General features: G+C 61.0%; 6 protein-coding genes, 1 long non-coding RNA gene and 1 pseudogene across 16 annotated transcripts in view; 2 read left to right on the top strand and 6 right to left on the bottom strand.

Moving 5' to 3' along the window:
- AGAP2 (ArfGAP with GTPase domain, ankyrin repeat and PH domain 2) overlaps window positions 1–33545 on the top strand; it is a 38888-nt gene extending 5343 nt beyond the window's left edge. The window contains exons 2-19 of one of the 2 annotated variants that reach the window (XM_084610010.1): window positions 14354–14412; window positions 15531–15618; window positions 17699–17784; window positions 18029–18170; window positions 20170–20304; window positions 21375–21496; window positions 22060–22212; window positions 23274–23360; window positions 24640–24744; window positions 25110–25272; window positions 25783–25902; window positions 26294–26440; window positions 27277–27336; window positions 27902–28053; window positions 28584–28674; window positions 28793–29015; window positions 29690–29945; window positions 30592–33545. In XM_084610010.1, coding sequence (XP_084466136.1) covers window positions 14354–14412; window positions 15531–15618; window positions 17699–17784; window positions 18029–18170; window positions 20170–20304; window positions 21375–21496; window positions 22060–22212; window positions 23274–23360; window positions 24640–24744; window positions 25110–25272; window positions 25783–25902; window positions 26294–26440; window positions 27277–27336; window positions 27902–28053; window positions 28584–28674; window positions 28793–29015; window positions 29690–29945; window positions 30592–30798 — 2396 coding nt within the window. In that variant the 3' untranslated portion in view covers window positions 30799–33545. The remainder of the gene's footprint in view (window positions 1–14353; window positions 14413–15530; window positions 15619–17698; window positions 17785–18028; window positions 18171–20169; window positions 20305–21374; window positions 21497–22059; window positions 22213–23273; window positions 23361–24639; window positions 24745–25109; window positions 25273–25782; window positions 25903–26293; window positions 26441–27276; window positions 27337–27901; window positions 28054–28583; window positions 28675–28792; window positions 29016–29689; window positions 29946–30591) is intronic. The other variant, XM_084610011.1, reaches the window with a different exon arrangement.
- A 1182-nt stretch (window positions 33546–34727) lies between these two features.
- Window positions 34728–42636, bottom strand: LOC311510386 (glycoprotein-N-acetylgalactosamine 3-beta-galactosyltransferase 1-B pseudogene; annotated as a pseudogene). The gene is made up of 3 exons (XR_014714598.1): window positions 42534–42636; window positions 36322–36986; window positions 34728–34892 (listed from the first exon to the last, which is right to left on the bottom strand). The product of XR_014714598.1 is annotated as a glycoprotein-N-acetylgalactosamine 3-beta-galactosyltransferase 1-B pseudogene (transcript).
- A 4813-nt stretch (window positions 42637–47449) lies between these two features.
- Window positions 47450–53696, bottom strand: LOC311510405 (glycoprotein-N-acetylgalactosamine 3-beta-galactosyltransferase 1-B-like). Its single transcript, XM_084610044.1, has 4 exons — window positions 53603–53696; window positions 51005–51235; window positions 49595–50259; window positions 47450–48858 (listed from the first exon to the last, which is right to left on the bottom strand). Exons 2-4 carry the CDS (start codon window positions 51207–51209, stop codon window positions 48640–48642), a joined length of 1089 nt encoding a protein of 362 aa, XP_084466170.1. The 5' UTR covers window positions 51210–51235; window positions 53603–53696; the 3' UTR covers window positions 47450–48639.
- An 8499-nt stretch (window positions 53697–62195) lies between these two features.
- Window positions 62196–79662, bottom strand: OS9 (OS9 endoplasmic reticulum lectin). 3 transcript variants are annotated; one of them, XR_014709081.1, is made up of 16 exons: window positions 79464–79662; window positions 74349–74525; window positions 73715–73778; window positions 72799–72875; window positions 71871–71969; window positions 71415–71616; window positions 70826–70975; window positions 70194–70288; window positions 69595–69637; window positions 68892–68980; window positions 68260–68493; window positions 67433–67637; window positions 66576–66743; window positions 64488–64606; window positions 62902–63629; window positions 62196–62865 (listed from the first exon to the last, which is right to left on the bottom strand). XR_014709081.1 is itself a non-coding variant. In XM_084610029.1 (15 exons), exons 1-15 carry the CDS (start codon window positions 79635–79637, stop codon window positions 63492–63494), a joined length of 2034 nt encoding a protein of 677 aa, XP_084466155.1. In that variant the 5' UTR covers window positions 79638–79662; the 3' UTR covers window positions 62196–63491. The 3 variants fall into 3 exon arrangements, 2 of the variants coding, with proteins under 2 accessions (XP_084466155.1, XP_084466156.1); XM_084610029.1 differs by having other exon boundaries at window positions 62196–63629; XM_084610030.1 differs by having other exon boundaries at window positions 62196–63629; window positions 64494–64606.
- A 3558-nt stretch (window positions 79663–83220) lies between these two features.
- Window positions 83221–89824, bottom strand: LOC311510402 (uncharacterized protein). 5 transcript variants are annotated; one of them, XM_084610038.1, is made up of 3 exons: window positions 86394–87624; window positions 85375–85491; window positions 83221–84602 (listed from the first exon to the last, which is right to left on the bottom strand). In XM_084610038.1, exons 1-3 carry the CDS (start codon window positions 87117–87119, stop codon window positions 84066–84068), a joined length of 1380 nt encoding a protein of 459 aa, XP_084466164.1. In that variant the 5' UTR covers window positions 87120–87624; the 3' UTR covers window positions 83221–84065. The 5 variants fall into 5 exon arrangements, 2 of the variants coding, with proteins under 2 accessions (XP_084466164.1, XP_084466165.1); XR_014709082.1 differs by having other exon boundaries at window positions 83221–85744; window positions 86394–89824; XR_014709083.1 differs by having other exon boundaries at window positions 83221–85491; window positions 87145–89824.
- A 1452-nt stretch (window positions 89825–91276) lies between these two features.
- On the top strand, window positions 91277–123140 carry B4GALNT1 (beta-1,4-N-acetyl-galactosaminyltransferase 1). 2 transcript variants are annotated; one of them, XM_084610035.1, is made up of 15 exons: window positions 91277–91773; window positions 92679–92844; window positions 98519–98626; window positions 101326–101456; window positions 107750–107942; window positions 109226–109441; window positions 110789–110962; window positions 111091–111197; window positions 111495–111532; window positions 113419–113599; window positions 117044–117145; window positions 118196–118386; window positions 118554–118694; window positions 120205–120442; window positions 121084–123140. In XM_084610035.1, the coding sequence occupies exons 6-15, from the start codon at window positions 109227–109229 to the stop codon at window positions 121290–121292; spliced, it is 1596 nt and encodes a 531-aa protein (XP_084466161.1). In that variant the 5' UTR covers window positions 91277–91773; window positions 92679–92844; window positions 98519–98626; window positions 101326–101456; window positions 107750–107942; window position 109226; the 3' UTR covers window positions 121293–123140. The 2 variants fall into 2 exon arrangements, with proteins under 2 accessions (XP_084466161.1, XP_084466162.1); XM_084610036.1 differs by lacking the exons at window positions 91277–91773; window positions 92679–92844; window positions 98519–98626; window positions 101326–101456 and having other exon boundaries at window positions 107817–107942; window positions 118199–118386.
- On the bottom strand, window positions 104394–107754 carry LOC311510418. Its single transcript, XR_014709086.1, has 3 exons — window positions 107118–107754; window positions 105809–105867; window positions 104394–104856 (listed from the first exon to the last, which is right to left on the bottom strand). It is a non-coding gene; the product is annotated as an uncharacterized lncRNA (long non-coding RNA).
- Window positions 123141–123293: 153 nt separating the features above from the next.
- On the bottom strand, window positions 123294–131527 carry LOC311510397 (solute carrier family 26 member 10-like). Its single transcript, XM_084610028.1, has 18 exons — window positions 131241–131527; window positions 130283–130393; window positions 129718–129875; window positions 129283–129447; window positions 128995–129147; window positions 128719–128801; window positions 128386–128533; window positions 128045–128158; window positions 127586–127663; window positions 127216–127311; window positions 126567–126673; window positions 126114–126183; window positions 125600–125779; window positions 125131–125185; window positions 124673–124758; window positions 124508–124562; window positions 124291–124397; window positions 123294–123802 (listed from the first exon to the last, which is right to left on the bottom strand). The coding sequence occupies exons 1-18, from the start codon at window positions 131500–131502 to the stop codon at window positions 123764–123766; spliced, it is 2067 nt and encodes a 688-aa protein (XP_084466154.1). The 5' UTR covers window positions 131503–131527; the 3' UTR covers window positions 123294–123763.
- Window positions 131528–135223: the final 3696 nt, after the last annotated feature.

Below are 135223 nucleotides of genomic sequence, written 5' to 3'. Positions count from 1 at the left end.
GGGAGTTATGCCGGCAGAGTTGGAGCAGCCCATGGCTCCTTGTAGACAAGCCCTGAGTCTTTCTGGCTCAGATCCCGAAAGGTCGGAGAACTCCATGCCTTAGAAACACGTGAGAGATCTAGAACAGATCCCCAGTCTCTGGTGTGTAACAGACAGGAGCTCAGGTAGGAAATGACCCAGCTGCTGGTGCCCGGGAGAAGGAATTGCATGAACGGACGCTGGCAGGAGCGGGTCCCAGACATCTCCATTTTCCCTCCGGCTGCAATGGCTGAATCAGCCTGGCTCTGATGGAGCCAGATCCCTCCTCTGGGGAGCTGTCTTGAAGACTTGTTCATCCTCTGGAATTGCAAAGCCGTTCCCGGAGGATTGTACCCACCCCCCGCCCCTGCCCTGGCAGTGAGCTGGAAAAGCCCAGGGGCCTGGGGCTGCCCAGAGCGGGGAATGCCCTCCCCTCCGAGGACTGGAGGGGCTGTGGTTCTCAGCCAAATGCCAAGTGCCATGTCAAGGCTCATGCATCCCGCCTCCGCCCCGCCGTCGGGCAGGCCGGGAGGTGAGCCAGGTTGGGACGTGGGCCTGATCTAGCCCTGCCGGAGAGCATGTTCTCCGCCATGGATCAGGGGTGTGTGTGTGTGTGAGGGGGTGTCACCGAAGGCAGCAGCAGGCAAAGCGCTAGGTAGCTGCAAAGCTGTCTTGGCTGGCAGCCAGGCTCTGAGCAAATGTGAGATGCTCATGTAATGCTGGTTTCTGCGAACACGCACCCCTGGCTGTAACGGGGGTTCTGCACCTTCTCACTCCCTTTGTTCCCCGTTTTCCTGGATCCCCCAACGTGGCCCCCTCCCTCGCTGCGTTCTCTGGGCGATTAGCAGAAGTGGGAGGTGGGCACGGGGCCAGCGGAGCCGTCACACAATTTGCTGAGCTCCTCGCGTGCGAACACAGTAGTCTCAGACCAGGGTTCGAGTCCCGGGAGGGCAGCCGGACTGCTCCCTGGAGAGCATCCCTAGGGAGCAGGGAAATACCTAACACTGAAATGGGCAGAAGCCGAGATAGCTTCTTCCTCCTCCCAAGGTGACACTGTGGAGTGGCGGCCGCCATCTGGGAGGTGGGTTGGGAATTTTCCAACGGAATGTCTTTCCAGCGGAAAATACCTTTGTAGATTCCCAGATTCCAAGGCCTCCTGGATGCCACAGGCCATGGCCCATCCCTAGAAGAATTCCTAGAGCCAATATTATACTTGGTTCCTGTCTGCCGATAATGCAGCCCCCCTACCTCTGGATCTCTGACCACTAGGCCCCACTCTCCTCCCAGAGCTGGGGACAGAACCCAGGCGTCCTGACTCCCTGTCCCTTGGACAGTCTTCCCGAAACACTGAAAAAAACCTCCACAAAACAGCTTTATAAAAAGCATATTTGTAAATTTGCAAAGACATCCCGCCTTGGTTTTAAAATCGCCGCTCACGGCAAATCCACCAGGAGCGAGCCCTGGTGAATTGTTCTAACAGCTATTTGCCCTCCCTCTTCGAAAGGAATGGGGTCCCTCCCACCTGAGTTTGGCTCCTGACGGCTTCCGAGCCGAACGGTCGGCGATGAAACGTTGCACAGAAACGTGTCGATTTCCTTGGCGGGGGAGGAAAGGGCAAACCTGCCGTTTGACGAGATCGGAACATTTTGTTTCGACGTTTTTCGGACGGGCGGGTTGGAATTTTCCCTTCCAAATGGCTCGGTGCTGTGGAGAGATTTCTTTTGCCTTGTAAACATTTGAGCAGGAAGCTTTCCCGTGATGATGTCGAAATGAAACATTTTGATTCGAGTGGGATGTTTTGCTCGGCCCAAAACACAGGGTTTGGGGGGTTGGTGTTTTGGGATTGTCTTACAGAAGGAATTTCTGAATGGTTTTGCTTTCCCGGAGTGGAATTTCCCCCCCCACAAAGCCGTGGAATTTAATTCAACCCCCTGGCTATTTCTCCGTGACCCCTGGGGCGGCGTCCCGGGGCGGCTTTGTGCCCACCGCTCTGGAGTGTCGAAGACAGCTGTTTGCAGCAACAGGAGCTGTGGATGGCTGTAGCCCCCTCAGCCCTCGCAGTTGTGGGGACCCCCTTTGCGGGGACCCGTCGCTGGGTAAGGAGCTGGGTTGTCAGACCAGAGACCAGGCTCCTTGGCTGGATGGGGTTAAATTGGGGAAGCTTTGGTGGAAGCCGGGAGAGCCATGGCCGGCCTCAATCCAGCATCTCTGACAGCTGCCTTGCCCGAGCGCCAGCCGAAGCAGGGGAACCTGCTGCTGAGCCGCATCTGTAACGTGTGAAGCGCCCCGGGGGCATTTTCCATGGGCGTCGCGGGCTCTCGAGGAGGTTGGGCTTGAGGAGGAAGCCGCTTGGCAGCTCACGGGAGCTGAGCCAAGCTCTTGGCATGAAATCTGGCACCAGACAGAACCGAGCACCCTTTGTGGGTGGCGCACCTCAACTGCAGGGGGAACCAGGGGCAGCGTGCCCCGATGGCAGGGGAGAGCCCAGGGTGGCACACCACTATTGCAAGGGGAACCTGGGCAACGTGCCCTGATTGCAGGGGTGGGGGGAGGACACAAGTTGCGACATGCCCCGATTTTCAGGGGGCACCTGGGGTTGGACCCTCCCCCATTTTTGCAGGGGGTGGGATCTAGTCCACTGACCTCAGTGGGGTGATGTCAGTTTACACCAGCCAGGATCTGGCCCATAGAAGCCAGGTCTGGGAAGTACCGTGTAGTTTCCATTGACGCCCTCTCCTGGGGCCCGCACTGGATTGCCCCTGCAGGGCGTTCCCCAGGGCTTTGGCCTGGCTTGGGTCGCTGCCCCTTCCCTGGCCTTTACCTCCCAGCTGGAGATGGCTTGCTGCTAGGAAACTTCACCTGAAATTCAGTTTCCCCTCTCGCTGGCTGCCCCTCAGTATCTGTCCGTGATGCCCAGCAGGGCTGGAGCAGCCTTGGGGCGGGGGGCAGTTGAGGGGCGGGCGCGGGCAGCAGCTGAGCAGGGCGGGTGGAGGGGCAGGACTAGGGGTGGGAACTCTGCTAGGGGAGTAAAGTTCCCAGGCAGTGAAATGACCCATGATTAACCTTGATCTCCCCATCCGTGCGTTCTGCGTCAGCCTCTTCTGTGGGGCCGCAGGGACAGGCGGCGGGATGGGGGAGCCAAGGGAGGTGAAGGGAAGCGCCTTGATGTTCCCGAGCCCGATGGTTTGGTCTCAGATCCATTGCTCTGTGTGGTTATTCTGCGGTAACGCCAAGCAGCCTCAAGTGAGCTCAGGGCCTTGTTGCGCCAGGCACTGCGCATATCTAGTGAGAGATAGTCCATGTCCCAGAGAGATCACAGTTTAAATAGACAAAGGGTGGGAGGGGAAACTGAGGTGCTCAGCGGTGATGGGACTTAGAACTGCCCCAGCCTCTGCAGTGAAATAACAGCAAGGCCTGGGTTCTGGTCCTGGGCATGTCCTCCCCACACACCCCTTGCCTCAGTTTCCCCTCCCACCCCTTTGTGGCTGCTTTGCTTGTCGTGAGCAGCAGGCCAGACCTCCCCCAGCGGCAGGGATGCCTGCTCCTGTTCCCAGAGCTGTCATGGGCGTCCTCGGGCTCCCTTTCGATTTGTTCCTTCACAGTTTGGGTTTTGAGTCTAATTTGACATGATGCTGGTTGTTTTTTTTCCCCCCGTCAGAAAGTATAATGGCTTGTGAAAGGCTCCATGCCTGGCTAGGGGGTGCTTCTGTCCTATCCGCTGCGCCAGGGCATGCTGGCACCCCGCTGGTGACACAGTGTGGGGGGGGGAGGTGAAGCAGGAAGGGTGTGGAGAAAGCAGGGTGGGCCATGATCTGGGTGTGAGTCAGTGAGGACCCGAGGACGGGGGATAGAGGACCCAAGGATGCTGGAGGATGATGGCTTTCCTTAGCGCTCCAAAGATCCAGCCACGTGATGAGAACGGGGGGGGGGGGGGTAGATGCCACGGTGAAGGGCAGCATGGAAGTGTGGCACAAGCCGGCTGGACGAGGAAGAGGAGTGGGCACCGCAGCTCATCTGCAGCCAAGCGAGGGCCCAGAGAGGCCATGAAAGCAGGGCAGGAGTTTCGATCTGCTTTGGCCTGTGCCGGGGTCCCCATGGTCCGTCACGCTCCGGCCCTTGCCAGCTGCTCACCCGCCGTCTCAGGAAACTGGCTCAGCCCCTGCGAGGGGCGTCCATGCAGCAGGCTTGGCTTGAGTTGGCAGGGTCTGGTCTCCGAGACCCGCCCTGATGGGAACCTTGATGCTGGAGCCAGTCAGATAAACTCAGGGGCTGGGGAGAGGGAGTGGATTTGTGCCCCTTGGGGAGGGGCGTTGCTTCCTTGGTTAGGTTCACAGTCACTCTGGTAACGAGGCCGTAATTAGCGACGCCAGCCTTGGGTACTGACGCAGTCATTCCCGCCCACCCCCCGACCTGGGGCCTTGCTGTGGGCTCGGATAACCCACGTGCCTCCTGATGAGAGAGACAGTCCCAGCCCTGAAACGCTCCCAGTCTGAATAGAGAAGGTGTGGGAGGGGAAACTGAGGCATGGGGCGGGGAAGCAGGGGGCTCTGGGTCAGAATAGAGGGTCATGAGCCCAGATGTGTATATGTGGGCAGCCCAGGGCTGGGATAGCAGGGGCCTGGGGGTTGGGATTGAGGGGTACCAGCGGAGCTGGGGGTGTGGGGAGCCCAGAGCCTGGCTGCAGAACAGGAGTCATGCCCCTTGGCAGAGGGGGGGTGGGAAGCTTGCATGTCACCTGCCTATGCCAGCCCTGCTCTCAGCCTTCCCGCTCCTGAGACCTTTCTGCAGAGGCCCTGAGCCGCCCGGGTCCTGTGCTCACTGTGCTGCTACCTGGTGCATTACGGTAGCACCTAGAGGCCCCAAACCAAGATTTGGGGCCCCATTGATCAAGGCTGCACAGACATAGGGCGAGAGGCAGCCCCTCCCCTGCAGAGCTCACAGTCTAAATAGATGAAGGGCGGGAGGGGAAACTGAGGCACGGAGCCAGGAAGGGACTTGCCCCAGGTCACCCAGGAAGGGCAAACTGGGACTTACAGAACCCAGGAGTCCTGAGGCCTTGCTGCTTTTCCAGGTGCCTTTCTCCACAGCGTTTATCGGAGTCCAAGCACCAGGTTACGGGGCGTCTCCTTTCCAGATGAGTTCCTGGCGCCTGGGGCCGGGAGACAATGCTGGGAAACTGCCTCCAACCTCAGTGGGCAATCGGGTGTGTTTGTGGTCTCGCCGCTTGGCAGATCCCGGCATCTTCATGAGCTGCCTGACTGGTGATTCAGCGTGGGAAGCCCATTATTATTTCTCATCTCTGAAACGAGCCATCATCACCTGGCTTTGTGTCTCGGAAGTGCCTTTCTCCGCCCAGAGACAGGCAGCTTATGGGGCCAGTTCACAAATACCCCCCCCCCACCTGAGCTGGATGTTGAAACCTCACCCCCACAATCCCATTGAGAAGTTGGGGGGCCGGGGAGCCAGACTTTTACCCCATTTGCTCCTATGGAGCAGGGCCTTAGCCCACAAGCTGGCCCACTGAAATCAGTGAGGCTCCCAAATGCTGATCTCTCTGGGCACAGGGATCAGAGTCCAGCTCCGCCCTGCACCCCTGCCTCGCATTTAGCGTGCGTAGTACGGTAGCACCCGAAGGTCCCACCCGAGAGCAGGGCCCCGCTCATGACAGTCCGAGCCCTGAAGGGCTCACAGTCTGAATAGACAAGGCGTGAGAAGGGAAACTGAGACAGAGAACCGACTTGCCACAGGTCACCCAGCAGGGGCGTGGCAGGGCCAGGAATGGACCCAGCCACTTGCTGTTGTGTTAGGTTGCAGGTTGTGAGGTTTCACTGCCAAAAACCCAAGACACCTCGTTTCTGCTGTGGCCCAAGGCTCCTCTCGTCCCTGGCGTGGCTCCGATGCCCCCAGCTGCCGGTGGTGGGGCGGGGGGCGAGCTGAGCACCCTCCAAACTCAGCTCAGGTGTGGGGCCGAGTCTTGGCCTGGCTGAGCTAACAGGACTCTTCCCTCTCCAGCCCCATCTGCAGGGAGGCTGGTCCCTGAGCCCCGATCGGAGCAACTCATTAGCAATCACGGAGAACTCTTGGTGTTTATTAAACACCTTCCTATCAGCCCTCTGGCCATCCTGGGCGGCTCGGTCCCTGAATTCCTGGCCGAGGGGGTTATTGTCGGTGGCTTTCCGCAGTCCATTCTCCATTGCAGCAGCCTCCGTGGGGCGGACTGCAAAGGGCTGTAGAGGCAGTACAGGCTAGTGGCTAGAGCAGCAGACTGGGAGTCGGGGGCTCTGTCCCTCGTGAGAGCTGGGATGAGGCAATTGGGCTCACCTGTGAAGCAGGACCAACAGCGTTAGCCCTTTGGCCTGAGCCGTGCAGCCAATTGCTGGGCCTGGCCGATGCTCCAAGTCAGGACAGAGTCCCCTGTCCCTGAACGCAGCGGGACAAACCACAGCAAGCCGTTTCCTTGCTCAGAAATCCCCAGGTCTGCTCTCCGGCAGGCTCTGTGCCCAAGGAGAGCTGTCTCTCTGCGACTTGCTCACAACTCCTGCTCCTGGCTTCCTTTGCCTCCTTGCCCCATGGAGACCCCTCAGCCCACACGGCTCTGCTATGACCTGCCCCGGGGCTACTGCCTTGGCTGGAATTGCTCCTTCTCATGGCCACCCGTCAGCTTTAATGGCTTTGGATCTAAGGTGACTCAGCTGAGGGCAGCTTCTAAGCACCTCCCAGCACCATGGTGATAAACAGGGAGCACCTAGGCTGGAAGGAACCAAGGCCTTGTTTAGGGCTAAAGAAGGCCACCCTCCCTTCCCGTGACGAGCAAATGCAGGAAAAGTCCAGGGCAGCTCAGCTGGGCTTTTTGGTGAAAACGCCTGAGCATGGAAGTGCTCCTCTAGCGTTATTTAGATGTGTTACGTTATTTAGATGTGTTACGGTAACAGCTAGTGGAGGGGGGGAGCATTGTGCTAGGTGCTGTACAAACACAGACTGAGAGATATTCCCTGATCCCAAGAGCTCATGGTTTAGATGGCTAAGAGTGGGAGGGGAAACTGAGGCACGGGGCAGGTTTTTTTTTCACTTTACAAAAGAGCTAAATATCATTACCCCCATTAGTACAGGCAGGTAAACTGGGGCACAGAGCAGTGTCGTGACCTGCCCAAAGGCAGTGGGAAGGCTGGGAACAGAACCCAAGTGTCCTTAGACCCCGGGGAGAGCCTCTACCCACTAGACCTCACTGCCCCTTGGTTCCCTGCAGCGACGGGTTAATAAGACGTACAGTGCCCCTTCCAGCCCAAACGGGTCGTATCAGTAGCCACCTGCCCGGCCCCGGGGAGCTGTTCCTGAGGCTGAGGAACGAGAGGGAATCAGAAGCACAGAAGCATGAGGCGGGCGACCCGGCTGGGTGAACAAGGGGGCAGAGCAGAGCCAGGCCTTGGTCTCCGGAAGGCTTTCTGCGGCACAACCTACCTGCTGGCAGAGGGGGACACTGGCCTGTCCTGAAGGCAGGGAGCCAGGGGGTTCGTGCCATGTCCCGGCGGGCACACAGCATGCGGCGACAGGGACCTGGCCATCCCTGCCTGGCAGATCCAGCATATAGACATGAACGCCCAGGCATCCCTGCGCCGGTCCCTTTGATGCCCTGCGTCGGCTCCCCCTCCACGCAGCGGGGGTGCTAATCAGGGACGGCGTCCCCGCGGCACGCCGGTTCTGTAACAGCCAGGCTTGCCTTTGATCTCCGCTGACTGGCATTTCAAACGCCGCAGCCTGGGAGAAGCGACCGGCAGGAGGCCTAGACAGACAGAGCGCGCGGCGGGGAAGGGATTGCAGAGGGGGATTAAAAAGGTGTTTTGTCTGGGCACTGTGGCACCGAGGGAGCTGTTGGCTTCCATCAGCCACAGAGCCACACACACATCGCATGGCGGTGCCCCTCCTCCTCCCGGCACAGGGGAGCTCAGCTCCAGCATTTGGGGCGTAATGGGGCGCTGGCTGCCTGCCCGTGGGGGCACAGCGGGGAGACACACAACAGGTCTGGGCTGTCAGGTGCTCATTCCCTTGTTTCGCTCGCCTCAGCACCGTGCGTCTGCTGGAACGAGGGCTCTGGGAGGAGCTAGGTAGGGCTGGGATTTTGGAAATCTCTGGGTGTTGGAGCCAAGGGGTGTCAGCAGGTACCCGACCTGCTTTTGGAGAATCTCAGCCTCGGTGGGAACATGTTCTAGCTCACCCACCAGATATGGGCTGGACGTAGGAATCCCAGGGGAAGAGCCTCTGGCAGGTCAGCCTAGATGCCCACACTGGTTCCTTCTGGTCTCAACTCAGTGCCAGCCTGGCCACCTTGGAGGGCCAAAGCCCAGATCCTCATTAGGCACCTCAATACCTTGTTAGGATCTGGGCCCAAGCCCCCACTATGGGACGCCCCAGGCAGCGCCAGTGTAAGTTACCCAAACCGCCCACGGCCGATATCCCTCAGCCCTGGGGAACCCTCTCCGGGCTCCAGAGGGGAGCTCGCTCTGTGCTCCCTGCTGAAGCAGCCGACAAGCCCAATGCCCAGCGTGGCAATGGGTTTTGTGAGGTGGGCACTGTACCACAGCCAACAGTCATTATCTCTCTGAACTGTGGTTGTGCCAGGAGACCCTAGTCGGGGATTGGGGCCGTTACCCTGGGTGCAGTATGGTTCTTTCCCCAAAGAGACAGCAGGCAGGCCCGACAGAAAGAGAGAGCCCAAGCTGGAACCGTTGGCACAGATCATCCTCCAGCCACGGCGGCGTCTCCCCAGCCCTGCCCGTGGCTGGTGGTTCCGTGCCCTTGTGCCAAGCCCCTGCCCTCCATCCCAAGGGGCGTAGATTGCGAGTGGCTAGGACGGCCTTCTTTCCCGGCTATCCCAGAGCAATAGAGATGAAGGCCTAGATCCTCAATGGTATGTAAGTGCCTAACTCCCATTGGTTTCAGTGGGAGTTAGGTGTCTAAATTCCATGGCCGTATCTCAGGCTTTAGCATCCTCCGGAGAGCAAGAGCCCTGCTTTGCCCTCAGCCTCGGCTCCCGCCCGTGACCACTGCTCTGAATCCCTCCTTAGGACTGTCACAGGGTGAGCTGGCCCTTTAAGGGGAGGCGGGCTCAGCCACACCTGGGCCAGGTGTCGCCTGATCCCTGCAGGCCCTCTGGCCCTAAAGGGACTGACCTGAGCCCCTCCCCTCACTTGGGAAGGGGGATAAATCCCTGCTCCCCTTAAAGGGCCAGCTCGCCCTGTGATGAGGACCTGGAGCTGGGGGCGGGGGCTTTCAAAGCCAGCTGGCTAATTCCTTTCCCGCTAATCAGATTTGTCTTGCAGCCCTGGCAGCCGGGGGCTGGGGCAGTCAGCTCTCACGTTCCAGGGCCTACGCTGATCTCTCGGCCCCCGGGGGTCAGGAAGGAATCCCAGCCCCCGCCCCACGTGCAGCAGTGCCCCGCTGGCCAGGTGCATGCTGGGCTTTTCTTCCCACCGCGCAGCAGATATTGGCGGCTGCTGGGAGCAAGATGCCGAACCTGCCGGGCCAATCGCGGCGGCTGAGTTTGCCCCAGTCGCGGGAGCTGACTTGCTGCTTGAGCGGTTCCGCACCAATCAGGCTGGGGGAGGGGTGATGTCATAGCCGGGGAGGGTTGTTACTAGGGCCGAGGCAGGATGTGCCCAGCCATACGGTGGCTGAGCCTTGCTCCAATAGCTTACGAAAGGCCTGCCGGGGCGGGAGGGGGGGGGTCAGCAGCCCCTTTGCTCCCTGTCGCGGATAAAGGTGCACACGCCTCTTTGCACGACTTTGAAGTGCTGCACGGACACTTTGCACGCGCGCTGCCCAGCCCGGTACGTGCACGCCCGGCTTCCAGGGCGGGGCCCCGATCGAGCATCCTTCAGGGCAAAGGGAGACCGAATCCACCAAGCAGCGATTTGCCCCGACCGGGGGCAAAGGAGAATTAGGTCCCGTCTGGCTGCCACGGGTCCAGGTGGCGGCATGCCGCTGAGCCAAAGGGCATCAGGGAAAGTCCTGGCTGGCGGGACCCATCCGGCTGTGACGTAGTTCTCCAGCACTTCATCTGGGGCCAGGCTTTCAAAAGAGCTCAGGTCCTTTCGAGGCACCTGAATAGCCCGGGGTGACCCCCCCCCCCCACGGCTGGATTATCAGAAGAGCCCAGCAAATGTTGGGTGCTTCTCTCTGGGGGGGCTGTCGAGACAAGGGAGCAAGCAGACGGTGGCTGAAGTGGTGCAAAAGGAAGCGGGGGGGTTGTAGCTCTCCAACCCAAAGTGATGTACAGCCCCGGGATCAACCCCAGGCAGCCTGCCCTGCACTGGTTTCCTCCGAGCCCCGGCAAAGCTGCATGGCAGAAACCTCGAAGGACGTTCACTGTGCTGTTGCCCATGGTCCTGCTCTAATTGGTGCTGGGATTCTCCTTCGTTAACACTAAGGGTGGGGGGCGGGTTGTGTCAGGGGAAAGCTCAGTGACACTTGTCAGGCGCCCAGCCAAGCGCGACCGATCCAGTGGCTGCCTGCAGGTGCCAGACCGTGGCTTCTCCCAGCCCGCTTGATGCTGTCACCCAAGGGCCATGTGCCAGGGAGGAGGGGGAGGGGGGCTGCCTGCCCTCCCCCCCACCTGCAAGCTTGGCGTTGTGTTTGCCATCTGGGCACGGCCGGGGGGGCAGCGTCTGAGGCTCAGTCCCGAGCTCCCTGCTCCGCTGCAGGCGGTCCCTGCTGCTGCCCCGGCCCAGTCCTTATCGCAGGCTGCAATCCCTCACATGTGACTGTGTCCCCAGCAGGGGGCAGCGTCTCCCGTGAAGCCTGGGCAAGGGGGCAGGGTGCAGAGCTGGTGCCACGTGCCCGTAGGGAGCAGCGTGGGTCTGAGTGGGGGGCATCAGGAGCTTCCCAAGAGCACGATTTCTTTGAGGATTGGCCTGGCCGCTTCCCGGGATCCAGGCTCCCCGTCCAGCCCCTAACTGAGAGGTCGGGGCATCTGCCTCGTTCAGGGCTGGTGGTTCCTGAATACTCGGAGCCCAGGGGTTCCCCGCCTCTGCTCTGAACCCCAGTAGCTTCCCAGCTTCGGGGCAGGCCACGAGCAATCCAGATTTTGCATCCTTGCCAGCGTGGGGCATCCAAGGAGGCCCACGCTGGTTGTGTCTGCTCAGTTTTGGGCTAGAGTCCCGTCGTCGGTGTGTTCGGGGGGCCATGGCAAGCGACCTCCTTTGGTGACTGTTCGAGCTGCACTTACATAACAACCCGAGATGATGGCACCAGTCCGGGGCAGAGAGAGCCAAGCCTGTCGCTGTGACTCACGGCACCAGGCAATCACTGAGTCAAGGCAGCCGCAGGGGGAGAGGAGGGCGGATGGCAGAGACAGCCTCGCTGGATTCTTCGGCTAACCCAGACCTTTGCCCCTGCTTTCTGGTGTCTCCCTGATACGATGGATGGGGGGCAGTTTACTGGTCTCCTGCCCGCCCTCCCCATCTGTCCCTGTGTCCCTGCAGCACTGGGATAGTCAGAGGTTCCTAAGGAAGTTAGGCACACAACTGGCTTTCACTGGGGCTTGGTCTGCTCTTCCTCCTGAGTGCCTTTGAAAAAGTCCTCCCTGGAGAAGAGGGCCGGCCCAGTGGTGAGGGCGCTTCGGAGAGCCGGATTTGATGCCCTTTGCTCTACCACCTCGGGCAAGTCACTTAGCTATTCTGTGCCTCAGTTTCCCCATCTTAAAAACAGGGATAACACTCCCCATACCTCACCGGGCGGGGGGGGAGAACGGGACTGGATGGAGGGTTTGAAGAGCGTGAGGTGTTCAGATCAGGTGGTGCTGGGAACCATATGGGAACCCGACAAGATAGCCACGGACGTGCCTGACCAGGAGGTTAGGAGGGTCGGGTAGCATCCTCCATCAGGGGCCAGGGCATGAGTGAGAGACGCCCCTAGGTGGGGGTGGCGGGGCTCTCAGCTGGTTGGAGTGGGGTGGCACCAGCTGGAAGCCGTCCAACGTGGGGCCAGCGGCCAGCGTGGCTGCACCCACGGGAATCTGGCTGTCAGGCAACACCCTCAGCTCCAGGAATCCAGAGCCAGCGGGCCTGTAGCCTTGGCCCTTGTCTCTCTGGGTCGCTCGGCAACGCGCTGGGCACTGTTGCTTAGCAACAGTTCCATGGTAACAGAGAGACGGAGCGAGTTCCGCCGTGCGGTGCCGTGGAGCCCGGCTGGGCGCAGCCCGTGGCAGGGCCTGTCCCACCGGCGGCCGCCTGGGCCCAGAGTCACCTGCCCTGGAGCCCAGACCCTGGGCTGGGGCAAACCGGCAGAGAAAGGACATTAACACCCCCCCTTGCCCCCCAGCTGTCTGCTTCGCAGGCAAGACCCCGTCACTGGGAGTCAAATCCAGCCAGACACAGCACCGGGTGGATGCCGCCCTCGCTTTCCACAGGGGCGGCATCCATGCTGGTCTACATGGGGAGGGGTGCCGTATATATGGGGCTAGTACATATAGTGAGACTGGGTCCTGGATCCATGCTGGGCTATACGGGGCAGTGGGGTATATATGGGGCTGGTATCTGTCGTGTTTGTGATGCACAGCAGAGTGTATATGGGGCAGTATGCACAGTGTAGCCCAGGACCACGTCCACGCTGTTGCGTCCGGAGCCGGGGGGGTCTGTGGGGTGGTGCCGTGGTGGCAGATCCCGGGGCCGTGGGGACCCCTCATGTAAATGCCGCGATGGAGTTTTGCTCCGGTTGCTTTCCCGCGCCGCTCTCCAGCCGCTGATCCGTGCCTCTGTCATCCAGGGCTCAATAACCCAGTGTCTCCCCGAGCAGCCAGGCCTGTGTGTAAATAGCCTCTCTGTGCCGCGGCTCCGCGTCCGGGCGCCCCGTGGCTCCATTCAGCTTCCAATGTAAAGACCCAGGCTCCAGGCCCTGCCGTCCCCAGGCTGGCACAGCCCTCTCCCCTGCCTCCGTTCCCCCCTCCCCAGCGGTGGGGGGTAATACTGACCGCAGCACGGGGGAACTGCTCCCGAAGCAGAGCGGCGTGCCCCGTTGGCCAGGGCAGCACTGGATGACGGCAGCTGGGTACGCACCGAGGGGGCCTGATCCGGACCCCTGGCGCCTGCCTCAAGGCCCCTTTGCACCAGTCTGGCTGGTGTAAAGACGCCAGAGTGCAGTGTTGGGCCCAAGGTTAGAGGCAGGGGAGGATCGGGCCCCGGGTGCCAACAACGCTCAGATCCTCGATGTAAATGCCCCTGCTCCCGTCCCTGTCTCTCTCCGTGTCACTCCAGCCCCGAGTGAACCCGGAGCCGCGTCCTGGCCTGCTCGGGGAGGCGCTGCTGTTCAGGTCGGCAGGGTGGTCTTGAGTGGCTGCTCATGCATCTGTCCCTGGCCCGCCCTGCCCCCCCCCGCCCCCGCAGACCTGGCACCCACCAGCTGCCCAAGGCGCCGTGAAACATCAAGCGGAGCCAGCCTCCCCCAGGCGCAGCGCAATGCATCAGCAGCAGGGGAAGTGGGGCCCGTCAGTCTGTCAGCGGCACAGAGCCAACCGCGAGCCACGGCCTGCGTCCGCGGCCCAGCCGGCCGGGGAGCGGGACTGGGCGGGAAGGAGCCAGCGGATCCGTCTCGGGGCAGCTCTGCGGGAAACGGGGCTCAGGCCACAGTAATAAGCGTTAATGGAACGATCAGCCCGGCAGAGCAAGGGCATTCGGGAGACGTGCAGCATGGAAAGGGTTAAACACACACACACACACACACACACACACACACACACACACACACACACACCCCCATTCCTCCACTCCTCCATCTATCTATCCCCATACACCCCATCTGTCTCTCTCTCAGACGTGCCCATCACTCCGGGCTCAAGGCCTTTGCACTAGGAATGCACGGTGCCCGCCTGGCTCTGTGGAAGAACTGGCACCTGGCTGGGACCCACGCACTCGCCCAGGCCTGCCGTTGGCTCATGCCAGCCCTTTGTGCTCCCACCGTCACCTCCTCTTCCGTCCCCTTGCAACGCTCGCTCCCTCAGGCCCCGTCCTTCTCCTCCGGGGTGGCGTTGCCCCCGCGCGGCTCCTGCCAGGGCCGGTTGGCAGCTGCCCGCCCTACCGCAAGGGCGCACAGAGCTGCCTTTTGTTCTGGTGCGCGTGGCTGGGAGACTGGCCCTGATGACCGTCGCCTCTCTGCCCGGGGGACCCGGTGCCATGGCGGGATCTGAGCCCTCTGCCCCAAACTCCCTGGTGGTTCAGAGCCGGGTCCGTCCCTTTATCACAGCGGGCTGGGGCTCTGTAGCCGGGGGGAGCGGGAGCCAGCACTGAGCTGCCTGGCCCACCTGGCATCTCCGTGGGTCTCATGCCCCCTTTCTTTCTCTCCTCAGAGGCCATAGCAAACAGCCAGGAATGGACCCTCAGCCGCTCCATCCCGGAGCTCAGACTGGTAGGTGTCTCGTCGCCCCCCACAGCCACCGAGCAGCGGGACGTACGGAAACATGGGATTTATGGCAGTGAGACCTGACCCCGAGGCCTGGGTCCCCCCCACACCACCGTTCTGCTGGTGCCCCTCAATCCCGACCCCCAGCCCTGGCTCCCTCCCCCCCCCCCGCCCACTGGGTGCCCCTCAATCCCGACCCCCAGCCCTGGCTCCCTCCCCCGCCGCCCACTGGGTGCCCCTCAATCACGACCCACAGCCCTGGCTCCCTCCCCCCCCCGCCCACCGGGTGCCCCTCAATCATGACCCCCAGCCCTGGCTCCCTCCCCGCCATCTGCCCACCATTCTGCCAGTGCCCCTCAATCCCATCCCCCAGCCCTGGCTTCCTCCCCCCCCGCCCACTGGGTGCCCCTCAGTCCTGACCTGCAGCCCTGGGGTCCCCCCCACAGCTCTGCTGGTGCCCCTCAATCACAACCTGCAGCCCCCTGCTAGCCTAGCCCTTTGCTCCCCCTCCCAGCTCTGCGGTGCCCCTCGACCCCGACCCGCAGCCCCCAGTCCTGGGCTCCCCCGCAGCTCTGCCGGTGCCCCTCAATCCCTACCCATAGCCCCCAGTCTTGGGATCCTGCCCCCCCCAGCTCTGCTGGTGCCCCTCAGTCCCCACCCGCAGCCCCCTGCTAGCCCATTTCACCCTTAATGCCTCATGGCACCGAGCCTGGCAGCTCACATTTGGCCTTGGTTCAGGTGCCCGAGCTCAGAGGCCCCGTGACTTGTGCGGTGGGTTGCGCCCGGGTGGGCTGTGGAGTCGGATGCCACCCCAGGCCTGCTCCAGGACACGTGGCGCTCCCAGCCCAGCCACAGGGGGCAGCAGAGAGCCCTGGGCCCCCCCCCGCCCCATGGGGGCTGGGGGAGGGATTGGGGGTGCATGGGGCCCCCGGACACAGAGGAGCTCCTTCCCCCTAGGGGGGCGGGCTGGGCACTGGCTCAACACCTTGGCCAGTGACCCCTGGGGGCTGTGCTTGTGGGGGAGTGGGCGTGACTGGAGTGGGGGGGACGGGGGGGACGGGGGGGCACTGTCTAGCACAGGACTGAGCATGGCCTGCCATGACCTCTGCCCTTTGGCCTCCCAGGGCGTCCTGGGCAGCATGAAGAGCGGGAAGTCGGCCCTCGTCCATCGCTTCCTCACCGGCTCCTACCTGGGCCTGGAGCCAGCCGAGAGTGAGTGCCAGGGCGGGGAGGGGGGCCCACCCTGGTCTGGCCCTGCCTCGGGCTGCTCCGCTCCTTTAGGGCCCTGCAGAGACCATCAGGGGCATGTCGGGGGCGGTAAATCCAACTCTTCCCTCGGGCCTGGGCATCCAGCCAGCAGAGCGGAGAACGTGCCGGTTCCGTGGCCAGGTCCTGGCGGTTCTGTGGCCAGATCTTGGTGCTTCCATGGCCAAACTGTGCCGGTTCCGTGGCCAGGTCCTGGCGGTTCCGTGGCCAGATCTTGGTGCTTCCACGGCCAAACTGTGCTGGTTCCGTGGCCAGGCCCTGGCGGTTCCGTGGCCAGATCTTGGTGCTTCCATGGCCAAACTGTGCCGATTCCGTGGCCAGGCCCTGGCGGTTCCACGGCCAAACTGTGCCGGTTCCATGGCCAGATCCTGCCAGTTCCATGGCCAGATTGTGCTGGTTCTGCGGCCAGATCCTGCCACTATGACCAGACCGTGCCCATTTCGGAGTCTGAATGTGCCCGTCAGCCTAATTTTTGCCATACCTGGATTTTCTCCTAACTGGGCATGTCCCAGCTGGGCACCCTGACCTCTCCCCTCCTCCCCCGCTAGCCCCAGGTGAGAGGGCCCCATCAGGTACATTGTGGGAAGCACCCAGCCTTGGCTCTGTCCCACCTGGGCCCCCCTGGCTGGCTCGGTGGATCCCCATCTCCCACCCCTCCGTTCTCCCAATGGGAAGCTGCTGCCAGCCCCCCAGGCCCGGGGGTGGGGTGGGGGCAGGGCACTGGGCCAGCTGCTGGCACCGAGGGAGCTGCAGACAATGGCCCCGATTGAATCCCGCACAGCTGACAGGCTGGGCACGAAGAGCTGGTGGCAGCTTCCCCCCGGCCATTGCCCAGAGCCCGAATGTGCCCAGATTAGACACAGAGGCTAAGTCACCAGGGCCAGCAACTGGGCAGTTGCAGCCATGAGCCCCCAGCCTGTCCACACACGGGGCCTGGGTCCAGGAGGCTTCAGCCTCCAATGTCCTCTTTGCTTCCGTAGTCCACAGGCCCGACCCTGCTGGGGGGTGCATGGCACTGGCAGCTCTGCCGGCGCCCCTCACTCCCGACCCACAGCCCCCTGCTACCCAGCCCTGGGCTCCCCCCAGCTCTGCCGGTGCCCCTCACTCCCGACCCGCAGCCCCCTGCTAGGACTTCTGAGCAGAGGCCAGTGACTTGAGCTTTATGTCACCTCGGGGGCTGATTTTGTGACCCAAACAAACGCCTCCCCCGAGCACTGGGATGAGGCTGCCTGTGCTCGGGAGGGAGCTAAGCCTGGTGTCACGAAGTCCCCGGGCGATGCTCTGGGACTGCTCCCTACGAAGCCAGTCAGGACTCTGGGGAAGTCTCCTCTCTGGGAGCAGCCTGTCTGCAGGACACACAGCTCCCCCGGCTCCACCTTCCTGGGGCTGACCCCAGAGCCTCCAGCCTCCCCTGCCCCTCTCTGTGCTTCCGACAGCGAGTCTGCCCAGGCGGACTCCGCAGTCAGACGTGACTCTCAGCCAGCCAATAAAACAGAAGGTTTATTAGACGACAGGCACATGGTCTAACACAGAGCTTGTAGGTGCAGAGAACGGGACCCCTCAGCTGGGTCCATTTTGGGGGGCAGTGAGCCAGACAACCACGTCTGCCCTTCACTCCATGTAGTCAGCCCCAAACTGAAACTCTCTCCAGCCCCTCCTCCTCTGGGCTTTGTCCCTTTCCCAGGCCATGAGGGCACCTGATTCCTTTGTTCTCCAACCCTTTAGCTCTCACCTTGCAGGGGAGAAGGGCCCAGGCCATCAGTTGCCAGGAAACAGGGTGTCGGCCATTCTCTGTGTCCAGACCCCTGCACACACCTGCCCTCTAGGGCTCTGCAATGATCATACACCCTTACCCCACTCCCTAGATACTTAAGAACTGCCTAGGGGAAACTGAGGCACCCCCACACTATTCGGAAGAAACATTAAGAACGGTCCCACTTCATCACACCTGGCGCGGGCAGGCAGGGGCCATCGGGCACAGGGGCCGTGCTCAGCGCTTGCTCTCTCCCCCTCTCTCTGGATCCAGGCGGACAGTTCAAGAAGGAACTGGTGGTGGACGGGCAGAGTCACCTGTTACTGATCCGAGAGGAAGGGGGTGCCCCGGATGCCAAGGTAACCACTGGGGGAGGACCAGGGGGGGGATCAGCCACAGCTGGGGGGGGTGGGGTAACGCATGGCACTGGATGCTCCCGCGGCTGATCCCTGGCTCCCGCTGTCTCCACTCCCGAGACGCCCCCGCGGGTCTGGCATCAAGGCGGGGGCGGGCGGGGGTTCCCTGGTGCTGTGTTGGGGATTCCTGCCCCCGGCACAGAGAGCCAACCCCCCTTCCCGCTCTCTCTCCCCCCCACACACACAGTTTGCCAGCTGGGTGGATGCCGTGGTCTTTGTGTTCAGCCTGGAGAACGAAGCCAGCTTCCAGGAGGTCTCGCAGTACTACAGCCTCCTGACTGGCTACCGCAGCCCCTCGGAGGTGGCCGTGGCCCTGGTGGGCACGCAGGGTGAGTGGGGTGTGGGCAGGGCTGGGGCCCCGGGGAGGGGCAGGGAAGGGGACATGCCCAGAGTGGGCGCTTGCTGCAGGCCATCACGCGGTAGGTGGTGGCTATCTGAGCCAATCCCAGGGGCTGCAATGAGGAAGGGGGCTCAGCAGGGGGCGCTGCGCTGCGGGGAGCGGGGAGGGGGTCATTAGGAGGCTCTGTACACAGGGAGCGGGGTGGGGGTCACTAGGGGGCGCTGTGCTGCGGGGAGCGGGGCGGGGGTCACTAGGGGGCGCTGTGCTGCAGGGAGCGGGGCGGGGGTCACTAGGGGGCTCTGTACAGAGGGAGCGGGGTGGGGGTCACTAGGGGGCCCTGCGCTGCGGGGAGCGGGGCGGGGTCACTAGGGGGCCCTGCGCTGCGGGGAGAGGGGAGGGGGTCACTAGGGGGCTCTGTACACAGGGAGTGGGGCGGGGGGTCACTAGGGGGCGCTGCGCTGCGGGGAGCGGGGTGGGGGTCACTAGGGGGCTCTGTACAGAGGGAGCGGGGTGGGGGTCACTAGGGGGCTCTGTACACAGGGAGCGGGGCGGGGGTCACTAGGGGGCTCTGTACACAGGGAGCGGGTGGGGGTCACTAGGGGGCTCTGTACACAGGGAGCAGGGCAGGGGGTCACTAGGGGGCGCTGTGCTGCAGGGAGCGGGGCGGGGGTCACTAGGGGGCTCTGTACACAGGGAGCAGGGCAGGGGGTCACTAGGGGGCGCTGCGCTGCGGGGAGCGGGGCGGGGTCACTAGGGGGCTCTGTACACAGGGAGCAGGGCAGGGGGTCACTAGGGGGCGCTGCGCTGCGGGGAGCGGGGCGGGGTCACTAGGGGGCTCTGTACAGAGGGAGCGGGGTGGGGGTCACTAGGGGGCGCTGCACTGCGGGGAGCGGGGCGGGGGGTCACTAGGGGGCTCTGTACACAGGGAGCAGGGCAGGGGGTCACTAGGGGGCCCTGCGCTGCGGGGAGCGGGGTGGGGGTCACTAGAGGGCTCTGTACACAGGGAGCGGGGCGGGGGGTCACTAGGGGGCTCTGTACAGAGGGAGCGGGGTGGGGGTCACTAGGGGGCGCTGCGCTGCGGGGAGCGGGGCGGGGGGTCACTAGGGGGCTCTGTACACAGGGAGCGGGGCGGGGGGTCACTAGGGGGCCCTGCGCTGCGGGGAGCGGGGCGGGGTCACTAGGGGGCCCTGCGCTGCACGGAGCGGGGCGGGGTCACTAGGGGGCTCTGTACACAGGGAGCGGGGATGGGGGTCACTGGGGGGCCCTGCGCTGCGGGGAGCGGGGCGGGGGTCACTAGGGGGCCCTGCGCTGCACGGAGCGGGGCGGGGTCACTAGGGGGCTCTGTACACAGGGAGCGGGGATGGGGGTCACTGGGGGGCCCTGCGCTGCGGGGAGCGGGGCGGGGGTCACTAGGGGGCTCTGTACACAGGGAGCGGGGATGGGGGTCACTAGTGGGCCCTGCGCTGTGGGGAGCGGGGCGGGGGTCACTAGGGGGCTCTGTACACAGGGAGCGGGGATGGGGGTCACTGGGGGGCCCTGCGCTGCGGGGAGCGGGGATGGGGGTCACTAGGGGGCCCTGCGCTGCGGGGAGCGGGGCGGGGGTCACTAGGGGGCGCTGCGGGGAGCGGGGCGGGGGTCACTAGGGGGCTCTGTACACAGGGAGCGGGGAGGGGGGTCACTAGGGGGCGCTGCGGGGAGCGGGGCGTGGTCACTAGGGGGCGCTCTCCCCTCGCAGCCAGCCCTGGCTCCGGTGGCCCCCAGGATCCAGACCCGAGAGCTGTGTCTGGTGCGTGGGGCTTTAACCCTCCACGCGCCGCGCGTCTTTCCCCCTCCCTGACTTGATCCCAGCCCCGAGGCCCCTCGCGGGGGGTGGCGCCCGGCCGCCAGAGGGGGGCGGTGGTGCGGAGCTGGGTGGTGCCGGTCCACCCCGGCGTCCCTCGGTCCGTCCGTCCGGGTGAGAAGGGGCCGTTCTTTCTCCCGCCCCCCAGACAAGATCAGCTCCACCAACCCCCGGGTGATCGAGGACCCGCAGGCCCGGGCGCTCTGCGGCGACATGAGACGCTGTCTCTACTACGAGACCTGCGCCACCTACGGCCTCAACGTCGACCGGGTCTTCAGTGAGGGTAACCGCCGGCCACGGGGGTCTGCCCCACGGGGCCCCCGCTGCTCCTTCCCTTTCACCCAAGGGCTGGGCCGGGACCCGAGGCGGGGTCTAGGTGGCCGGGGCTGGGGTGGTTTGTTCCCCCATGGATCCCTGTGGCCGTGGCTGGGGTGGGCTCTCCCCCTGGGGGGTCCCCCTGGCTTTAGCTGGGATGGGAGGGGGGTGGTCCCTGTGGCCGTGGCTGGGATGGTCTGTCTCCCTGGGGGTCCCCCTGGCAGTGGCTGGGGCTGTGTGTCCCCTGGGGGGTCCCCCTGGCTTTAGCTGGGATGGGAGGGGGGTGGTCCCTGTGGCCGTGGCTGGGATGGTCTGTCTCCCTGGGGGTCCCCCTGGCAGTGGCTGGGGCTGTGTGTCCCCTGGGGGGTCCCCCTGGCTTTAGCTGGGATGGGAGGGGGGTGGTCCCTGTGGCTGTGGCTGGGATGGTCTGTCTCCCTGGGGGTCCCCCTGGCAGTGGCTGGGGCTGTGTGTCCCCTGGGGGGTCCCCCTGGCTTTAGCTGGGATGGGAGGGGGGTGGTCCCTGTGGCTGTGGCTGGGATGGTCTGTCTCCCTGGGGGTCCCCCTGGCAGTGGCTGGGGCTGTGTGTCCCCTGGGGGGTCCCCCTGGCTTTAGCTGGGATGGGAGGGGGGTGGTCCCTGTGGCTGTGGCTGGGATGGTCTGTCTCTCTGGGGGTCCCCCTGGCAGTGGCTGGGGCTGTGTGTCCCCTGGGGGGTCCCCCTGGCTTTAGCTGGGATGGGAGGGGGGTGGTCCCTGTGGCCGTGGCTGGGATGGTCTGTCTCCCTGGGGGTCCCCCTGGCAGTGGCTGGGGCTGTGTGTCCCCTGGGGGGTCCCTCTAACCGTGGCTGGGGTGGGCTCTCCCTCGGGGGGGTCCCTGTGGCCGTGGCTGGGATGGTCTGTCTCCCTGGGGGTCCCCATGGCCATGGCTGGGGCCATGTGTCCCCTGGGGGATCCCTCTTACCATGGCTGGGGGGGCTCTCCCTCGGGGGGCGGGGTCCGCGTGGCTCCCTGTCTCTCACGGGACTTTCCTTCCCCTCCCAGTGGCCCAAAAGGTCGTCACTCTGAAGAAGCAGCAGCAGCTCCTGGCCTCCTGCAAGTCCCTGCCCAGCACCCCCAGCCACTCGGCAGCCTCCACGCCCGTGGGCGGGATCCACCCTGGGCAGGTACGGCCAGCGGCAGCAGCCAGTGCCTCCCTTAGCCAGCGGGGGGCACCGCAGCACCAGGGGCGCCCCCTCCCCAGCCTCAGCCGCCTCCAGGCCTGCAGCCCCTTTCATGGAGCCGGCGGCTGGGCCAGTTCCAGCCCCAAGGGCACCACAGTGCCCAGCTGGGCCCCATCTCCCCGCTGAACCAGGGCAACTGGGACAAGCATGCAGTGGGCGGGGGGGCAATAGGAAAAGCTGTCACTGCCCTGGCCCTGGGGGACTGTGGGGGGGGGGGGGGCGAGGTTATAGGCAGAGAATAAAACCCTAACTCCCAGGCCCTACTGCTTTAACCACTAGACCCTACTCCCCTCCCAGAGCTGGAGACAGAACCCAGGAGTCCCGCCCCCGCCCCTCTAACCCCTAAACCCCCACATACTCACTGCGCTCCCTGGGCCCCAGCCCGTCGGGGAGAAGGAGCCGTCAGAGGGGGGCATTTCCGTGGCCCAGGGGAAAAGGGGCCCATGGACAGCAGGTGGCTCCGGGCCGGGGGACGCTGACGCCAGGTGCCCGGGGCTCTTTTCCAGGCCAGTAATGGAGGCCACACAAGCGATTACTCCTCCTCCTTGCCGTCTACGCCCAACATCAGCCACCGCGAGCTGCGGAGCGAAGGCTCGGTCGGGATCGGCACCCCCAGCTCCCTGCACCGCGGGGCCAAGCGCCGCACCAGCCTCTTCACGGTGAGCCTCGCCCCATCTCCGGAGCTCCCGCCCGGGCGCGTCTGACGGTGCCGTTCCCCTGAGCCCCGTGCCGCTCTGGCCACACACCGCTGTGGGCTACAGCCATGCACCACAGCCGCCCGGGGTTGGGAACCCATGGGAAGGTGGGGCACGGGCATGTGGGTTTGGCTCCCAGCCAGCTCAGTGGCGCCCCCTGGGGCTGGGACAGGACAGCGGCGTGTCCTGGGGCCGGCTCAGTGGTGCCCCCTGGGGGCGGGACAGCGACGTGCCCTGGGACCAGCTCAGTGGTGCCCCCTGGGGACGGCTCAATGGTGCCCCCGGGGGTGGGACAGCGACGTGCCCTGGGGCAGGCTCAGTGGAGCCCCCGGGGGTGGGACAGCGACGTGCCCTGGGGATGGCTCAGTGGTACCCCCTGGGGGGCGGGACAGCGACACGCCCTGGGGATGGTTCAGTGGTACCCCCTGGGGGCGGGACAGCGACACGCCCTGGGGATGGTTCAGTGGTGCCCCCTGGGGGGCGGGACAGCGACACGCCCTGGGGATGGTTCAGTGGTGCCCCCTGGGGGCGGGACAGCGATGCGCCCTGGGGCCGGCTCAGTGGTACCCCCTGGGGGGCGGGACAGCGACACGCCCTGGGGATGGTTCAGTGGTGCCCCCTGGGGGCGGGACAGCGATGCGCCCTGGGGCTGGCTCAGTGGTGCCCCCTGGGGATGGTTCAGTGGTGCCCCCTGGGGGCGGGACAGCGATGCGCCCTGGGGCCGGCTCAGTGGTGCCCCCTGGGGATGGTTCAGTGGTGCCCCCTGGGGGCGGGGCAGCGACGCGCCCTGGGGCCGGCTCAGTGGTACCCCCTGGGGGGCGGGACAGCGACACGCCCTGGGGATGGTTCAGTGGTGCCCCCTGGGGGCGGGACAGCGACGCGCCCTGGGGCCGGCTCAGTGGTGCCCCCTGGGGATGGTTCAGTGGTGCCCCCTGGGAGCGGGACAGCGACGCGCCCTGGGGCCGGCTCAGTGGTGCCCCTGGGGGCCACATTCCTTTAGCTGAGGGCTCCTTGTCACGTTGCAGAACCGCCGGGGGAGCGATTCGGAGAAGAGGAGCCTGGAGAGCAGAGGGGACAGCACAGGCAGCGGCCGCGCCATCCCAATCAAACAGGTGAGAGCCGCGGGCACAGCCGGGCCCCCTCGCCACCTGGCAGCTGGCATCCCCCCAGTGCCCGAGAGGTGCACCCAGGACTTTCCTTCGCCACAGCGACACCCTCAAGCACACACCCAGCAAACGCACACACACACACAGAGAGCAAACGCACCCAGCAAACGCACACACACACACAACCCCAACAAACACACACCCAGCCAACACACACGTACAGAGCAAACACACCCCCAGCAAACACACACACGCACACAGAGCAACACACACCCAGCAAACACACAGAGCAAACGCACACACACACAACCCCAGCAAACACACACCCAGCCAACACACACATACAGAGCAAACACACCCCCAGCAAACACACACACGCACACAGAGCAAACACACACCCAGCAAACACACAGAGCAAACGCACACACAGAACCCCAGCCAACACACACATACAGAGCAAACACACTCCCAGAAAACACACACACCCCGAGCAAACACACAGAGCAAACAGCCCCCCAGCAGACACACCCCACAAATGCACACACACACAACCCCAGAAAACACACACCCAGCCAACAACCCCCCAGCAAACACACAAACACACACCGAGCAAACACCCCCAGCAAACACACACCCAACAAACACACGCACGCACAGCAAACACACACCCGCACACACACCCCCAGCAAACACACACCCGCACACACACACCCCCAGCAAACACACCCCCAACAAACACACACACACACAGAGCAAACACACACACCCTGCGTGCACACACACACACCCCGGCACACGCATGCCCACCCAGGAACACAACACCTGGGGATGCACACAGATCTCATGGCTTCAGCTCAGCCTCCCTGGCATTTGTGCACCCAGCCAGCCCACTGCACACATGGGCAAACGCTGTCTCCACCTCCCTGGCCCTCCCGGAGTGGGATACCGGCCGCGGGGGTCCCTGGGAGAAGGTGGTGGCCTGGTGAACAGAGCACTGGACCGGGACCCAGGCGACCTGGGTTTTATTCCCAGCTCAGCCACCGGCTGGCTGGGTGACCCGGCATAGCCTCGGTCTGGGCCTCAGTTTCCCCTTCTGTAAAATGGGGTGGGGGCCCTCCTTGGCACGGATAACACACTCTGCGAGCCGCCGGCAGGCAGCCCCAGGAAGGGCACAGGGTCCGTGCCGAGGCCGGTGGGAGGAGGTGCCTCAGGGCTGGACGGGCTCCATAAATGACCAGCAGTCCCCCACCTCCCGGCCTTGGCTAACCTGCCTCACTCCCCCCAGAGCTTCCTGCTGAAACGCAGCGGCAATTCCCTCAACAAGGAGTGGAAGAAGAAATACGTGACCCTGTCCAGCAACGGCCTCCTCTTCTACCACCCCAGCATCAACGTAAGTGCCTGGCCGCGCCCCCCGCGCCAGGGCCCTGCCCAGCTGAGCCGACTGCCATGAGCAGGGGGCCGGGGGCGGGGGGTGCCAGCTGCTTCCTGGCTCCGAGATCAGCAGCCCCCCGGCCAGATGTTGCTCACTCAGCGGCTCTCCTGGTTCCCCCATCTCCCCCGGGCCCGCTGAGCTCCAGCACTCGGGACCAGGGGCCAATCTGCACCGTCCCGCCAGGGGAGAGGGGATACCACCCCGCCGTAGTGGGCTGGGGCCAGGCCAGGCGCCGTGGGGATGGGCACACAGGGCGGAGAGCCGGGTGGAGTTAGATCCGCGGCTGCCCGGGGGCTTTGCGGTGACTCCCTGTCTCCCCCCAGGATTACATTCACAGCACCCACGGGAAGGGGATGGACCTCCTGCGCACCACCGTCAAGGTGCCCGGCAAGCGCCCCCCCAGGGCCATCTCCGCCTGCAGCCCCTCCTCCAGCATCAACGGCCTGCTGCGGGACGTGAGCGGGGGACCGACGCCCGAGGGTGGCGGTAAGTGACCGCAGGGCCCAGCTCTGTGCGGGGACCCAGCCCATGCCACCTCCCAGCCGGGGCATCAGTGCCTGGACCGTGGGTGGAGGGTGGCCTGGGCGTCTCCCTGCTGCCGAGCCCACAGGGAAGTGAGGGAGGCGGGGGGAGGGGGGGCGGCCTGATGCTCGTGTGTGTAGGGAAGGCTGGCACAACGGGGGAGGCAGCTGGGAGGGGGGCTGGCTCTTGCTGGGGCACTTGGGGCTGTTGCGACAGAGAGGGAGGCTGGGCTGGGTGCCCCAGGAGGGTCTGGCATTCTGGGGTGACTCCAGGCCCCCCCAGCCCGAGCCCTGTGCCCAGCCATCGAACACAGCTCAACGGTGACACCTAGTGGCCCAGTGGGTTGCTTCTTAGCTGTGCTCACTGGTGCACGGTGGGTCCATATGTCATCATACGAGCCCAGCGCGCTGTCTCGGCTGGATCCAGGGTCCTCCGCTCTGGGGAGACCCCTCAGCTCCCCTTCTCTCCCCACAGCTAGCCTCTCCCCGGCGGCGCTGACCATCCCGACAGAACGAGCAGCCAAGGCCTCAGGGAAGACGGACCGGCCACTCCAGCGTTGCGCTTCGGCAGCCAGCACCAAGACCTCCGGCGGGGGTAGGTTCGGCGCTGCCCCCTGAAGCGCCCGGCATCCCTCGCCAACGGCCGGCGAGCGGCAAGGGGGCAGGGAAGGCCACTGGGGGGTACGTGGCGGCTGTGGGGCACTCTGGGCTCCCAGCAGGACCTCTGGTGATGGAGGCGCTAATGTTTCAGGTAAACCCCGGCTGTTTGCTGCCCAAGGACCCCAGAGATTGGCTGATACCTAGAACCTGGAGCCCCGATTGCGCCCAGGGGCCCGCAGAAATCCCTCTCCAGAGCCTGAGGCGGTGGCTGGCTCCCAATCCCTGAGAATGCCAGTGGGGTTCTCCAGGCACCGGGGGGGGGGGCGGGGAGGGTCGGAAGATGGGAGAGACGTGGGGTGACTTCTCCCGCCCCTGTCTCTCTGCAGAGGGGTCCCTGGCCGGAGAAGGGGTGTCCAGCTCCAGCCCCAGCGGCAAAGACCCGCCTCCTTCACCCATGATTGACAGGAAGAAGCACCGCCGGAAGAAGCTGATGACCCCCTCAAAAACCGAGGGGTCGACGGGACAGGCGGAAGGTGAGGGAGGCTGTCAGCGCGGTAACGCAGGGAGCCGCCCCTTGGCAGCCTTGTGAGCAGCACCCCTGGCTCGGGGGCCCTAGAGCATCCTGGGAACGGCCTCGGAGAAAGTGCCCGGAGCTGAGCAGGGGGGGCAAGGGGGAGTCCGGGGGCCCTCGAGGGAGAGGACAAAGAGAGTCAGCCCGTGGGATTCTTGGACACCTTCGGCGGGCTCCCAGGGCATCTACACTGCAAAGCAACAGGGTCCCGGCTTGACTCCGGTTTGGACCCTCCGCCCCTGGGGGGTCCGGAGCCGGGGTCCAAGCCCTGGGCTAGCACAATTTGTGTGTAGACAGGAGTGGGTTCGGCTTGAGCCCAAGTTCGAACCCTGCAGCGTAGGCATACCCATGGAGACCTGCCCTGGCGGGGAAGGACTGCCACGGAGACTGGGGGGCAGGGCGACTCTGACCCAGAGCAGCGTGGCATGGGGCACGCCCAGCCCAGGGTGGCACGCTCAGCACAACTCCTCCTGGCCCGGTCCAGGCGATACCGGTCCATTCTGACAGCCAGACCCTGCACCGGGCAACACGCTGGCCCCTCCACCGGATGCTAGAAAGCGTTTCATTCCCGCTCTGCGAATGGCTTCCCAGCACGCGTGCCCCCCTCCCCATCCAGCTCTCCCCACCTCTCCGGGGGGGCGGGGGGGGGTGGCTGACACTGCTCACAGCTTCCTCCCTCCCCTGCCAGCGCTTTGCCCCCCTCCGGGTGGGATCCCCGTCTTCTGGCTTTTTCTCTTGACTGTCTCCCTTTATTCTCTCCTGCCTCCCGCTGCCCCCCCTCCCCCGGACGCTCCGCAGCCAAGCGCAAAATGTGGAAATTAAAAACCTTTGGTAGTTTAAGAAATATTTATAAAACAGGTAACGGGCAGCGGCCGTCACGCGGTGCTGGTGTCACTCATGCATGTCGATGTGCTTCCATCGTGTGGTGCCGACGGCCGCCCGGGGCGGGGAGGAGCCCGGCCGTGCCTAGGGCAAGGGGCAGGGCAGACAGCCGGGTGCTGAGCTCCATGCTGATCCCGCAAGTGCTGGCTGGCACCGGATGAAGGCGGGGCACTGCTCTGACGACTTGCCATTGGCCCCTGCCCCGCCCAGCTAGCTACGTGCCCGCATGCTCCCAGTACGCTCCTCCCAGCCGGGTTCCCCCGCGTCGCAGCCACCCTCTGGCCAGCAGTAAGGGGGGAGCTGGGGACCGAGCTGCCAGCTTCCTCCTGACACTACCCAGCTGGCCCCAGCTCCTTTAAAGGGGTATTTTGTGTCCTCCCTACAAATAAACCTGTAAGCAAGGGGGGTGTTCGGCCAGCCTTACCGCCCCCTGTCCGGCAGACAGACCTCCCCCAGCCTGACCGTGCAGAGCCATTGGGTCGCTCCGGTGGGGTGCCCAGGTGGTGACGCTCCCTCCCCACCCCCGCTTTCCCTTCTGCAGAGGAGGAGAACTTCGAGTTCATCATCGTGTCGAGCACGGGCCAGACGTGGCACTTCGAGGCCAGCAGCTTCGAGGAGAGGGACGCCTGGGTCCAGGCAATCGAGAGCCAGATCCTTGCCAGCTTGCAGTGCTGTGAGAGCAGCAAAAACAAGGTATGGCGGCCCCAGCTGCTCCCCAGGGCCAGTCGCCTCCTGGGGCATTTCCCCAGAGTCCTCTCTCTGCCGTCCGGCTGCGGAGCCGCCAGGACAGCATGGGAACTCCCTGCAGAGCCCTGCCCTGCCCTGCCACCTGGGCGGGGCCCTGCCTGCCCTGAGTCAGTCCCTTCAGAGAGGGAAATGCAGCCACTTCTGGGGGACAGCAGCCAAAGTGTACAGCTCCCGGCATAATCATGTATTGGGGGTGGAACAGGGTCAAACCCCTTTCTCTGGGGTCTAAGCGATTCACCCCTGAGCAGAGGGGGAGCCCAAGGTGGGTGCCACTTATGTCCCACAAGGCAGAGGAGAGACTGCCAGGACTAGAACTGGGGGCGTTTCAGCTCGGATGTGGCTCACCTTGAGCCCCACGGCCAGAGCTGGGGTACACCTCAGGACGCGGGTCTATGTCCTGGCTCCGGGATCTCCTGGAGCACCTGTGCCCAGCTCCCCGGCTGCTTGGCCAACTGCCCCCCCTTTGCTCCCTGCAGGCCCGGATGGACAGCCAGAGCGAGGCGGTGGCCATCCAGGCCATCCGCAATGCCAGAGGCAATTCCCTGTGTGTGGACTGCGGGGCACCAAGTGAGTCTCACTCCTGGGGGGCGGGCGGCACCGAGGCTCGCGCCGGGGGTCTCTCCCTGGGTGGCTGGTTCCCAGGCCGTGGTGCTGATGGGGACCTGTCCTCCCCCCCTTCCTCCAGACCCCACCTGGGCCAGCCTGAACCTGGGGGCGCTGATCTGCATCGAGTGCTCGGGCATCCACCGGAACCTGGGCACCCACCTGTCGCGGGTGCGCTCGCTGGACCTCGACGACTGGCCCCTGGAGCTCACCCTGGTGCTGACGTCCATTGGCAACGAGACTGCCAACAGCATCTGGGAGAAGAACACCCAGGGACGCCGGAAGCCCACCTGCGAGTCGTCCCGGTGAGCCCCTGCCCCAGGTGGCAGCCCCATGCCCAGCCCCCGGGGGCTGGGCGGGAGCTGCTGGGGAAAGAGGCAGAGAAGGAAGAATGCAGCCTCCCTGTGGGGTTTGCCACTCAGCTGGCCGGTGTTTCCTGGGGGCAATAGCTAATGGCTCAGGAAGGGGCGGGGGGGGGAGGGGGACGATGCTGAAAGGCCCCTGGAAATAACAGTCCTCTCTCACCTAGCTGGACCCTGTGGGCACCAGGCTGTGGGCATTGCCAGACTTCTGCAGGGTGGAGGTTGCAGGCATCATGAGCTGGGCACTGCCAGGCCCCTGGGGAGGTACCCAGCTCTGGGCACTGCAGGTTCCTGGGGGTACCTGGCTCTGGACTTTGTCGTGGGGGGGGTACCCAACTCCGGGCACTGCAGTTTCCTGGGGGTGCCTGGCTCTGGACACTGCAGAACCCTGGGGGGTACCCGACTCCGGGCACTGCAGGCCCCTGGGGATACCTGTTTCCAGACTTTGCCCAGGTTCCTGCAGGATACCTGGCTTCAAGCACTGCATGATCCTGGGGGGTACCTGGCTCCAGGCACTGCAGGCCCCTGGGGGTCCCCAGCTCTGAGCTCTGCGTCTCTGCCCAGTCTGTCTGCATCGCCGGGCACTCATCTCCGCCCGGGTGCATCTCTCACTGCAGGGAGGAGCGGGAGTCGTGGATCCGGGCGAAGTACGAGCAGCGGGTGTTCCTGGCCCCGTTCCCGAGCCCCGAGATCCCGCTGGGGCAGCAGCTGTTCCGGGCCGTGCAGGAGAAGGACCTGGGCACCCTGCTTCTGTTGCTGGCACACAGCACCAAGGAGCTGATCAACACCTGCTCCGGGGACAAGGACCGGCGCACGGCCCTGCACTTGGCCTGCGACCTGCCCCATGTGGTCATCACCCAGCTGTTGGTCTGGGTACGTCCGGCTGCCTGGCGCACCCCGGGGCATGGGGAGTTGGGGGATCCGTTCCCTCCCCCCCGGCACAGGGGAGGCTGCTGCCCTCGCTCATAGCGAGCGGGGGACAGATGGGGAAGGGGGAGCCACAGAGCCTTTGCCTGGGGCTCCCCCTGAGCTTGGCAGGGCCCATGGGGTGCCAGCTGCAGGGCGAAGGAGGGCGTTCCGGCAGCGAGTTTATGGCAGAGCTCCGCCCAGGCCTGCGGTGAATGTCATAAACCTGGGCATTGTGACATCACCGCCTGTTGCTCCGGAAATGTCTGTGACATCACCAGTTGTACGGGTACCTGGAGACCTATACGCGGCGGCCAATCAGAGCCAGCGAGGGCTCCTGCCCTGCCAGGTAGAGCCCAGTGCACCCCCCGGAGCTGGACAGATGGGATCCTCCTTACCCCGCACTGGGGGTGACGAGCCCAGATCGCCCAGCCTGGGGATCCCCCGAACCAGTGGCACACCCCGGTGCCCCTGGCTGCTTGTTTCACTTGCCGGAGGGGCGATCCTCCTGGCTCCGGGACCCCCCCGGGGCGGGTTGGTGCCCAGTTGGGGGGCAGGCTCGCTCTGGTCCGGAGCCGCACCCCCTCATCCCCTCATGCCTCTCTGTCCGCAGTACGGCATCGAAGTGAAGGCCCGCGACGCGCTGGGCCACACGGCCCTTTTCTACGCCAGGCGAGCCGGGAGCCAGGAGTGCGCCGAGATCCTCCTGCAGCACGGCTGCCCCGGCGAGGGCCACTGCACCATCGCCACGCCCAGCCTGCGCCGGAAAAGCAGCACCGCCAGCATGGGACGGTGTGACACTCGGACCGCCCTGGTATAGCCAGCCCAGCCCCGCCGGACTGCCCCGTGCAGGGCCTCGGGGCTCAGCCCAGAGCCGGGGGGAGACTGTCAATGCCTGGGCCCCCTGCAGAGCCCTCCCCAGCAGGCTCCGGGCCTGCCTCCGGCCACCTGGACCGGGTGCGACGGAGCCTGAGCCCGACGCAGGGCTGGAGGGGAAGGACGCGGGGGGTGGTCAGGGGACAACTTCATCCCATGTGGGCCGCGCCTGCCGGACGCCGAAGGGACGTTCGGCCCAACGGACCCAGCTTTTCCAGGCACGGCTGGCGAGGCGGGTGCCCAGGTGAGGCCGCCCCTGGGTGCTGGCTGGGCAGGACGCTGGGCGTCCCCATCCTCCAGGATGGTCAGTGTCGGACAATTTGTATTTTTGATGCTCTATTTATTACTCAGCCCCTGCTGGTGCGGCTCGTTATGTCCCTGTCTCCCCTGATGGGAACATGCAGGACAAAGAGAGACAGTTTTGTCAGAGCACAGGGCTGGGAGCCAGGACTCCTGGGTCCTGTTCCTGGCTCTGGGAGGGAAATGGGGGTCTAGTGGTCAGAGCACAGGGGTGAGAGACAGGACTCCAGGGTCCTGTTCCTGGCTTTGGGAGGGGAGTAGGGGTCTAGCGGTCAGAGCACAGGGTTGAGAGCCAGGACTCCTGGGTTCTGTTCCTAGCTCTGGAAAGAGAGTGGGGGTCTAGTGGTCAGAGTACAGGGCCGAGAGCCAGGACTCCTGGGTCCTGTTCTCAGCTCTGGCACTGACTTGCCCTGTGATCCCCGCCGGCCGCACCCTCACGTCCTTCCCGTGGGGTTTAAGGACACGGCCGGGGTGGGGAGGGGGGGTCGTTCGTTCCTGTCCGTAATGAGCTTTGACGGTGAAACATGTTCAGTGTCGTTCCAAGGTGTTTGGGTTCCCGGCCTGCAGCCTCTGCGCCCCCCGCTCTCCCCCCAGGGACAGAGAGGGACCCGCAGCACGGGGAGAGGGCTGACTTACCGGGGGTGGGGGTGATGGGCCAAGTGGGGCCTGCAGCTGCCTCTGAGCTGGTGAACCCCCCCCCATCCATCTGATCCAGCTGCCATAGCCCTGAACCTCCAATCCCTGCGCCCCCCCATTAGTGCCCCTCCCATTCCATGAAGGCGGGGGAAGGGAAGCAGCTTGCCCTGTTCCCCTGCTCTCCGTCTCCACCATGGAAACCATTGGCGGTCGGCGGGGGGGCGGGGGGAGGGAACAGCTGTGCCCCCACCCCATGCAGCTGGGGGCTCCCAACTGGGTGCACTGGCCCTGCGCAGACACCAGAGGGTGACAGTCTCCTTGCTACTATTTGTGAGTCGAGCGGCCCCTTAGCCCGGGACTCCTGGGTTCCGCTGGGGTTTCTGGGAGGAGAGTGGGGGCTTATGGGTTAAAGCAGGGGGGGCTGGGAGTCAGGACCCCTGGGTTGTATCATGGCTCTGGGAGGGGAGTGAGGTCCAATGAGTAGAGTGGGGGTGGGGTGTGGGGAGAGGGCTGGGAGCCAGGACTCCTGGGTTCTATCAGGCGTGGGGTCTGGTGGGATAGAGCCAGGCGGGGGCTGGGAGTCAGGATGCCTGGGTTCTCGCTGCTGTAGAAAAGGTGGTTCCCTGGATGGCTCAGGCAGAGAGGCGGGGAGGGGGGGAGCAGGTATCTCCTCGCTGCTTACCAGCAGGGTCACCTCCCCCTCCCCACCCGAGGCAGAGGTGCCAACCCCCCCCCTTGCCAGCCTACGCCCACTGACCCAGGCTCCCAACCCAGCCAGAGGCGCTGGGCTGCCCCTCGCCCACCCCTCCCAGTCAGCACCTCTCTGAAAAGCAGCACCCCCTTCCCAGGCCTGGGCGAGGGGGCCGCCTGGCACGGGGCATTGTGGGCATTGACACCCCCTTGGCTCACACCTGCAGAAGCTGGCACAGTGCCTCCTTAGAGCCAGATCCAGCTTTCAACCCGTTCCTGTTGTGCAAAGCCCCCGCCCCGTCCCTTTCCCCACTGACTGGCCTTTCCAGCCTCCTCTCGGGACCCTGTTTTAATTTATTTGCTTCGCCGAGCATTGAGGCTCGTGCCAGAAATCGCCCTCCCACTGCCTCTTCCCAGAGGCTGGGTGGGCAGCTCCCCCCGGCACAATGTTTACAGGGCACGTGTGACCCTTCGGTGTTTTGTGGCCCCCGGCCGAGGCCTCCGAACGTGGCTGTTGTGAGTGACGTGGTTTCAGGCTTTAGCTCGATACGTGATCAGGGTAATACCGACCCACCCCGCACACCAATCGCCCATCCCTGCAGCTGCCTGAGGCGCTGGCTGGCACGTTACCCCCCCCCAATGCTGAGTTGAAAGCCACTCCCGCCGGTCCTTGCTTTAAGTCCAGGCCTGGGCAGGGGTTGATCCGGGGGGTCCAGGCCGAGTGGCTGGGCCCGACCTTGAGCTTAGTGGCCCGAGAGCTCCATGGCTCTCTGTGGGGCCCGCAGCCAGTCCCCAGCTCCCCCCCGAGCCCCGGCCCCGTTCTTCCAAACCAGTTGGGTGGCTCAGTTCATGAATGTATCGGCTACCGTGTTGCACAAAGAAAGCCTTGCCCTCCCTCTCTGTGGCGGCCCCAGGACGCCAGAAGCAGGCCAGAGCCAGGCCTAGGGGGCAGGGACGCTGCCCCGTCCCTCCAACCGCCAGCGCTGCCGTGGGCTCCAGAGGACGGGGCCACCGGTCTGAACCGGGGGGGGGTGGGGGGCACGTAACTGACCGGCAGCGGGTGTCGGCAGCGAAGGGGGGTCTGGGAGGCTGGGGGAGGAAGCAGCCTTCTGCAGGGGCCACGCCGGCCCCAGGCGTGGCTGGATCGTAGCGGGGGGGCGCGTGTGTATGTGGGGGGGGGGGTGCGGGCATGGCCAGCCAGCACTGAGATCCGTGGCTGTGTACAGTGTTTTAATCTCTTGGATTGTAACTGTAAGTACGTAACAATGTCAGATTCAGAGCTGTAGCGTGTACCTGGTTCCTTCTGCTGGGAGCGACCCGTCCTGCAGAGCAAGCTGGGGCTGGGGCTGGGGGGGGGGATCAAACAGGGGAGATGGGGGGGAACAGGACGCCTGTAGCTCACTCTGCTTCAGCAGTTTTGGTGCCCACAGGAAAGTGGCCCAGCGAAGCCGGGGTGGGGGATGAGGGAGGGGAGGGGGGCGTCAGGCAGCAAAGGCCAGACTGGCAGGAACAGGATGGGGGCTGACGGGAAATGGAGCCTTCCCATTACCAGCACCTGCTCCCTTGGGGACTGGGTCAGCAGAGACCCCATGGCCCGAACGGGCCCCATAGCCTGGCACCCCCTAAGGGAGGCCTGGGGATACACAGGGGATTTGTCCGCCAGCTGGCCTGCTCCCCCAACGCCGAGAGGCCACGGGTGCCCAGTGCCCACACCCGCCTCCAGTGATTAGTGCAGTGGGCTCCCCCACGGACAAACCCTCCTTTCACCCGGAGGTAGCTAAAGAGAAAGGAGGTTTGCAATGACGATAGGACACCTTATACGTAGACAAGATCTGCCCCCCCCCTTAGCTGGGGGCCCCCCAAACTCCCTCAGGGGTTGTGCCCAAGAATACCCCCCAAACCCACTGGGGTGCCCTGCCTGCGAGCCCCCTCCCCGAACCACATCTCTGCTCTGAGCTCGCGCTCCGCACCCATAGAGGCTAACCCGGCACGTGATGTCCGGTCCTGGCATCTTCCAGACAAGGGGCTAATCAGGCTCTGCTCCGTCCCACTGTGACCACGCCCCCGTCCTACACGCAGCCCTCCAGCGTCAAATGCCCCCTCCCTCCCCTCGGTCGCTTTTATACAGCCCCCGGCACCGTGGGTCCAGCCTCACGCCTCACACTGGTTCTGAAGCCCCATTGGGGTAACCCCGGCCCTTGGGATTTCGCGCCCTTCACTGGCGTCCCGCCACGGAGCCCCCGACAGTCACCCCTCCCTGGGCTCTGTGCGGTTCCAGGTCCTCGGCGCCGGCTGGTAGCGGGGCCGGTATCCGTACGGACGCAGGTGTTGGCTCAAGTATTCCAACATGTACATCTCCTCCGGGCTGACGTAGTGGAAGGAGATGGATAAATCCGAGCAGCTCTGGGCACCCTGTGGGGACGAGAGCCAGCCGAGCTCAGGGGCCTGCAGCCCACCCCAGCCTGAGCTGCCTTGGACCCAACACAGCTATACCCCGAGGGCAGCAATTGACGCCACCCTGCCCCAAGCCGCTGCCAGTCACAGTTCCAACCCCCCCCCCACCACCTTCGTGCCCCGATGCGCAGCCATCGGCCCCAGGATTGCGGCACCGTGCGGGGAGAGGCCGGCTGTGCGGCACATGGGGAAAAGGGGGGGGGTCTTTACAGGTGAACCCCCACACACCCATGTCACTTGGAAGCCCAGCACAGAGTCTGGTGCCTGGGGATGGATCACGTGATGAGTCCCTGCTCTGTTCATTCCCTCTGGGGCACCTGGCCTTGGCCACGGGCGGAAGACAGGACACTGGGCTAGATGAGCCATTGATCTGACCCAGTGTGGCCGCTCTTATGTTTAATACGCTCGCAGCCCGGTCTGGAGAGAGCCCAGCATGGCAAAAAACTTTTACCCTAGCGAGCCGGTGACTAAGAGGCACCATTACTCACGCTAATGGCTCCTACGGCCTTTTAAGGGTCTGGCTATCAAGGGGTCAGTTATGTTGGAACCAGGTTGCTGCCGGGCATCACGGGTGGTTAGAAGCTCATCAGCAGACAGGGCCTTGAAGCGTCACGAGACGCGTGTTGGTGGCGTTAAAACTGGCCTAGCGACTTATTCAAAGCCCTGCTCAGCGCAGCCCAGGCAAGGCCCTGATGGCGAGACGGCAGCTCGGCCCTGCTGGAGACCGGGACTAGGTGAATTCAGCCCACCGTGCTAGGAAAGAAACCTGCCCCGTGGGGGGTCGGAGCTCCTATAACTGCCTCCTGGGGGCGGGTTTCATGGGGGACACAGCTGATCTGGACCACAGGAAGAGACAGAATCCGGCCCCAAATGGCCTGCGTGACTGAGCCGGGCAGGCAGGCAGCTCAGCCATGTGCAAAGGGGACCTCAACCCCTGGACAACATTCACCGGCCTGAGTTAGACAGAGGGTCAGCATGTGGCTCGTGAGGGTCCCCGCTGGCCTTGAAACGGACCAAGAGCCGACTGGCTGGGTCATGGGGATTGAACCCAGGACCACTGGATCTAAGCGCATGAACCAGCAGACGCAGATCTGTTGGCCCAGGCTGTAGCAGGCTCATGTGGCCCAGCTCATGTGGGGGGAGTCAGGGGGACAGAGCAGCACATCGAGCCCCATGGCATCGGCACCATCTGTAGTGAGTGGGCGGAGCTGGGAGGGTGGGCGGAGCCTGTTTTGTGGGCAGAACTGGGTTGATGGGCAGAGCCAAGAACAGTGCCAGGAATCACGGGACCATGATGGTCTGGTCTTAAGAGATACGAGGCCCAGTATTCCTCGGCCCGGGGCACCCACCTCCTAGCTGCCCCGAGCCGGGACTCCCTTACACTCACCACCAGGACGGGGTAGAAGGAGTAGCTGGGATAAAAGCGATCAATCCGGAGATTCTCCATCAAGTGCTTCTCTGGGGGGAAGGGGTGGAAAGTCTCCCGCCCCTCGGTGTCCCGGGAGTCCCCCGCCTGCACCCCCACCTTCTCCATGCACTGGCCCAGCGCCAGGTCCTCCACCGAGGTGGTGTGGCTGCACACCTGGGTCCTGAAGCCCTCCACGAAGCGCCTCAGGGCCTCCTTGCTGAGGACGTAGCCGGCCCCGCCGCTCATGTAGCCCTGCTTGGCGAAGGGCTTGAAGCGCTTCCCGAAGTAGACGGGCGCCTCGGGCGTGTGGTTGGCCAGCAGCCAGCGCAGGTTGTCCAGCACCACGAAGGTGTCGTCGTCCGCCTTGAGGAACCAGTCGGCCTGCTCCAGGTGGTGCTGGTGGACATACTGGAAGGCCCGGATGGTTTTCCAGTACAGCTGGTCCCGGCCTTCCTTGGTGTCCAGCCCCACGGCGGGGAAGCCGTCGTCCCGCACCGAGCTCATGAAGAGCACCACGTTGCAGTGCCGCGCCCACGTGGCCTGGACGTGCCGGGCCTTGGTCTCCAGGTTGCTGGGGCCCGTCATGACCCAGCACAGGATCCGCACCTTGCTGTACAGCTCGGCCGCGATCGCGTTGTCCTCCTCTGGGAACAGAAGGGCAACGCCTTATTTCAAGGGCCCTACCAAATTCACGGTCAATTTCACAGCCATGGGATTTTAAAATTGTTAAGTTCATTTTTTCAGCTATTTAAATCGGAAATTTCCTGGTGTTCTAACTGTAGGGGTTGTGTTGGGGGCGCAGCGAGCGGGGTGAAATACACACCTGCTGTGTGTGTTGGACTGAGCAAGATTTGCACTTCACACACTGGTGTAAAGATTTTTACATGAGCCTTTAAGTGTGGTGGCTAAGGAGAGTCAGGAGTTGGCTACCGGTTTGTTATTTTCTGGTTGCTTATTTCGGGAAAGGGACGAAGGGACAGAAAAGCCGGAAAATGAGTGAAAGCGGTAAAGCCATTGCGAAGCTGGAGCTTTTAAGACTGCAGGTTGCAGAAAAAGAGAGAGTGCACCAGAGACTATTACAACTGAAAGAACTGGAGATAAAGGAGACGGAAAAAGAAAGAGAGTGAAAACACCAACCAGAACCCACCGACCCCAGCGATTCCCGTCACTCCAAAAATCCACAACTGGGACCACTTATGTCCTGCATACAATGAGGCAGACGAGATTGCTGAATATCTGCGCACTGTTGAAAGGCTGTGTGCAGTGCCTGAAATCCCTGATGATCAGTGAGTTCCTACCCTGATTGCGAAATTAACTGGTGAAGTGCTGAATGTATTCAATGAAATGCAAATCCAAAACCACTGTTTTGCAAAGGTTTCCGATTCCCCCTGAAACGTATCGAGTTAAATTTAGGAATCTTAAGAGGGATATTGGTATGAGTAATGGGGAGCATGAGAACAAAATGAAAGACTTGATGGGAAAGTGGGTGAGGGGCAAAGGTGTTGCAAGCTTTGAGGGGATGTTTGCTCTTGTTACTCAAGAGCATTTCCTAGGCATGTGTCGGGCGGATGTAAAGCAGAGTCTCTGGGACAAAGAAGTAAAGTCTGCGGAGGAAACGGCATCTCCTGCTGATGTCTTTGAACAGACCCAGGTGTCTACTGGAAGCAAACCACCAAAAGAGGGGTTTAAACCCGGTGGGAAGGGAAGATCCTGTTTTATCTCTAGCAAGAAGGAGAGTGGCTGGGAGGCTGGGCCCTCACCTCCCCAAAACCATTCCTCTAACCCTCCTCCCAAAGCTCCTGTAAAAACAGAAGAGCCCAAAAGGTGTGAGCCGTGACATTCCTCTGAGGAATAGATGCCCTGTGCTAGGAGGAAGCAGGCAACCAATAGTGAACGTTAGCTCTGCTCACAGGCGCCTGTCAAAGTCAGATTCAGGACTCACATAATTTGTCAGACCACTGTTTATTAGCAAAGCGCTTTGCCAATGCACCCAGATATGTGAGCCCCATGCAAAAGCTCAAGCTAACTTATTTATACAGATAAGCCAAAGCCAATTTAACATAAGAGACAAAAGAAAGAGAAACTGACAAATATACATACATATCTTATTTGCATACTAACGTTTACCAATCTCCTAGCTCAATAGGAACTCTAAGTTAATTAGTTTGAGGACCCATTGTCTCACACTCCTTAATGTTTCTCTTCCTGACAACTATATTTCAACAAACCTTTCAAGCAGCATTTCTTTAATTCATTCTATTAATTCATATAATTCATTCTACTTTCACACGCTGACTTTCCAAAGTGCCCACGAGTGCTCAACCCCCCAGGCCCTGCCCCCACTCCACCCCTCACCCCAAGGGTCCATCCCCACCCCGCTTCTTCCTGCCCAGTTCGGCCCCCTCCCCCCAAGCACTCCGCATCCTCGCTCTTCCCCCCAGATCCTCCTGCCCGCATGCCGCAAAACAGCTGATCATGGCGGGTGGCAGGCACTGGGGGAGGGGAGAGGCACTGATCTGCGGGGCCCGCCAGCAGGCGGGAGGTGCTGGGGGGGAGGGGCTGATAGGGGGGCTGCCAGTGGGTGCTCAGTGCCCCCCCAGTTTTTCTCCGTGGGTGCTCCAGCCCCGGAGCACCCTCAGAGTTGGCGCCTATGGTTCTGCTGTCCTCAACCCAGAAAACCCCCATGGGATGGTGTAAGGATGTGACTCAGCAGGGAGGGGGGAGTGTTGACCTGGGAATGTGCCCTGGGGATGGGAGACCTGAGAGCCTGTCACTTGAGCCAGGAGGGGGAGGGGGAAGTAACACCTCTGCCCAGGAATGTGAAGACAGGCTGCAGAAGGGAACCTGCGGGGGGGGGGGGGGGGGGGGGGGGTTTAGTTTCAGTTTGGGGCTGGGTGGAGGAACACAGGGAACCCCAGGGCTGGGGTCTAAGCTCCCTGCTCCCCCAGAAGGACTTGACTGAGGGGTCCTGGTTGTACCCACAAGCTCTGTTTTGGACTGTGTCCCTGTTGTCCAATAAACCTTCTGTTTTACTGGCTGGCTGAGAGTCTCAGTGAATCCCAGGAAGAGGGGTGCAGGGCCCGGACTCCCCCACACTCCGTGACAGATGGAAACCTGACGTATTGGTTTTGTGAGCTTAGCCTCTGCAGAACCAGAAACGGAGCATGTAAAGGTTGTCAGCATTAACATCAGGGAGTACTTGGGGCAGAGGGATGCAGGGGCCCAGAGCCCTCTGGTTAAGCAGAGCGTGGTCCCAAAGGCTGGTGTATTACCTGGCCAAACGGCAGAGATTGTGGGGGTGGGCGAAAGCAGATTCCTCATACCACTAGCTAAAATCCATGTGGTGTGGGACGGTTTGGAAAGTGTTTTGACCATGGGGGTAATGGAACATCTCCTTGTCGACCTGCTGCTTGGTAAGGATTTTTTCCGTGTCGCTCAGGTTAAAGTATTTGCCCGCAGCAAGGAGGAGTTTTATGCTGGGACCCCCGAGGGAAAGGGTAAGGTCTCAGGAACCACTGAGAGAATGGGAGAGAGTCTCCTTGATTTCTCTGCAGCAGGGGGAAGCCACATGCTTCCAGGTGGGAGGGTGGATGAGACCAAATCCTACTCTGCAGTTAGAGGCAGCACCACCTCAGGAAGGGAGGAGGGTGTAATGCCTGCCAGGGAGAGAACTGTCCAGGTTGTTAGCTGCCAGCAGGTTGCAGATGAACCAGAGGCAGACCCCGCTTCAGGGAGCAGAGAGCAATGTGGCCCAGAGGAGAGCCCAGAGAAGGCGCAGGGGATTTCAGAAACCACATTGAAGTGGGTGAGGATTCCTGTGACCCTGTAACACAGGGAAGCAGGGTGCTTCCAAGTATGGAAGGGGCTGAGACTAGCTCCTTTCCAGCAGAAGGCAAAATGCCCCAGGATCGGGGGGCAGGAGAGGGGTTGTCAGTGACCAAGAAAACTGTGCCAGTTGTTAGCTGGCAGAGTTTTGCAGGTGAGCAAGTGATAGATCCCTTCTTAAGGAGCACAGAGAGATGTGTCTTAGAAGGGGTCCCAGAGGAGGGAACTGGGGAAGGCATAGTGGGGCTACAGGAATGTCTCCACAGTGATCACTTGGGAGAGGATGCCCAGGACTGAATGGCTGGGTCAACATCCGTGCACCCAGGCACTCACAGCCTGTGCCCCAGGTTTTAAGAGGGAACTGTGTAACCGACGTCCTGGAGGGGAGCCGTCACACAGCTGACTTCTCAGGGACAGAGAAAGGGGTGGAGGAGGACACCCCAATCCAGGGCCCAGTTTGTCAGGATGCTATTTCTGGTACATTTTTGGAAGGTAACTGGGTCCCTTTACATCAAGATGCAGCTCCAATGCCTGGGACAGCAGAGGAGTTGGAACCACGAAATTGCCAGGTGGTCGCTGTCAAAAAGTGACGGGGAGTCACGGCCCTGCACCCCCCACTTCCTGCGATTCACCGTGACTCTCAGCCAGCCAGTAACACAGAAGGTTTATTAGACGACAGGAACCAAGTCCAAAACAGAGCTTGTAGGTACAGAAAACAGGACCCCTCAGTCAGGTCCATCTTGGGGGGTAGGGAGCCAGACCCCGGTTCTGTGCCTCCCTCCATTTCCCCAGCTAGCTCCAAAACTGAAACCCCCTCCAGCTGTCTCCCCCAGCCACACTCCCGGCTCCTCCTCCAGCCTTTGTCCAGTTTCCAGGGCAGAAGGTGTCACCTGGCCCCCAACCCCTTCCTGGGCTCAGGTTACATGCCTCATCCCTCAAGTGAAGTCACCCCCTGATATCCCACCACCATCCAGCACCAATGCAGATCGTACCAGTAAAACTCCCAGGTCAAAACTCCCCAATCCCTACTCCATCACAATAGTTTGCCAGAATACAAATGACCCAACTGACAGAGAGGGGGATGTTTTCCCCCAGGCTGGTGAGAGACAGGGAAAAGTTATGGGACAGCTGTTGGAAAAAGGTAAATCTGATGAAAGGGTAAACACACCTAGCCCAGAGAGCACAGATAAAAGCCCTCTTGGGAAAGGGGGCAGGGAAGGACCCAGTGCTGGGAGGCAGGAAAAACAGGTTAATCTCAAAAAGGAAGCTGAATATTTTTGCATATGTACAGTCCTGGGGTTGGAAGACAGCGCCCCAAGGGGCCAGTCAATGTGCAGGATCCCTGTCTTGCCAGACCCTGAGATCCCAAAATCCCAGAAACATGATTAAACTAAGAACCCAGGCAGACGGGAACACTGGAGGGAGGGAAAGAAAAGCCAATGACTGATTACACTGGAGGGAGGCAAAGGACACCATGGGTAATAAACAAACCAACCTCAAACCAGACTGTCTGAACAGAGGGCATGGGATCATAAAGATACTTCTAAACGCCCAGCTGTGACAAAAATTTTGATATTAATGTTAAGTCTTGGGATAAGAATTTTGATACCAATGTTAAACCTTGTGATAAGATACATTATGCACAATTTTTGGGACGAGCCTTGGGACACAGTAGAAATGGTAATTGAAGACACCTGTCATATTAAGAAAGCTTCTGATAACGCTGCTTCTCAGTTAATACCTGTAAACAGATTTAAAGCTCACCACAGCAGAGAAACCATAACAAATCTGGTTTGCTGTGTGAAGGGGGAAACCGAGGCACGCCACCTCATGGCCTTGATGGCTGGATGCCAAAAGAACCATAACACAAACTGCCTTCGGGCTAGTCAGTGACTAACCCTCTTGCAATAAATGAAGCGGGGTGGTGTGACATTCTATACCTCAGGGGAGCACCCTGTAACCCTCATATTCCTCAGGTATAGATAATTGCGATATTCCATGTAAGGCATGTCATGTGAGGTTTTGGGGGAAAGGTTATGATCTGCTGAAAGCCACTGTTCTCTCTAAACAGCTGTATCATTAGTGCATATGCAGTTATCGGATTGTGTTACATGCGATTGTGTTACATGGCTGTCAGTAAAATGTGCTGTAAATTGGGGAATCAGCCAGATTTTAGCTCTCCAGAGACAACAGCCAGGAAAGTCACCAACGCCCGGGCAGGTGTCAACCAACCATCAACAGCCATTGACTTGCAAGTGAGCTACAATTCAATGACTCGCCTCCATAAGGCCATAGGGGATTTCCCTGACCCAGGTCTGGGGGCAGGGGTCAGCTCTGGCATTAGAAAGACTATGTCCATCCCTCACCTGGGCGACGATAGTAGTGGGTTCTTTGCACCAACGCAGACGTGCTCTGTTCTGTCCTGAAGGCGTAGATGAAAGTAAATCCCATGGCAAGCCCCACAGCCATGCCGAGGCAAAGCCACAGCTCTTGTCTCCTGGGGAGCAGCTTCATGGCGAGGCGGCACGTCCGATCTGTATGAGGTGACCCAGAATAAGCTGCCTGCCCATGATGCAGGAGCAAGGGGCTCATGCAGAGCTGGCTCCCACCCCCACAGAGCTCTCTGCACAGCCAAGGGAATACTTATTGTAGATGACATGTGGTTGGACTGCGGAACTCCTTGCCACATGACTGTCTGAGGCCAAGCATTCAAAGCAGGATTGGACATTGCAATCGGTAACAAGTATTAGGCTAGTTAATGCTGGCAAATTCTGGAAGAGACATGAAACCACCTGCTTTAATCTCTATTAGACAAGAGAGAGAGAGACAGATTTTGGGGTGGGGGCAGGTTTATCCCATATCTGCTGACTGGGGGGGTTCTCGCAAATTCCTCGGAAGTGTCTGGTGGAGGCACTGTCAGACAGGCCCCTGGGTTCAATGGACCTCAGTTCTGAGCCAGTCTGGCCATTGCTTTGTTCCTGTGGGTCGGTATCCACCTGGTTCATGGAGAAGTGGGCTGCTGGGGGCCGGCGGGGAACTGGGGGGCAACAGAACAGGTAAGTTTGGAGCTGGGCAGGAATTTTTGCTGATTCGACAAAACTGAAACATTTCGCGGAACCACCTTGGGTTCAATGAATTTTCAGCCAGTCACAGGCAGGGCTTTGATGGCACCTGCCTGCTTTCTGGAAGGGCTGTGGGGGGTCCCCGGTTTTCCAGGGTCTGTGGTTGCATCCAGGGCTTTCGGGGTCCCTGTCACAGAACTGGAGCCCCAAGAGAACCCCAGTCCAAGCCAGGGCTTCTGGGTTCATTGCTCCTGGCCCTCTGGCTTCCCCGGTCTGCCCAAGTCCTGAGCCTGGGGAGTATGCATGGCAGGGCTGTCCCAAAGCCAGAGGGCTCTGGGAGCCCTGGATTGCAGATATGAAACTGACAAGGATCCCATCAGTTTCAGGCTGCCCAGTCCAGGGGAACACCATTCCCCTTAAATTGGTCTGGGTCCAAATCGGAACCAAACAAAACATAGAAACTCCCCTCGATCCAGGACCCTGCGTTTTATCCACTTCTTGGGGGGGTAGAGGGGACACTTGGGACACATGCTGGGTCAAGATGCTACCTGGATACTGAGTCGCCCACAGCTGCTCCTGTGCTCAGCCCCGATCCCCTCCCTAGGGTGACCAGATGTCCCGATAAAGTCGGGACTGTCCCGATTTTTAGGTCTTTGTCCTGCATCCCGACATTGCGGCTTTGGCCGCTCCGGCGTTTTGTTTTTTGCTTCAACTTCCCCCATGTGTCCCGGTATTTTCTCCGTTAAATCTGGTCACCCTACCCCTCCCACATCTCATCTGAGCACCCAGTTCCCTTCCCTCAGCCCAGCCCCGCTTTGTCTCTATCACCTGACAGCTTTTGCCTTGGGCCTGGCCTATGCTATGAAGTTTTGCAGGTTAATTTTGCCTGCATTGGCATTGATCCCCTGTAGCAGCACACACAGACCTCCTGCAACAATCCCACAATGCCCCAACCTCATCTGAGAGCGGGCTGGGTCTCTAAGTCACCCACTGGGGGGAGGGGTAGCTCAGGGGTTTAAGCATTGGCCTGCTAACCCCAGGGTTGTGAGTTCAATTCTTTAGGGGGCCATATAGGGATCGGGGGCAAAAATTGGGGTTTGGTCCTGCTTTGAGCAGGGGGGTTGGACTAGATGACCTCCTGAGGTCCCTTTCAACCCTGATATTCTATGATTCTATGTTGCAGCCCAGGGGAGAAATCCCACCCTGCCTGACCCCTCTTGAGACCGGTGGGCAACCCAGAGCCTGATCAGGCATCCGCAAGGAGAGATTCATCAGAGACTTCCTCCCGCCGGGCACAGCTCACAGAGAGCGACTCGGCCCCCACAGGGACTAGGTGCCAAGGTCCTAGAATACACGCTGCTTCCTGCCCAGAACCCACCAACCATGTCTGGTGGCCACCCACGGCATGAAACCTGCACCCTCCGCCAGGCTGTAGCCCGGCAGGTGAGAGGGGTCCGTCTTCTAGGGACCGCTGATCTCACTCCCCTCCTCCTCTGTGGGGAGCCACCGTCCCCTCCCCAGCCCCAGAGCCAGGTCAGGAGAATTGGGGTCCTGGGGTGCTGCTTGGCTCCGTGATCCCTGTCGGAGGGGAGGGAATACCGGCTACCTTCATTAACCCCTGGTGCTGCCATATCATCGGGGCCTGGGTCAGTGCGAAGGCAGCCAAGTGTGTCTGTCCCCGTCACCTCCTGCACGGGGCAGACTTTTGCTCACCTTTATCCTCCTGCGCATCAGCCCAAGGGATCGGCTCCCCCTGCTCAGGCTGCAGCTCAAGCGCCTGCAGAGGGCTAGGCCGGCTTGCCCCAAGCCAGCCACCACTCCCTGAGCTCCAAGGATCCAGCTCTCGCCGGAGGCTGCAGCTTCGCCTCCCCGGGGAGCAGCAAAGAGACTGTCCTGGCCCCGGAAATGTGCACACAGAAGAGCAGCAGGTCACGGTGACTATACCCAAGCCCCACCCCGGAGTCTCTCCCATGTACTGCGGCACCCCAGTCGGGGCCTGACACCAAGCACCTGCCCTGGACAGATCCTGCTTTAATGCACCTCCACGTCATGGGAACCCAAGAGCAGAGGGACAAGGCCAGGGGCTCCCGGCGCTTTCTCCAGGGGTGAACCCGGTTCCACTAGGATCTTCGCTCTCAGCTGGATGTTGGTCCATTGGTCCAGCTGGCCTGGTCTCCCACCGTGACCAACTCACGATGCCTCATGGGCCAGCAAGGCCCCCATGCAACCCAGGGGAGAAATCCCACCCTGCCTGACCCCTCTAGAGACCGGTGGGCAACCCAGAGCCTGAGTCCTGGATGCCTGATGCAAAGCTCAGTGCCGCCCTGAGCCAGGGGCTCCTGACGGGCGACCCGCAGAGCTCTGGCGGGGGGACAGTGGGAGGCGGGGGAGGGGGCATGGCTGGGCACATGGCTGGGCACATGGCACCAGATCCTTTGCAGCCTTTCCAGCTGCTAAAAGTACTTTGAACCGTTTCCTTATTTCCCTTCCCCACGTCAGCAAGCGCTGGACGGGAGGGGCCAGGCTGGGGCCTGAGGAGTGCCGGGGTGGGGGGGAAGGTGGTGCCAGGTGATGTGGGAAGAAGAGTGCAAAGGGCGGAGGCGGTGTGGCAGGGGTTTGGGGAGGAAGAGGAGGCCAGGTGGAGGGATAGCTCAGTGGTTTGAGTATTGGCCTGCTAAACCCAGGGTTGTGAGCTCAATCCTTGAGGGGGCTGTCATGGAGTCCCCAGGCGATGCTCTGGAACTGCTCCCCACGAAGACAGGCAGGACTCTGGGGAAGTCTCCTCTCTGAGCAGCCTGTCCCCAGGGCAAGAAGCTCACCCGGCTTCCACCTTCCTGGGTCTGACCTCGGAGCATTCAGCATCCTCTGAATCCCCTCTGTGCGCTTCCCACAGCGAGTCCGCCCAGGCGGGGTGCTGGGGAAGCCAGAGGGTCCTGCCCCCCAACTTTGCAGCCAGACGGGACTCTCAGCCAGCCAGGAAAACAGAAGGTTTATTAGACGACAGGAACATGGTCTAAAGCAGACCTTGTAGGTGCAGAGAACAGGACCCCTCAGCTGGGTCCATTTTGGGGGGCAGGGAGCCAGACAACCACGTCTGCACTTCACTCCTCATCCCCAGCCAGCCCCAAACTGAAACTCCCTCCGGCCCCTCCTCCTCTGGGCTTTGTTCCTTTCCCGAGCCAGGAGGGCACCGGATTCCTTTGTTCTCCCACCCTTCAGCTCTCACCTTGCAGGGGGGAAGGGCCCAGGCCATCAGTGGCCAGGAGACAGGGTGTCCGCCATTCCCTGTGTCCAGACCCCTTCACACACCTGCCCTCAAGGACTCTGCAATGATCACACCCCCTTATCCCACCCCCTAGAGACTTAAGAACTGCAGGGATGGGGGGGGGGGGTGAAGAACGGAGCAAAGTGCCAGCAGCTCCCTCCCACGGAGGCACGTGTCCTTACCCAGCCGTTCCCCCACTGAACCTTCCAGCCGGCACAGCCATAGTTAACTGTGAACCACCACCTCTTCCCCTCCGGCTGGCAGCACAGATCTCACCCCCTGGCGTCCCTTCACCTCCCAGCCCTGCCGTGCAGCCGCCGCCCTCCACCCCAGAGCCAGCTGCATTTGGGCCATGACGTCTTTCCCACATTGCAAAGCGTAGGCGGACTCAACTCTGGGGGGGAAGGGGTTAATGTCTCCACACCTCCGGGGCTAAGGCTGCCCTGCTCGGGTTGGGACCCAGGCCCAGGCCCAGGCCCCTGGACAAGAAGCGTCCAGCTCAGGCCCTGTTGCGCAAACACCTCAGCTGGGGGGGGGGGGGGGGAGTCAGAGGAAGCACCCGGAGCCACAGCCTGGAGTCTGACCCCAGCCACAAAGTGGGTGCAGGGAACCTGTCCCGCATGGTGCTGATCAGCCTCAGGGCCCCAGCTGGCTGGTCCCCTGCACCCACCCTGCCAGCCAAGTTCCCCTGCCCTGTCTGCAGCCCCAACCCCAACCCCACCCCCAGCAAGATGCCAGCAGCTGCCTGCTCTGACCCTGCCAGGCCAAGGAGTCACCCCTGGCTGGCGCACGCAGGTGCCTCCGGGCTGGGCTCAACCCACCCATTGAGGCTGGGCGTAGCTGGGCCCTGTGGGCACCGCGGTCAGCACCCGCTCAGCCCTGGGTGCTGCCATAGACAGAGCCCAGACACAGCGGCGGGAGCCAGGGAGGGGAAGCTCAAACCAGGTCACGGCTCTTCTCTTTAAAAAAACCAAAGCAGTGTTTATTCACCCCACAGCCCACTCAGCCCCTCGGGACAGTGAGGAGACCCCCCTGCTCCAGTCCACCACGTGGCGGTGGGGGGCTGCCACGGGCATTTCACAAAACAAAGGGAAGCCACAAGTGAGGCTGTGAAGTGGTACCATCTGCTGCGGGGTTCCTGCTCACCCCGCAGTGGTGCAATCCACTGCCGAGCTCCTGCTTGCCGTGCAGTGGTATGATCCGTGGCAGGGCTCCAGCTCAGCCTGTGGCCCCCTCAACCTGCCATGGTCTGATCCGTGGCCAGCACTCCAGCTTAGTCGGCAGTGGTATCACCCATAGCTCCCCTTACCACGCAGTGGTATGATCCGTGGCCTGCTCACCTGTACTGGTATGATCTCTGGCAGGGCTCCAGCTCACGCCGCAGTGGTATTGCCCGTGGCCCCTTCACCATGCAGTAGACTGATCCGTGGCAGGGCTCCAGCCAAATCTGGAGGCGGCGGTATCACCCGTGGCCTCCTCACCATGTAGTGGTATTGCCCGTGGCTTGCCACGGGGTCTCTCTCTGCCCACAATTTGCGATTGGTCGGGCCCAGGCACCTCTGCGTCTGGGACCTCCAGCCAAGGGCAGCGCTTCTGCCTCTAGCATGCCTGCCCGCCTCGGCGTCCCCACTGCCAAGGGCTTCTCTCCCGGCGCCCTCTCCAGCCCAGCCAGACCCTGCCCCCAGAACTCCTTGCCACCCCCATCACATGCCACCCCATGTGCCCCCATCATGGCATCCCAGCTCCTCCTCCTCCCCCCCACAAGGGGGAAATGTGCCCTCCTCAGACCTCACACCCTCCAGGCCCCTCTGCGGGGTAAGGGGGGAGAGATGGCTACTCCCAGCCCCCTCACTCCTTGGCACAGTGCCTACCACCTCCCCATTATAAAGCCCCCAAGGCCCATGGACTGAGCCTCCCCCTGCCCTGGAGGGGACCCTCTATGTGGGATCCCTCCGCCCCTCTACCAGCAAGGGGCTCAGTCAGTGCCAACTGGGACGGGAGCTAGACCGAGACACCCCGCGCCCTCATCCAGTCCAGGGGCTGCCACGTGGCTCCCGGCCACGGCTCGCCCAGGGTGCCCGCCTCACCTCAGGCACAAAGCCTCTGGACGCTCGACCCCGGACCGACCGCCGCCTCCCAGCCCCCCTACAGTCCCTCGGTGCCCTGCACCAGCAGCGTAGCCTTGGCCACCTTCGGCCGCCCCTGGCGCCGCAGCAGGCGGGCAGCGTTCTCCGGCAGGGGCGGCTGGTAGCGGTAACGGTAGCCGTAGGCCCGCAGGTGGTAGGTCAGGAACTCCAGGGTGTACATCAGCTCGGGGCTCACGTAGTGGAAGGAGACGGCCAGGTCGGAGCAGCACTGGGGGCCCTGCAGAGCGTGGGAGGGCAAGGGTTCATGGGAGAGGCCCCGAGCCAGGCAAAGGGGTGTGACTAGGGCAGGAGGAGCAGCCCCAATAGAGATCCCCCCCTTCCCACCCACCCCCCTGGTGCAAGCCACGGGACCGTCCTGCTACGAGCCTCCAATGAGCAGCAAACAGGCAGCGTGCTGGACCTCCCCCCAACTCCCTGCCCGCAATCCCATCCCTGCTCCCTTGCGGGCAGAACGGGCGTTGGCTCTGGACCAGGAGCTGGCCCCCCCTCGGGGCAGCACCGCTGGCTGGCTACTGCTATTAACTCTGCCCGCTTATCCACTGGGTTCCACGGGGCACCGCGATCCCCCGCAGCTTCGGGAGCTGCCCATCTGCAGGAGCGCGGGCACGCAAAAGTACCAGAGGCCCCAGGGACCAAGCCAACGTGAGGCTGAGAGGCCACCGGTGGGACCCAGGCAGCTACGTGGGGTCCACGTGCTGCTGGGGGGTCTTAGAGGCCTGCGGGCTGGGTACCTGGCACCCCGACCTGGACCACGGAACCACCTCCCCTGGCCACGGAGAAGCCAGAACAGCAGGGCCTGCGCTCAGTTGGGCCTGGGCACCCGCACCCGAAGGATGCCACGAGGGGATAAAAGCAGCCCAGGCACCCAGGCCCAGGGGAGAGGAAGGGAAGGCAGCCGGGGCACCCACGCTCAGAGGGTACCATGGGAGGGAGGCACGCAGGCGGCCACATACCTCCACAATGGGATAGTAGCAGTAGTTCCAGTACCAGAAGCTCTTGGAGAACTTCCCGGTGAGGTGGGATTCGGGCCCAAAGGGGTGGAAAGTCTCCCGCCCAGCGGCGTCCCGGGAGTCCCCCGCCCGCACCCCCATCTTCTCCATGCACTGGCCCAGCGCCAGGTCCTCCACCGAGGTGGTGTGGCTGCACACCTGGGTCCTGAAGCCCTCCACGAAGCGCCTCAGGGCCTCCTTGCTGAGGACATAGCCGGCCCCGCCGCTCATGTAGCCCTGCTTGGCGAAGGGCTTGAAGCGCTTCCCGAAGTAGACGGGCGCCTCGGGCGTGTGGTTGGCCAGCAGCCAGCGCAGGTTGTCCAGCACCACGAAGGTGTCGTCGTCCGCCTTGAGGAACCAGTCGGCCTGCTCCAGGTGGTGCTGGTGGACATACTGGAAGGCCCGGATGGTTTTCCAGTACAGCTGGTCCCGGCCTTCCTTGGTGTCCAGCCCCACGGCGGGGAAGCCGTCATCCTGCACCGAGCTCATGAAGAGCACCACGTTGCAGTGCCGCGCCCACGTGGCCTGGACGTGCCGGGCCTTGGTCTCCAGGTTGCTGGGGCCCGTCATGACCCAGCACAGGATCCGCACCTTGCTGTACAGCTCGGCCGCGGTGACGCTGACCTCCCCTGGGCACGGAGAGAGCATTAGGCGCACGGGGGCGGCCGGGGGAGACACCCCCACCTCCCCAATTGCCCCAAGACTGAGCCGGCCCCTGGCATTGCAGGTAGGCGCGGGCGCCGGTGCCAGGGCCTCCCGGAGCCCATCGAACCTGGTGTACACGCTGAACCGGGCAAGGACAATGGGAGGTGAGGTGGGGCAGGCTTCTCTCATTTACTGAAAGTGCAATAAATCTAGGCCAGGGTGAAACTGCCCAGGAGGCACCATTCTCCAGTTCCTCCTGCCACCCACCTCCGGGGGGCAATTCCTGCCAATTCCAGTGCACGTGCTGGCCAGCCGCACAGCTGCATCAGGGGTTCCCTGCCCCGGCGCCAGGATCCCCTCCGTCTCCGCCAAGCAGCCTCCCGAAGGGGGCAGGGGAGTGGGGGTGTGAAGGCTGCAGGGGGCTGGTGATTTTCCGGGGGTCTCCTGCCAGCTGGCACAGGAGGGGAGCTGCAGCCGAGTGGAGGATGGAGCCCGATCCCCCTAGTGCGGCTGCCAGGATCAATCTGAGGGGATCCCCCAGGGGAAAGTGCTGCTGGAGAGCCCCACCCCACAGCCCCTGGTCCCAGCTTGGCTGCCCCGCTCCCTCTCCCAGCCTCTGCACGATCAATCCACAGCCCCCCACCCCCTCTCCCCTACGGCCACTGCGCCCCACGGCCCTTGCAGGATCCCTCCATCCCCCTAGTGCCCCCCACCTTTGGCATCGCTCACCTGAGAGGTGCGGGTGGCCAGTGCTGAGGAGCGCCAGGTGCTGGACGACCCAGAAGGGGTCGACATCAGGGTGGGGTGTCTGGCTCTCGGGGCCTGGGGGCTGCGGCCAGAGCAGGCCGTTGAGCAGGTAGAAAGTGCTGAGGAAGCCGATCACGATGCCCACATGGAAGGCCAGCCAGGGGCCCTTGAAACCCCCCAGCACCATGCTGCCCAGGGAGGGTTTCACACGGCCTAGGGGGAGAGAGCGGGTCAGGATGCTGGCGTGGGGGGCGCTGAGTGAAGCCACCAGAAGGGGCGACTCTTCCCCGCACCTTCCCCGCACTTTACAGCTTAATCGTTAATTAACAGCCAGGCTCAGCTGGGACAGGAGCAGAGTCCAAAGCTAAACCCATAAAGGGGCAGAGACAGTGGAAACGCCGCCCCCTCCACCCCCCTGGCACCGGTGCCCGCACCCTGCCAGGGTCCAGGATCTGACCACTTTTTCCCAGCTGTTCCCCCACCTGGCCGGGATTTCTGCCCCACACTATCCCCCCTCCCCAGTTCCTTCTGCAACACTCGTAGCCCTGAGCGAGCTGGGACAGGGATCGATCCCCAGTCCCCCACCCCCTACAGCCCCCAGGGTCGTGGCAGAGATGGGGGACTAGGAAGAGGGAAGCCAGCCAGAGGCACATTTGCCAGGAATGTCCTACCCCAGCAAACATGCCAGGAGGATGATGGGGGGCGCATCCCCAGGGCCTGCCCTGCTGGGCGGTGAGGCAGGAAAGGTGTGGGGGGGCATCAGTCTTCAGAGGGGACCCTAACCTGAGCTCCCACCCCAGGGGGATGCTAGCGACTCCAGGGGGACCCAGCCCACGGGTCTGCCTGGGCGATTGCTACCACAGGCAGGATGTTGGCAGAGGCTATTCCACCCCTTCCACCCCTCACGGGCCCGCGTCCCCCCCCACGGGACGGGTCCTGCCCTTCTGCTCCGGGGACCCCAGCCCTCTTCCGGGCTCACAGCTGGCTCAGAAATGAGGTGGAAATAACCCCAAACCCACAGAGCGGTGGAGTGGGGGGGGAGGGGGGGAAGCAGAGGCAGACAACCAGAGAGCAACAGTCAGGTCTAAACTAGGTCAATCCATCCCAATGGGTGACGCCAGGACCTTCAGGGAGTCTATGGGGCTGGGCAGCCACGCGTGGGGGAACCAGACCTCCCTCCACCACCTCAAGCCTCCCCATCCCATGATGGGAAGTGTCTCCCCCTCCCAGCCCCTTTGCCATCCCTGCCCTCAAGCATCTGGGGGGAGCTGCCCCCCATCACTCACCAGGAGAGCGTAGCCCCTAGGCAGCCAACAGCGCCCAGAGACTCCAACAGGTGGTTGGGATCCAATGAGCGCCCCAACCCCTGTCCCCCCCAGGCTGCTGGGAAGGGCTGGTGGCCACAGCAAACAGGAGCTGGCTGATGAGCACGGAGGAGGGGTTTCTATAGCAACCGGGGGGGGGGGGAGCTCTCTGTCCAGCCAGACCCCGCTGGAGGGAGGGGATGGATGGACAGAGGGACAGAGGGACAGACCCGCCCAGTGCACTTCACATGGCCCCCCTGGATCTCCTCCCCACCTAGGCCTCCACCCACCCAGTGCCCCCCCACCCTCCTCGTGGCACCCCCATGCAGTGCCCTCCATCCCTGCCCCCAGTGCAGCCAGTATCCTTGCCCTCAAGGGACCCTCCATATGCCCCAGGTTCCCACCCCAGCATCCAAGGGGACCCTCCCTCAGCCAGCCCCCCCATCTCCTGCCCCCCTCCACCCAGAACACCCTCTGATTCAAGTGATCCAGACAGCCCCCGAGCCCCACCCTGCAACCTCCATCTCCCCGCTCCAGGGGTGCCCCCCCCCACATACACTGACACCTGACACCCACGCCGAGCCGCCCCCCACCTTCCGTTCAGAGCTGGGCTCTTTACTCGCCAGCCCCTGGAGGGCTCAGAGCCAGGCTGGTCTCCTCTCCCCAAGTGGGACCGGCCCCAGAATTAAATTAACCCCCTAGCACCCACAGTCCAGGTTCTTCTGTTTGCAGTAGGGGTCACCTTCCCATCCGAGTGGAGCGCAGGGGCCAGGGGAATTAAGGGACAGGAGCAGAGCAAGACAAAGGGCACCAGGGTACAACCCTCCAGAGGGAGCGATCCTAGGACCCAAGCAGACGGGGCAGCCCCACGGCAGGGGAGAGAGCGGGGTGGGCAGAGAGAGATGCCCTCTCTGTGGGCAGAAGGAGGAGAACAGAGAAACCCTGGGGGTGGGGACGGAAGGGGTCAGAGGGAAGAGGGAGGTAAGAGGGGCAGTGCCAGGGAAGGGAAGGAGCATCCAGGGGCAGAGGATGGGGGGCACTGGGGGGGGAAGTCCGGAGGACATGGGAGGGAGAGGGAAGGGAGCACCCAAAGGGAGACGGAGTGGCAGGGGGATGGGGCAGACGGGGGGACCCCGGGGGAGACGGGGTGGGGAGGGGAGGGGGAGACACCGGGTGGGAGTGGGGCAGAGGTGTGGGGAGACATAGGGGGTGGGGCTTCTTTGATCTAAAGCCCCCCAAGTCTGGGGGGGTGTCAAGGGACCCGTGGCACCGTTACCTTCCCAGGGCCGCGGGGGCAGAGCAGAGCGGGGCGCGGCCGGACCCCCAGCAAAGCCCCCACCCCAGGCGCCCCACAGCCGCCACCTGCCAGCGGAGTCTCCGCAGCGGAAGCACCCAGCGCTACATTGTATCCAGCTCGGCCATAAGGCCCCGCCCCGCCCTGCGCCCATTGGCCGCCGGGCTGCCAGCCCCCACCCCAACCGGCTCCTCATTGGCTCAAGGACCCCCCACCCCCATACAGGAGGCCCTGGGGCAGGTTTCTTCCCCTTATGGAGGGAGACCTGGGGGGCAGACTCCCTACCCCCCCGCGGATTGGGGGGACAAAGAAGGGGGAGGGGTAGTCACAAGGGGAGAGGACCCAGTCCCCGCCGCTCCCCCTCTTCAGCAAAGAAATGGGGGCTTGGGGAGGAGGAGGAGTGGGGGGAAGCGGGCTGGGGAGCTCCTTGCCCCATATCCGGGTGTGGTCCCACCCTACCCCAGTACCTGTCCCCCTGCCCCATAGCTGGGCGTGGGGAACATATGGTCCATATGGCCTGTAGCCGGGTGTGTCCCATGCCCTCTGCCCTGTTGGGGGGAGGTGTCCTCGCCTTGACACCTCCTGTCTCCCTGCTGCTCACCTGGCTAGGCTGGTGGTTTTACTGGTTTGGCAGGAAATCCGTTTCCTGCCCTTCCCTGTGAAGCCAGATTGTACCTACATGAGCAGGATGGAGCCCAGCCATTGTGCAGAGCGGTGGGGGTGGGGGCATGTTCATTGGGGTTGAACCCTCCTACCCCTGCTGACACCCCCATTGCCCCAGGGCAGGATTTGGTCCACGCTGGGCTGGGGCCTATTCTCTGCAGGATAAATGTTTGTTCTCCTTACCTGGATGAGTAGAAACAAAGAGCAGGATCTAAACGACCCCTTCATCTGATCCAGTGAGCTAACCGCACACAGCAGCTGCTCCTGGGGCAGGCACAAAATGCCCTGTGACCGGGGGGGGCCTGTTAGCAACCCAGGATGGAGCCCTATTCCCATTGCCCCAGGACACCTGTGCACACCTGCGTGCAGCGGCTGTGGGACAGCCCAAAGCATGCCCCACCCCTACCCAAGGAAGGGGATTCCTGAACTGGGCCGAAGGCACAGGCCTGGATTTGCCAGCCTCAGATGGAGGCAATAGGACAGGAGGCTGGGGGCGGGTGGGAGGACGGGTCCAATGGGCAACAATAAGACTCCTGCAGGCCCTGTCTGATCGCCCGCCCCTCCCCCCCCCCGAGCCCTCTATTTGCACACACAGTGGCCCACTTTGCCCACAGAGCTGAAGTAATTGTGCATGAGTAAATCCGCTCCACGAAGTGGCAAAAAGTCAACAGCCCCTTCCCGCCTGACTGCAGCCAGCCCCCCGGGTCAATTGCACAAGCGGACCTGCTGCGAAGGCTAGAAAAACAGAAAGCCGGGATCCAGCAGGACCCAGATGTGGCCCGGCTGGCTAGATACCCGCAGGGGCCAGAGGGCTGATGCCAAGGATGGCCTGCAACAGCTTGACAATACCCTGGTGTGACGAAGTGGGACAGTTCTTAATGTTTCTTCTGAATAGTGTGGGGGTGCCTCAGTTTCCCCTAGGCAGTTCTTAAGTATCTAGGTGGTGCGATAAGGGTGTATGATCATTGCAGAGTCCTAGAGGGCAGGTGTGTGCAGGGGTCTGGACACAGAGAATGGCCGACACCCTGTTTTCTGGCAACTGATGGCCTGGGCCCTTCCCCCCTCCAAGGTGAGAGCTGAAGGGCTGGAGAACAAAGGAATCCTGGCCCGGGAAAGGGACAAAGCCCAGAGGAGGGGGGGCTGGAGAGAGTTTCAGTTTGGGGCTGGCTGGGACATGGAGTGAAGGGCAGATGTGGTTGTCTGGCTCACTGCCCCCCAAAATGGACCCACCTGAGGGGTCCTGTTCTCTGTACCTACAAGCTCTGTTTTAGACCATGTTCCTGTCGTTTAATAAACCTTCTGTTTTACTGGCTGGCTGAGAGTCCCGTCTGACTGCGAAGTTGGGGTGCAGGACCCTCTGGCCCCCCCAGGACCCGACCTGGGCGGACTCGCTGTAGGAAGCACAGGGAGGGGCAGAGGATGCTGAATGCTCTGAGGTCAAACCCAGGAAGGTGGAAGCCGGGTGAGCTGTGTGTCCTGCAGGCAGTCTGCTCCCAGAGAGGAGACTTCCCCAGAGTCCTGACTGGCTTCATGGGGAGCAGTTCCAGAGCATCGCCCAGAGACTCCGTGACAACTGGCGGTAGCGGTGGGATCTACTGCAGCCCGTGACGCAGTATGTGACTGGGGAGCAGTAAAACGAAGGGGGATTGACGGGGACCAGGCATGCTGCTGAAGATTCAGAGAGAGACGGTTTCACCGGGCGGTTAACCCCTGAGAGTGTGTGACCAGAAAGAAGGACTTTTGCAGTAACAGGGTCCCCCGGGGGATTGCAGCGAGCGGTCCCAGGGGTGGAGGAGTCTGCCGCTCGACCCTGGCAAAGAGGTGGTGACCTTGAGAAGGGCTGACACACTAGGGGTTCTTCCTGGAAACCGTGGGGAGCTGAGAGCACACAGGCCTGTGAGTCCACAACAACTTGGGAAGAGCGGAGTGATGGCCTGTCACCGTCTCCTTAAGAAGGACATTGTAACCCTGTGCAGAAAGAGAGGGTTGAGCGTTGGAAAGTTCATCAAAGCAGAGTTAATCGTGCAGCTGGAGAAGGATGATCACTCTAAGGAACAGATTCCTGACCCCAAATGGGGCTAGAGCAGGATCAGGGAGCAGCTGGAGTGGTAGCCAGGCATCGCCAAGACTCCTGTCCCCGACCAGACGGGGGTCTTCACGATCGGGTTCCCCATCGGGGGATTGAAGACGGACGGGATTGGAGCTGAGTCCCAGAGAGCGAGAGGACCGTGAGAGACAGCGAGAGCCCGAGAAAGAGCTGCAGAAGCAGCAGCAGCATGAACTGGCGGTGGGGGAGCGGAGAGGCCTAGGGGACCCCCCAGGGGTGAGTGGGGATAGACCCCGGGGGGCCAGTTCCGCAGGGAACCTCGAGATTAAATTGCTGCCCCTGGTTAAGGAGGGGGGGATGTGGATGCCACCTCACTGCCTTTGAGCAGGCTGGCGATTTGAACCAGGGGGACCCTGCGGAAAAGCCCCGGTGTCTAGCTCCCTTGCTGGGTCCCAAGGCCGTAGACTCCATCAGCCAGATGGGTGGGGAGGTGGACAGGCTCCCACTCCTGACCCCAGCCTATGTGTCTGTGTGGAGTTCCCTGGGGTCGGGCCCCTCGGACCTCCAGTGGGAGCAGAAGGTGACGGTCAATGGGGAGACATTCCTGGGGTGGCGAGATCCTGGGACAGAGAGAACTGGTGTCAGGCCCCGGGTGGTGCAGCCTCAGATGCTGAGGGGCTGGGTGAGCTGGGTGAGGGTCCCAGGGATGAAGCCCCTCGCCCTGCCTATGGCCCAGATCCCTGTGCAGACCCAGGAGGGGTGGGGCTGGCCGGCCGTTGGGGTTCTCCAGGACACCAGCTGCGAGACCCTGTTGTGGGGTGACTGTGTCTCTTTGGGACAGGATCCAGGCCTTGCTCCTGTAACGGCTGAGAGTTTGAATTTGAATCCAGGGAACCAATCGGGGGAGAGGGAAATGGTCAGTGAAAATGCAGATGACCTGGCTGGCAGCGGGGAGGAGCAGCTAGGCTCAGGCTACCTGCCTGCCTGTAACCAGACCCCTGGGGCTGGGTGGGACAGAGAGATGCTCCTCGCCCCCTTGCACACTGGAGGCGGGGCTCAGGCTGGCTCTGATGCAGTGAGGAAAGCAGTGGCCTGCCCCACTGGGACAGCAAGGGCAGCGCTGAGCATAGTGGGAGCTGAGACCCCAGCTGAGTGGGGGGAGACACAGGCAGGGCAGGGGATCTGTTGGGAGTGGCAAGGTGCTTGGTAAGGAAAGTTTGGATGAGCCTAGGCAGCCTTGTGAGCTGACAGCTGTGTCTAGTCAGCAGGGTGGGAAGGCGAGGAGGGTGGAAGATGAGTGTCCCTGGACCTTACCTGTTAGCTGGGTGGAGAAGTGTGACAGGGAAGGAAACGTACCTGTGTCTATCAGGGGTATTGACTTGCCTATGGAGGGAGCTACCCTGGTCTCCAAGCAGTTGTCTGTGACCAGCCTTGTGTGCTGGGACAAGGGGAATGAGATCCCAAGCTGTGGGTCGATAAAGGAGAAAGTGTGTCCGGCTCTTCTTTGTCCGTGGAGCAGACAGAAGGGGCCTTTCAGCCTGTGATGGTTGAGGGTCGTGCAGTTGTCTCAGAGTTGGTTCTGGATTCAGCTGAAGCCCAGGAAGGGAAGGGTCCTAAGTTTGTGTCTGCTTGGGAGAATGGCCCTGTAACTAGGTCGCATCCAGTTAGTGTCTATGTAAAATCCCAGAGACCAGACAATTCTGGTGTTTGTATTTTGCCTGTTGCTAGTGTGTGGCAAAGGGAAGGAGAAGGCTTCTGACCTTTTATCTAGGAAGTCTGTAAGTTTGCCTGAAAGGGGATTGTGTAGGAATCCGCTGGATGGGCCAGAGGTGATTCTGGATGTAAGGGAGACCCAGAAAGAGTCTGTTGTTGCTCAGGAAAGTGTTCCTCTAGAGCAAGCCCTAGGTAAAGAGGGTAAAGGCAGAATTTCTGTGAGGGGTGAATTGTTGCATAGAAAAGCCCTAGGGAAAGGAATCCTCATGGAGTCTTTGCAAGCAGTTTACTGCAACTGAAGGGTGTGAAAGTGATTTAATCAAGAAAGTCTCCATTCCTGACAGCCAGAAATTTTCTGTTCTGAATGGATCCACTGACTTTCCTGTTGAAAGATCCAGTGTGTATAGCTTTGAGAAGGTCTCAGATGGAGTGAAAGCTGTTAAGAAAGGTACACCGTCCTATAACCAAGTGGTTGTTTTTGGCCTGCTTGTTGGGGAGACAAGGTTGTTGAGAAAGGGATGTCTCCATGCTAGTTCTGTAAGTGAACAGTATGTGGCCCAGGTCAAGATGGGGGCCCTTAACCAAGAGAGCCCGAATTGCAGCCCTCCAGACTGGAGCTCTGGGGGAAGACCCAATCCCAGTTTGACCCCCTGGGGTTTTGGGGTGGCCAAAGGGCATGGGCTTCATAAACCTTCCCACATGTGGCCTGCGAGTGCTATCGACCACCCCCGACCTAAGGGGGGGAGTGAAACTGGAAGGGCCTGTTGTAACTCCCACCAAGGAATGGGAGAGATGCTGGGGCATTCATGGAAACATTGGTGGCTTCGAACTTCCCCAGGTCACCAGCTAAAGTGACCCCGCTCAGTTTGATCTTGAAGGGGGGAGAGATGTGACGAAGTGGGACTGTTCTTAATGTTTCTTCTGAATAGTGTAGGGGTGCCTCAGTTTCCCCTATGCAGTTCTTAAGTCTTTAGGGGGTGAGATAAGGGTGTATGATCATTGCAGAGCCCTAGAGGGCAGGTGTGTGCAGGGGTCTGGACACAGAGAATGGCCGACACCCTGTTTTCTGGCAACTGATGGCCTGGCCCTTCCCCCCTGCAGGGTGAGAGCTAAAGGGTTGGAGAACAAAGGAATCTGGTGACCTCCTGGCCCGGGAAAGGAACAAAGCCCAGAGGAGGGGGCACTGGAGGGAGTTTCAGTTTGGGGCTGGCTGGGACATGGAGTGAAGGGCAGACGGGGTTGTCTGGCTCACTGCCCCCAAAATGGACCCAGCTGAGGGGTCCTGTTCTCTGCACCTACAAGCTCTGTTCTAGACCGTGTTCCTGTCATCCAATAAACCTTCTGTTTTCCTGGCTGGCTGAGAGTCCCGTCTGACTGCGGAGTTGGGGGGCAGGACCCTCTGGTTTCCCCAGGACCCCGCCTGAGCAGACTCGCTGTGGGAAGCGCACAGAGGGGCAGAGGATGCTGAATGCTCCGAGGTCAGACCCAGGAAGGTGGAGCCGGGGGAGCTGTGTGTCCTGCAGAGAGGCTGCTCCCAGAGAGGAGACTTGCCCAGAGTCCTGCCTGGCTTCATGGGGAGCAGTCCCAGAGCATTGCCCGGGGACTCTGTGACACCTGGTCAGACCCCTGGAAGGGCTGGGCCTGCCAAGTAGGGTTGCCAACCCTCCAGGCTTGGCCTGGCGTCTCCAGGAATTAAAGCTGAATCTTTAATTAAAGGTGATGTCATGTGATTAAATCTCCAGGAATACGTCCAACCAAAATTGGCAACCCCACTACCGAGACCCCATAAGAGCGTGTGCTTGTTCTGAGCTGAAGTGGGGGTGAACTTGAAACCCCTTGGGGGTTTCCCCCAGAGCCCAGGCTCGGGTGATCTCCAGTCAGCTTGTTAGCGTGTGCATGAGTGTTTTTAATATTGTCTCTCGAGAGCTTTTCCTTTAAGGAGAAAAGCAGCTGGCTGGCATAAGGTGACAGTCATGTCGGCCGGCACAGAAGGGAGAGCAAGCAAGGCCCCTAAGCCAGGGGGGCAGGGAACCGTTCAGCCTGGAGATACACCGCTCAGACGGGAGCAAGGTGTGTTTCCACCTGAGACAGGTGACAGCCGGGAACCTGAGGGTGGGGGCCTTTGCTGGAGGCGCAGCTGCCCTGAGCTGCACCCATCTCCCAGCGCCACTGGCCTAGCTCCAAACGAGCCATGGAGGATTCTCGCTCGCTAGCCTGTAGGGGCAGAGATTAGGGCTGGGGATGGCCAGCACGACCAGGCCCTGATCTGAGATGGTGTCCTGTCTCCCCCCCCACCCCACCCCCACACATGCTCCTGGGAAACCAGCTGCTGGGAGGAGTGGGGGGAAGGGGCAAAGCAGAGGTGCTGACAGATAAAGCAAACACTGAGCCCTTCCTTGTTGGAGCAGTAACTGGGTAACGCCACCCTCACTTCTGCTGTACAAACACCAGCCGGGTTTGAGCGGCAGCAGGGGGCAGGTCCGTCCTCTTCCCAGGAGCTGGTGCCCACTGGCATTGCCTCCTGCAGGGGGCACATGCAGCCAGCCACATGACAGGTGCTGACTGGAGCACTGGGCTGAGCAGAGGTGCCAAGGGAAGAGAGGTTCAGAGAGGCGCTGGGGGGGGGATGGCGTGCAGGGACCGAGGTCGATTTTGCAGGTGTTGGGACGAGGCTGCCCCGCCCGGCCATGAGCACGCTGCACAGCTGGCACCATTTACGCCCAAACCCCAGAGGAGCAAAGCTTTGTCTGGCAGCATGTTGGGTGCAGAGGACCCATGCCAGCCTCTCCGCATCCCGCTCCCACATTGAGGAGTGAGGCCCTCACACCCCCGCTGCCCATCCCCTCCCAACCCGAGGGAGGTTAATCATTCACCGAACAGGTGGCCAGGCCTCTGCGCACAGGAGGTGCCTTGGAGGGGCCCTGCCTGCTGGCTAAACAAGCGTGCAGAGCGAACGGGGAAAGGATTTTCAGGGAACAGTTCAGTTCAGGGCGAGCGCGGGACCTGCCCAGGCCTGGAACTTTCTCATCAGCTGGGACATTGTTTTCCTGCTCTTCAAACGTGGGCTGGCCGGTTACCCATCCCCGCCTGCGTCAGCCTGGCTGCTGGTAAGTGCTGGGTGAGGCATCCGGGCTGGAGAAAAGGTGACACGACTGGCCTTCCTACCCATCCCACTGGGGCACGTGCCTGGGAGAAGGGCAACAGCTGGCCAGCACCAGGGGCACAAAGTGAGACAGAGAGCGAGGGGTCCTGCTTCCAGCTCCATCCGAGGGAGCGGTGGGGGGAGGCGGTAGGATGGGGGGGCTGCACGGGTGCCATCAACTGCCTTTGACCTCCACATCCGAGTGGTCAAGGCAGCAGGCAGATCCGCCACAGAGGGCAGCGCTTGCAAGCAGGGAGGTTGGAGAAGTGGCTGGGTCCTACCCCGTGTGGCATCCCGTGAGCTAGGGCAGGAGGGTAGGTGCCACCCCAGCACCACCCCCTGCTTGCAAAGCAGCAGGGCTGAGACTGGCAGGGGAGGGGAAGGATGATTTGCTCGCTCCCTCCCCGCCCCATCATTGCCCTCTGTGGGGTAGGTGGGTTCTGGCCTAGCTCCCCCCCAGCCCCAGCCGCTTGCCGCACCTCCCTGGAGCAGAGACCTGGCTTTGCAAATAATTCCCCCCCCCCAGGCATCGCCCTGTAAAGGTCACGCTGCCCCAACTCAGACAGGTGCTGCCCCCTGCTGCCAGACCACAGCATTGCGTGCACACCTGGCTTGGTGACTTCTTCGCCTGGAGCCCTCAGGTCACTGGTAGCTGCAGCCCCTGGTGCCCGTGCGAAGGGAAACGCCAGGGCACAGACCCCAGACCAGACAGGGAGCAAGGGGGTGTCAGCGAGGAACATGAGGGCGTCCCGTTTTCTGAGCCGGCCTGTGGGAATTTCAGCCATGAAACAGGGCTGCATCCCAGCCAGCCTTAGATGAATGAGCTGCAAGTGGGGGCTTGGGGGCCTCCTGGTGTAACTGACCCCTGGTTGCTCGCAAGGGGCCCACACGATGCAGCGGGAAACGCTTGTTTCCAGATGGCGCGAGGCCTGACAGCCCGGCAGGAACACAAGCTGCTCCGGGGGGCAGCTCGCGGCTCCACCGCAGTAAATTAGACACAGGAAGCGGACTAGTCCAGCCTGGTTTATTGATACAAATTGGATCATGGATGGTTTTCCCCCCTTTCCCTGGGGAAGTAGGGTCCCCCCACCCCGTCCAAGAGGGGGCAGGTGCTGGGGAGACCTTTACCCCACAAGCGGAGGGAAGTAAAGTGAATTGTCTCGTTAGGAGAGAGGGTGGATGGGCTCCAACGCTGCCACAGGCAGACAGAGAACCAGAGTGAGGTTTCGTTAACCCTCTGCTCCCCTGGCTCCTGCGCACGGCCACGCTGGGGGGCTCACGTCCCCCCAAACGACCCGGCCGGGGAGTTCCAGGAAACAACATGGGCTCCTGGCAATGATGGCCCCAGCTGTGCCCTGAGCCCAGCAGGGCAAGGAGAGCATGCTGGTGAACGACTGATGCAAACGAACTGAGCCACCACCCCTGGCCCTGGGGAGGCGGCAGGCCATGCTGCCCAGCTGCATCACAACCCCTGCCAGGTTTAGCAGTGGAGTGGGAGGAGCTAACCAGGCCCCGCCCCCAGCTCCAGGCCAAAACCTGCCAGCAGCTGCAGGTATTTCTCCATGTGCAGGGCCCTCAAAACGCCAGGGGCTCCAGCTCCACCCTCCCTTTGCCCAGGCACCGCGGACACGTGGGGGAGACCCCCTGCCCGCCCAGCCCAGCCTGCCCGCAGCACCCAGCCTGCCCGCAGCACCCAGCCTGCCCGCAGCACCCAGCAGCCTGGCCCTGCCCCCTGGCCTCTCCGCCGGGCACAGCTCCTGAGGGAGTGGACGGCCGGCAGAGTGCCCACAGGTGGGGACTCACCATTATTCTCATGGGGCAATGGGGTGGTAAATGGACCCCGCCAGCATGTGCTAGACGCTTCACACGGGTGCAGATGCAGCCCACGCCCACCCTTCCTTGAAGGGATCAAAGAGGATGCTCCTGCCGGCCGTTACCATGGAAATCAGTCAGTCCCTCTCCATCCTCCTAGCAGGAGCCACCCCAGACAGAGCCCCCCCGCCGGCCTGTGGGGACAGGAGGGATCAGTGCCCCCCACCCCTGAGTGCTGACGGGGGCCAGGCCCCGCTGGGCGTCCTCCGGAGAGGAGCCGTGGTGCCTTGGTTACTAGTCGATAGGGTGACCAGATGTCCCTATTTTAAAGGGACAATCCCAATATTTGGGGCTGTCTTACGTAGGCCTCTCTTACCCTGCCAACCCCCATCCCTATTTTTCACCCTTGCTGTCTGGTCCTCTGACCAGTCAAGCCAATGGGACATTCAGGGGGCGGGGGGAGGGGGTGCTGCAGGCAATCGTCTGGCGCCCGCTCAGAAATCCAGCTCCTCCGAGTCGGAGCCACCGGCTGCCGGCGCCTCCTCCGGCCGCTGCCCCCACACAAAGCGGTAGTTGTCCTCCAGCTCCTGCTGCCGCCTCCGCTCCTTGTGAGCTTCTTCCGTGCCCTGGATCTGGAGAGGCAAAGAGCAGAGGCCCATGGAGGCACTGGGTGGAGATCCCCCAGGCCGACCCTCCCACCAGCAGCGGGGAGCTCTGCTCCAGGCCCCCCGTCACCTCCCACCCTAGCCCAGGGGAGGAGGGCGCTGCCCCGTAAGGCTGGGCTCCAGGAAGAGAGCCACCAATGCTGGCGAGACCACCAGCAGGGAGGGTAAAGCTGGGATCACTGGCTGCTGGGGGACAGGAGTATCTGGGGTCAGGCTCCCTGATGGCACCAGCTGGAACCTGGAGCAGGGAGACCCCCAGAGTAGATTGGCCAGTGTCTGGGGGTCGAGACTTTGGGGGCAGAGGGGACCTGCCTGCTCTGTGTGGTCTAGGTCTACTTGATCCTGCCTCAGTGTGCGGGGCTGGACTAGCAGACCTCTCAAGGTCCCTTCTACCCCTAAGTTTCTATGGTTCTGTAATACTGAAAATGTCTCATTTTACTTTCTAGTCATGAAAACATTTGCTCTGTCCAGCTCTGCTCGGGCCCTAGCTCCCACTCACTTCCCCTGATACAGCCGTGTAGCTGGCTCATGCCCTCCTCCCCAGAGGTGGCTGCACCTCTGGGGCATCTAGCTGTTGCGAAGCAAGGAGGCTGTGTAGGTGAACGAACAGCAACGTCAGGACTCCTGGCTTCCATCCCCAGCTCTGCCACCCACTCACTGGATGGCCCGAGGAAAAGTCACTTCCCTTCTGTGACTCAGTTTTCCCCATGGGACCTGCCTTGCACGGGGATTAATCCATTAGTGGCTGCAGAACGCTCGGATGCAAGAGGCAAAGGCCCCACCCACAAGCCACAAAGGCCCCGCCCCCTGTAGCATTAGACTTGCTTTCACCAGGATATTGAAGAAAATGTCTTTGAGGTTCTTGGTGTCCTCGTCCGACAGCCAGTGGGTATCGTCCTCATCCCCAAAGCCCCCCGTCGTCACGATTTTGATCTCGATTTTACCTGTTGATCAGCGCCGTAAGCGTTAGCCCTGGTCTAGGCTCAAAGTTTGAATCAACAGCTCCAGCGCTCAGGGGTGTGAAAACTTCACACCTCTGAGCGCCGCAGCTATGCCAGCCTAGCCCCCATTGGAGACACGGTGGGGCTGATGGGAGAATGCTTCTGTCCACCCAGCTGCTGCCGTGAGAGGAGGGGAAATTTCTCCAGCGACGGGAAACCCCCTTAGTGGTGCTGCTGCAGCCCCCCCGTAGGACAGACGGGCCCTTAGCGGGTCGCCAGCGCAGGGAGAGCTGCCGAGGCCTTGGCAAAGGGCAGACCCAGGTGGCGCCGGTCAGAAAACTGGTCAATGCTAACGACACCAATTCAATTAGGGTGCATCGTTAACACTGCCCCCCCCCGCCCCCAACTTGGTAAGGCAACTCCCATCTTTTCACGTGCTGTATATTTATACCTGCTTACTGTATTTTTCACTCCATGCATCTGATGAACTGGATTTTAGCCCAGAAAAGCTAATGCCCAAATACATTTGTTAGTCTCTAAGGTGCCACAAGGACTCCTTGGTTTTTTTCCTGATACAGAGTAATCTGGGCTACCGCTCTGAAACCTGTCAGAAGACAGGCTACCGGGCTAGATGGACCTTTGTTCTGAACCAGTCTGGCCGTTCTGACAGTCCCAGAAGACAGTCTCATAAGCAAACTAGGAAAATCGGGTCTAGATGAAATTACTAGAAAGTAAAAAGACTGTACACAAAGAGCAGTTCTCAATGGTTCACTAACTGAGCGGGCAGATCTAGTGGGGTCCTGTGGGGTCAGTCCCATTCAATATTTTCATGAATGACTTGGCTGGAGAGCATGCTTATAAAATGCGCAGACATCACCACGCTGGGAGGGGTCGCTCGCACTTGGGAGGGAAGGATTCGAATACAAAACGCCGCCGTCAAATTGAAGAAGGACTGCTCTGAATCCAACAAGCTGAAACTCAGCACGGATAAGTGCAAAGAACTTCACACGGGAAGTGCGGGCGGGGGGGGAATGGAACGCACAGCTACAAAATGGGGATTAAGTGGCTAGGCTGAAAAGGATCTGGGAGTTAGAGCGGATCACAAGCGCAGCTTGAGTCACCAGCGTGACGCAGCTGTAAAAAGGGTTAAAATTCTGGGGTGCATTAACAGACGCATCAGATGCAATGCACCGGGGGGGTTGTCCGGCTCTATGCGGCTCTACGAGCTGGAGTACTGCATACTGTTCGGGGTGTCACACTTTAGGGGGCACAAATTGGAGAGAGTCGAGAGAAGAGCAACAAAAACGAACAGGTTTAGAAAACCTGACCTGTGAGGACAGGCTAAAAACCGGGCACATTTAATCTTGAATTAAAAAGAGCCGAGAGAGGACTGGATGACAGCCCCTCGTGTATCTGGGGACTTATCGAGAGGACCCATCGATCCTTCTCCAAATCCATGGAAGGTAGGACAAGAAGCAACAGGTCTGATCTGCACCAAGGGAGATTGAGGTCAGATGTAAAACTCAAAGGGGAGATCGACTCTGGGACAGGCTCCCAAGGAATCCCATCCTTGGAGGGTTTTAAGACCAGGTTGGAAAAAGCCCTGGGTGGGATAGTCACGGGTTTATTTGGTCCTGTCTCAGTGCCAGGGGCTGGACTCTAAATGACCTCTTGATGGCCCTACAATTACCAGCAGAGCCCCTTACACCCCTGGGTTTATTCAGGTTCCCCCAGTAACCCCAGTCCCACTGCTCCTGCCCTTCTAGGGGCCCCAGTTCCCTTCTCCTCAGGTCCGGCCCTGCACCAGCTCAGCCCCCTCTGGACGTGGCTCCTGAGACAACAGAAAGCGATCACTAGTGAATGGCTTACGGGAGCCCCTTCCCCTCCACCGGCAGGGCCTGGTCCCTGCCCTCGGGAGCTCCGATCCCCAGCCCCCTGGCACAGCAGTACCCTCCCCTCTGGCCAGCATTACCTTCCGCTTTCAGGCCCTCTCTCTCCAGCAGGTCCTTAACCACATTCTCAATGTGTCGCAGCTGCGGGTTCTCGCTGCCCATCTCTCTCACCCTCAGCTCCTTCTGCAGGGGGCTGCCTGGCTTTATCCTAGTGACCCTAACCTTCACATGCCCGTCCGAGTCGGCCTCTGAGACAGAAGGTTACAGAGAGGGGCTTCAGTGCCCAGGGCTGGCACCGCGGGGGGCAGGCGGCTCTGTGCGCTTCGGGAGCTATGGCCGAAGCGGTCACTGTTCACAGGTGTGTAAGTGCAGAGGCCAGGCCGCTGAGGGCAAATGCTGACAGTTACGGCCCCACTTTGCCAAGCCGCCTGGGGTTCCCACCCCGTTTAGGCATCCCCCTCCGGGATTCCCGCTGGGGTTACGCAGCCCCAAGTGGCCATCAGAAAGCACTTCCCCAGACCGGTGGTCCCCCTGCCCACGGGCACTGTGTTCCGGTGTGAGAGAAACAGCAATTCCAACCCCTCTGCTCAGCTCCGAGCGTAGTACAGAGTTCAGGCCCACTGCTGCCCCAACCCGGACACCATCCCCAACTCTCCCATGGGAGATCTACCGGGGCAATGTCCTGCTGCACAGGGGGAGTGATCCCCAAGCTCAGCTCCAGAAGCTGTGGGGGCGGGGAGGGGGGAGAAGGGAGCTCTGAGCAGCCCTGATGCAAAGAGTTCCTCAGATGGGGCCGGGCCTGGGCCAGATTTCCAGACACTACACCTTTAAATGCATGCCATCGCACCTCCTTGAAGATGACACGGGCAGAGCAGCCCAGGGGTGGATATAAGCAGCCCGGGGAATCAAAGAACCACACGCACACCTCGGAGCATACCAGCTGCTTGCTTATCCAAGTGGTTCGCGCTGCTCCTGGCTGAGTCTCCCTCGCCCTCCTCTTCCTCCTCCTCCTCCCCTTTCTCGGGCGCTTTGCCGCCATCCAGCTTGTCCATCAGCTTGTTGAGGGTGGAGGCCAGTGACTTGGAAGCGTGGTTCCGATCAAACTCGCCCTTCAGGCCCTCTGTCTCCAGCTCATCCTCCACCTGGGAGCGGAAGCCGTTACCTCCCACAGGCCAGGTTGAGCCACAGAGCAGCGATCTGACCCCGCTGATGCCAGCCCAAGCCCTCACGGCCTTCCCCCAACAGCGAGGGCACCTTGCCCTCCGTCCTGGGGCACAGTGGCTAGGGAGTACCATACCGGTGTGGCTCCGTCACCCCCTAGTGGCTAGAGGAAATACTGCCTCCAAACCTGATCCCTTTGCCCATGCCCTTAAAGCCAGAGGTTTGGGGATCACTCCCCAGTGACCTCCCCAGTGTCATGGCTACAAGTAACGGTGCCAAAGGAAAAAGGTGGGAGAGGCCACTGGGAGCCTGGCACTGGCAGAAATATCCACGTGCCCGTGGGGCATGAACGCTTCCCGATGCCCTCAGGATGGGCAGCCGGCACATGGGTCTCCCTGCACGGCCCCTGCGCTGCGAGGAAGGGGCGCTGCCCATGCCCCAGAAGCCTTCCCGACAGCAGCAAGGGTCTGTGCCCAGAGGTCGGGATCCAGCTGCACCCCAGGGAGGGCAGAGAGGAGACAGGGCTGAAAAGAGGGGACACCCCAGTGTCAGACACGGGATGAGGGGGGAGTGGGGAGGCAGGGGCCACTCCCTCAGTCTCACCTCGTCAATGATGTTGTCGAACTGCTTCTCCATTTCCATTTTCACCTCCTCCTTCAGCTTGGCCTGCTCCGAGCTGGGCAGCAGGATGTCCTCCAGCTCCTCCTCAAACTTCCCCAGCAGGTCGTCGTCCTCCTCGTCATCGTCCTCCTCCGGGCGCTCGCTCCCAGTTGCCGGAGCCTCCTCGGTCCTCGGGGCCTCCTGGCTCTTCTCCAACTCACTCGCCTTCTCTTTCCCCTGGGGGGAAACAGGCATCAAGACACTCCCCACACTCAACGTGTTAGAACGGCCACATGGGGTCGGACCAAAGGTCCCGCTAGCCCTGTATCCTGTCTTCCGACAGCAGCCAACGTCAGGTGCCCCAACAGGAATGAACATGAATCTCTCTCAGAGCTGGCCTGTGTAGTCAGGGAGGGTTAGCATCCCAGAGGGGGAAACTGAGGCACAGAGCAAGGCCAGGACCAGCTCACATTAACAGAGGGAGTCAAAGTCAGCGCTAGATCAGGCCTGCCCCCGAGCCAGGTATCCAGTTGTTAACGCTCATTACCTAGGGTCAACAGATCACCTGCCCATGAAGGGCGAGTGCCGTGGGCTAAGAGCACCGATGGAGAACACCACACCAGGCCCCCACGTACCTTCTTGGTGCTTTCCTTCAGTGCCTCGATAAACTGGACTAGATCCCCTGGGCTCCGGATCACTTTGAAGTGGATTTTTTGCTGGAAATCTGAAAGAGGCCAGAGAAACAGGAACATCTGAGGCTCTGTGCTGGAAAGAGCCAGTCCCCTCCCGGCGCATGCAGATACAGCCCCTTGCCAAGACAGTTCTGAAGGAGAACCAGACAGAGCACCCTTGGGATTCCCACGGGGGCACAGATTTTAACCCCCAACGTCCCAGAGCGCCAGGCACTCTGCCAGCGAAGGTTCATCCGATCACTCAGGGAGCTGACGCACCAGCTCCAGCCTCCTGGCAGAGCAGGAAGAGATGTCCACCTGTGTTTTATCAGGGCCCTAAAACGGACTGCTGGCTTCGTGGCCAATGGTTTGAGCACCACATCCGAGATCAGGATTGCAAATCGCAGTAACACTCAGTAGATGTTCTTTGGCTTGTTATTGCCAAATTTACACCCCGACACTGAAGCTGTGCCAGGCAGGTTCCCTGGGGTTTATGCTCGGGTTTCACCCCCCCATCCCCTTCTGGGGTCAAAAGCATAAGGGCACGTCTACACTGAGACCACAGGGTGTGATTGTAGCCGACATATCCCCCCCAGGACTCCCCACAACCTCCCCTGTGGAGTTATGGCCCAGAGAGGTTTGCCCCAGGACTCTATTAGACACTCACCAGCCTGGTGATCATCTGCCGGCTTCACAGCGTACTCGTCCTCCTGCAGCGGGGACGAGACCAGGAGTTTAGAGCGACACGGGGGACTCCAGACACAGCTCCCCCAGGGACGGGGGGGAGGCGGGAAAATTACTCAGCCATGACTGCACCAGCTACAGCACCGGGGAGCCGCACTCCTGATTTGCCAACCGCAAAGCCACTGCTGTTTAGCCTTGTCCTACCCAGGCCAGGCAACAGGGCAAACTGCTCCCCAGCAGTGGGGCTCGGCAGCAGCTCCCGTGGGACCCCAGGGGGCTCTGCTGGGGAGCGCCTGGCTGGGGCAGAAGGGAAGACAATCGACGTGCTGCTCAGCAGCACCACGTGGTGGCAGACCCAGGATCACTAGAGGAGTTGGCGGGGGCTCTGCGTCAGCGAAGTGAGGGGGAGCCGCTGTCCGCACCCCACGAAGCACGGAGCCTTGACACAGCTGCCACAGGCCCCACCCCAGGATGAGAGCAGCGGGAACGGTGCCCGGCATGGCTGCCCCAGCTTCCTGGCTCAGACCACAGCGAGCCAGCAAAGCCAGAATGTGTATGGGGGGCACAGGACAGAGCTGTTACCTTGGTGTGGTCCGGCAGGTCGCCTGCCCTGAGTGTGCTACCCCCGAAGTCGGTGTCTTCCCCCGGGCCAGCTCTGGGGGTTTCCCTGGGAGCGGCTGGCACAAACCAAGGAGAAAACGTCACCGCAGAGCCGACCCACGCAGCTAAAGTCCTGGGGAGGCTGCAGAAGTGCTCTGGGCGCCGGGGCAGCCTCAGGCCCTTGCGTGAGCTTCCCACGTTCCCAGTCTCACCAGCCTAGGCAGCCGGGAGCCCTCCATCTCCCTGCAGCCACCCTTGACGGGAGCAGGATCTCGCCCCGGCCCGCCCAGCTGTTTCGCTCTCCCATAGTGCCCATGGCACCTCGTCAGCACTCAGTGCGGTGGCTCCTGAATGCGGAGGGGAAGGCCCTTGAGCCACATGGCCCCACCCACGCCCAGCGCGCCCCGGCAGCGCTAATGCTGGGGCACCACCAGATCCTCGCGCGCCCCCACAGGGGTGTGAGGGGACGCCTGTTCCCTTTCGCGGGAAGCCGGCGGGGCCCCCTGCCAGGCGCACCAGGAGATCTCAGCAGAGCGCCCCGAGCCTGGGCAGCGGACAGGGCTGTCCACAGGGATCACGAGCACCCAGAGATCAGTGCGAAGAAGCTCCCATACCGTCCGCTTCCTGCTCCTCGTGGAGGGGGTGGGCTGGCTCCACACCTTCCGGGTGCTGGGTGGCAGGGTTGGGATCGCGCTCGTTCCACAGCCTTGTGTCCAGGGTCTTCAGCTCCTCGGAGAGCTCTTCCACCTTGCGCTTGGTGTCGACTGCATTGGCCAGCGTAGATGGGATTTGAATCACCACAGAGGCCCTGCCCACCCTGGGGAAGGAGGGGGCGGGGCAGCCCGAGAACCCGCCCAACCCTGGGGGGAGGAGCAGCCCGAGAACCCGCCTACCCCAGGGGTGGGGCAGAAAGGGGGAAGCCTGAGGGAAGGAGGAGGGGGGCCAACACCAGGGTGGGGAGGAGGGGGCGGAGCAGCCCGAGAACCCACCCACCTAGGGGTGGGGCGGAAAAGGGGAAGCCTGAGGTGGGGGAGGAGGGGGCCCACCCCGGGGGGAGAGGCGGGGGTGGGGCAGCTCGAGAACCCGCCCTACAGACGGTTGGGATCAGCTGGGCTGGGACGAGCCCTGACATGAGCTGCTGTTGCAGGCCCTGGGAGGGGCTCAGATTTAGACCCTGTCCCCCCGCGCCCCCCAGATACTCACACACTTGGGCTTGGACATAGTCCACATACTGAGCCGGGCTCAGGGCTGGGTGGCAGCGGATGGCCTGGGGGGTGGCCGTGGAGGGCGGTCGCAGGAAGGGGTGGTGGCAGATGCGGGTGGTGTGAATGGTCAGGACATAGGAACAGGACTGCGGCTCGTCCACCCGGGCGATGTAATCCCCAGAGCCCTCTTCACACAGGAACTGCCGCCGGGGGGGGAAAAAAACAGGGTTAAGGTGACCTGGGGCTCCCGGAGGGGCCTGCCGGTCATCCTGCCACGCCCGAGGGGCTTGTCCGCCTCCGCCCCTTCCCCACGCCCCCCCCCAGTCACTGCTGGCGTTTTAAACAGCGGAGAACCCAGGCCACAGAGAGAGGCTGCCCTGCCCCCTCTGTCTTCAGGGAGTCTCCCCGGCTCACCCCAACTCCAGAGAATTGACACCCCCCACACGCCACTTACCCTGACTTCAGCTTCCCTGGGCTGCCCGCTCAGGTCACACTTGGAACCGTTGCCGTACATCTGGCTGTGGTACCGTTTGAGCCTGTGCTGTTTCGAAGCCTAGGAAGGTGAATTTTGGACGAGAGCATTAAAGCTCCCAACTTCACAGTCCACACGGAGCTGGACTGGGGGCTGTCTCCGGGGGTCTCAAAGCACCCCACACACCAAGCCGCTCGGAGATAGTTGGGAGATATTCCGCTCGGAGATAGTTGGGAGATATTCCGCTGGGAGACAGTTGTCCCTGTGACGATGTGACTCAGCAGGGAGGGGGGAGTGTTGACCTGGGAATGTGCCCTGGGGATGGGAGACCTGAGAGCCTGTCACCTGAGCCAGGAGGGGGAGGTGACACCTCTGCCCAGGAATGTGAACAGAGGCTGCAGCAGGGAACCTGCTGGGTGGGTTTAGTTCAGTTTGGGACTGGGGAGAGGAACACAGGGAACCCCAGGGCTGGGGTCTAAGCTCCCTGCTCCCCCAGAAGGACGTGACTGAGGGGTCCTGGTTGTACCCACAAGCTCTGTTTTGGACTGTGTTCCTGTTGTCCAATAAACCTTCTGTTTTACTGGCTGGCTGAGAGTCTCAGTGGATCCCAGGAAGAGGGGTGCAGGGCCTGGACTCCCCCACACTCCGTGACAGTCCCATTTTACAGACAGGGAAACCGAGGCAGCTAAAGTTACTTCCCGGGTCACATAGCGAGTCAGTCTCCTGCTCTGCCCATCAGGGCCCACTGTCAGGAGGGTAGAGCTTGCAGGGACTTATGGCGGAATTGCATGCCCTGTTTGCTAAGCCAGCACTAGACAAACCCCCAGGCAAGCCCATCTCCCTTCTCCCAAACCTAGAGCACCGGGGGGGTCACACTTCAGCACAGCACAGGAGTCCAAGAAGCACCAACCTTTGCCGTCTCGTTGTCCCAGTCGAACGCCGACTGATAATACCCGAGGTAGAGGATGTCTCCTTTAATTTCAGACTCTGGGAAACAAACAGCGACACAGAGCGACCCACGTTAGAGCGCGCTAAACCCCTGGGGGGCCCCGGCGGGAGACACCCCCCCCCCGGAAGGCTGGCCAGTGGCTCCAGCACTCACCTGGGACTCGGGATGCTGCTCTGCCGCAGACTTCCTGCGGGACAGTGGGGACAACAGCATTGCCTGCCTCAGTGTGAGGACAAACCCACCGGAGACATGGTATTAGGAGTCCTGTTAATTCCTCGCCCTGACACGGTATCCCGGCCCAGATCAGATTCAGGGGAAGGGCTGGATGCTGGCCCAGTCTCTGGGGGTAAAACCCCTTTTGCTAAGGGCACCTCACCGAGATCAAACACTGAGCGTCCTCTGCCCACACTGCACCCAAGCGCCCCGCACAGGTGTGTCACTTTCCACCCAGAGGAGACCTAAGGGGGCCACCCCTTGTGCAGCTGGCAGAGGGGTCGGAGGTGCAGTGAGCCCACACCTGTGACAGGAAGCCCCAGAGGGGGATTGGATACCGGATGCCATGGGGGTGGGAGGGGATCTAGTGAAAGTGATCACAGCAGAGAAGCCACGGCCCCTGTGCCCTTTATCTCCGGCCATCTACCCGGGCACAGCTGAGGCGGGCACACCAGGTTCTTTCATATCCCGAGCGTTGAAATTGGGCAGCTTTCCCATCTCCCAGCCAAACTCACTGAGCGAGCCCAGGCCAGGCACCCTCAGAGATGAGCGGCTGGACGCGTTCTCGGGTGAGGGTGCCTGTATAAATCCACCCGCCACCCACACACCCCCCTCCCGCTGGGGCCCCGCAAACAGCCAGGGGACGAGGCAAGGGGAGGGTTACCTTCGACGTGGTATTGCTGGATGTGTTTCCCATAGCAGAACTCATACGTCCACCAGTCCTTGGTCTGGGAACAAGGCAGCGGCAACAGGGTTAAGTTCAACGAAGCCCCCGCACCCCAAAACCTTCACATGTACCCCAAAACCTGCCATCGGCCATGTCCCCAGCCAAGATCCTGTGGAGCCCAGAGATCACCCCAGCACTGGTTGGAGCAAACCCTTGGGCCTTTCCTTGCTCCGCCCGGGATCTCCCGACTGTTTGCATTCTGAGGGAAGCTCTCACACCAACAGCCAGGCCCCCGGGGACAGCTGACGCTGGCTGTTGCTGGGCCGGTCGGGGGGGGACACCCTGCATGTTACCGGCTTGCTGGGATCAGGTGCTCTGGACTGACAGCTCAGCGGGGAGACAGCCCCCCGGAGGAACCCCTGAACATCAGCCCCCTCAGGACAGGGGGCCAAGAAGATGGACGCAATTCCCTCAGCCTAATTAACAGCCGCCGTTTCCTAGAACTGCAATGGAGGGGGGCCGGGAAAGGGTGGCCAGTGAGCCACAGACCCGGCTGTGGGCACCACAACCCCTTGGCCCCCTGCATTCCTCAGTTCTGCTCCCGGCCCCCAGCGTGCGGTGGCAGGCTCACCTTTACAAGGCAGGGAGCAGCCTCCATCGGCCTCAGCAGATCCGAGATGCCCAGCCCGTGGTAACTCTGCGGTGGCTCCGCGGCGTCCCGGTGGATCCTCACGGCGGCGGACGGCAGGCGGCACTCGTACGTCTGCTTGTACTTGGACGAAACGATCACCACGTCCTCCGACTTGCTCTAGGAAAGCGCAGGCAGCGAAATCAGCGCAGGAGAACAGGGCCCGCGCGAACGGCGGCTCTCCACGCAGGCGCTGCTGGCCAGGACACCGAGTGCTACAACCCAGAACGGGATGCCGGCAGCGGGCGATCCAGGGCTGCTAGTCTTAGCGGAGGTCCCATGGAGCAAAAAGGTGCCACCCTGGTAGCTAGATGCTCTGCCTTTCTCTTGTTCCTGCCATACCAGGATTTCATTAAGCCTCGGGCAGCGTGAGGCACACGCCCCCCATTTTGCAGGCGGAGGAATTAAGGTGCAAAGGGGTGACATAACAAAGGTGTCCAGGTCAGTGGCAGGACTGGGAATAGAACCCAAGTCTGCTGCTCGCCCCTCGGCCAAACTGAAAGGAAAGACTCTTCGGAACCCAAAATCCTCCCTGAACCCAGCCCAAAAGCTGGCTCTTCTCCACCATTCACCGCGGCGGCTCTGGCTGCAGGAGAAAGTGGCTCTGCTTAGCTGCAGCTGTCCCCCTGAACCCATTTAAACGGGTGCAATCCCCAGTGGGGAGGCTGCAACCCATCCCTAACGGCCTCAAGCTAAACTGGAACAAGCAGCCCTGAAATCTAAAGCAGAGCGGCCATGAGGGAGGTGGTACCAATTTCGCTACCCTGCTTTGACAAAGCAGCTTTTGTTAAGCCAGTGCTGAGAATGTCAATTCTGAGAGTCAGTGTTGCCTAATGGGTAGAGCACTGAATTTGGACTCAAAAGACCCAGGTTCTAGTCCAAGCTCTGCCAGCGACCTGCTGGGTGACCTTGGGCATGTCACTTCCCCACTCCGTGCCTCAGTTTCCCCATCTGTGAAAGCGGGTTAGCAACACTGACCTTTATAAGCCATTTTGAGGTTGGCCACTGCACGGTGCTAGGTAAGAGGTAGGTATTATTTCTGACAAGACCCTCTTCACGTCGCATATGTACAGACCCATCACAATGGGGCCCAGCTTACTTTGAAACCCAGCCCCATTCCAGTTCAGCCAACCTCTGCTCGTCAGTGCCAGGGGAAGCATGGATGGCGTTGGCAGAAGCATCACGCCCCAGGAGCAGCTGATGCCAGGAGGTTCATTTAGAGCCTGTTTCAAGTTTCCTTGGCAGCTTTGCCATGTAAATGCAGCTCCCCCCACCACCCCTGTAGGGAGCTCCTGGGCACAGGAGGTGGGAAGTCAAGGCCCAGCCTGGGAGATCCTTAAATACAAAGAGAGGCGTCTCCGTTAGCCTCAGGCTTGGCCATCTCAGGAGCAGGGGTTTTCTTGAGACTCTGGGGCAGTTTTAGCGGGGGAGGCTTTTTGGGTTGTTCAGACTTTGCCCTCTTCCCTGCGCCAGCCACCTATTTGAACCCTTCCCGACCCGGAGCTCCTGCTCTTTGGGGCCACTGGCAGCAGAGCTGGCCAGGAAACAAGGCCTTTGAAATGAAAGAGGGGTTTTTTGAGAATCGGGCATGAGGGGAGGAGCTCCACAAAGTCCTGGCTTCACGCAGTCCCATGCCCAAGGAGCAGGCTACCTTCATGAGGGTAAAAGGTAACGAACCCAAACAGGCTGCGTGGCACCTAGAGGAAACCGACACCCCTTGGGTATCAGCTAGAGGGCACTGGAGGTCATTTGAGAGCAACAGTCCCTCTAACACCAAAGGTCCTGACCTCAGGACACCCCCACAAGCCTTGCTGAGGCCCCCTTTGCTCAGGGGTCAGCTCCCAAAGTAAGGGATCTGGACCTGGAAACCCTCCTCCCACCTTGCTGGGCTGGCTAACTCGGGCAGCCGCCGGCAGGATTCTGAAGTGCTTCAAAACTCCCCCCCCCCACCGAGTTGCAGCCCCCTCTGGGGCAGGGATCAGCAGAGCACAGCACCCTGCACACAAGTGGGAAAGCTCGGCGGAGGACTCCAGTGCCAACCCCTCAGCCAATGCATCAGTCCGCATGGCGGTGCACTAGGCCCCTAGACACCAGGGCACCTGGCAGCCCAAAGATCCGCTTCTGCTTTTAATAAAGAGAAGTTTTGGTTTCCATGCAACTGCGGAAGCGTAGGAGAGACAGCTCAGCCTCAGAGAGAGACACCCAAATCTAGCCATGGGAAGGGCTTGAGGTAAACAAGAGTAATGAGGAAGTGCTACGACTCCACAGGCAGGCTGTCACGGAGTCCCCGGGCGATGCTCTGGGACTGCTCCCCATGAAGCCAGGCAGGACTCTGGGGAAGTCTCCTCTCTGGGAGCAGCTTGTCTTCAGGACACACAGCTCACCCGGCTCCACCTTCCTGGGTCTGACCTCGGAGAATTCAGCCTCCTCTGCCCCTCCCTGTGCTTCTCACAGCGAGTCCGCTCAGGCGGGGTCCGGGGGGGGCCAGAGGATCCTGCCCCCCAACTCCGCAGTCAGACGTGACTCTCAGCCAGCCAGTGAAACAGAGGTTTATTAAACGACAGGAACATGGTCTAACACAGAGCTTGTAGGTGCAGAGAACTGGACCCCTCAGCTGGGTCCATTTTGGGGTCAGTGAGCCAGACAACCACGTCTGCACTTCACTCCATGTCTCCAGCCAGCCCCCAAACTGAAACTCTCCCCAGCCCCTCCTCCTCTGGGCTTTGTCCCTTTCCCAGGCCAGGAGGGCACCGGATTCCTTTGTTCTCCAACCCTTTAGCACTCACCTTGCAGGGGAGAAGGGCCCAGGCCATCAGTTGCCAGGAAACAGGGTGTCGGCCATTCTCTGTGTCCAGACCCCTGCACACACCTGCCCTCCAGGGCTCTGCAATGATCATACACCCTTACCCCACCCCCTAGATACTTAAGAACTGCTTAGGGGAAACTGAGGCACCCCCACACTATTCAGAGGAAACATTAAGAACAGTCCTGCTTCGTCACACAGGCATCTAAGAATAGACAGCCTGCCATGGAATTACCAACCCACATCAGCCATCACACACACACACCCCCTCCCCCCACACCTTTCCCCAGCCTTTGTCTGATTTCTGCTCCCGTTTTTCAGGGCAGGAGCTGCACCACCTCCATATGTGTTCACCTCTGGCAAGCACCGCTCCAATCTAAATAAATCTTCAGGCACCAAAACGCGTGGGCTTTATTATATATATATAGCCCGGTAGCATCTACAGACCTCAGCCAAGATGGCAGCCCCGTTGTGCAACACAGGGCAAGCCACAGTCTCTACCCTGCGAAGATAAAGGGCGAGAGAACCGGAGTACTGGGGAACAAAGCAATTCAGGCCCTGCCCTACAAACAGATTTTATTCTGGCATAACTACTTCGGTTACGGGCAGCGATTTCTTCTTTACCAAAACAGTTTGACCCATATGACGCCTACAGCAGATGCAGTCATACGGGCACAGCTTATGCCCTTAAATTGCGTCCACACTGGGGAGGACGGGGTGCAACACGTTACCAATACCTGTATCATTTGAACGGTTCACTACCCAACTCGTGAGTTTAGATGATGCCTACGCGACTTGCCCGGAGTCACAGGACTCGTCTTCGAGTTTCTGCCAAAGCAAAGCAGCCACGTGCAGACGAGCTGGCTCTAGTATTTACAAAGCATGAAGTGCCCAAAATAAAGTCCAGGGTGACCCATTAGATTCCTTTCCAGCTCTTTAGTAGCTGGCAGGAAGCTTTCAGGATGCAAACACAAGCCAAAAACAGACACTTTTATCCCAAGTCTCCCTCTGGGCCAGCGCTGTGCATGAAGAATCAGGTGGCCTTTTGCTGTCAGAAAGCGACAGCGGTTTTAGGGTATTTCCATCTGTCTTTGCCCTTCTCCCCAACCCTTCCGGAGCCGTCGCTGATCCCGAGAGGAAGGGAGCCAGAAAGCAGAGCCAGGTGCATGCGGCCGCGCCAGAATTAGCTATTTCAAAGCACAGGGGAGATCGATAGCATTAAACCACAGCTCGTAAGTCTGCCGGTCCCGCCCACGTGCCCCTTTGTCACAAGCAAAGAGGAGGCACCAGATGGTGGAAGTCCCAAGTGCAGCTGTTCGACCTCTGCCAGAGAAGTAAACACAGGCACCAGGGGAAGCGTCCTGCCAGTGTGGAGAGCGTCCAGGATGCTGCGGAGTCTGCACAGGGCAAGGGCGAGGGGCTGCCACAGCCTGCGCCATGATGGGGTGGATAGTTGGGAACAGAATAAAGGGGCCTTGTTTTCTAGGCGCACCAGGTCTGATGTGGCCCCAGGATTGGGGGGATGGGATAGCTGATGGGGAGTTCTGCATGGGCCTGGCCCCTTCACTTCACATCGCTTGCTAACCAGGCCCTCACCCAACCCACCTCCCCTAACACCCCTGCTCCCCCAACTCAGCCCCATCACCTCCCACTCCCCTGGGACATCTTTGCCCTTGGCCCCTGCTCTCCAGCCCGCCCCCCTCCTCTTGCCCATTTATGCCCCTGACCTGCCCTCAACTCCTCAACCCCCCTTCACCCACCTACCCCACCCCAGCCCCCCTCAAACCCCAGTCTTACCCCTACCTAACACTCCCAGCATCCCCCCCCCGCTCAGTGCCAACTCCTATGCCAGGTCTCCCCACTCTGCTCTCCCTCGACCCCAACAGCTCATTCCCTGACCCAACCCTCACATAAACGCTGGTCCTGGCCCCCCAACTCCTTGGGTCCACTTTGGCCCCCACACATTCCCCAGCTAACTTGCACCCTGGCCCAGCCGCCCTCAGCCCCCACACATCCAACCTCACTAGTCCCCCGACCACCTATCCAGTGGGGCCCCATCACCCCCCGGCCCGCCCCCCCCGCACGCACCTGCCCGGCCCCCCCCACAGTTGACGCCCCCCCGCCGCAGGCACCTCCCCCCTGGGCCGCCCCCCCCGCACGCACCTGCCCGGCCCCCCCCCACAGTTGACGCCCCCCCGGTCCGCCCCCCCGCCGCAGGCACCTGCCCCCCCCGGGCCGCCCCCCCCCGCACGCACCTGCCCGGCCAGCACGGGCTCGGCGGCGATCTCGATCCCGTACTTCAGCTCGTTGAGCTCCTGCAGGTTCAGGCTCCCCGCGGCCCCGGGCAGCGGCCGCCCCGGCCCCAGCAGCGCCAGCACCAGGAGCAGCCCCGGCTCCGGGAGCCCCCGGCCCCGCCGCGCCTCCGCCATCTTCCCCGAGCCGCCTGCCCTCACCGCTGCTTCCGCCCTGCTCCGCGCCGCCGCGCTCGGGCCCGTCCGCGCGGCCGCAGCGAGCGCTGCCAGTGGGCCGAGGCTGTGCCAATCAGCGGGGCTGGCTTCTCATTGGCGAATCCCCTGGGACGGCCCATAAGCAGCGAAGCCGGAGTGGGGCTGGGACGGAGCTGGCATCTGGCGAGGGCGGATTGGGCCGAGTCAGCGCTCTCGGGAGCCAATCATGAAGGCGAGGCCCGCCTCGTCTGATGACGTCATCAGAGCTCTTAAAGGGCAAGAGCAGCCCCGAGAGAACAATAGCCCTGTGGGGGGAGGGAAGATACATTGTATCTCACTAACTGGGTGGGGGGGAGAGAGCCAAGCTGATTGGTTTGGGGTCACATGATAAAAAGGGCCTCCCTGGGGCCTGGGGCAGGTGGCAGGTGCTAGGGTGGAGCCCTGGCCAGGTGAGGTGTCAGTGGGGAGCCCAAGCTGCAGGGAGTCCCCCCAGGGGGCAGGGGCTGAGCCACGCGATGGGTGTTTGTGGGGCCCAGGCTCAGGGGGTGGGTGATGGGGCAAGCCCTGGGGAGGGGCGTAAGGCAACAATGCGGGCAAGGGGTGGCGCCCATCCTGGGGGGCAGGGGAAGGGGGCAGCCCAGCTGCCATGGTGGGGCAAGGTGTGACCCATGTGGGCTGGGAGCCCCCTGCGGACCCTCCTGACGAGGGGGTGTGGCACCCTCACCGGCACCGGGGGCTTGTCTACGCTGCAGCCACGCGTAGACACTTCTTACCTCTGTTGGTGCAGCTCATCCGCCTCTCCCAGAGACGGGAGCTCGGTCAACTGAAGAATTCTTACCTTGATCGAGCTGCACCTACCCTGGGGGTTAGGTCAACCTAACGACCGCGCTCAGGACTTGCAGTGTTTCCACAGCCCTGAGCAACATAGCGAGGTTGAGCTAATTTTTAAGTGTAGACCAGCCCTGAGGCTCCCGTTGGTTCCTTGGGTTCCCAGTTCCTCGGCCGTGGCCAATTTCATTTTAAAATGCATCCGTGTAAGATAGAATTTTTAGAAATTTCCTCCCGTGAATGTGCTTGGATGTGATCAAAATTGCAGTGACTAATTCGTTGAGTGAATCAGTAAGGAGCTGAGTTTTGACTGACCGTGCGTGACAAAATAAGCATCGTGTCACCCAAGTGACCCATCCCCGCAACTGTTGGACGGTTCGGAAGGAGCTGGGACACGCCACCCTGCACCCAGAGCTTCGTTCTTCAGCAATATGCTGCCCCCTGTTCTGCCCCCTCCCCACACTCCTATTGCATGTAGGGCTTGAAGAAGGAGCTGGGTTTGAGCTGGCTGCATGTGACAAAATGTGTCTCGGATTGCCCCGAGTGACTTGGCCCTGCGATCTCTATACTCGTCTGATGTAGCTGAGACATAGAACGCCCTGACGTGAAACTCCTTTACGAAAAGTTGTGGTCCCCAGTCACCATCCCTCTTTCTCCCCCTCCCCGCAAATACACACCCTTTAGTAGGGCAAGAGGAGCGGCAGAGAAGCGTTTCAGAGGGTGAAGCTGTGGAGGAATGGAACAGAAAGCTACAGGGGACATACCTGATGAGTGTCCTTGTGGTCTGAAATGAGCAGCATCCAAGAAAGATTCTTCAACCATCCTCAGAATACAAACAATCAGCAGCAGCAGCTTCATAGTAAGAAGAGCGGACAGAGAATTCAACAAAGGCCACAAGGACAGTAGGACAATATTCTGTCTCCCTGGAGTGAAGAAATGAGATGGAACCTCAGGATTAGACTGGATTGAGAAATCCAGAAATCACTGATGATGATGATACATATTGGAACCAATGATGTGGCATCACTTGGAACTACACAGATTATAGAAGACCTCAGACATCCTGGAACAAAGCAGAAGAAGAGGAAAGGCCAACTGATCTTCCCAGATATCCTAACCAGTAATTGACCAAGAGAAGGCAGAAAATACTGGAGGGGAACAGTTGGCTGCCTGACTGGTGTGAGGCTGATGGTTTTGGTTTTATTTAACATTGGGCTACATTTCAGTGGCAGAGAGAGAGATCTAGAAATGAGATGGCCCGCATCTCCCAGGTAGGGGACTAACCTTCTTGGGCGGAGACTAGCTGGAGCAGCTTGGAGGGCATTAACCCATCAACACAAGTGGAGAGTGTCACGGAGGCAAATGAGGTACAAAACTCAAACTCAAGGCATCATGAACAAATTGAACGGATGTGGCAAAGAACAGAGAGAAAAGAAACATTTCACTTGCTTATTAACCAGTGCTGGGAGGCTAGGTGACAAGAGGAAGTCGAAATTCTCATTGACGAGAAAAACAATATATATTTGTGTAATTGGCATTACTGACAATTGGCATTACTGACAACTTCACGGGATTGGTTATAATCTGTTTAGGAGGGATTAAGGATTAAGTGGGCACTCCCTCAGAACGAGTTCCTCTTTACAGACAGATGTGGTGCTGCTATGCGGGAGTTTGATTTAGGAGACATATCCTGGAGGTATCATGCAGCCAGTAATAAGATATCATTCCAGTTATTAAAACTTATAGGTGATAATTTGCTAACATGGAAGGTGTTGCACCCAACACAAGGTAACCCTATTTTGGTCCTTGTTATGACAAATAAAGATGAATTAATCGCTGGATTGGAGGTTGCTAGTTGCCTAGGAACCAGTGACCATTACCTGATTCCATTCAACATGGCCTAACATACTTGATGTGACTATGGTATAATTACTGTGAAAATAGCCCAGCCAGATTTGCAACAGATTGGCTTCTTTCCACACATGTTGTGGGTTTACTGCCAAAGAAATCGCAAATGAAAAACGGAGGTAAAGTATTTGTCAGACCAGAAACGCCGGCTCCCATCTGGGAATGTCATCTCCTCATCTCTTCATAACAAAACATCCCAGGGATGTGTCTCTGGGGGTAGCCTGGTATGTGTTTTGTCACATACAGCCTGTCAAAATCCAGCTCCTTATGGTATGATACGGAAGTGGGGTGTGACACAGGGCAGGATGCCGTGCAGGTACAAATCTTCATGTCAGTGAATGGTTGGTCCCGGCTCTTTCAGAGCAGTCTGACAAAACTCCCCCCGGAGTAAGGCCCCAGCTCCGACGAGGTGACACCACCTGCGATGCTCTCTGACCCCTACAGAGGCAGCTGCAGAAAGATAATTTCCCAAGGGGAATCAAGCTCCACTGTTGGCCCCCAGTGCTCCAGGCTTTGGGGCAGCCAATAGCCATCTGAGCACTGGGCAGTGTCTTAGTCTCCGGTTGCGTTTCTGGATGCTTTTATGTATTTATACAGTAAAATGATTAATTATTTGTTGCCCCTTTTTCCGACACCACCTGTCAACCCACAGCAGAGCAGTAGTGGATGTTCAAGGCCTTGCAGGTCGTCCTCCCTGTGGAGGAGAAATCAGTAAGTCTGGCTCTATTCTAAGTGCAGCTTGTTTACCTATGTTGTATTCACCTGTCCTGGAGCAGAGGTGAGCAAACAGCAAGCAATGTTGCGGTTCAGTGATGAGACAGAACACAGCTTTATGCAAGCAAGCAGGCTGGTCAGCGGAGATGGGCTGTTCTGCCCCCCCGCCTTCCACCTTCTCCTTTTATTATATTTCTCCCCCTAAGCATTACACACTGCTACACAAAGGAATGTATGACGTTGATTCATATGCTTAGTTACCATCCTCTATCTACTACAATCCTGGTTCTCAGGCCTTGAGCCCAGGCTAAAGAAACCTCCCACAGTTGCTGTCCAAACAATCAAGTTCTCAGGGTTCATATCTAGCCCTTGTCCTTGGATAGAGCAATGTGTGCATTGCTCCTAGGAAACAGTCAGGGTGTGCCCCGCCTGCTTCCAGGTGGAATAGCTAGACATTAACCCTTCATCTCCCCTTTTTTGTTTATTGATAGTTGGCCATCTCATGGTAGCCGCCAATTTGTTTTATCATGCTATTTAACTCCCAGACAGACAAGGACATAACCTGGGGAGCTTTCCAGGGCAAAAATTTTACAAAGTCTTAACAAGAAAGGAATACATTGTACACAGCAGCAACAAAAAATAAGCCCAATAATTACAAACACAAAATAACCAAAAACTTAACATCTGCAATATAATCATCTAAAAGGGGTACACTTCTTTTACTACAATTGTAACCAGCAAAAGGCAATATAAGTATCATTCTACTAAGACAGCAAAGGGTGCCATCACTTAAATTTGCAGGAATATAATTAAAGGTGCATGAACCACAAGTAAAAACCCATCCTGATGGTAGGATGATATGGCCATAATTATATAAAACATTAACAGCATGGGAACAATTTAAAAGGGATTGAGAAATTTTTTGACAGCCCAATGGCACCTTTGTACTAGTGCAGTTAACTACACGTGCACAGGTGACATTGTGAGCCCCGGCCGGGTACGGTGTGTGGAGGGATATAGCCGTGGGAGGCAGAGTATAGTTGGCCGGGCCCCAATTAGCCATGCTAAAATACTGGGAGAAAAGATTAGCATAAGCAAAGAGCAGTATCTTATTCTCCTTCGGGCTTGTAACGGGGGAGGCGCTTCCGAGCCAACCCCTACAGAAAATAGCAGGCACAAAAGGCACACAATCATCACAGAATTAGCAGTGATTTGGGCGAGAATCGCCACAAACAAAGTCTTAGGAGTTTCTGGCTGCTGATCTGCTGCCAGTTTTCGTTGAGCCGTGGCGACCAATGCTTTTACTGCTCCCCCTGTCACGGGCTGGCTTGGGACGTTACGCCTCCTCCGTTTCCGTCCCGCCGTTGTCGACTCGGGGGGCAACGCGGTCTCCTCCAAGGTCAGCTGAAACTCTGGTATGGGATTCGACAGCCCCTGGTGCCATGCCATGTTGTTTAAGTGCTGGTCGCACGCACCGGGCTGGAACCCACAACGGTCCTGCAGGGAGAGACACAGCAGCATATCCCCGACCCCAAGTGATTAGAGGTGCTGGGCCCAGCCACTGTGGATCGGGCAGCTGACGGTAAAAGACACGCGGTCTTTCCAGTACCTCAGATTTGTGAAAATGCCGATCCGCAGGGGTCTGCTGATCTGCATTCAGTGTTAAATTATTTAAAGTAAACAAGAGAATATACATCTGTTGTTGAATGTCTCCTAAGGTTCGGAGATGCAGCTCCCCTTGTTTTAATTGTTTATCTAGCAAGGTTTTGAGTGTGCGATTGGCACGTTCAACAATGGCTTGGCCCGTGGAATTATAAGGGATTCCGTGTTTAAGACGGACGTCCCAGCGGGCACAAAAGGTGGAGAGGGCTGCAGAGCAGTAGGCTGGGGCATTATCTGTTTTAATTTGGCAAGGGCGACCCATAACAGAAAAGCAGGCCAGCAAATGGTGAATAACTTTGTTAGTGGCTTCCCCACGTTGTGGGGTTGCCCAAAGGAAACCTGAATAAGTATCAACGGAAACATGTAAAAATGAATAGGGGCGGAATTGTGGTACATGAGTAACATCCATTTGCCACAGCTGATTTGCTGCGGTACCTCGGGGGTTAACAGCATAAGAAAAAGTAGGAGCAGCAGCAGCACAGTGGGGGCAGGAACGAACAATAGAACGTGCATGATCAGCAGGAATGTGGAACTGCCGGGCCAAAACAGAGGCAGACTGATGAAAAAAGGCATGGCTTTCAATGGGGTCAGAAAAAAGGGAATTTACCTGACCACGCAATGCGCGATCGGCGCGTGCATTGCCCTCAGTGAGTGGCCCAGGCAGAGGGGTATGACTGCGAATATGAGCAACAAAGTAAGGGAAATGACGAGTGGCAAGAAGACGCTGTAAAGACAAAAACAGGCGAAGGAGATCTGCATCAACCTGAGGGGTAATGAGGGCAAGGGGTAAATAAGCAATTACCTAATAAACATAATGGGTATCCACAATTAAATTAAAGGGACAATCAGCAAAAAGTTGAAAGGCCAAAATAACAGCAGCCAATTCTGAACGCTGTGAGACGGCGAGTGAGACAACGTAGATCCAAAGCCTCCTCCGCCCCGAGTTCGATCCTCGGCAGCTGGCACCTGATAGGGGACTAAAATCAATTGTGCAATTGACCGTCCACGCAGGAGTGACTGTGGAAGATGAGTCCACACCTGAACCTTAATAATGCCAGTGTAATCAGCATCAATGACCCCTGGAATGACAAAAAAGCCCTGTTTCCCAGCATGTGAGCGAGGGAGAACAAGACCTACAAAGCCGTCAGGGAGAGGTCCCATCACCTGTGTAGGTATGGCACAGACCTCCCCTGGCAGCTGAAAGTCAGTGTCCTCCTGCAATCTGTTGGTAAAATCCAAAAAGGACTCTAAGGCACCCTGACGGATACTGACAAAGCTTTTGGTAGGCTTGTCTGAATCCGGGACCTTCTTGAAGGCATGCTGGGCACAGGTGGAAATAATGGGGAAGACGGCCTGAGGGAGTTGAGACTGCATCCCAATAGTAGCAAACTGGCCCTCCCCTGCCAAATGCTCATAAATGATACCTTGCTCTCTATATACCTGGGCTTGGCGTTCTGCCATCTGCCGATACTCACTAAGCCAAATAACATACTGACTGGGTGACAACATCATGCGCAGCAGCGTTTTCCAATCCTCAGGGATTAGGGAGTACCCAGCACCCATCCCTTCAATGAGACCACGCACAAAGGTGCTAGTCAGGCCAAATTCACGAATTGCTTTCTTTACCTCTCTAACCACCGAGTATGGCAGAGTGGTCCAGGTGCCCACGGGGTTGCCCTGGTCATCATTCTGCCAGGTCACCGGGCAAACGGAGACCAGATCAGCCAGCTCCTCTGCTGTAAGATCTGATCGAGCTTTCGCTGCGGGAACCATTTGTTGCACCAGCGAAAGCTTCTGAGCAGATGCAGATGACTCTCCGGGGGGCCCCATGGGGGGAGGGTGATCACACACCGGCTCAGGTGGGGAAGGCCAGGGAGGCGGTGGTAATAGAGGCACTGGGGGCGAAGCAGGGGGAGGGATGGCTGCAGGAACGGACGGGGGTGGCAGGATCGGCAGCTCCTCTGTTGGGGCTGGAGAGGGCCTTTCCGAGGCGACACGCTGTGTCGCATCGCCAGGAGGGGGGATGACTGCAGGGGCGGACGGGGGCGGCGAGAGCACCAGCCTCGCGAGGGAGGGTCTGTCTGAGGCGACACGCTGTACCACGTCGCGGCAGAGGTGCCAGGCATGTAAAGCCTGCACGGGTGCCCGAGGCTCTTTGTGCAATGTCTGGTCCAATCGCTCCCAGTCCGCTAACTTAAGGCTTCCAGCTTCAGGATACCACGGGCACTTGGCACGCACCTCCTGTAGCAGAAGAGTGAGTTCTCGAGCCGGGCAGTCATGCTGAGCCTTACGCAGCAAATACTGCAGCTCATTGCGGTGTTGCACTTGCAAAGCAGAGAGGGAGCTTCCCATACTTACCACAATGAAAAATACTCACCGGGATCCACGAAGTGGATGAGTGACGCGTCTGAAACCCTTGCCGGGCGAGGTGAGTGCTGAGGGCCCCACGTTGGGCGCCAGTTGTTGCGGTTCAGTGATGAGACAGAACACAGCTTTATGCAAGCAAGCAGGCTGGTCAGCGGAGATGGGCTGTTCTGCCCCCCCGCCTTCCACCTTCTCCTTTTATTATATTTCTCCCCCTAAGCATTACACACTGCTACCCAAAGGAATGTATGACGTTGATTCATATGCTTAGTTACCATCCTCTATCTACTACAATCCTGGTTCTCAGGCCTTGAGCCCAGGCTAAAGAAACCTCCCACAGTTGCTGTCCAAACAATCAAGTTCTCAGGGTTCATATCTAGCCCTTGTCCTTGGATAGAGCAATGTGTGCATTGCTCCTAGGAAACAGTCAGGGTGTGCCCCGCCTGCTTCCAGGTGGAATAGCTAGACATTAACCCTTCAAAGCAAGGATTCCTTTGTCCAGGAATCTCCACCTTCCAGGTGGCAGTTACTTCGCCTCAGCAATTGACTCCAGTTTGAGTCCAAGGCAGAGGACAAACGCGCCTAATGCATCCAGTCCCCAGAATCTTTTATAACCCAGATCAGCAACACGAGCATTTCTTCAGAGACTAAACACACGCACACTAGGGTCTGCACTACACTACAGAGTTAGGGCGACACAAGGCAGCTTACATCCACCTAGCTATGGAAGCGTCTACACTTAAATTTCACTCTTGCCAATGTCACCGCCCAACTGCGCCGACTTAATAACTCCCCCTCCCTGAGCGGCGCAGAGTCAAGGTCGCTGTAGCTGGGTTGACGGCGTTGTTTATGTTGACTGCCAGTGGCTTTCCAGAGCCTTCCCACAATGCTCCACACGGATGGTACAGCCAATCATACCAGCGCGTGGGGTGAGGACGCCCACAGCCGATACAAGGAGCAAAGCATAGACACGCACAAGCAACATAATTACTGCGGTGGCTGTATGCCGTCGTAAATTAGGTCTACTTAATTTTGTAGCGTAGACGTGGCCTAAGAGAGAGAAGCTGGAAAACGGTAACAGCACCACTTGTTGACGCCCCCCATATTATGACAAGAATTGTAATACGTTATAGCTGGGGCCTACCAAATTCATGGCCGTGAAAACCGTGTCACGGAGTGTGAAATCTGGTCTTTTGTGTGCTTTTATCCTGTACTCTACAGATTTCACGGGGGGAAACCAGCATTTCTCAAATTGAGGGTCCTGACCCAAAAGCAAATTGCAGGGGGGGGTTCACAAGGTTATTTTAGGGGGCTCGCGGTATTGCCACTCTTACTTCTGTGCTGCCTTCTGAGTTGGGTGGCCGGAGAGCGGCAGCTGTTGGCCAGGCACCCGGCTCTGAAGGCAGCGTCCCGCCAGCAGCGGTGCAGACGTTAGGGTGGCAATCCAGTATCACGCCATCTTTCCTTCTGTGCGGCTGCTGGCAGCGGCTCTGCCTTCAGAGCTGGGCTCCCGGCCAGCAGCCACCGCTCTCCAGCTGCCGAGCTCTGAAGGCAGCGACAGCAGCAGTGTAGAAGTAAGGGTAGCAACCCCGCTGGAATAACCTTGTGACCCCCTCACAACTCCTTTTTGGGTCAGGACCCCTACAATTACAACACCATGAACTTTCAGATTTAAATAGCTGAAATCAGGAAATTTATGATTTTTAAAATCCTCTGACCGTGAAATTGACCAAAATGGATCATAGCTCTGTCTAGAGGTTTACAGGCCCAAATAAAAATGACAGATACCCTGTCATGGAGCCCCTGTTTGAAATGAAGGTTAAAGCATCGACCCTTCTGGCTAGCCCAGTGCAATTCACTGGGGGAAACTGGAGTGAGCTCCACTCCAGGCCTTGTGTTTCTCTCTGATCTCCTTAATCAGCTCATAGGTGAGAGAGCTCCCAGAAGCCAACTCTTATGATGCTCCGTCCACACTCCCTTTGTTCTCAAGAGCAGGTCTGGATCTCCGCTGAGCTTCCCTGCCAGGAGTGTGGATCCACAACTCAATGGAGCTGGTGTGGTTTCTCTGGACCCCTTGTTGATCTGGGTTGGTTTCAGCCTGTTCCTTAATGACTCTATGCATTCCACCCAGACAGGGAGGTGATCCACGCACCTATGTCTGCCCCAAAGCAAACTTCATCCTTTCTGCCCTACTGTACCAATGCAAAGTATAGGGGGAAACTGAGAACATAAGAACGGCCATACTGGGTCAGACCAAAGGTCCATCTTGCCCAGTATCCTGTCTTCCAGCAGTGACCAATGCCAGGTGCCCCAGAGGGAATGAACAGAACAGGGAATCATCACGTGATCCATCCCCTGTCGCCCATTCCCAGCTTCTGGCAAACAGAGGCTAGGGACACTTCAGAGCATGGTTTTGCATCCCTGCCCATCCTGGCTAATAGCCATTGATGGACCTATCCTCCATGAACTTATCTAGTTCTTTTTTGAACCCTGTTATAATCTTGAACTCACAACATCCTCTGGCAAGGAATTCCACAGGTTGACTGTACGTTGTGTGAAGAAATACTTCCTTTTGTTTGTTTTAAACCTGCTGCCTATTAATTTCATTTGCTGACCCCGGTTCTTGTGTTATGAGAAGGAGTAAATAACACTTCCTGATTTACTTTCTCCACACCAGTCATCATTTTATAGACCTCTATCATATCCCCCCTTAGTCGTCTCTTTTCCAAGCTGAAAAGTCCCAGTCTTATTAATCTCTCCTCATACGGCAGCCGTTCCGTACCCCCCTTTTTTTTTTTGCCCTTTTTTGAACCTTTTCCAATTCCAATACATCTTTTCTGAGATGGAGCGACCACATCTGCACGCAGTATTCAAGATGTTGGCATACCATGGATTTATATAGAGGCAATATGATATTTTCTGTCTTATTATCTATCCCTTTCCTAATGATTCCCAACATTCTGTCCGCTTTTTTGGCTGCCGCTGCACATTGAGTGGATGTTTTCAGAGAACTATCCACAATGACTCCACAATCTCTTTCTTGAGTGGTAACAGCTAATTTAGGCTCCATCATTTCATATATATACATTTGGGATTATGTTTTCCAATGTGCATTACTTTGCATGTATCAACATTGAATTTCATCTTCCATTTTGTTACACCAGTTTTGAGAGATCCTTTTGTAGCTCTTTGCAGTCTGCTTGGGACTTAATTATCTTGAGTAGTTTTGTATCATCTGCAAATTTTGCCACCTCACTGTTTACCCCTTTTTCCAGATCACTTATGAATATGTGGAATAGGAACAGCTAGCCAAAGACTCAAAAAGTAAAACAAAAAATTTTTTAAGCTAGCTGATCCCGCACTGGCATAGATACATAGTATAGTCAAGTGCTTGGTCACAGTTTGGTTTGTTATCTTGTCATGCAATATACTCAAGAGACCAAGTAACCAGTGACAGGCAGTTTTATTAATATGCACCAGGGAAAAGGTTCTCTAAGATACCAGGCTCCCATGCAGCCAATGTTACATTCGCCTTATGCAGAAGGGGTGCTCCCCAAGTTGCACGTTTCAGCTGGTATTATTTATATGATTTACCGAGTTACATGTCTCTTTGTGTAGATAAATCTCTGCATTAAGCATCTTCACACAACTTTCATATGACTTTGTGTTATGCCTCAGTTTTCATAGAACTTTGTATCAGATCCTTATATAGACAACTCTGTATTGAGCCTTGGTATAATGTTAAAAAATGTCTTTTTGCTAGGAGTAGAATAAGATCTCTCCCCCCCCCACCTTTTAATCAATTGCCCTGTTGAATGAACGAGGTGTGAATGAGCAAGGTGTGGAAGGCAAGCACCTCCAGACAGCTGCAACAGGGCAAGAGGGGATGGAAGTCAGACCCAAGAACAACGAAAAATACTTGTCAAGTGGGCTCACTAAAGAAGAGCAGACTTATTGACGGCCTTGGGGGTTAGAAGCCAGCACCTTCTTTTGAAAACACCCTTTTTGTAGCATTAAGACAACACCCAGAAGGAAGCAGCATAAAGGATCAAGGGACACAGACACAGATTTTGTATCTGGGACAGATTTGCATTAGAGGGAAGCTGCTATAAATGTGAGGTGTCTTGCAGAGGACCCCGAGTCTTGTCTTGTCAACATCGGAGCATTGATCTGGATCAACAGAAGCCCGGCTCCACCCCTCCCGCATCTAACTCACCTGGCCAGTGAAGTTAAGGGGAGCAACTAGTTGGTAACAACAACAAGACGGAGTGTGTTTGTGTGTGTATGTGAGTGCATGAGTGTAATATCTATCATATGCATATGACACAGTGTTGATTGATACATGTATTACCGATAAATGTGGCACTTTGCCTTATTCCCTCTGGAAAGATCCTGTGCAGTACTTTAAGTACAACATTTGCACATCCCTAAAATCCAGCCCATTGCCCCAGTTCCCTGCTTTGTTGCTCTGTTCCTTCGCAGGTGCAGAGCCGTGAAGGGACTTCCTGAGCTTATACCAGGACTGAGAATGACAGTATCTTGATAGCGGACAAGTTTCCCGTCTGCTTGTGCCAACTGCTGATTTTAGCCAATGCCGGCTGTGATGGGGTACTTAGCGTAAATGAACAGGATCGAGGTAGAGGTGAGTACCATATTTGTGCTTAATATTGTTCGTGCTTAATGCCTACCGATATATAGATCTATGGTGTGGATCATGCCTGTTATTAATATGATCTATATTTATATGCTAGCCAGCCTATATTGGTCAACACCGGGCACTTTGGCATGTCAGCTCCATTGGTAGCAGCTAATGTCGTAGACAGAGAGCCTGAGATATAAGCCCTCCTAACAGAAGCCTGGTATGAGCTAAAGCAGTAGGCAAGCTTTGCTGATATAAAGCAAAGTTAGCAAACACCAGGCACTCACGCAAACACAGTCCAGAAGAGGGGTACCAGACCATCCCGATATCAAGGATAGTACAAAAACATTCCCCAGGAACATGCTGCCCCCTCCTAAAAGATACGGTTGGGATCACAGTGTGACTAATAAAGGGGTTTTGATCGTGTACAAGGAGATGGGTGATAACTAGCCACGTCGGGGGCCGTAAACAACTATGTCAGAGAGGCAGTATGTAACTTGTTTGCACCAGGGTATAAAGAGGTATCTCTGAAAGAGTGTCTTGGTCCAGCCGAGGGGGAAATGGAAAGTCCCAGCATTCACCGAGCTGCATCCATTGTCATATACTAAGAGATCTCCTTGTAGAGCCTGCCAGGTGCTTGGTCAACAATAAACCTGGCCTGGTGCCTTCATACCTTAACGGATCTTGTGGTCGTTGGGCGGTTGGCTCGCAGCCTGCCGTGCCGGCTGTCTGCACAGAGCGGAGAGCAGCACACAGGGAGAACACACGCACGCAGCCAAACATCTGACCACAGCAGCTACCAGCTGCCTGCTCTGTTGAAGTGGCGCCAGTCTCCCGCCCGCATTCCTTTCCTCCCTTGTGCATGTCACCAGCAGAGGGATCCAATTAAAAGTCGTGTTCTGTTTCAGCTGCAGATTTCCACTCAATGCATCCTAGCGTCTCAACAAGCAAAGACCCCGAAGACCCCGTTCGCAACCTAAATACTCTGAGGCATGGCACTCCAGCGAGACAGCTCGTCGCATGAATTCCCCTGCTTTGAAAAGGCAGGGCTCCTAGGCTGTCGGCCTAACACAGGTATTTCAGAGGCCTCTGTCACCTTGGGGTTTTATCCCTTGGGCCCCTTACAATGCCTCTGGAGAGCTACAGGGGCAGGCAGCCGGTCACCCTGTAACTGACACCAAGCACATGCTTGAGCCCTTGGCACATGCGACCACCTCTGGGGTGGAGGGCAAGAGGGAAAGTGTCCGCCAGTCACCAGAGCAAACCCCTCATTTCTGGAGAACGCCCTTCCATAGTCAACACCTCTGCAGTGCAGACAAGGACCCGGAGTGCTGCGCTTTTCCCTGAAAGACACGCTCCCCCCACCCCCGCCACCCCCACACAGAACCGATAGCACACGGGGCCTGGGGAGGGGAGGAAGGGCGGAGGACCAGCGATTCCCATCATGAGGGTCAGGCTACAAAGCCACTTCCTCCGGCTTTTCCAAAGGGTTCAGCTCCCTTTACTCAGTGCAGGCTCCTCTGCAACCCCACCACTGCCCCCTGAACATCGAGGGGGGGCTTCCCACGAGCCGCTGAGGTTAGTTACCATGCAGTGTGGGGCCGCTGTTTCTAAAAGGATCCAGCCAGTGGGGGTGGAGGATGGGGTGGGAGCTCTGCCTCTCGGAGCCTCCTGGTTCTCGGGGGTCAAAATCAGCTGCTTGCTGCTGGTTTGAATCCCAGTTTGCAGCTGGCGGGCCAGAAGAGACAAGCAGCATTTCATCGGGAGCAGCACCTGCCCACTGCCGCTGGACAAGGGGCATCTTTGTGGTGAGCCCACGCAAGGCTCCAACAGTGCACAATGTGGGGGACTGTTTCCTGGGCAGATGATTTGCATCTCGAATGGGCCGCTTGCCTCAGGGCTCTTGACTCGGGCCCAGAACCGTAATGGCTCTGCTCTGGTGCCTGATTTGAGAGCAGCTTGGCTTGGTGCCCGGTTTAGGAGGACCGCGATAGGATTAGGCCACAGCGCTCACAGTCCAGGCTAGTTACTGGGAAATACAGACTCCTCTCTGATGCCTGGGATTTCATAACATCAGGCCCTGTGTCACTGGAGCCTGCCCCAGCATGGGGAGAAGGGAATGGAATTGAGGACTTGGGGGGGGGGGCTGTCAGTCGTATTCCTGGAAATTACCTGGATGTATCTTCAGCCTCAGTATTCTAGCTCTGCCATGGCTCGGCCTATTGCTACCGCTGCCACTGACCTTGGCAAGTCACTGCCCCATCCTGTGCCTCAGTTTCCCTGCAAGTGAGTGGCCTCCTCCCCAAATGCTACCTCGTGGCCTTGTTCTCACCTTGCCCCAGGTGTCCTGCTCCATCCTCTCCTGTCCCTCAGACAGGATAACCACACCAGCCCTTCCTTCTGGGTGCAGCCATCTCACCATTCCTAGGGTCCCGCTGTCCAGCAAGGAGACATCAGCGGGTAGCTCCCCCTTTCTTCAGCCCTCTCCAGCCCTAGATCTCTGGCTTGGGGACTGTAGCAGATCGACACTCACCTGCGTGGCACCTCCTGCTGGCTGCCTCGGGAATAAGCTCTTTTCCAGCATACAGAGCACCTCCTACTGGCCGGTGTCTCGCCTGCCGCTGGCCCCCGTATCCCTCCCAGACCCCGGTGCCCTTCACCTCAGGGTTCTGAGTCTCCCCGAGTAGAGACCGTCGAATCATGGAAGTCAACGAATGGCTACACAGGTGGTGTTGGAGAGAAGGCTTTGGATTCTTTGGCCATGGGATGGTGTTCCAAGAAGGAGGAGTGCTAGGCAGAGACGGGCTCCACCTAACGAAGAGAGGGAAGAGCATCTTCCCAAGCAGGCTGGCTAACTTAGTGAGGAAGGCTTTAAACTAGGTTCACCGGGGGAAGGAGACCAAAGCCCTGAGGTAAGTGAGGAAGTTGGATACCGGGAGGAATCACGAGCAGGAGAGCGCAAGAGGGGAGAGAGTGGGACAGTCAGCGAGTTATCTTAAGTGCCTATACAAAAATGCAAGAAGCCTGGGAAACAAGCAGGGAGAACTGGAAGTCCTGGCACAGTCAAGGAATTATGATGTGGTTGGAATAACAGAGACTTGGTGGGATAACTCACATGACTGGAGCACTGTCATGGATGGATATAAGCTGTTCCGGAAGGACAGGCAGGGCAGAAAAGGTGGGGGAGTTGCACTGTATGTAAGGAAGCAGTATGACTCTCAGAGCTCCGGTATGAAACTGCAGAAAAACCTGAGTGTCTCTGGATTAAGTTTAGAAGCATGAGTAATAAGAGTGATGTCGTGGGGCGAGTCTGCTATAGACCACCGGACCAGGGGGATGAGGTGGACGAGGCTTTCTTCTGGCAACTAACAGAAGTTACTAGATCTCAGGCCCTGGTTCTCATGGGAGACTTCAATCACCCTGATATCTGCTGGGAGGGCAATACAGCAGTGCACAGACAATACAAGAAGTTTTTGGAAAGTGTAGGGGACAATTTCCTGGTGCAAGTGCTGGAGGAACCAACTAGGGGCAGGGCAGAGCTCTTCTTGACCTGCTGCTCACAAACGGGGAAGAATTAGTAGGGGAAGCAAAAGTGGATGGGAACCTGGGTGGCAGTGACCATGAGATGGTTGAGTTCAGGATACTGACACAAGGAAGAAAGGAGAGCAGCAGAATATGGACCCTGGACTTCAGAAAAGCAGACTTTGACTCCCTCAGGAAACTGATGGGCAGGATCCCCTGGGAGAATAACATGAGGGGGAAAGGAGACCAGGAGAGCTGGCTGTATTGTAAAGAATCCTTACTGAGGTTACAGGAACAAACCATCCCGATGTGTAGGAAGAATAGTAAATATGGCAGGCAACCAGCTTGGCTTAACAGTGAAATCCTTGCTGATCTTAAACACAAAAAAGAAGCTTACAAGAAGTGGAAGACTGGACAAATGACCAGGGAAGAATATAAAAATATTGCTCGGGCATGCAGGAGTGAAATCAGGAAGGCCAAATCACACTTGGAGTTGCAGCTAGCAAGAGATGTTAAGAGTAATAAGAAGGGTTTCTTCAGGTATGTTAGCAACAAGAAGAAAGTCAAGGAAAGTGTTGGCTCCTTGCTGAATGAGGGAGGAAACCTAGTGACAGAGGATGTGGAAAAAGCTAATGTACTCAATGCTTTTTTTGCCTCTGTCTTCACGAACAAGGTCAGCTCCCAGACTGCTGCACTGGGCAGCACAGCATGGGGGGGAGGTGACCAGCCCTCTGTGAAGAAAGAAGTGGTTTGGGACTATTTAGAAAAGCTGGACGTGCACAAGTCCATGGGGCCAGATGCGCTGCATCCGAGAGTGCTAAAGGAGTTGGCGGATGTGATTGCAGAGCCATTGGCCATTATCTTTGAAAACTCATGGCGATCGGGGGAGGTCCTGGACGATGGGGAAAAGGCTTATGTAGTGCCCATCTTTAAAAACAGGAAGGAGAAGGATTCGGGGAACTACAGGCCAGTCAGCCTCACCTCAATCCCTGGAAAAATCTTGGAGCAGGTCCTCAAAGAATCAATTCTGAAGCACTAGAGGAAAGTGATCAGGAACAGTCAGCATGGATTCACCAAGGGCAAGTCATGCCTGACTAATCTAATTGCCTTCTATGACGAGATAACTGGCTCTGTGGATGAGGGGAAAGCAGTCGACGTGTTATTCCTTGACTTTAGCAAAGCTTTTGACACAGTCTCCCACAGTATTCTTGCCAGCAAGTTAAAGAAGTATGGGCTGGATGAATGGACTATACGGTGGATAGAAAGCTGGCTAGATTGTCGGGCTCAACAGGTAGTGATCAATGCCTCCATGTCTAGTTGGCAGCCGGTATCAAGTGGAGTGCCCCAAGGGTCGGTCCTGGGGCCGGTTTTGTTCAATATCTTCATTAATGATCTGGAGGATGGTGTGGATTGCACCCTCAGCAAGTTTGCAGATGACACTAAACTGGGAGGAGAGGTAGATACACTGGAGGGTAGGGATAGGATACAGAGGGACCTCGACAAATTAGAGGATTGGGCCAAAAGAAATCTGATGAGGTTCAACAAAGACAAGTGCAGAGTCCTGCACTTAGGACGGAAGAATCCCATGCACCGCTACAGACTAGGGACCGAATGGCTCGGCAGCAGTTCTGCGGAAAAGAGCCTAGTGGTTACAGTGGAGGAGAAGCTGGATGTGAGTCAACAGTGTGCCCTTGTTGCCAAGAAGGCTAATGGCATTTTGGGTTGTATAAGTAGGGGCATTGCCAGCAGATCAAGGGATGTGATCATTCCCCTCTATACAACTTTGGTGAGGCCTCATCTGGAGTACTGTGTCTGAATTTTGGGCCCCACACTACAAGAAGGATGTGGAAAATTTGGAAAGCGTCCAGCGGAGGGCAACAAAAATGATTAGGGGACTGGAACACATGACTTATGAGGAGAAGCTGAGGGAACTGGGATTGTTGAGTCTGCAGAAGAGAAAGAGGGGGGATTTGATAGCTGCTTTCAACTACCTGAAAGGGGGTTCCAAAGGGGATGGATCTAGACTGTTCTCCATGGTAGCAGATGACAGAACGAGGAGTAATGGTCTCAAGTTACAGTGGGGGAGGTTTAGGTTGGATATTAGGAAAAACTTTTTCACTAGGTGGGTGGTGAAACATTGGAATGCGTTACCTAGGGAAGTGGTGGAATCTCCTTCCTTTGAGGTTTTTAAGGTCAGGCTTGATAAAGCCCTGGCTGGGATGATTTAGTTGGGGATTGGTCCTGCTTTGAGCAAGTGGTTGGACTAGATGACCTCCTGAGGTCCCTTCCAATCCTGATATTCTATGATTCTGTGATTCTGCTGGAGTGGGGCAACTGCCCCACTACAGGGACACCAGCCAGAAAACCTCTCCTGCCTTCTCCCAGAAACCATCTCCTGACTCTGCCAGCTCTCCTCTCCTGTCTGAGGCCTGACTGACCTCTTCTAGCCCCTCTTAGTTGGCCCAAGTGGGGGCACCCAGGCTGGAACGGGAGAGCTCAGGCCAGTTTCATGTAACGGAATCTCTTCCATTCCCCCATCTCATGAAACTGTCCTTCTCAGGACAGCGCTTGGAGAGCTAGGGATGGAGAAAGCTCTAAAAGCTAGGGCGGATTTGTATTTATTGGGGGTTGTGTTTATGATCCGGGAAGAAACTGGGGTTTGGGAACTTCCAGGAGCCCTGTAAAACCGTACAGCCCCTCCTGATGTAGTTTAAGGCAGCGGAGTGGAGCCGTTGGGCGTGAGCTTGGAGAGCTGGTCCGGACTTGGCCATATGACTCTGGACAGCTCGCCTGCTGCTTGCCTCTGTTTCCCCTCCCACCCAAAGCATTTCAGGGCCGGGGCTGTCTCTCTGCGTGGAGTCTGGTCTCGATGGAAGTATTTAGGTGGCACCGTGGTACACAGACGAATGTCCCACCTCCTTTGAAAGCTGTGTGCCTCTCTGACTTTCTCGCCCAGATTTTCCCTGCCCCTGAATTACCGACAAATGCATCCGACAGAGCGGGTGTTCACCCACGAAAGCTTATGCTCCAATACGTCTGTTAGTCTGGATCTGTAAAAGTGGCAAAGAGTCCTGTAGCACCTTGTAGACTAACACCGCTCCCGTTCTGATACCTGAATTACCCATAACCTCAAGCACTGTCTGTAGACTCAATGAGTTAGCCAGAGGGACACTTTCTTTTTTCTATTCCTGTTTTTGGTTTTCCTTCTCCGGGGGGTTTTCGAAAGCCACGTACAACTGAACAAACTGCCCAGTGCCCTGTTCGTCAGCGATGGATGGCTTCCTGGCTTGCAACGCGATAAAGGCGAGCAAACCCGCAGGCGACTGGAAGTTTGGTAGGTTTCTTTGAACCACTCCTTGGTAACTGTGTCGGTTGGGGTCTCGCCCACCTGCTCCAGATCAGGCCCTATGAGGCCCTGAGCTAGTTGGGGACAGTCCAGCCGCCCCTCAGCCTGCAGGAACCCCCCCACCTCTGAGGCTCAGTTGTGACCTAGGCGATTTGCTATCCACATGGGCCCCAGCGCGGAACCGGGATCCTCCCAATCCAGTTCCCCCAGGGGACCCGTGGGGAAGGCTTTGAGTCCCCGTGTCCCCGCCTCCACCCCACTGGCCTCAGCCAGCCGGTCTAGTGGGAAAGGTCCCACCCAGTCCCCAGCGATGCCCAGCCCTTGCTGGGCATGGTCCTAGACCCACTTTGGTCCCTGTTTCTATCCCATTTCCAAAGGTTTCCAGCAGGGATCCTGCGTGGGGGTGGGGGTGACGATCCCGTCTCCTCCAGTCGTGCCCCCCCAGTTAGAGCCCAGTACAAGGTACCACCTGCTTTCTAAACCCCCTCCCCCACCCCCACTGTCATCCTGACCCCCCTCCCCCCAAGTCCTTTGTCTTAGGATTTCTTTGTCTGAGCTGGCCTCCCTCCCCCTGGCTCCCCAGGGCGCAGGATGGGTGGGTCGGGATCGGTAAAGCGCTGGGGGGGGGGATCTCTGTGCAAGACAAAGGCTCCCCCCCCCCCGTCCCCCCACACACCTCGGGCTGCTGCAGCCGCCATTCCCTCCTCGGGCCAGCGGGGGCGCCCTCCGCCTGCCAGGCTCCCGACGGCCCCCGCCAGCCCGGTCCAGCAGCGCTAGAGCCGGAGCGGGGTCCGGGGTGTGTGTGGGGGGGGCGGGTCCATGGGGGGGCGCCCGAAGATGTGACCATGGGAGGCGAGGCGGGGAGATGCGCTGGGCAGCCAGGTAGGCTGGGGGGGGGGGGGAGCTGGCCAGCACTTCAGCAGCGTCGCTCCGACAGCGGAGCCCTGGGGGGGGGGGGGACGAGCTGCTGCGGGGAGGGAGGGGGGATCGATAGGACCTCGCGATCCCGCCCCCCCCTTCCCTGTCGCGGTGCCGATGCTGGGGGGGGGGAGTCGTTGCAATGTCGCGCAGCGCGGGAGTGATTTATAGCGCTGCAGTTTGCCCCCCCCCCCAGCTGCGCGGGACCGGCCGTGGGCGCAGCGCAAGGCTGCGGGGGGGGGCGGGATCGGGATCGGGATCAGCCCGTTCTGCATGGCCCGGGGGCGGGGGAAGGTTTTGCGCCCCCAGCTGCAGCCATGTTCTGCGCTGCGCTCCGGCCCCTCCGCGCCGAGCGAGGGGGGGAGGGTTTTTTTGGGGGGGGGGGATCGACAGCCCGGGCTGGGGCACAACTGTGCCAAATCCCCCCCCCCAGGGGGGCTCTTCAGCCTCCCCCGGGAACTGCGGATCATTGGACACCTGCAGCGAGGTCCATCACCGCAGCGTCGGGACACCCTGGGCAGAGAGCCAGGTTCCCCTCTCGCTGGCTGGCTGTCCCCGGCCACCCCATCCCCGGGCTAGCTACCTGTGACCCAGCCCTCGGTCTCCACACAGACCCCGAAGTAGTTCCCCCCCCCGCCCCTCACCATGGCGTCTGGGCATCAACTGCCCTCCTCAGAATGGCCCGGGCTCCCAGGGTTGGGCACCTCGCCTGCGGATGGGGGTGGGGGCATTCAGATCGATTTGTTTCACTCCCTTGACCACCGTCTCTCCCCCCTCCAGGGCCTGTCACTGTCTCCCCTCTCCCAGCTCTGACCCCCCCCTCCCCTGCTAACTCTGGAGGCCCAGTCCCCTCAAGGGGGAAGCAGCCCTCTTGGCCCCCTCTCCCCTGCAAAGAGCTGTGGGGCAGCCGGCTGCCCAATGAACTGGCTGCTTGGGCAGGAGGGAGGGAGGGTGTTGTTAGGAGAGGGGCAGGGGCCCGTCGTCACCCTCACCCCCCCCCCCCAAGGTGCCCCCATACCCGGCCCGGCTGAGGGAGTCACAAAGCAGTTTTCCAGCTGCAGGTGGCCACCTGCCAGACCCGGGTGTCACTGGGCACCACTGAGGGGCATTCAGGCTGGCTAAGGGCCGCTCTGGGCCAGGTGATTGGGAAGGCTCCCTGGGACAGCAGGCCCCATGCCAAGCCCAGCAGAGTCAACAGAGGACAATGAAAGTCTTAAGTATTGTTCTCTGGCTGGTCACAGGGCCTGTGGGGGTTGGAGAGGCCTTTCACAGGCAGGGGAGATGGAGGGGGGAGGCTTGGGCAGCAGGGGAGATTCGCACTGGTTGGGGTGGGCCTCTGGCAGGCAGGGGAGCTGGGCACTGGGGGAGGCTCTGGGAGACAGGGGAGATTGGCACTGGGGGAGGGTCTGGCAGGCAGGGGAGATGGGCACTGGGGGGTGGATCAGGCAGGCAGGGGAGATGGGCATGGGGGAGCTCTGGGAGACAGCGGAGATTGGCACTGCAGGGGGCTCAGGCAGGCAGAGGAGAAGGGTACTGTGGGGCTCTGGGAGATGGGAGATTGGCACTGGGGGGGGCTCAGGCAGGCAGGGAGATGGGCACTGGGCTCCCCAGTGACTTGTGCTCCTGCTGCTTTCCCAGCCCCCTGGCTCTGCCCCACAGTTACACCCTCTGCCCTCCGGTGCCTGGAGAAGGGGGCGTGGAGTAGAGCCGGATGGGATTTCCTGGTTCTGCCCACTCTTCAATGCCTCCCTGTGTCTCCCCCACCCCAGGCTGGTGCCACCCTTCCCGTGGGAGCCATGAGGGGCTCCAGATGAGACGGGGGAGTCTCCCTGTCTGGCCCTAGAAGAGCCCAGGACACGCCAGAGATCAGGAGCTGTGGGAGCCCCGCGTCACCCCCGAGGTGAGGCTTGCCGCGGGGGGAAAGGGGTGCAGCCGTCGCACTGGGTGCCAAGAGCACAGACCTGGGTGTTACCTCCTAGGCAGCCGTGGGGCAAGCTACCCCTCCCCCTGTCCTGCCGCGACCCACCTCTAGAGGGCAGAGGGGAGCTCAGGGCTGGTGGGCACACCAGATTTCCCTGGCAGGAACATGCTTGTGTCCTAGTTTATTCTGGACAGTTGTTCCCTCTGAGCCCTACACACACACACCCTGGTGGGGTAAAATCTGGCTAAGTCCTCCCACAATGCACTGCTCCTTCATCCACTCTCCATGCCTCCGCCACCCGGGGAGAGGCGTAGGCGAGCAGTGACTGTTGGGATAGGTCGGAGGGGGTTGAACCCACGCTCCCACAATGCCAGCCGGCATCCCACAATGCACTGCCAAAGCTTCCCACAAGGCAGCGAGCAGGACAGCGGGACACCTACCCGCCGTGCCCGCTGCTGGGTGGGCGCCAGGGTTGGGAGAGCACCGGGAACGCCCCCAGAGCGCTGTGCCCACCTGTCCTGGTATGTGCCGGGCCTGGCGCAGCAGGGGTCAGGTGCTGCCTGCTGCCAAAACGCCAATATACCAGGGCAGCTCCTGGGGTGAGACAAGCCCTCAAGTCCCCGTGGCCCGGTCAGGCTTCTGGTCACTTTGCCCGTTCGTGCCAACACTGCCCTTTGCAAAGCGGAGTGAAATCCGCTGCCCGTTCACACAAAGGCCAGCCGCCACCAGCCCAAGCTGGCTTCAAACTGTGCCCCCCTCCCAGAGGGCAAAGCCCCCTATGCCAGCCTGCGTTGAGCCGAACAGAGGTGCTCCGGACCACCCAACCTGCTCTCTTCATACCCCTACATGGAGCCTGGCTCTCCGAGCCCCGCACTCCTGCTGATTACAGTCTTGTGACTGCCTTGGGGCTCTGTGTTTACCTCCTGGGGGAGGGGAGCTGTGGGTCTCTCTGCTGCTTCCCTGAACAGATTTGAATTGCAAACATCAGGTTTCTGCTCTGGGCCCTGGCCCAGCTGTGGGGGTGGGGGCGGGGGCAGGGAATGATGGATTTGCATAAAGTGGGCACAGTCTGGTCTGCTGCCAGCTTGTGTCTCCCCCCCACCCCCCCGGAGCACTTCCCGGAAGAGGAGGGGCTTGGCCCCACCCTTGCATCTTTGGTGCTGTGTGCCACTCGGCCGCTCTTCCCCAGAGCTGGCTGCGTTTCGGGAGGCACGGGGAGCAGAGTCATTTCACCGGCACGGTGCTGGTGGCAACGGGATGGGCCGAAGCCCCAAAAGCCGGCTGAGTGTCTCTGTGGCAGGACACAGAACGGCACCAGGAATAAAATGAAATGGACCCAACTAAGAATCCTGCCCTCAAGGCCCCGCCCATGAGGGGCGTGGCCAGACTGCAGGGTGCTATGGGAATTCTCCGCTCACCCCTCCCTGCCCCCCCCCCGGAGTGCAGGTCACAGCTGCCCCGAGGCTGCTGCAATTTACACCGGGAGCCAAGCAGGGCCAGGGGCTGCAGGGCAGCTTGAGGCCGCCCGAGCATGAGGGTCGGGTCACCTTGGAGCCTAGTGCAGAGAGAGGAAGGAACGTTGTGTCTCTCTGTGCGCACACCGTGCCCATCCCACTGGCCTCTGGGCACCTCGGAGTCTCGCAGACCATTACTGTCTCAGACCCCCCATCTCCCAGCCCCTGCCCTCAATCTCTGGGAGCGCAGGGGCGCAAGTGGTCCCCCTGGGGCTTGCCCAACAGTGTGCAAATCTCTCTGCGATTGCATGAGGCCGTGCCCGGCCCCAACGGGGCTGGGTCGGCCGGTGGGGGTGAGTTTCTCTGAGGAGCACCGTGGAGCCTGGCGCAGCACCAACAGGTACACAGTCATGATTGTTTAATGGGTGGTCCGCTCCAGCCCTGGCAGCTCTGTTTGCACCCACACCCCCGCTGCTCGGAGTCTGGCACTGTCGACACTAATGGAAAGTCAGCTCTCCCCGGCCAGCATGTCCCCCATGGCAACTTCCGGCGCTGGGGTTACCCAGCTAATGCCCAGGCCAGGGTCTCTGACCCCGTGCCAGCTAGATGTCCAAAAACCAAATCCAAATCCCTGAGGCTAGAGATTCTCAACTTTCACCAGCACTGGGACGCCCCACTCCCCCCTAGCCGGGCCTGTCCCTCATCCGGCAATGCGGGAAGGGCTGGGTGGTCCTGATCTCAAGCTGAGACCCACCCTGCCCCCGGCATCCCGGCTTCATTGTGACGGGCACTGAGCAGACCCAGAGGAAGGCACGGGCCCTGCCCTTTGGTATGGTAGGTGGGCTCCTGGCCTAGTCTGGCACAGCCTGGCTGCTTTAACCCCACCTGCTGGAGTGGGGCTGGCAGTTGCCATAGAGATAGCTTCAGATCTGGCCCCCACATCCAGAAACTCCGGGGCGGGCAGGGATCCACCACCTCCTGCTGAGATGGTCTCCTGCTTGCCTGTCGAGAGACCCGCACAAGCCGTGACCCAGATTCCCCGCGCATGCTCGCCCGGCTGTGCTCCGCCTCGGGGGCAGCCATGTGCTGCTGGTTAATTTCATAAACCCCAGGCCAGACTGATGCATGGGTGGGTGCAGTTCATGCCACATGACACTGGTCAGGATTAACCCTGATGCCCTGGGCAAATTGCCAACCCCTCTCCCTCCACTTCCAGCCTAGTCTGCACCCCCTTGCCCCCCATCCCCCAGGGGGGGGAGAGTTCTCCCAAAGCTCCATGCTGGGCTGCTGCCAGCTCCCCCCACCCCCCCGCACCTTTTCCCGCTGCAGCCTGGCAATTTACACAGCCCAGCCTTGTGTCTTCGGGACACGTGCAGTGTCCCTTGGCAGCAGTGCACCCCAGCTTACTGGCTTCACCTCGGTTCAGCCTGCTGCCCCTTAGCAAAAAGCACGAAGCCGGAGCTCCGGTAAAACCAAGCCAAAGTTTATTGAATGAGGCTCGAGTTAAAGAGTCAGCTAAAAGCAAGGGAAAGGCTTTGGAGTCAAGTTTCTGGGTAAAAGGAAAACAGAATTGGTAGGCACAGGCCTGCCCTTATTAACAGTCGCTTTCCTAGCTGATCAGGGATCCTCCCCCGCTTCTGACAGCCCTTGGCCACCTTCCACGAGAGACACCGGATGGCAGGGGATCTCCTCTGTAACGGAGCGCGTCTGTGCCCTCTTTCCTCCGCCGACAGTCCCAGACTTTTTGCCTCTTTTCGGCATCGGGGCGTGTGACGAAGTGGGACTGTTCTTAATGTTTCCTCTGAATACTGTAGGGGTGCCTCAGTTTCCCCCATGCATTTCTTAAGTCTCTCGGTGGTGGGATAAGGGTGTGTGATTGTTGCTGAGCAAGGGGCCAGGGTACATAAATGGCGACACTCTGTCTCCTGAAAAAAGAAAAGGAGTACTTGTGGCACCTTAGAGACTAACCAATTTATTTGAGCATGAGCTTTCGTGAGCTACAGCCTGGCAACTGATGGCCTGGGCCCTTCCCCCCTGCAAGGTGAGAGCTAAAGGGTTGGAGAACAAAGGAATCAGGTGGCCTCCTGGCTAGAGAAAGGGACAAAGCCCAGAGGAGGAGGGGCTGGAGAGGGTTTCAGTTTGGGGCTGGCTGGGGACATGGAGTGAAGGGCAGACGTGGTTGTTTGGCTCACTGCCCCCCAAAAGGACCCAGCTGAGGGGTCCTGTTCTCTGCACCTACCAGCTCCGCTTTAGACCATGTTCCTGTCATCTAATAAACCTCTGTTTTACTGGCTGGCTGAGAGTCCCGTCTGACTGCGAAGTTGGGGGGCAGGACCCTCTGGCTGCCCCCGGACCCCGCCTGGGCGGACTCGCTGTGGGAAGCGCAGGGAGGGGCAGAGGATGCTGAATGCTCCGAGGTCAGACCCAGGAAGGTGGAGCCGGGTGAGCTGTGTGTCCTGCAGACAGGCTGCTCAGAGAGGAGACTTTCCCAGAGTCCTGCCTGGCTTCGTAGGGAGCAGTTCCAGAGCATCGCCCGGGGACTCTGTGACAGGGTGATTCGGGAACGTCCTGCAGCCCCGAGGCTCCCCCGTTCGGAGTCCATTCTTGGGGGCGCTCAGGCCTGCCCTGGCTCCAGACTGTAAAGACGGGGCTGGGAAAAGGCTGAGAGATGGCACGCTTGGCTGGGGTTAGCTGCGACCCTCTGGGGCTGGCCTTCATCCCCAGCGGTTTCGGAAGGTAACATTCTACCTGTTACCTCTTGCTGAAAATATGCCCTGTACAAACATTTCCCAGGAACTGGGACAATGGGCTGGTCCTTAGCTTTTGGCAGAGACCATGCTCCTCCCCCACCTCAGGGAACTATCAGGTGTAACGTACCTGCCTGCGCATGTAATTGTCACAGCCTGTCGTCCCGTTCCGGGCACTGTTCGAAGCCCCTACAAAGCACACATCAGTCAGCACTGTTTCTGGAAGGGCGGCAAATCTGAGCCCCCTCGGCTTTCCCAAGGGGGCAAAAGAGGCAGCAAACAGGGCAAGGCAGAGCTCCAGAGAGCCCCAGAGCCACACTGCAACCAGCTGAGACCTGCCCCCCCTCTGCAGAGCAGCACCTGCCATGTGTGGATCGACCTGGACCCCTGGGCAGAGTTTGTGCAGCTGTGACAGCTCCTCTGGCTGGCTCCATCAGCAGGGATTGAACCCACAGACTTTATAGCTGTAAGTCAGAGGGGCTGTTGGTAATCTCTGTACGGGGTGGGGCAGAGAATCTGGGTGGGCCAGCGGGGGGTCCGGTGCTTTGGGGTGAGAGAACCTCGGGGGAGAGGGGGTGCGACGCTTTCCCAGCTCCGGGCTTTGCGTGGATTCACGGCTGATGGACCCCGAGGCGGGGCAGGCAGCAGAGGGAATCACAAGTGGTTTTCATTCCTCCCTCTCTTGTTGGAGCAGCCCCTGGCCCCAGTTCCGTCCCCGAGGGGCTGCCGGGGGGCTGGGGGGGGGCGGAAGCAGCTTACCCCACGGACTGAGGTGCTTGCTTTTTGCCCTGCCCCTGACCGCCAAACCACCACAGCCTGGAGGACCGGCCCCTCTGCCCTGGCTTTCCTGACAGACCCTGTCCACTATGCCCACAGTGCTGCGGGCCCTTTGCCAGCGGATTTATCCTGGCTGAGCGTATGGGGGATCCGGACACCCGCCATGGTGCAGGTGTGCTCCCACCCAGCCTGGCCCTAGCCCGAGGCTCTGGGTGCTGCAAGGGAGGGGCTTGTATTCTGTGCCCACTATGGCCACATCTGGTTTTGCCCCGGGGTGAGCATAAGGGGTGGGGCGCACTGGGCAGGTGCAGGGACTGCGTATTTCCCCAGCCCCAGTTTACTGCTTTTAGCCCCGTCCCCAGGGGCTACTCGCCCAGGGACCCCGGCTGGCCCTCTTGGCTGTGCCTTGCAGGGGCATGTGCCCTGATCTGGCTGCTAGATCCTAACCTGGACCCAGGCCCCAGACACGGCCAGTGATGTAAGTAAAGGTGTGGTTACACCCGGCAGGACTTTGGCCTGTTGTCCCACTGAATCTGAGCCCAGGAGGCAACTTCCACAGACCTGGCCTCCCTGCATTCAGCAGCCTCACTCTGTCTGCCCCACTGCTAGGATCCCCCTTCCCCAAAGTGCTTGCCCAGTCCCGAGAACGCTGTCCTACCTACCGGAGCCATTTCCGTGGCACCCAGCAACCGCGCTGACCATGCAACATCCCGGAGACAGGAATCAGGGTCACCCGGCACAAGAAGGAAGTTGATTCAGCGGCTGTGGGGCAGAGGGTGCTCTCCAGAGACCGCCCTGCTCTGGGGGCAAGGCCTGTGCCACCGGTGACTTAAGGTGGGGCGGGTGGGAATGTCTCGGCGTTGGGGTGGGATTCCCAGAGCCCTTTCCCTGGGATCCTGGCAACGGGAGGAACCGAGTGGCCAGGGGGTTTCCCGTCCTCTCCCAAATGTTGGCGGCGTTGACCGGTTTGGAGGGCAGAGATCATGGCTTTGGGGTTGTTTGAGGGGTTGCGTTCTTGGTCTCCCCTACCCCGGGGCTGTGCGTGGCCTCTGACCAGGCTGCAGGGCAGATATTAGCAGGTTTCTCAGCTTCCCCAGAGCAAGCAGCTGCACCCCCAGGGGCAAACGGTGCGAGAACACAGGGCCGCTCAGCGGCTGGGGGCAGAGGTGGAGTGAGGTACAGCGTGAGAGCAGGAAGTGGGGTGGGGGGGGGAATGCTGGGTATTTGAATCTCACGTGATGAAATATCACCCATAGTGGTGGTTAGAACTGGTCCGCTCTGGTGTTCTCCGCAGGGCCCCTTCCTGTTCGTCGTTCTCAGCCAGGGCGTTTTGCTTCAAGTGCTGGGTGGTTGGACCCGCTTCTCCCTCAGTCTGAAGCTGCCCGGGGACTCTGCGGGACCGCGCTTCTGCCTTCGAGGGGCTCTTGGGAAGGAAACGGCTCCTCCTCCCACCTCTCCCGAAAGGGCCAGGATCCAGGGCATCCCAGGTTAGTGCCACACCGAGAGCCACCCTCTGCGTGCCACATGAGCTTGGAAGCTTCCTGGGGCAGGGCCTGTCTCTCCATTCTTTGTGCAGCCCCTAGCGCTGCGGGGCCCCGGTCTGTGGCCCCCTGGTAATATGAATAATGAATAGTGAGACTTGCAGACTCTGAGCTGGTTAACACAGGGTGGGGGGCAGTGCCTGGCACAATGGGGCCCTGATCTCGGTTGCGGGTGGAAGGGCAGCCCCTGGCACAACAGAATGAGGCAGGATCCTTTCTTCCCAGCCACCGCTGCGGGATGGTGGGTGCTGAGCTCCCCTGCCAGCCTGGCACCCAGCTCACGAGTTTTCCAGCATTCCTCTTGCCCCGTGTTTGTTGTCAAATATGCCCTTGCAGCATGCTTCACCCACTGGCCCTGGTACAGGACAGGGCCGAGCCTGCTCCCTCAGGCAGGCAGCACGAGCTCCCGAGGCCGGGTTGTGGGCTCTGCCCCACTTCCCCCAGGGGCTGGAAGCTGCGCTGCCTTGCACCGGCTGTCGCCCTCCTGACCCCCCCCCACCGTGCATAACTGGTGCCACACCGATTTCACACTAGTGTAAACTGCTGCCCGGGGAGGAACAGGGCTGCGAGCCAGGCCCGTCCCCGTCAACGGGGAGGAACCAGAAGCTGGTCCCGCTGGGAGCAGAATCGGGCCCCTCTTCCGGACCTGGCAGCTGCCAGGTGCTCCATGGCACAGGCTGGCCCCAAGCTAGAGCCCTGCTCCGTGGATGGTGCGGAGGGAATTCCGGTTTGCCTGCATCCACCCAGCCCTGAGGGGACCCAGCCAGGGAACCCCCTTCCCCCTCACCTTCCAGTCGTGGTTAACATCTGAGCTCCGGCCCCAGAAGAGCCTCGTTCCTGGTCCAATCAAGGAGATTCACTCAACCAGCACGGCCAAGCCCCCCTCTGTGTCCCCCCACCCCCCAACAGCCGCCCGGCACCCCACGCTCGCTCGATGGTCCTGAAGTCTTCAGGAATTCGAGATTAATCTTTAACTCAGTGTGATGAAACTTCCAGGAATAGTCCCACCGCAACTGGCAAGCCCAGGCTGGGAAGGAGGTACCGGGCCAAGAACTGACCTGGGGAGCAAAGTCTGACTAGAGCTGGGAGGAACCGTGGGCCAAACAGAGCCAAGCCGGAAGGGGGCACAGTCTCTGAACCCACGTGCCAGGCTGGGGCCCCACCTAGCCCCCGATCCCCCACCCCCGCCGGCCTAGGGCTCCCCCCTCACCTCCCCCTGCTCCCCGCAGGATGCGTCTGGTGCAGAAGTCCCTGTGCTTGCTGCTGGTGGCCACGGCGTCCCTGGCCCTGCTGTACCGACACATCTGGTCGCCCAAGGCCTACAGCACGGTCGACCTGCGCAACCGGCCGGACCGAGCCCCCGAGCAGCTGCTGGGTGAGCCCTTGCTGGGCCCCTCCAACAAGTACGCCCACATCCCCTTCCGGCTCAAGGAGGAGATCCTCGAGTAAGGACCTCCGCCCCCCCCTCCCGGTGGGGGGGGAGCGGCTGGCATGGGTGGGGAGAGGTGTGCGGGGCAGGAAAGGGTGGCCAGGGATGGGGAAGCCCCAGCAGGGCCTTGGCTAGGGTGGATGTGGGACTGGCCCCTATGGGCAGGGCTGCAGCCTGGCTCCTGGGATGGGTCTTGGGAAGTGGATTTTCCAGGCTCCACACTGGGATCCCAGCCCTTCCCAGGAGACACTTCCCCAGAGCCCTGCCCTCTCCTGCGGGGCGAGTCCCCAGACGCCCCATTGCCAGCACTGCGGTGCCCACCCCTTCCATGGGGTCATCAGCCTGGGGCAGGAGAGCAGGGGCGGGCATATAGGCCTGGGGCAGGAGGATTGGCCTGGGGCAGGAGGGCAGGGGTGTCTGAGGCAGAGGTGGGGATATCAGCCTGGGGCAGGGGTGCTAGTCTGGGGCAGGAAGGCAGGGGCATCAGCCTGGGGCGGGGGCAGGCAGACAGGGACGGGATTGTCTGTCTGGGGCAGGAAGGCAGGGGTGGGGGTGTCAGCCTGGGGCAGGAAGGCTGGGACAGGAGGGTAGGGGCATCAGTCAGGGGCAGGAGCAGGCGAGCAGGGGGTATCGGCTGGGGGTAGGCGGGCAGGGAGAGGGGCAGGGGAGATGGGGGCGGGGGTATCGGCCGGGGGCAGACAGGCGGGCGGGGGCAGGGAGAGGGGCAGGGGAGATGGGGGCGGGGGTATCGGCCGGGGGCAGGCAGGCGGGCGGGGGCAGGGAGAGGGGCAGGGAAGATGGGGGCGGGGGTATCGGCCGGGGGCAGGCAGGCGGGGGCGGGGGTAGGGGCAGGGGAGATGGGGGCGGGGGTATCGGCTGGGGGCAGGTGGGCGGGTATAGGGGCAGGGGAGATCGGCCAGGGGCAGGCGGGCGGGGGTAGGGGCAGGGGAGATGGGGGCGGGGATGGGGGTATTGGCTGGGGGCAGGCAGGCGGGCGGGGGCAGGGAGAGGGGCAGGGGAGATGGGGGCGGGGGTATCGGCCGGGGGCAGGCAGACAGGCGGGGGCGGGGGTAGGGGCAGGGGAGATGGGGGCGGGGGTATCAGCTGGGGGCAGGCGGGCGGGTATAGGGGCAGGGGAGATCGGCCAGGGGCAGGCGGGCGGGGGTAGGGGCAGGGGAGATGGGGGCGGGGGTATCAGCTGGGGGCAGGCGGGCGGGTATAGGGGCAGGGGAGATCGGCCAGGGGCAGGCGGGCGGGGGTAGGGGCAGGGGAGATGGGGGCGGGGGTGGGGGTATCAGCTGGGGGCAGGAGTATAGGCCTGGGGCCGGCCAGGCGGGCGTGACCAGGCTCCTGGTCTTCCCAGGCTGCTGCCCCAGAACTCGTGCTCGTGCGAGGTGGTGCCCGGCAGGAAGCTGCCCTTCCCCAAGCAGCTCTTCGGCCAGCTCTTCTCGCTGGAGTTCACCGCCGCCTTCAGCCCCACGGAGCTGGAGCGGATCCACAGCACCCGGGAGCAGGAGTACCAGAGCAACCAGCACCGGTGAGCCACGCCGGGGATGGGGGCAGAGGAGTTGGGGGGGGGGCACCCAAGCCACAGGACCGCCCCCTCCTGCCTGGGGCACGGCCGGGGCTGGGCATATCCCCCCTCACTCCTGCCTTCCCCCCCAGGACCCAGTCTCCAGCTGACCAGCTGCTGATCGTCAGAGCCAACTCCCCGCTGGAGTACCCCGCCCAGGGCGTCGAGGTGCGCCCGCTCCGGACCATCCTCATCCCAGGTGAGCAGCTCAGCGTCCTGGGGGGGCAGCCTGCCCTGCCCCCCCCTCCCCCGCTCCCAGGGCTGAACAGAGCCGGGGTGATGGGGGCAAGGTGGCTGGGCGGAGGGAGGGCGCTCACAGCCTGGGGAGCGCTGGACCATGGCCGGCTGGAGACTACAGCCTCCGGAGCTGGCTCATCCCCTGCCCCACGGGCGCTGCCGTCCAGGGACGACCAGCGGGCAGGACCTGAGCTCGCTGTGGCAGTGACGGGGGGGGGTGCTCCTGGGGTCTCATTAATCCCATTTCTTGCTTCCCCAGGGCTCAGCTTGCAGGCGGCCAGCAGGAAGCTGTACGAGGTAAGGCGCGGAGGGGGCTCACTGCGGTGGGGGGGCACGATCCTGGGGCTGTGGCTGGCTCTTTGGGGTGCAGGGTGAGCCCCTGGACCCCACATTGCTCCAAAGCTGCCTTGTGGAAGCTGGCACCAGCCCGGCCCTGGGGACACTGACCCACAGGGTGGGTCTGAGGAGTTTATTCCAGGGGGCGCGCTTGGCGGCTGTTCTCACGGGGACGGCCTCACCCCGGGGCCCGAGGGTCACGGTCCCAAAGCACAATGCCAGCATGGGCACTTTCCACATGCCTAGGGTGACCAGACGTCCCATTTTTAAAGGGACAGTCCCCCTATTTAAGCCCTGCTGCAGGTGTCCCGACCTTTTCTTAAAAATGGGCAGATTGTCCTGTATTTTCTGTCTCCCTGACCCCATCAGTAGCGGCGGGTCCTGCTGCTGGCCAGGTCCCTGCTCGCCAGCCGCCTGCCCAGCAGCGGTGAGTGGGGGGGGGGGTCCGGTGGCCGACGAGGGGGGTGGGTGTGCAAGGCTGGTGGCAGGGTGAAGATGCGGCGCATGGGGCCGGCTGTCGACCAGCAGGGCCCCGTCCCCGCCCCGTTTCCGGCCAGCACTGGTTGCACGGTGGCTGGTGAGTGCGGGCAGGCGGCAGCTGGTTACATGGAACTTCTGCTGCCCACCCGTGCGCCTTTTACGTGCTTCCCCCCCAACTCGCTGTCCTCTCCTTGCTTTGCCCCCCCCCCCCCGCTGCTCCTCCATATGCCTCCCCCGGTGGGGCACGTCTGGCTCCCAGCGCTGTGCGGAGACCCGGCCCCTGGTCGGAGAGCTCAGCTCACCAACAGCCTGGCTGGCAGGCTCCTTCCTTCCCCCACTGCCTTGGCCTGGTCCGGCACCCCGGGAAAACCCAAGACCCTCCGGCCAAAGTGTGCCAAAGCCCCACGCAGCCTCTCCGCCCCACAGCTAAGCTCTGGAGTGGTTTCCAGCCTGTTCGTGCCCTGAACCTGCAGGCTTCATGGCAGGCCCCCAGGCAGGGGCTTAGCACCCCTCACTCCCGCCCCGGCTGCTTCCCCCAGGGAGCAGGGGGCTGCTCCTTCCCCTAGGCCTAGGCCGCCTCCCCTGCTGAGCCCCCCTCTCTGGCCAGGTTCGCTGAAACCCCTGCAGTCAGGTTCTCAATGCATCCTTCGGCCTTAACCCCTTCCTGCCTGCGCTGTAGCTGGGGGCCAGGTGGTGGCTGGGTTATGGGGGTGGCCAGCAGCAGCCTGGAGGTGGGCAGGAAGGGACAAGCTCCTGCGGCTGGAAGCAGCTCCCGTCCCTTTCCTCCCACACAGTGCGGAAAGGCTGCTGCTGGCCGGCCACATTCTGGTGCGAACCCTGGGGAGGGCGGGGCGGATGTGATCCATACACCCCCCCCCCCCCAGGTGTTGCCTCCGGACCATGCCAGGTACCAGGAGAGGCGGGTCCGTCCTGGGGGGCCAATCAGGCATGGAGGGTGGAGAGCGCAGGCAGGGAGGGGCGGGCCAGTTGGTCACCTCCTGCCTCTCAGTATGGGAGAGAGTATGTGTGTGGGGGTTGGGGGGGTGTCACCCCTCCCCCTGTGAACCCTGAAGCCTTAAAGATAAAAAGATAATAAAAAAAGAAATCCAGCTACACAGCATTTCTTTGTAACAGAGGCTCGGTCCACGTAGGCGTTTGATTGCCGTGGAATATGTGTAATTTTACCAGGTGTCCCATATTCAGCATAGGGAAACATGGTCACCCAACACACACACCCCCCGCCCCCACCAGGCAGTACCAGCCTAGCACCCATCCCCGAGCCAGGGGTGGTGCCTTTTGCCACAAGCCGGCCGGCACCATACCTAGCCGCAAGCGCTAACCCTTCCTCCCTCTTCCCCCCTCCCTAGGTGACCCTGACTGCCACCCTGGGCACCTTCAACGTGGCAGCAGTGGTGGAGGGGGTGAAGGCGCAGGGCGAGGGGGAGACGCGTCTCTCGCTGTCGAGCGACCAGCTGGACAACCTCAACCGCCAGCTGCAGTTCGTCACCTACACCAACACGCTCTTTCACCCCAACACCGCGGACACAGGTGGGCACCTGGCATTGCGAGGGGGTGGGATGGGATCTGACAACCGGCCTTGGTGCAGGGGGGCAAGGGGCAATACTTGGGGGGGGGAGCATCCTGCAACAGGACACCCCCCCTCAGCAGAACATTCCAATATAGGGCATGTGACCCTGTGTGCCCCCCCTCCCGTGTTGCCTTGGGATGATGCAGCACCAGGTACCAGGAGAGGTGGGTCCGTCCCGGGGGGGCTAATCAAGCATGGAAGACAGAGAGCGCCAGGCAGGGAGGGGAGGGCCAGTCGGTCACCTCCCTCCTCAGCAAGTTCACAGATGACACTAAGCTGAGGGGAGTGGTAGATACGCTGGAGGGTAGGGATAGGGTCCAGAGGGACCTAGACAAATTGGACGATTGGGCCAAAAGAAATCTGATGAGGTTCAACAAGGACACGTGCAGAGTCCTGCACTTAGGACGGAAGGATCCCTGGCACTGCTACAGACTAGGGACCGAATGGCTCGGCAGCAGTTCTGCAGAAAAGGACCTAGGGGTGACAGTGGACGAGAGTCAGCAGGGTGCCCTTGTTGCCAAGAAGGCTAATGGCATATTGGGCTGCATTAGTAGGAGCATTGCCAGCAGATGGAGGGTAGTGATTATTCCCCTCTATTCAGCACTGGTGAGGGCCTCATCTGGAGTATTGCGTCCAGTTTTGGTTCCCCCACTACAGAAGGGATGTGGACAAATTGGAGAGAGCCCAGCGGAGGGCAACAGAAATGATCAGGGGGCTGGAGCACATGGCTTACGAGGAGAGGCTGAGGGAACTGGGGTTATTTAGTCTGCAGAAGAGAAGAGTGAGGGGGGATTTGATAGCAGCCTTCAACCACCTGAAGGGGGGTCCAAAGAGGATGGAGCTCGGCTGTTCTCACTGGTGGCAGATGACAGAACGAGGAGCAATGGTCTCAAGTTGCAGTGGGGGAGGTCTAGGTTGGATATTAGGAAAAACTATTTCACGAGGAGGGTGGAGAGGCACTGGAATGGGTTACTGAGGCGGTGGTGGAATCTCCTTCCTGAGAGGTTGTGACCGGTGCTGCCCGTGGGAGCCAGCTGAGGTCACTCAATTAGGGTGAACTGCGAACAAAACAGGGCAGGCAAACCCCAGAAGCTGGTGGATATTCCAAAACTTAGATTTACCAAGCCAGCAGAAAACAGCTTCTATAGCACCTCCTTGGTTACTCAGAAGTTCAAAGGACGCAGTTCCCTTAAAGGGCCCAGCCTCAGGCCTCTGTCCAGACACACTGTCAGATGTGATGATGGTTCCTGAAAATCTTGTCTCATCATATAAAAGAAAAGGTTCTTCTAACCCCAAAGGATCAGCCACACACCCAGGTCCAATTATAATTTAGATCTTACCCAAAATACACGCTCTAGTCAATTCTTGTTAACTAAACTAAAATTTATGAAAAAAGAAAAGAGCATGTTGGTTAAAAGATCAATACACAGACAGACTTGAGTTCAATTCTTGATGTTCAGGTACATAGCAGAGATGAGCTTGTAGTTGCCAAAAGTCCTTTTAGAAATAGTCCATAGGTTATAGTCCAATGTCCATATTCAGAGTGACTCCAGTCAGTGACTGGGGATCTCAATCCTTATGTCTTCAGGTTTCCCCCTCTTGAAACCCAAAGCAGATTGGAGATGAAGAAGGATCGTATCCCAAGGTTTTTATACATTTCCTGCAGCCTTTTGGCCTGAGAAAACAATAGGCTTAACTTTCCTTCTTCCAAACATCATGGCAATTAGCACAGGGTAATTTATCCATTAAACAGTTCAGATACAAGTTATCCCAACCTTCAAAGAGACATAGACAATAATACTGTTTCACTCAATTATCTTCCTAAATGTTAATATTCCTTTTTTGATCTTTGAATCAAAGCTATAGCCATAGACAAGACTTGTTTGCTTACATCACAAGACCTGAGCAAACATCTCCCCTTCTACCTCTAACAATGCCAGCTGCATTTCAAAGCTCTGTTCATTTCCATCTCTTCCTAACCAGTCTCTAAAGTTCCCCCATGGGTCAGGTCAGTCTGGGAGTTCATTAACTCTTTCTGGCCCTGTCACCTTTCAGTGAGATATTATATTACACTCCTAACATCACAGAGGTTTTTAAGGCCCGGCTCGACAAAGCCCTGGCTGGGATGATTTAGTTGGTATAGGTCCTGCTTTGAGCAGGGGGCTGGGACTAGATGGCCTCCTGAGATCTCTTCCAACCCTGATCTTCCAGGATTCTATGATTCATGGAGAGGGCAGGATCAGTACAGTCGCTCAGGGTGACCCAACCACAGAAGTTGGGGCGGCAGCCATTGAATGGAGCAGTTTTTAAAAGACCCCCCCACACCCATATTTACTTTCCCACCCTCCCGTTTAGCCCCTCTTCCCCTTTTCCCCTCTGGACAGTCCAGCCAGGCTCCATACCCCCTGTCCCCAGGATCTGGGCTCCACCCCAGTTTCTATGCAGCCCCTGCAGCGGGCCAGCCTCCCAAAGGGACCCACTCGTCCTGCAGCCTCTCCCTTGATCTGGGTCGGTTTCAGCCAGTCCTTTAACGACCCCCTTGTCCCACCCCAGGCTGTCACCTGTCCGCCCCCCACTCATGTTTCCTGCTCTGCCCCGGGAGCAGCTTTTGAACCGATTTGCACCCCCCGGGTAGCAAAGCAAAGTCCAGAGGGAAACTGAGGCACACACAGGCCTCAGCCAAACATTGCAGAAAATTCCCCCTTCATCACCCCCCAAACCTGCTTTTCCAAGGGGCGGGCGGCAACGGGCTGGTGCGGTCTTCAGCACTCCCCTCTCTGGGGCATCACCCGTATGGTCATCTGCCTCTTTGGCCTGAGCTGGGTCTGACTTAATATAGGGCCTAGGCTCCTCCCCCTCCCAGCAGCCTCTCATTGGAGCCTGTTGGGTGATACCCCAGTTCTCCCAGGTGGACACTGCAGTCACTCATGTGCTTGGCTCCAGAGCAGGGTGCTGGGGAGGGCTCTCCAGACAGGGTGGAGGCCAGAGAAGAGGTCAATATCTGGTGCCATCAGGCAGCCCTGGCAGGGGTAGATCTGCAAAACACCGGGTGAGGGAAGCCAATCCGGGGCACCGTAAAGAGTGGGCAGCTGCGCCCAGGGGGGCTGTTGCGGGGAGGGGAATATTTCCAGCCCCCAAACTGCAGAGACTGTCTGGGCAATGCGGCTGGCCTGTCCCCTCCCCTCCCGGGCCAGGGGCAGGGGGATGGCTGGCATGACGAGGCAGGCTGGGCTGTGGGAGGGGCACACGAGGTGGGTTGCGGGAGAAAGGAGATACCCCCATGGAATCCTGGGGAGTACTGGGCCCCTGGGGGCCCCCTCCTGCCAGGGGGCCCCTGTACCCCAGAACTTCCTCTGCGCTGACCCCTCCCCCTCCTCGTGCCCGTCTCCCCCTTTGTTTTCCAGTGCAGTTTGCCACCAATGGGCACCAGGCGTCTTTCACCATCCGAATCCGCCACGCACCCACGCCCAAGCTCTATAACCCGGGCTCCCCGGGCGAAGGCGGAGGTGAGTGCCAGGCGGGAGCCAGGGCCCAGTGAGGATCTGGGGGGGAGAGGGCGGGACGGGCCTGTGCCGGGTGACCTACAGGCTTCTGTAGTGGGGAGGGAAAGGTCAGCCCACGGTATTCAGGGTCAAGGCTGCCCCCACTGTCCCTCATAATCCTGCCTGCACCTCCCCACACAACTGGGGTCCCCCTGAATCCTGCCACGGCCTCCCTCCCTCTGACCTGGGATCCCCCTGAATCTTAGCACCGCCTCCCCACACAACCAGGGTCCCCTGAATCCTGCCACTGCCTTCCTCCCCCCAACCCAGGGTCCCCCTGAATCCTGCCTGCACCTCCACACACCACCGGGGTCCCCTGAATCCTGCCACTGCCTTCCTCCCCCCAACCAAGGGTCCCCCTGAATCCTGCCTGTGCCTCCCCACACAACCAGGATCCCCTGAATCCTGCCACTGCCTCCCGACCCGGGGTCCCCCTGAATCCTGCCACTGCCGCCCTCCCCCTGATCCAGGGTCCCCCTGAATCCTGCCTGCACCTCCACACGCCACCGGGGTCCCCTGAATCCTGCCACTGCCTTCCTCCTCCCGACCTGGGGTCGCCCTGAATCCTGCCTGTACCTCCCCACACAACTGGGGTCCCCTGTATCCTGCCGTAGCCTCTCCTCCGACCCAGGGTCCCCCTGAATCCTGCCTGCACCTCCACGCACCACCGGGGTCTCCTGAATCCTGCCACTGCCTTCCTCCCCCCGACCCGGGGTCCCCCTGAATCCTGCCTGTGCTTCCCCACATGACCGGGATCCCCTGAATCCTGGCACTGCCTCCCTCCCCACAACCCGGGGGCCCCCTGAATCCTGCCTGCACCTCCCCACACAACTGGGGTCCCCTGAATCCTGCCTGTCCAGCTCTCTATTGGGTGGAGCAGATGGCACCCAGCTGCAGCTATCTGAGGCTGGAATTGGGGGGGGGAGCTTGTCCTCCCAAGGCAGGATCCCCTCCCCCAGGGTCTGGAGTGCTGCTCCCCTTCCCCGCAAACCTCTGCCCCCCACCCTCCCCCAGCAGATTACAACATCACCGCCCTGGTCAGCATTGCGACCAAGACCTTCCTGCGGTACGACAAGCTGCGGGCGCTGATCGCCAGCATCCGCCGCTTCTACCCCACGGTGACCATCATCATCGCGGACGACAGCCAGCACCCCGAGCCCGTGGGCGGCCCCCACATTGAGCAGTACTTCATGCCCTTCGGCAAGGTGCGGGGCGCCGGGGGGGCGGTTGGGGCTGGGGCAGACACGGGCGCGGGACCGTGGGAAGACGGTGGGGTGGGGATCTTGGGGCAGGGGCCAGAAGAGACTGGGAGGGGGTGGGGCTCGGGTGGCCGGGCCAGGCACTGATGTGTCCCCCACTCTCCCCCACCCAGGGCTGGTTCGCAGGGCGCAATCTGGCCATTTCCCAGGTCACCACCAAGTACGTGCTGTGGGTGGATGACGACTTCATTTTCACGCCCCGCACCAGGGTGGAGAAGCTGGTGGACGTGCTGGAGAAAACCAGCCTGGACCTGGTGAGTGTGTGTGTGTGTGGGGGGAAATGTGGGGGGCTGGCCATGCCTCGGGGTGGGGGGGGAATTGCAGGGTGTCCAGCTATGCCTGGGGGGGGGATCCCCAGATCGTGCCTGGCTGGGGATGATGGGGGGAGTTCGGCCACACCTGGGCAGGGTGGGGGGCTCCTGAGAGTGGGATTCCACAGCTCCCCCCCACCCTGCCGCTCCCCCCACCCCCACCAGCTGCAGGGATCCCAGCATGGAGCCATGCGGCCCTTGGCGCAGGGAGGGAAGGGGAGCCCCCTAGTTGCCACTGCCAGGCATGACATGGTGGGAGTCACAGGAGCGGGACCCCAAGGCTTTCTCTCCTGCACCAGGCGGCTCCTGCCCCGGTGCATGGGGGGCACCCGAGTCCTCGCCCCAGGGGGCAGCGGGGCAGGATGGGTCACAGAAAGAATGCAGGTGTCAGAGCTCGCTGCACACTGACCCCAGGGAAGGGAGACCCAGGAGAAGGGGGGAGCTGGCCCAGGGCCCCCAAGGGAGGGAGACCCAGGAGAAGGGGGGAGCTGGCCCAGGGCCCCCAGGGGAGGGAGACCCAGGAGAAGGGGGGAGCTGGCCCAGGGACCCCAGGGGAGGGAGACCTGGGGGAGGGGGAGCTGGCCCAGGGCCTCCAGAGCGCTCAGGGGAGAAGTACCTAGGGGAGGGGGGGAGCTGGCCCAGGGACCCCAGGGGAGGGAGACCCGGGGGAGGGGGAGCTAGCCCAGGGCCCCCAGAGCGCTCAAGGGAGCAGTACCTAGGGGAGGTGGGGAGCTGGCCCAGGGACCCCAGGGGAGGGAGACCTGCGGGAGGGGGGGAGCTGGCCCAAGGCCCTCAGCGGAGCCGGGGAGGTGGCCCAGGAGATGCGGGGACCTGACCCAGGGCCCCCAGAGGACGGAACCCAGGGGAGGGGGTATCTGGCCTGGGGGGGGTTGGCCCAGGGCCCCCAGGGGAGTGGAACCTGGGGGAGGGGGGAGCTGGCCCAGGGCCCCTAGGGGAGGGAGACCCAGGGCCCCCAGAGCGCTCAAGGGAGCAGTACCTAGGGGAGGTGGGGAGCTGGCCCAGGGACCCCAGGGGAGGGAGACCCGGGGGAGGGGGAGCTGGCCCAGGGCCCCCAGAGCGCTTAGGGGAGCAGTACCTAGGGGAGGGGGGGAGCTGGCCCAAGGCCCTCAGCGGAGCCGGGGAGGTGGCCCAGGAGATGCGGGGACCTGACCCAGGGCCCCCAGAGGACGGAACCCAGGGGAGGGGGTATCTGGCCTGGGGGGGGGTTGGCCCAGGGCCCCCAGGGGAGTGGAACCTAGGGGAGGGGGGAGCTGGCCCAGGGCCCCCAGGGGATGGTGATGGTGACTCAGGGGAGAGGGGAGCCAGCCCATGGCTCCCAGGAAAGCATGGCCCCCATGGGAGCGGGCCCAGGGGAGGGGAAGCTGGTGCAGAGCCCCACGTGCTGCTCCCGGCAGCCCGTCTGTCCCGCTGTTCACGTCGGCGTGTCCGGCAGGTGGGGGGCGCAGTGCGGGAGATCACGGGGTTCACCACCACCTACCGGCAGAAGATCAGCGTGCAGGCAGGGGGCGAGGAGGGTGACTGCCTGCAGATACGCCAGGGCTACTACCATCTCCTCGAGGGCTTCCCCGGCTGCGTGGTCACCGATGGCGTCGTCAACTTCTTCCTGGCCCGCACGGCCAAGGTGCTGCAGGTGGGGTTTGACCCCCGGCTCAGCCGTGTCGCCCACCTCGGTGAGTGCGGGGGAAGGCTCGTGCCAGGGCTGCACCACACCACTGTAGCACCTGCATCATGGTTAAAGGGGGGGGGGGAGGGGGGCTGGGAGCCAGGACTCCTGGGTTCTATCCCCAGTTCTGGGAGGGAAGTGGGGTTTAGTGGTTAGAGCCGGGAGGGGTGGGGGGTGAGAGCCAGGACTCCTAGGTTCTATCCCCAGTTCTGCCACTGACTCACAGGGGCATTGGTCACCTCCCTTGCCTCAGTTTCCCTCCCTGTGGCATGGAGGTGCTGACATGGGGCTCCATTGCAGGCACACGGGGGCCCTGGCCAGCCGCAGCTCAGGCTGTGGGCTGTTGTCGTTCCCGCGTGGCGGTTAGCCAGGCAGGCCGGTGCCAAACAGAAGTCACCACTTTTTAACTCGAGGCATGGGACGCTTCATGGCAGTTTCCTGCCTCTGGGGCCTGGTTCCCAAAATCCCAAGGGGGGTCAGTGGGAGAGGTCACCAGGGGGTGTCTCAGGGGTCAGATCCTGGGAAGACCAGGGGGTCTGGGATGCAGGTTCGATCCCTGTTGCCCAGAGCCGACCCCCTCCCCCCAGTCATGCAGCGCTGAGCTGGCTAACCCAGCCCCTCCTGACCCCCGTGCCCTCCCTCCGGCAGAGTTCTTCATCGACGGGCTGGGCGTGCTGCACGTGGGCTCGTGTGCCGACGTGGTGGTGGATCACGCCTCCAAGATCAAGCTGCCCTGGCAGAAGACGGAGAGCGAGAAGCAATACGCCAAGTTCCGCTACCCCACCTCGGCCGACAGCAGCGTCAAACGCAGCCTTTTCTACTTCAAAAACCACTTCAAGTGTATGACGGGCAACTAGCCCCACCGGGCTACCAGCCCCGCCCTGCCAGTGAGCCGGACCCCAGGGGGAGCCCCCCCTCCCATGGAGCTGGGGCGTTTTATCCTTGTACCAGGCCAGGGAGATGACCCCTGCTACCCCTGGCTCGCCAGTGCCTCCCACCCAGCGCCATCCCCACGCCCTGCCAGCTTCAGGCTGTCTCCCTGGTGGGAAATCTCCCCCACTTTCCCAGCAGGCAGCAGGGCCTGGGGGAATCTAGAGTTGCACAGTGGGATACTGGGAAATTCCCTGGACAACAGGATGAGTGGCTGAGAATAGCTTACAGCACCCCCGTGGCCAAGCCCTCACCTTCCCCCGGAGACGCTGTTTTATATTGGACAGACCTGCCCCCCTTCACAGCCGGCTTTCTCCAGTGCCCCCTACAGGAGAGAAACAGTACAGCCCCCGCCCCTCCCAGCTGCCCTGGGACAAGGGTCAGGGCCTCATTTTATTTTGTGCCAAGTCTTTATAGGCCCCAGCTGCCCCCCCCCAGGAGAGTTCCAACTTCAAGCCAGAGCCTGCAGTGGGGGGGCAGCCCCGCCAGCAAGGGGAAGGGCTGATGCCCATGGCTGGGTTGCAGGGGCAGAGGTCTCTTTCCAGGACCGAGGACTCTTTCTATACAGAATCCAAGAGCAGGGGCACAAGGCGAAGGGTCAAGGGGACTGGCCCCATCTTTGCCCCACACACTGGCCGGCCCCAATCCCATGCTGCTCCGAGCAGGCCCCACGGCCAGAGCGTGGGAGGGTTCTGGTTTCTAACCCCGGGTACCGGCGGGGCAGGAGCTGGCTGGTGTCTCTGGGAACTGGAGGCAGGACACTGGGAACCGTTTGTGTCGTGCGTGTGCGTGTATTTAATGTGAGCAAGTGAGGAGCCAGGCGCTGTCAGGCTGCACCCAAGGGAGAGCTGGAGATGGCAGATGGGCTTGAGCTGCCATCCCCACCTGCAGATTTCTACGGGTGACAGAGAGGTGACGTTTTAAAGGGAAAAAAAGATGTTTTTATTTAAAAAACAAAAATGCATTTACAAGTACTCTCTTTGCCCTAAAGGCCATCCTGAGCCCCGCCCCCTCATCCTGAGCCCCGCCCCCTCATCCTGAGCCCCGCCCCCTCTACCTTGATTCCTAGTCATGTTTTAGCCGAACCAGAGAAAAACTTTTTTTTTTTTTTTTTAAAGTACAAAGGTTGGGCTCTGAAGAGCCAGTGGGGTGGTGACCTCAGAGGGAGCAGCCCATGGGGATACCCCCTGCAGTCCCCAAAGCCTGCCCACTGTGTCCCCCCCCATGGCTGCAATGTCACCCTCTAGTGGCCCAGCTCTGTAATGCGCCTCTCCAGCCACCCAGAGCAGGGGTTGGAGGGGAGTTTGGCACCAGCCCATTGCTAGCAAGATGGTAGCGTGATGCCAGCCTGGGGCTGGGGGGCAGCCCTGGGGGTGCTGAAGCATGTTATGGGGCAGGAGTCGCATGCTGAGGGAACAGATGCAGCCTGTGGCCTTTCAGGCCATGCTGGGGGCCAGGGCCAGCCATCAGCCAGATTGGGGGGGGGTGGGGGGGGGGATGATTATGCCCTGAGCTCCATCTCAGCCCCCCCCCCCCAGGAAGTGGGAGGGGGAAGGGCTGGATGCAGGGGGCCACCCCAGCCAGGGGGAGGCCCCTGCCTGCCAAAGCACATTCCCTCCTGTCCCTTCCCTGCGTGAAGTGGCCAGGGGCAGCTGCCCTTGTGCCATGCCACCGTGACACCAGCGGCCACAGCAGCCCCCGCCCCAGGGGGCTGTGGGAGTTAGCCCCCCCCAGCACAAATAAAAAGGGATTTTGGTTCCTTTCTGTGGTTTAAACTCTGTCTGTGAGTCTCTGTCGGGGGAAGGGGCAATTAAAATCCAGCTCCTACCCTGATCCCATCACCTTGCAGCTGGCAGGGTAGATCTTTCTTTCCCCTGGTGCTGGAGAATGCCCCCCCCCCCACACAGGCTGGGGAGGGGAGGGACGAGGCATAGAGCCCCCTCCCCCAACCAGAATGCCAGCACCCCCACACATGCTCTTCCCAGCTGTAGTGGGCCTGGCCCCCATAACTCCCTGCCCCCACCCCCCATCCTTTGGGCACCTGCAGGGGCAGACAGGCTGCTGCTACACTGGCACCTCGGCACCTGCTCTGCCCCCTTGGATTCCCAGCCAGCACCAGGCCTGCCTGCCGGCCGGCCGCAAGGAAACTGCTCACACCAGGTCAGGTCCCCCTGGCGACCTGGGCAGGAGGCCCCCTCCGTCCTGGGAGCAGGCAACTGCCCAACTACGGCTCTGTGGTCTGCGAACGGCTCCTTGGCCCCCTGGTCCTGAGGAGGCCCTGTGGGCAGAGCAGGAATTCACAGCACCTGGAGATCAACCTGCTGTTGCGGCCCAAGAGCCGATCTGGTCCCGGGGGCCCTACAGGCCGGGTGGTGCCTGCGATCCATTGCCAGGGGCCCTACACCCAGATTGCCAGATTCTTCTCGGCCACCTTTTCCTGGGTGGAAACAGAGCCAGCGTGAATCCTGGGCACGAGTCACATTCTGCTCCCAGCCCCCCTGCCAAAGCCAGCTGTCCTGCAGGAATAGGGTTGGGGGAGCCTGGCTCATTAGGAGTCTCTGACCACGTTACCAGCTCCCCCCAGGGCACCGAACTGCCCCCACACGCCCCACCCATTCTGCAAAAGCTGGAGCTGTCAGTCCCTGCTGGCCTCTATCAAAGATGGCTGGGAATGGGACATGGATGCAGAAAGGGCTCCCCCGCCCTGGGGCTGGATTGGAGCTGGCATGCCCTACAGGGCAAAGGCCCTGTGTCCCATTCTCCAGCCCCTGGGCCAGCCAGCTGCTCCATCTAGGTCTGGATCAGAGCCCGTGTCCCTAGAGGGAGCAGACCCACCCCCCTCCCAACCAGCCCCCTAAGAGCCAGATTAGAACTGGCACCCCCTAGGAACTTAGAACTGGGGAACCCCTGCGCCAGCCCCCTCACCGCGGTTTGCGTGATGCACGCGATGGCGTCCTGGACCGTCACAAACACCTGCTGTGGGGAGAGGTGCTGCCCCAGGCCGCTGCTGGTCAGCGTCTCCAGGACCTCACCTGCAGCAAGGGAAATGAGGAGACACTGCTCAGCCTAGCCCCCCCTCGGCACAGCGCTGGGCTCTGAGGGGCTGGGAGGGGGGCAGCGGGGACCCCCTGCCTCAACTCACCATTACATGCTGCCAGGTTCATGCGGATGCCAGCCTTCTGGCACCCCACGCACATCTGCAAGGCAAGGAGAGGGCAGGCTGGCATCTCTAGGAGTGGGTGGAGCCACATCCCAGCCCCGCCTCCCATCTGGCCGCAGGGCCCCCCACACCAGCTGCCCCTGGTACCTGAATGAGCAGCCGGGCCCCGGCAGAGTCCACGAAGGCAATCCCGCTGCAGTCGAGGATCGCAGCCTGGGTCCTGCCAGTGGTGCCTGCCCAGGGGAGAGGGGAGGGGGTGACTGCATGATCCCCCCCAGCCTGAGGATGGGGCAGCTCTGCAGAGACTCCCACAGGGGCCGGGCCCTGTGATCCCAGCCAGACGGGCCCCCGCACTGCCGAGCGCAGCTGCCAGCGAGACCCCTCCCTACAGAGGGGTGAGGGCTGGGAGACTCAGGGCTGCCACCCTGCCCTGCCAAGACCCCCCTCCAGAGGAGGATCCACCTCCACAGCCCCCCCACCCCAGCCCATGAGGGGGCCACTGAGTGCCACCCGGGCTGCTGAGATCTGGGACAGACACCTGCCCCCCACCATACCAGCACCCCCCCCAAACTAGGGAGTGGGAGCTGCGGGGGGGCCCTGCGTACCTGAGCTGGGGCACCCGGCTCTCCCATCGGGCACAGAGCTGGGGACACAGGTTTCCTGAGGGAAACAAGTCTGTTAATGCCACCTCTTTGGTCACCCAAAACCCCGCCCAGGGCCCTGCCAGGATCCCCCGCTCCCCCCAAGACACCCCACCACCACCTCCAGCCCAAAGCTAAGTCCCACCTCCAGTGGGAACAGCAAGGAACCCCCCTCCCCGCAGCAGGGGCAGGGGAGAAGCAGATGCAAGGCCAGGGCTGAGCATCTCCAGAGACATGCCGGCAGCTGGGTTCCCCTGGGGGAGGACCCCTGGGATTCGGGAAAGAAGCCCCTCAGCCAGGATCATGGGGTCAGCAGGCCCATGGGCACAGGATCGGACTTGCCCAAATCCTGCCCACCTGCCCTGCTCCCACACCCCAGGACTGAGCTGCCCCTCCACCCCTCCCGCCCCCAGATCGCTGCTGGTCCCCTTACCACAGTGCTGATGCTCATTTTGGCCCCACTCTCCAAGGCCCACACCGCCTTCTTCCCCCGGCTGCCCTCTGGCCGGCTCAGGCCCAGCTGCCGGCTCAGCGCCTCACGGAAGAAGCCGCAGTTGCCATAGTAGATGGGGGCGTGGTAAGCCACGATCGTCACGCCGGGGATCTCAAAGCACTGGGGGGACAGAGCACTGGCTGCAGCATGGGAGGGACACCCACCCCCATGGAAAGGGCCTGCATCTGCCCCGCCCCCCACCGCAAACAGAGGGAGGTTTGGGTGCTGAATTGCCCCACGGCAGTGGGGAAGAGCGCGGAGAGATCAGCCCTGCCTCTCGGGACACGGACAGCCCAGGTGCCATCTGAATGGAGCCCAGGGCAAGCCTCCACCACATCCTTCCCAATGCGACCCACTCACCCGCCTGCTGCCTCTGCCCAGTGCTCTCAGCCAGCCCACCCCAGGTGGGTGGCTGGGAGCCCCAGGTCACGCCCAGACCCCTCGGCGCCCGTACCTTGCTGTAACGTTGGACAGGCCGGTAGATTTCCGTGTTGGCCGCTTTGCCCAGCACCATACACTCGGCCCTGTGGGAGAGGAAGGTGCATAAGGCAGGGAGACGTTTGGCCGTGCCAAGGCCAGGCTGGCCCTGGTCCCGGCTGGAGAGAAGAGGTCCCATCTTCCCCCTGGGAGGGCATTGGCCAGAGAAAGGGACAGCAGCTGGGAAGGCAGATTCCTGCCTCGCAACCCTCCTCCCGTCGTCTTCCTCCTCCTCCGATAATCAGATCTCCAAGCAGCCACGGCCAGCCAGCTCCTTGCGGGGGGCTTGTGCCTGGAGCAGGGATCATGGGGCAGATAGAGCTGCCCCCCCCCAGCCCATGCCAGAGCTGGATGCAGCTCCCTGGCTCTGCAGGTTCCCAGCAAACGAGCCCAGACGTGGGGCTGGGCAGGGCGCCTGGCACTCCGGTACCTCTGTGTGCGGTAGAGGACAGTCATCATGGAGAACACGACCCCCACGGCCAGGCCCACATCCACATTCAGCACCACCACGGCCAGCCAGGTGACCACCCAGACAGCCTGGAACGAGAGCGCGGGGGTCAGAGGGGAATTGAGGAAGGGGGACGTTGGGCCAGCTGGTCCCCCTGGGGACCATACACTTGCTGATCACACAGAGGACCCAGTGAGGTTACATTGGGGCGAATCTACCCTAGGAGTCTCCGGAGGCAGCGTGCTCCAGCGGGGACTTGGAGAGCCAGGTACTAGGCCCACAGCCCTGCTGTGTGACCTGGGACCTCTACCCTCTCCGTGCTGCCAACCCCTCATCTAGTTCGATTGAGTTTGGGGACAGTCTCGCTCTGTGCCAGGCATTGCCCTGGCACAATGGGGCGTTTCCAGGGCTGGAGAGCTCTGCCTCTCGGCATCAGCATGTTGGGGCCCCTGCTCTCTGCTTTGGCCGATTTCAGTGGGGTGGAGCTGGCCCAGAACAGCTCTTGGAGGGCTGGGCCAGCCTGGCAATGCCTACCCCGTACCCTGGGGCAGCGGCATGCCTGGCTCAGGCATGAAACCCAGGGCCTGCCCCGCCCGGGGTGAGGGGGCAGGGGAAGGGCGCAGCTGCTTACGAAGTCAATCCGGCTGATCCTCCAGAGCTCGGGCAAGTCCCAGAACTGCAGGACCATCTGGCGCAGGCTGGTGACGTTGATACAGGCCAGGACAGCCTAGGTGGGGGAGAACGGGCATGAGGGGCAAGCGGCCATCCCCTGCACTGTGCTAGCTGGTGCCAAGGCAGCCAGGAAAGGGAGCTCTTCCCAGGATGGCTGGGGGCAAAGGGAAAAGAGCCAGCTAGTCACAGGGCAACCAGCCCACAAGAGATTTGAGCACAAGGGCTGTCTGTGCCCCATGGGATGGGGGCATTGGGCCTGGCAGCCCCAGGGGCTATGGGGGTGGGCACCAGCCCTTCCCCAGGTCACACACACATGGCCCCAGCCTCACCTTGGGCAGGTAGTGGAAGAGGGGTCCGAGCCACATGAGGACCATGAGCACCACCGCGCCGGAGAAGAAGCCCGCGAGCTGCAGAAGAGGAGGGCGGATTAGCGGGCAGGCTCTGCCAGGGCGGTGTGGCCAGCGCTGGGCCCTGCGGGGGGAGGCAGGGGTCACCAGGACAGCACGGAGAAAGCCCTAGACCCCAGAGAAGCCCCCCCATTCTTCGTGCCCTGCTCGGGGCCTCAGTGCCGGCCTCCTCTGCCCTGCGTCCGAGGAGGAGAGGGCTCCACCTGTGCCCGGCCACACAGGCCAACTGGCCACTAAGCTGAGACCTGGCAAACTCACTGCACAAGCCAGCCAGGGCTGCAGAACAGATGGGGGAGACCCCCATTAGCTAGGGAGCATGAGACTCTCACCTGCTGCACACACGCCATGGTCCAACCCCCAGTTCTGCAGAGTCCCCCATACCTGCGTGTGCCCCCCCGCACTCTCCAGGATGTTGGTGGTCGCCAGGGTGGCTGAGCTCGGGAAGCAGGTGAAGAGGGAGGAGACCAGGTTGGAAACACCATGGGCCAGCAGCTCCTGTGGGGCGGGGACAAAGACAGGTCAGGGCTACAGGGACCAGCCGGGAGGGAGCCCAGATGCACTAGGGGGCAGGCAAGACACTGGGGCCTCCCAGCTGGAAGAGGGACCAGGTGGGCGGGAGAGGGACTGATCCTGGGCACAGGGCCCTGGGCAGCCGCTGGCAATAGAGAGGCCAGGCCGGGCAGTGCCTCCCCCCGCCAGCAGCTCGCGTCCGGCCCACACACCTGGTTGGGGTTGATGGTGTAGCCATGCTTCTCAGCATAGATCATGGCCAGCGACACAGAGACGGCATAGGCCACAAAAGCGACCGCCACAGTGTCCCCAAGCACCTGAGGCAGCAACTGCAGGGCCGGGAGCCGGGGCTGCGGGAACCTGCGCGAGAGACAGAGGCGGTCACCAGGCCGGGTGGGACGAGCCCAGAGCCGCCCTGGGCTGGGAGGAGACACGTCCCTAGCCCTGGCCAGGCAGAGATGCTGCCTGGGCCACAAGGGGCTGCCCTGGGTGGCCCCACGTGCTGCCACAGAGGGGGCAGGCAGGGGGCCCTGGTGACTCCTCACCCAGCTGGCAGGTGGCCGACTACCTGCACGTCATAGCGTGTGTCCAGGGAGGAGGCAAAGCAGACGCCGGTGGCCGCCAGCACCTGGGGAGAGAGCAGAGACTGGTGGGTTACACTGCCCAGGGTGGCACCAACCCTCCCATGCCCACAGCCCACCCCCGCTGGACCCCCACTCCCCGCCTCGTCCCCGTGCTGCTCAGAGGACGTGGCTGTGGGTGCAGGGCCAGGGGAGACAGCGCAGGATCCGTGCAGGGCGGATCCGGGCAGGGGCACGTACCACCACGATCTCCCCCGGAATGGGTGTCCGCAGCTTGCTCCGGAAGCGGGTGTTGATCTCCTTGATGGGCACCAGCAGGGCCAGGCAGAGGGCGGAGATGAGCAGCTCGGTCATGTTGGTCCGGGGCAGAGCCTGTGCCACCGATGCCAGTGTCTGGGGGCAGCACAGGGTGCGTTACATGCGGGCCATGGGGGAAGCCTGCTCCCAGCTCTCCCCCGGCCCCATTCCACCTCCCTGCCCCCTTTCTCTCCCCACCACCCCACGCTGCCCCCACCGGGCCGGACGCACCTTGAAGATGGTGAAGGAGCCCGTGCAGCGGGGCAGGGGCAGGCCCAGCAGGCTGGGCAGCTGGGAGACCAAGACATGCAGGGCAGCCCCGTTGGTGAAGGCCTTGATGATGGGCTCCGAGAGGTAGGTGGCCAGGAAGCCCAGCTGGACCACGAACATCACCACCTGGGGGAGGGGAGAGGGAAGGGACATCAGCGCTGCCCGGTGTACGGCACAGTGCCCGGGGCCTCCCCTCCACCCCCCAGGGTTCCTCCTCTCCCCCCCATAGATCCCTGCCCAACTCCCCTCCAGCCAGGGTCCCACCTCTCCCCCCACCCTGGATCCTTGCCCCACTCCCCTCCCATCATCCATGCCCTGTCCACCTTCCACCGTTCCCACCATCTCCAGGGAGGGTCCCTGCCCCAGGTTCTGGCAGCCCGGCGGGCACGGACTCACCATGAGGAGCCCCACGAGGAAGGCCATGGCACCAGCCACACCAACGCGGCGCTCCTCCACCCACGCCAGCTCCGCGCTGGTTGCATTGGGCCCCAGGGGCCAGGGCACCAGCTGCTCCACCGCAGCGCCCGTCATCAGGCTCACCACGGCAAAGGTGCCTGGGGAGGGGGAGGGAGACGCAGCCCCTGAGCGCTGCCCACCCACGGCCTGCCCAGAAAGTGCTACCTGCCGTCCCCCCCCCACCTCTGCCCGCCCCATCCATGCACAGATCCCCCCACTGCCTCTAGCCCCATCTCCCATGGATTTCTGCCCCCTGCGTATCACCCCACACACACACCCCGTGCCCCACATTCTGGGGGAGGGCACAGCTGGCATCCACCTTCCTAGCTTTGGGAGGGCACCATCAGGGGTGGGGCCCTGTTCAGCCCCTCGGTTGGTTATTGGGATCTTCCCCCCCTCTCCCTATCATGGGAACAGGCTGCTGGCACAGGGATGCCCGAGGAACCGGACACCCCTCCCCCACCATTTAACCCCGCCGAGCCTTGGGCACCGGTGGTCCACTCACCAGTAGAGACGTGGCGCCCGGTGCCAAAGAGCATGTAAAGGATGACAGGGAAGAAGGAGGTGTAGAGTCCGTAGACAGGGGCCACGGAGGCCAGGAGGGCAAAGGCCATGCCTGCGGGGACCCGAGACAAGCAGGGGGGTAAGCCGGGGGGTGGCTGAGACCGCAACCGCCCCCGCTGATCTCCTAAGGACTGAGCAGCCGCAGCCCACTGAGAGCTCAGGGATGCTGCTCCGCCCCGAGATCCCAGCAGGAGGGTGAGACAGACTGAGATGCAGGGGGGTCAGAGCAGCCCCCCCAAACAGAGGGCTCCTGAGGCCAGACCCCGTCAGCACCACAGGGTCCAGCCTGTCTAAACCTTGCCCTTCTCCATGGCTTTGTTATCGCCACACCCAGGGGGAAACGGAGGCCCCGAGGGGTGGAAGGACAGCAAGTCAGAGGCAGAGCTAGGAATGGAACCCAGGCGTCCTGGCTCCCAGCCCCCCTGCTCTAACCACTAGACCCCACTCTCCTCCCAGAGCTGGGGCGAGAACCCAGGCGTCCTGGCTCCCAGCCCACACTGATCTCACGCACCAGACCCCACCGCCCTCCCACAGCAGGGAAGAGAACCCAGGAGTCCCGGCCCGACTCCCAGCCCCCCTGCTCTAACCACTAGACCCCACTCTCCTCCCAGAGCTGGGGCGAGAACCCAGGCGTCCTGGCTCCCAAGCCTTCTGTTCTAACCACTGGACCCGGCTGCCCCAGGAGTCCCGGCTCGCCGTCCTTCCCGTGCCCCAGGCAGAACGGCTCCAGGGCTGGGATCCGTCTCTCCACCGGAGACCCTGCAGCTACCCGCCTTGGGGCGCCCGAGCCCGGGGAGAGATGCGGGGCAGCCGAGGCAGGGGACCGTGAGACAGCTTGGGGGGGGGGGGGAATAGGTCGAGCCCCCTGGAGAGCGGGGGGGCCCGGGGCAGCTGCTCACCCTGGGGGATGTGCACGACCCCCACGGTGAGCCCGGCCAGCGCGTCCCCCAGCAGCCAGGTCCCCGGCCGGTAGCCCGGCAGCCAGGCGGCGATGGGCAGCCGGCGCTGGAGGAGCCGCAGCGCGGCCGCCCCGGAGCAGCGGCAGCCCCGGGCCACCCGCCGGCGCAGCGCCCCGGCCGGGCTGCCCCGGGGCTCGGGCGCCCCGTAGAGCTGCTGGAAGCGCTGCTCGGTGAAGGCCCGGCCCGGCGCCAGGCGGCTCATGCTGGCGGCCCGGGCGGGCTGGGCGCGGGGCCCCTTTTATCGCCCGGCCCCGGCCCCGGCCCCGGCCCCGGCCCCCGCCAAGCCCCGCCCCTCTCGGGCGGCCCCGCCTCCTCTGACCCACAGACCCTCCCCCCGCCCCGGCTCCCAGCTAACCCCCCTCTGACCCGCAGCCCCCCCCTGCTCCCATCTACCCCCCCGACCCACAGCCCCCCCAGCTCCTATCTACCCCCTACCCTCTGACCCACAGCCCCCCCAGCTCCTATCTACTCACTACCCTCTGACCCACAGCCCCCCCGGCTTCCATCTCCCCCCCCGACCCACAGCCCCCCCAGCTCCTATCTACCCCCTACCCTCTGACCCACAGCCCCCCCCGGCTTCCATCTCCCCCCCCCCGACCCACAGCCCCCCCAGCTCCTATCTACCCCCTACCCTCTGACCCACAGCCCCCCCCAGCTCCTATCTACCCCCTACCCTCTGACCCACAGCCCCCCCGGCTTCCATCTCCCCCCCCCGACCCACAGCCCCCCCAGCTCCTATCTACCCCCTACCCTCTGACCCACAGCCCCCCCAGCTCCTATCTACCCACTACCCTCTGACCCATAGCCCCCCCGCCCGGGCTCCCATCTAACCCCCCTCTGACCCGCAGCCCCCCCCGCTCCCATCTACCCCCCGACCCACAGCCCCCCCAGCTCCTATCTACCCACTACCCTCTGACCCGCAGCCCCCCCCGGCTTCCATCTCCCCCCCCGACCCACAGCCCCCCCAGCTCCTATCTACCCACTACCCTCTGACCCGCAGCCCCCCCAGCTCCCATCTCCCCCCCAACCCACAGTCCCCACAGCTCCTATCTACCCCCTACCCTCTGACCCACAGCCCCCCCCGCTCCCATCTACCCCCCAACCCACAGCCCCCCCAGCTCCTATCTACCCACTACCCTCTGACCCACAGCCCCCCCCAGCTTCCATCTCCCCCCCGACCCACAGCCCCCTCAGCTCCTATCTACCCACTACCCTCTGACCCGCAGCCCCCCCCGGCTTCCATCTACCCCCGATCCACAGCCCCCCCAGCTCCTATCTACCCACTACCCTCTGACCCGCAGCCCCCCCCGGCTCCCATCTACCCCCGATCCACAGCCCCCCCAGCTCCTATCTACCCACTACCCTCTGACCCGCAGCCCCCCCCGGCTCCCATCTACCCTCGATCCACAGCCCCCCCAGCTCCTATCTACCCACTACCCTCTGACCCACAGCCCCCCCGGCTCCCATCTACCCCCCAACCACAGTCCCCACAGCTCCTATCTACCCCCTACCCTCTGACCCATAGCCCCTCCCACCCGGGCTCCCATCTAACCCCCATCTGACCCACAGCCCCCCCCCCGGCTCCCATCTACCCCCCGACCCACAGCCCCCACAGCTCCTATCTACCCCCAACCCTCTGACCCACAGCCCCCCCGCCCGGGTTCCCATCTAACCCCCATCTGACCCACAGCCTCCCCCCCCGGGCTGCCATCTACCCCCTACCCTCTGACCCACAGCTCCCTCCCCGGGCTCCAATCTAACCCCCCTCTGACCCACAGCCCCCCTGGCTCCCATCTACCCCCGCAACCCACAGCCCTCCCCCAGGTCCAACTACCCCCCTCTGACCCACAGCTCCTTCACCACTATCATCCCTAGAGACCAGTAAAGGCCGGGCACTGGCTGGAGAGGGGGCTGAGCCCAGGCAGGCCAGAGCCGTGCCTGGGACACAAGGAGCATCCTGCCCCTGAGCGCTGATCCTGCACGATGCCCAGCCAGCTCCCCCTGACCCCGGGGGCCCAGCTCCTGGCAGAATTAGGCCCTTTGGATTCTGCACCCCCACGTTCCCAAGGCAGAATGGGGGTGTGAACAGAGCGCCAATGCACCCCCGGTCATGCCCACTGCTCCCTGCCCAGTCTGGGGGCTGCACCCAGAGAGCCTGGTGCCTTCAGGAGGTGGGGGGGGTACACTGTACCATCCCTCTCCTCTGCCTCCAGCAGCCACCGGGCCTCCTCCCATCCCAATCTCCAAGCCCCCCGCCCCACAATGGGGTCTCTGTGGCCCCCCACCCAAGAGCTGTCACCCCATATCCTGTTTGCCAGCCCAGCTGGGGGACACCCCTCCCCTCGCCCCAGGCAACCAGATGGATTCAGCCCCCTGATTGCCGAGGAGCCGCTGGGGGTGGGGGGGCAGCCTCAGCAGAGAGGCTGGGGGCTGAACAGGCCACTGAGGCCAAGCTCCCCTCAGCCTGTTGGGGAGGGGGGCCCTGCCAGGTGTGCCCTGTCCTGTCACATTGGGAGGGGCCCACATGCGTGGCAGCCCCATCCTCCTGGGGGTCTCTGAGCACCTGAACCCCAGAAGCCCTGCAGCCAGGCAGCCCCCCCGCCCCAGGCCACTCCCCGTCTCCATTCTCCCCTGCCCCCCCCCCCCCGCCACCCAGCCTGGCCTCTAGGTAACCTGGGAACTCAGGAGTGAATCCTTCCCTATAAACAGGATCTTCCCATTGAACTAAATCCCGCCAGGGAGGAAACCACTCCCCCAGCAGCCCCATGTCCCCCTCGGCCCGGCCTGGGGCCTGCTCCCAGGAGCCCGACTCATGCCTGGCCCCGCTAAGCTAAACACAGGAACTATCATGCGCCCAGGGCCGAGCCAAGCACACGCGGCGCATCGGGCCAGCAATGGCCCGTAGCCAGAAGCCTCCTGCTCCGGGTCTCCCTGAAACCCCCCGACGGCCGGAAGCTGGGACGGGACGCCAGGGGAAGGATCACTCGATAACCGCCCTGGTCTGGCACCAGCCCCGGTCGGAGACAGGCCACTGGCTGAGCTGGGCCGTCGGGCTGCCCGAGCACCAGCCACATTTCTCCCGCCCCCCACCCCCGAGGCGCCGTGCGGGGAGGGCGATGCCCCCGGCCTTTGGGGAGGGGGGAAAGGCAGCTGATCGTCTACATGCCTCCCCTGCCCCCCCATCAGTCTGTCCATCCCCCTATGCCCCCCTCTATTCCCACCCCATCCACCGCTACCCAGCCACCCCCATCCATTCTGCCCTAGTTCCATCTATCCCCCTCTATCCATCCATCCCCACCCGCACCCCTGTCCCCATCTGTAGGGCCCCTTTTGTCTGTCTGCTTCCCCCACCCCATCCCGCCCATGACTGTGGTATCGAACGGTTGATCCCAGGTTCTGAAAATCCGTGTTCCCCCCCAGTTATGGAAGGGAAATTGCACCCATCCCCCCAGTTATGGAAGGGAAGCCGCAGGGGGGCAGGATCCTTAGGGCTCTGGCAAGCAGGCCCCCCTGCTCCACGCCACACACAGGAGAGTCACGTGGCTTTCCACAGCCGCCGCACTGAGGAAGAGGAACCCCTGTCTCCAGCGCCCTCCACCCCAGCTCCTGGCTGTCTGGCTGCCCTGAAGCCTGGCTGCCCACCCCCATACACACAGATTCAAGGGCAGGTGCAGACTATAACATCCATTGCAATGATGCCTCGGCCTGTGTCCTTTTCCAAGCACTTCTAGCCAGTAGGAGCACAGGAAATGGGGAAGGGGGGGTCCCATTTAGCCCGGGGAGGGGGAGGCATTTAACCTTTTGGATGCTGGACTGTTCAAGGCAGATGCTCTCCCACGGGGATCACATTCTTCTCTCACTGCAGCCAATGGGAGTTAGGCACCGAAATACCTGTGTGGCATGGGGCTAAAGGCCTTGGCGGC

This window comes from Lepidochelys olivacea (assembly GCF_965140295.1).
Source record: "Lepidochelys olivacea isolate rLepOli2 genome assembly, chromosome: 20".
NCBI classification, from domain to species: domain Eukaryota; kingdom Metazoa; phylum Chordata; order Testudines; family Cheloniidae; genus Lepidochelys; species Lepidochelys olivacea.
This window is presented reverse-complemented; position numbering and strand designations above follow the sequence as displayed.

Excerpts from the sequence above, each read along its gene's own strand:
- LOC311510405 (XM_084610044.1), bottom strand. The coding sequence starts at position 51,209 with ATGGTGCTGGGGGGTTTCAAGGGCCCCTGGCTGGCCTTCCATGTGGGC. Across the intron at positions 50,260-51,004 it reads TGGCCACCCGCACCTCTCAG|GGGAGGTCAGCGTCACCGCG; the intron begins GTGAGCGATGCC and ends CTCCGTGCCCAG. Across the intron at positions 48,859-49,594 it reads GCTACTATCCCATTGTGGAG|GGCCCCCAGTGCTGCTCCGA; the intron begins GTATGTGGCCGC and ends CACGCTCTGCAG.
- OS9 (XM_084610029.1), bottom strand. The coding sequence starts at position 79,637 with ATGGCGGAGGCGCGGCGGGGCCGGGGGCTCCCGGAGCCGGGGCTGCTC. Across the intron at positions 73,779-74,348 it reads CTGCTCCCTGCCTTGTAAAG|ACCAAGGACTGGTGGACGTA; the intron begins GTGAGCCTGCCA and ends CCTTGTTCCCAG. Across the intron at positions 63,630-64,487 it reads TCTTCAATATCCTGGTGAAA|ATCCAGGGCACGGAAGAAGC; the intron begins GCAAGTCTAATG and ends TTGCCTCTCCAG.
- LOC311510402 (XM_084610038.1), bottom strand. The coding sequence starts at position 87,119 with ATGGGAAGCTCCCTCTCTGCTTTGCAAGTGCAACACCGCAATGAGCTG. Across the intron at positions 85,492-86,393 it reads CATACTCGGTGGTTAGAGAG|CGTCTTCTTGCCACTCGTCA; the intron begins GTAAAGAAAGCA and ends TTGTCTTTACAG. Across the intron at positions 84,603-85,374 it reads ATCGCGCATTGCGTGGTCAG|GACCGTTGTGGGTTCCAGCC; the intron begins GTAAATTCCCTT and ends CTCTCCCTGCAG.
- B4GALNT1 (XM_084610035.1), top strand. The coding sequence starts at position 109,227 with ATGCGTCTGGTGCAGAAGTCCCTGTGCTTGCTGCTGGTGGCCACGGCG. Across the intron at positions 111,198-111,494 it reads CCGGACCATCCTCATCCCAG|GGCTCAGCTTGCAGGCGGCC; the intron begins GTGAGCAGCTCA and ends TTGCTTCCCCAG. Across the intron at positions 120,443-121,083 it reads CAGCCGTGTCGCCCACCTCG|AGTTCTTCATCGACGGGCTG; the intron begins GTGAGTGCGGGG and ends TCCCTCCGGCAG.
- LOC311510397 (XM_084610028.1), bottom strand. The coding sequence starts at position 131,502 with ATGAGCCGCCTGGCGCCGGGCCGGGCCTTCACCGAGCAGCGCTTCCAG. Across the intron at positions 130,394-131,240 it reads GGTCGTGCACATCCCCCAGG|GCATGGCCTTTGCCCTCCTG; the intron begins GTGAGCAGCTGC and ends GGGTCCCCGCAG. Across the intron at positions 128,159-128,385 it reads ACACCATCAACCCCAACCAG|GAGCTGCTGGCCCATGGTGT; the intron begins GTGTGTGGGCCG and ends CCCGCCCCACAG.